Raw genomic sequence first — 144,179 nt, 5'->3', positions numbered from 1 at the left:
CAGTCTATTCAAATTTATGAGAAAACACAATTTTTGACAATATTAAATTAAACATTATAATGTCTTGACATCAAAATGTAAAAACCCATGATTTTATGTTTTGTTTTTGATTTGTTTTAATATGTCTGGAGAACAATTTACAGGTGAGTGCAGCTTTATCGGTGTAAACTTGATCAACCAACAAAAATAAGACAGATAGCGTTTATTATTTTTGTTAGCGAATGTCTGAATGGAGAGATTGAGGGAGACCTTTGAAACTCTGTAAGGAGAGTGAGCAGGAGGGGTTAATTCTCTGCATTAAAAAATATCGTCTTTCTTGATGTCTCCACTCAAACAAAGGGACGTCCCGAATTTAGAAAAGATAGATAGCAGATTCTTTTAAGATTAGATATTTTTCTTTTTATTTCTTGTTTTATATATACAGTGTAGGCATTGGTTGATCATGGGTACACTGAAAGCTGTCACTGAGACTAGAATTAAAGAAAATAAATTTAAGAATGATTTAGATCATTTCATGTTCTCTACTTTTCAAATTTGCTTAGAGAAGTTTTTTCTTGGATTTGGTCTGTGACTAATCATGCCAGATAAAATTGAAATAAAGTCCAAATATGTGATATATTTAATTATAAAAATAATTGAAAATGCTAATAAAAAATTGGTCATTGGTAGCAGGTGAAACCCATGGGAAACTTTGATATTAAATTGAATATCATAAATAATTTCATAATGTCATCATTATGTGTATGTTGTTCACTAAATCATTCTGCAACTAGTCTCTCACCATTGTAGATGACCTGGCCAAATGATTTATTGAAGCGGCTAACACTGCAGGAGGAAGTCAGAGGGAAAAAGACTGAAAGATGTGGGCTATTATCTGATTTGCCCTCACACTATCATGAATGCTGGTAATCATTACTGAATTGACATTTCAATTGTGGATTCAAATTTCTCTGGATAAGTTGATTTCAGTCATATATGACTAATTGGATGTTTGACTTTCTAACTGCCATCCATGGGTTCAATACCCATGTCAAAATTGTTCTGAGGGTCTAAATTTAAATCCAGCATCTAATCACTGAGTTATTGATTTAAAGAGCAAATATTACAAATGTATGGCACAGTAAGAGTTACCTATTGGATTGGTACTCGCCTAAATTTTCCAGAGCGTACCCTCACTTTAAAGAAAAAGGGTAGTGGGTGTTACAAAGAGTTGATAGAGTATCTTTTTCTAGTGTAAATATTTCCATTTTAAGATAAATCTATGAAAGTATCACTTTAGAGGCATACAGTTTTTGGACAATGATGTTTGTCTCTAATATTTAACTAAATCATTTATCAGGAAATGCTGATGAATATAAGAGAATAATAACTGAAAAATGGTATTGTTAAATTATGTTAACTTTAGGATTTAAAAGATGAGAGTCATGAGAAAGTAAAAGGATTTAATGTATTTTCTGAAGAGATTTGATGAATTTCAGTTGTGCCTCTTTTATACCATATTCAGTTTAAACATTTACTTTTCTGTTAGTTTATAAAGGTGATTTTGGTTGTTTCATTAGATAGAATGGAACTTGCTTCTCATGAGAGAGTGAAAAAACAGAGTTATTCAACAGAAAGAAAAAAGAAGGGATAAGATAGCGGCTGTAAATGTAAAGCTCAGCTTGAACAGAATGCTAAAGTAAGTTGAATTGAATGTAAAGAGAATGTTAAAAAAGGAGAGGAAAAGTTTATTAACGATCTGATGGCTGTTGTTTTAGAAATCATTAATTGAAATATTGCAGGTCTATATGAACATACTATGTGAAAAAAAAAATGAAAAAGACTCACAAGATACATGGTGTTTTCATGAAGCATAGATGGTTGCATCAACTAAGATTAATGCATGGTTTTAACCAATGCATAAGGGAGGGAAGTAATAAAAAGAATTAAATAACAGTGATAAGGAGAATTAAATAACAAGAATATTGGTCTTCATTTTTAGGTTGATGAGTTTTTGTCAACATGTGAAGTTTGTGCACAAAACAATGTCAGAAAAGGAATAATACCACCCATAGCTCATGTGTTAGTGCCAGAAGAACCATTTAAGCATTTGGTTATGTATTATATAGACATGAGAGAGATAGATTTAGCACATGGCTGGAAGCAGTGCCATCAGCTGATCAGGGGTCAGGATCTCAACAAGAGAAGAAGGTTGAAAGTTTTTGAAGATGGTTTAAAATGGAAAAGTTTGAAAGAAGTTAATATAATTAATTCTTATAATGATCACTTTTTTCACTGTTGAAGTATAACTTAAATATATTATTGTGAGATTCTAGAATGAAAAACAAGGAACTGCTGTAATGAGATGCAATGTCCCCCTCTGAACCCCTCCCCTTTCTCACTCTCTGTTTGTCTGCTTGAAACAAGAACCTCAACAGCAGATGTTGAAGTGTACTCTAAAGGCACATCTTTAAATTGTTTAATTTTCTTTTAATTTTCTTTTATATGTAAAATGATGTGTTGTGACACTAATGTTAGATACAGTGATATGAAGGAGAGGTTCAAACCGCTTTCCTTATCATGATTAAAGATTTTAAGGGCAATTAAGGTTTTCCCAATTCAGAGGACAATTTGAAGTTACGGTTTTATATTAAAGATAAGAGATTAATTGAACATTCATCTGAGAATAAATGTAGGTTCAAAACTATCTAGAGACCATTATTCATTAAGGTGATGTTTTAAATTAAGCTGCCTAGAAGCTTGACAGAGGCTACCCTGTATTTTGTTTTGTGGGCGGCTGTGGCTCAGGTGGTAGAGCGGGTCAGCTTCCAATCGCAAGGTTGATGGTTTGATTCCTGGCCCACACAACTCCACATGCTGAAGTGTCCTTGGGCAAGACACTGAACCCCAAGTTGCTCCCAATGGCAGGCTAGCGCCTTGCATGGCAGCTCTGCCGCCATTGGTGGGTGAATGTGAGTGTGTATGGGTGATTGAGACACAGTGTAAAGTGCTTTGGTAACCTCTAATGTTAAAAAAAAAAAAAAAAAACATTTACCATTTGTTTTGTTCTGATGTTAGTTCCCATGATTATACAAGGTTTTTTGTGACATTTGCTAAAGGAGCAGAAATACAACTGTTCTGGAAATGAGTAAAATGTTTACATTTTATTTAATTTGTTAAGCTTTAATAGACTGTTTAATTTTGAATAATGCTTAGTGAATTTAACCATGTTTTGAACTGTCTCCATATTTAAGCAGTTGTAGATGGTTCCATTGACTGTGACGGTTCTCAGGTGATACTTCCTGAAGCAACAGAAAATATCTGTTTACGGATACCAAATTATTAAGAATTGGCTGATAGGACTGAGCGGTATCAGACCAGTAGCAAGAGGTGGTGACCCAATGACGGGAAAGACTCTCCAATGGCAAAATGAGAGCGGCCTAAGACAGGGCGCCACCGCCCTGGAAACCTGCCCAAGCTGGGAGGGTAATATGGGTTTAAGGAAGTGGATGTATGCTTTTAGGTTAGAAGCATCAAAAAGGAGGTCTAGAAGAAACCTGCTTGAAAAGTAGTTCCACTCAACCCGACTGTGTCTTAATAACCGCTTTATTAAAATATTTTATCACAGTGATAAATACCAAACATTCTATCACTGTGTTATCAGGGGATCACACCCTGTGTAGAAGATAAATTAAAGATTGCATTTGGGGGTAAAATTTCGAGAACCGTTACATACAAACGAGTGCCTAAATTATTAAAGAAGTATTGAACAAACCTGAGAATGTTAGTATGATGAAGGATTAGGATTGAACAATTATTTTTACACATGCTTTTATTAAACTCATATACATTTCAATATAAATGAAGAATGGAAAAAGAAAACACGGTGATGACTGAAAATTAACATGGCTTGACTTGTTTATAGCAATTTAAATAGATTGCATAAAGAAATGGGGTGCACAATTAGCTAAAATTTATATAATGTTAGGAATAACAACATTGTGGAAGGAATAATATTCTGTTGTGTGTTACCACTGGTAAAATCATTTTTTTGAGCAACAGTAAGTAGATTACCTTGATCGATGTATATGGTCCAATGCAATTCAAACTAACCTGGATGGACAGAAAGACCAAGATGGGAGGAAACTGATCTCTCTAATGAATATAGATATGAAGATATGAAGAACCACGCCCTGGGTGTAAGTGCTAGCCTAACCTCTCCCCAAAGGGTGACCCTCTTCGATGCGCAAAGTATCTGGGTTGAAGATGTCTACACTCAAGCAAGAACTTTTGACATTATAATGAATATTAGTTTTATATTTGATGTAGTCTACATAACTGTGATATCCACATGCGAGGCTGAACCAATTGCACACTCATGCTTAAAACAATTTTGTATGTTTTATTTCTTGGATGAATATGGGGACAGAATCTTTTACTCTATTCTTAATCAAAGTTGAGTAGAGATGTTTGGTTCTGTGATCTCTAACGGAGTGCGGTGGCATAATCTGGTCATTTGTAGCAAAGCTGTGTGACTTAATTTAGTCATTAGATAGCATAACTAAGGTGACTGAATTGTGAAACTGCACTCAGAGGAAAGAAAGTGGAAATGTGACTTCTAAGTCACAAAGGGGGGAATGTGGAATATTTTTATCAAGTTAAATATAAATTAATGAAGTGTAATCAAACGTAAATATAGCCAGTTATATCTACGTTAAATATATACATTGTTTCTGTTGGTCATATGTGTTTTTTGTGTATGTGAGTGGCTCAGCAAAATGTCTGGGAATGGAATGTCGGACGTACATGGACACTCACACATAAATGGCTTGCAGATGTTTCCTATTTACTTCTGTTGAAGCTAAAGAAGATAAATGATGAGGCCCCTCTTAGTAAAGTGTTTTTACATAGTGTGAAAATTGCTCACAGGATGTAACTGAAGCCTTCTGGTTTAAAGATAAAGAAGATTGGTTGGGGCCACAAAGATCTTTTTCTGCTGAAAACATGATACAAACAGGATAAGGGTTATTTTAGCCACGCCTTGTGAGACCTATGTAAGAGGGTGCAAACTCAAGACATGTTAGTTGTTCTGGAGGCAACTCGGCTTTATGGTCTGACAATAAAGTCTATTCTTCTGAAATCAAATACTTTCTTTGAGAGTGAGTTTTTCACAAAGTGGGCAGAAACCACAACAATGGATGGATGGATGATGGATTGATTTGGATGGATGGGATGGACGGATGGATGGATGGACAGTAGTAAGCGATGGATGAAGGATTGATTGGGATGGATGGATGGACAGTTGTATGCAGTGAATAGTTGGATGGATGGATGGATGGATGGATGGACGGATGGATGGACAGATGGACGGATGGATGGACAGATGGATGGACAGTAGTAAGCGATGGATGAAGGATTGATTGGGATGGATGGATGGACAGTTGTATGCAGTGAATAGTTGGATGGATGGATGGACGGATGGATGGACAGTAGTAAGCGATGGATGAAGGATTGATTGGGATGGATGGATGGACAGTTGTATGCAGTGAATAGTTGGATGGATGGATGGACAGATGGATGGACAGTAGTAAGCGATGGATGAAGGATTGATTGGGATGGATGGATGGACAGTTGTATGCAGTGAATAGTTGGATGGATTGATTGGGATGGATGGATGGATGAATGGATGGATGGATGGACAGTAGTATGCAGTAAACAGATGGATGAATGGATGGATGGATGGACAGTAGTATGCAGTAAACAGATGGATGAATGGACCGTAGTAAGCAATTGATGGATGTATGGATGGTAGTAATAATGGAAAAGTTATGGAAAATGAGAAAAACAAGTAATTGTCCTGGAAAATATTTTAGTATAATAAAACTGTTTGACTGTGTCGATAACAAGGTAACAAAAGCTGCAATGATCAGGATTCAGGATAGGTGTTATACGCAAATTTCTATAGTTTTGTAACTGCACATTGTAAACCAACATCAACTGCTTACTGTCATTAATGAAGCCCTGTCATGCTCATTTTCTGCTCATCTTCTGTCATCTCTGCTTTGCTCTGACTAAATAGTTTAAGTAAGGGTTTGGGTTAGGTATTGAAATAGGATGTTTTCGTCCCAACATTGCTGTAGTGTTAATTACAAAAACATTAAAGTTGTAAACTTTAGACAATAGCCCTATTTGGACAGTAATTGTTTCTCAGGGTGACATCTATAAAAGTACATTTATTCAAGGTGGAGGACTGAGTTGTGTGATCCTACAAACATGTCAATTTGCTTCTTGCATGGTCAGTCACAAGTAATATTTCTAGGTCTAGTTGATAATATTTCAGTTGCATATGTAAGGCGATAGCAGAGGAAAATTCCTCTGTCTACAAACTGCATCCTGTGAATTTTGTGCAAATACATTTTCAAATATAGGCTATGCAAAAATATTTGGAATTACACTAAAGTGTGTGAGTGCTTTGTTCATCGTTCCTCACACACAGATGAGAGCGCTTCATCTCAGTTGCGCACGTCTCTCTAAAACAACCGCTCATATACCATGTACAGTAGAATTCAAATAATAATTGAAAAAATTTGTTTTTGAGTTGGTTAGATTTATGATGTAAAGTTTCCAAATGCTTCTTTAGATTTGATGCAGAATCCATCATAGCTGGCAGGTTATTAACTTTTGGAAGACAGAGTTAAAATTGCGCAGTGATGTTTTTGCCCTGTGTCTCCTTCAAAATGTCATTATCTCTATAGATCCAGTGGTTAAATGCAGAGGTAGACTGCTCCATCTTCACCTGACTGGAAAGTAGCAAGTTCTGAATGCAATACACACAACCTTCCCCTCCCCTTCTCTTCTGAAAGCACTAAACGTATATCAGCGGTGTGCTGATTTAGAATGAAAAATGTAAAAGTTTGAAAAAAGTGAATGATTAGGATCATAAATAAACTACTGACAATTTTCTGCCTTTGCCTTGTTAATATGTAATCATGTAGGTAATCTTTAAAAAAGTAACTGTAGTCAGATTACAAGTCGTTTAAAATATAAATTAATCCAATTACAAGTACTTGATTTTTGTAATCTGATTATGTATTACATTACAGGGGCAGTGGTGGCTCAGTGGTTGAGGCTCAGGGTTACTGACCAGAGGGTCGGGGGTTCAAGCCCCAGCACTGTTGGGCCACAGATGCCACTGTTGGGCCCTTGAGCAAGGCCCTTAACTCCAGGTTGCTCCGGGGGATTGTCCCTGTAATAAGTGCATTGTAAGTCGCTTTGGATAAAAGCGTCTGGCAAATGCATAAATATATATATAAATATAAATAAATATATATATTACAGATTACATGTAATAGTGTGTAGAACTGTTGCCTCACAGCAAGAAGGTCCCTGGTTCGAGTCCCGGCTCAATTGGGCCATTCTGTGTGGAGTCCGCATGCTCTCCCTGTGTCCGCATGCTCTGGTTTCCCCCACAGTTCAAACAGACATGCAGGTTCAATTCATTTTAAACAGACACTATTGGTTCGGACAGCAATAAAATACATTTTGAAAATAAATTCACATCCCGTAAAGGCCACATCACCACGCTACTACTACTTTGGGTTGTGAATTTTCAATAATTCAATGATCGGGGAGTCATTTTATACCGTGGTTACTTTATCTAGACCCTTATGAGTTCTGCGATTGTGAAAACAAAGACAAAATCACTAAATTTACTCAGTAAAATGGCATTAGCTATAAAAAGCTGAATGTCACAGAATTTAACACACTGTATTTGGGACAAAAATGAATGTATGAACGCACAATTATTTAAATTAAAATCGTGATATGTTCTAGTGTGATTTCTAAAACACAATAAATATAATAATTAAAGCTGCGAGCAGCAATGACGGGCCCAAGCCGGTGGCACCGCCACCCCTGTGCCTTTAGGGTTGCTGTGCACGATGGGCAATAACGTAACCTCGCTTTGACTGTCGAGAAGAAGATGTGTGCTGTAGAGCTCCAACGAACATTCGCAACGACAGCTCTCGACCTAGTTAGAAGCATTTCTTGTTTGCATGACATGTGGACTTAATAAATCCTTATCTTGAGCCAAATAAACAAGCTGACATTCAGTACAACCTGTGTCTTTTGTTTAGAACACATACAAATGTTATTTATGTACCGTTTTTGTACGGTACATAAATAAATAAAGCACCGTTTTTGAAGACTGCGCATGTGCGAACGTGCTCTACTATGTAAGAACGAGCCGATTATTGAATCTGGAAATGGGTGGGGCCTGTAACACCTTTAGGAACCAAACGTGCAACACTCATAAATACCGGTTGTAAATCACATTCCCTCACTCGTCTTTGAGATGGCTTCACGTATTTGGATCGTCGGCAGTTCCATCATCCGCACACTGCATACTCGCTTCTGTGAGCAGCGCCTGGACGGAAACCTCGGTCTTCAGTGTGAGATCACCTGGGACGGCAGAGGAGGCAGACTCTGGGAGCAGCTGTTTCCAGCTCTGCGCTCTCTCAGGGCCAAAGCTCCAGCTCCAGATATTCTCATTATTCACCTGGGAGGGAACAGTTTGTGTCGGGTGGGCCGCAACCGCCTCGATTTTCTTCGGGAAATAAAGAGTGACCTGACCGAAGTCTTACAAATGTTTCCCAGAACCAGGCTGGTGTTTTCTGGCATTTTACCCCGTCTAAATTGGAGAGGACAGACTGGCAGGACTGGCTATGGCATTGAACGAAGCCGGCGGTGGATCAACGGCGCCATGTCTGGCTTCTTGGCAGAGAGGCAGATGCGCTGCATTCACCACAGAAACATCGGCTTGTTCCATCTGTGCAGAGACGGAGTCCACCTGAGACCAGAGGGAAACCAGCTTCTGCCGAGCAACCTCCGAGAAGCTCTGCAGGTGGAACTCAGAAGATGAAGCAACAAATGTCCTTTTAAGGGCAGCAACAATGGCTCTTTTAAGAGCCACATTCACTCATTCAAATAAAAAGCATTTTCCAAGTGTGTGAAATTCGTTGTTCCTCACCTTACTTGATGTCAGGTTTCAGATGACTTGTTTTTAAATAAAAATGTCGATTCCTCTTATCCATTCCTTTGTAAGCATTTCAATATAACTTTCAAACCATTTAAGAATCGTGCGCTGTTTTCTGTGCTGACCACAATCCAAAACGTGCCATAAAGCAGCGGTTCTCAAACTTTTTTGTTTTGGTTTATTTATATAAAGACACAGAGAATATTACTTGCCTTACCGGATTAGAATTATAAAAAAAATAACTAGGGAATCACTAAAACGAGAGAATTATTCTTATTTGATGATACTCTCAAAACATTCCACAACAAATCCTTGAAATTGAATGATATTCAGAACAGAACACGAATAAAAAAAACGCTCTCTTTACAATCAAAATGTTTTTACATTTGCGATGTATTTGGATGCTAAACTATTCTTTATTATAGGCTTTGTACTTTACTCACGCTCCAATACCGACGTAGAAAATCATCCGCTTTACATGCGCAAAAATATGCTTGGAAACATCACAGTGGAGCGGTGCTTACTGTGAATGATACGAATTGTACTACTGACTATTTAAACTAGGGCTGGGCGATATGGCAAAATATATTATCACGATATTTTTTTCCATATTGATCGATATCGATATTTGTTACGATATATAATTTAATAATGCTGCCCGTTTGAAAAGTATACTGATAATGATGCCTGAAGAAACCAGAAGGTTCAATAGTTGAACTATATAGTTTATTAACATAAATAAATAACAATGCAAACATTTAACTGTGCAAACATGGATTGGTTGAGAATATATTTTGTTATAAAAGAATATTGATAAACTTTAAATCTAAATGTTAACATTTTACTTTTAGCAAACATGCTTTATCTGCCTTGACAAAACAATGCAAGTTAGCTTGCCTTGTAACTGATTATAAAATATCAAACTAAAAGCTGTGACTACAGTACTATCACATCAAATTTCTTTGGCAGGGCAGCAAACATTTCAAAATGTTTGCAGAGGTACAACCAAGACAACAAATGTAAACAAGTGAACCACAAAGTCCCTGGCAGATTTAAGTACTTAACTGTCAGATAAATAAAATATTAATTGTGTACTGGTTTTAAATATCTCAAATGTTTTAGAGGTAGTAATCTGAGTAAAAAGTGCAAAATGTAAACATTGTAAACCAGTCACTATGCTACACCTTTTAGGTAGTGCTCATGTAACCCTAATTACCCTATTATAGGTTTTTTGCCAGAAAGACTAGTCTGCAAAACTTTTGGACGGAGTAACATTAACATGGGCCCGCATTTTCATACTCTCGGTGTGGTCGCTGGGATGGTACCTTTTCAGGTGACCGAAAAGGTTTTATTTGTTGTGTTTCCCGTCTTGGTTATCACCGACCGACGGCATATTTCGCAGACCGTCTTTATTTGCGCGTCGTCGCTTTTCAGATATCCAAACCACTTCCATATAATTGACGTCTTGTTACCTTTTTTGTCAACAATTTCCTCAGCTTTGGAAGATAGTTCGAGTTCGTCGTTTCCACTCATTTTTTCTTTACACTCACTTTCTTCACTGCCGGTAGCTCAAACAGTGCTCTGCTAGCAAATGGGCGTGTACTTAGACGCACAAGCCAAAATCTGCGTTCTGACTGGCTGTTGTCCGTTTATTTCTGCTTTGTAATAGGCTGTTAGGTCTATCCATATCGAGTAAACATGTCAAAAGTTTATCATCGTAGTCTAAATAAATATTATCGCGATGCCATATCGAGATCGTTTTATCGCCCAGCCCTAATTTAAACAGAGTAATCTTTATATGTTAGGTTTACTATTTTATTATTATATTTTATTGCGGATATAATGAACAGGCTGCGATGTCAAGATTGCAATGATGGAGTGTGTGTGTGTGTGTATTTGTAACCTTAAGTAATCATGGTTTATTTATTCATTTATTTATTCATTTGTTCTTTTATTTATTTATTATTTAACATGCATGTGTGCATTATTAAAAGTACCATTGCAGCAACGAGAACGGGTCTGAGCCAAATTATGTTAAAGATGTGTTCTGGTGACTGGCGTGTTTTTAAACCAATCAGATAAGAGTAAATCGAGAGTTAGTGATTAGCTCATCTGATTGGCTACATGAAGAAGGTGGACCCGCCCTCCACTTCGCACTCCCGTTGGAACTACGTCATTTCAACAACAAATGGTAGATTTATCAGAAAATTAATCAGAAAGAAAATCAATCGCAAAGATCGCAAAACAATAATTATAAAAGTGGTTGTTTGCTGCCATTTTTTTGTTTTCCTAAAAATGTAAAACACAAGCATCGATGTTTTATCACAGGTTTACAATAAAAATAAGAGTGTGATTTCAAAGCATTTTGAAATTTGATCATCATTCTCGGACGTTTTGATACGTTCGGATCGATCAGCCCATCCCTACTTTCTTTAGACATATGTTTCATGTGTTGGTTTTAATAAAGACTCAGAGTACTCATAAAACTCACAGAACGAAATATGCGTCACACTTTACTGCGTTCTCAACAACATGTAAGTCTTCTTCATACGTTAAAACAACGAGAATACAGAAAATAGGCTTAGAACTCCACCTAGTGGTTATATTATAGAATTAAAGGAGAAATTACATGAGACAGCTTTATAACTGAAATGGCTTTAACTGAAATAGACTAAAGTTTAATATAACTATTCTGATAAGTGTATATTTCCAACATCATGTTTGTGTTATCAGTTTCTGTAAGTTTTTGTGACGTGTTTCAGAAAGATAATCGCTTAGACAGAGCAATAGTTTATTTTCATCTTAACCGGACATTAAAGTTGATCACTGCAATAATTCATAATTCAATATATTGATAGCCGATTTCTTTATCAACTGTTTGTTCAATTGAGACATAAGGGGGTGATTTCAAAGCATTTCGAAAGTGACACACTTCCTTCTGCCAGTTGGTGGCGCTATAACTTTGACTCACAGTAGTCACATCCATGTGACACACTGCTGAAGTTTCATCGAGATCAGTTAATATATGCAAAAGTTATAACACACTTCCTTGCTATTATGCTTCCTTTGTGTGCTTTTTGGAGCTTCAAAGTTCATTTGCAATGTGTTCCACATTCAAACCAAAATATCTGACTCTAGGTCAAAGTATGAAACCAATACCCCACTTTTGTCTGAAGGTGGCGCTACTGAGCCCCTGCACCAGGCATCAAAAAAGAAAATTCAAGTTTGAAGAGCTGCCACAACAACAGTATTTAAGATATCAATAATCCTTTCACACAGTCTACATCTGCCGGGTGTTTACATTATACACATAAAGTTTGAAGTAAATCGTGTAACAATAAGTGGGTGATTTTAAAGCATTTTGAAAGTGACACACTTCCTTCTGCCAGTTGGTGGCGCTATAACTTTGACTCACAATAGTCACATCCATGTGATCGGCCTCTTACAGCGAACACACCGCTGAAGTTTCATCGAGATCAATTAATGTATGCAGAAGTTATAACACTCTGACTGTTTCTCGTTTCTCGCCATCATTTCGTTTCCTCGCCACGGCCAAACCGTTAGAGATATCAAAAATCTGCCGGCAATTTTTCATGCTCAATGTCTTGACATCATGCTGACCGAGTTTGGTGGCGATTGGTGGAATTCTCTGGGAGGAGTATTCCAAATTCCATTGCGTGCGTTTTTCAAACAACCCTAAATAGACGGTTTCCTGTTGGTCTGGGGTAAAAAGTAAAAGTATGAAGGATATATGAAACGATGAGATCTATATGTGTACCCAGTTTCATATTATTACATGCAAGCGTGTTTGAGTTATAGACCAAGTTTTCGGACCCTGTTCCAGGGGGCGCTGTCGAGCCCCCCCTGCCACGCCCGGGTACCAGCTTCAGCCCGACCCTAATGACCGCAGGTTCTGACCCGTGTGCAAAGTTTCAAGAGTTTTTGAGCATGTTAAGAGCCCCAAAAGTGCCCCGTAAGTCGTAAAATAATAATAATAATAATAATAATTAAAGCTGCGAGCAGCGATGACGGGCCCAAGCCGGTGGCACCGCCACCCCTGGGCCTTTAGGGTCGCCGCGCACGACGGGCAATAACGTAAGCTCGCTTCGACCGTCGAGAAGATGTGTGCAAATTCCAAGAAATCCACATTCAAACCAAAATATCTGACTTTCTGTTGGTCTGTTTGTTCACTTGAGACATAAGGGGGTGATTTAAAAGCATTTTGAAAGTGACACACTTCCTTCTGCCAGTTGGTGGCGCTATAACTGACTCACAATAGCAACATCCATGCGATCGGCCTCTTACAGCGAACACACTGCTGAAGTTTCGTCGAGATCAATTAATGTATGCAGAAGTTATAACAGACTTCCTGTTTCTCTTACTGCCTTCTGCCAGTTATTATAGGCTTTGTACTTTACTCACGCTCCAATACCGACGTAGAAAATCATCCTCTTTGCATGCGCAAAAATATGCTTGGAAACATCACAGTGGAGCGGTGCTTACTGTGAATGATACGAATTGTACTACTGACTATTTAAACAGAGTAATTTTTATATGGTAGGTTTACTATTTTATTATTATATTTTATTGCGGCTATAATGAACAGGCTGCAATGTCAAGATTGCAATGATGGAGTGTGTGTGTGTGTGTGTATTTGTAACCTTAAAGGGGTCATATAATGCCATTTTTGTACAAGTTAATATGAATCTTTAGGGTCTAAATGAAAACTTTGTAATATACTTTTATTAAAAATTCTCATTAGTGTTTTAAGAAAACACAAATTTTAACTGTTCAAAAACAGCTCCGTTTTCAGCACGCCGTTTCAGTGCATATGACTTTAAATGATAATGAGGTTTGGTCACCCCGCCCCTCCCTCCGTTCTGGGGGAATTGTAGTCTTGAATCATATGCATTTGCAAGATGTAAACAGTATTTTGCCAGTATTGTGTTACCATTCATCTTCATGCAGTTATAACTGTTTTTTTTACATTACTTCTTAATCAGTAACATACAAGTAAACCAGGTGTAACTTAGTGTTACCATGTTAACTGTAACACCTGCGTACACAGTTTTTAATAACACAATAACCATAAGGCGTTGTTCATTATAAACGTGTGATTATGAATTATATTGAGAACGTCGTAACGTTATGGAAAACATGCCGTAATGTACCCTGAGTGTAAACATTAGCCACATGCAGTTTAGCGTTGTTTTGGTTGAACTCACCTCTGAGTGCTGCTTTACCTGCAGTTGAGCGTTGTTAAACTCACCGATGAATGGTGTTGTACGCCACAATGAGCGTTGTTAAACTCACCGATGAATGCGGTTGCCTATGAACGCGCTAAACCTTTGCTGAGAGGGCACTTTGATATCAGATTGTGAGGGTTTTTAAAAATAAAAAAACTGTTGGAGGGTCAGATAAAGATGATCTGGGGGCCACCATTATACTAGCCCTGCCATAGATCATTCATTGTAGCCTATTCCTTTTTATTTGTATTTATTGCAGTCTCGACCCATTCGCAGCAGACGAAAAACGTACGTGCAGGTCCAGCTGTTTCGTTTTGGTGGTGCGATGAAGACTTTCGTCGAACATCAGCACGAACGGTCCCGTGATTTTGGAAATTAGTCATCATCCGCTATTCCAAAGCGCGTAATGGCTGATGGTAGGGTTGCCACCTATGTCTGATAAAAAACCTGGACAAATCAATGACCCGGCCACCGCTTTGCTCACAAGTGAAAATGTCCATTAGACATTAGACTCAGAAGACACAATTGGTCGTTGTGCAGTAAAATTGTGCATAGTCGTGAATATTTTAAACATCTCAAGTATTCTCACTTATCTTAACTTATAGCTTACCTGGTTGCTTAGATACTGGTGCTTGTGCTTGCTTTTGCTTTGCTAAAGAAATAAGTAGAGGGATGACATTAGATTTGCATTTACCATACCTTAGCCACATCTATAGCCACTTTTATTTAGTATGTCTCAATCAGACATTGGAATAACAAAATCATACATAAATGGGCCTTAGCTTACCTAGTCTTCCATCTATACTTGGCGTTTCCCTTTGCTGCAGCTATCAGTGGTTTCTGTTCTTCAATGAATGTCTTGAATTCAGTGCATGACAATTTGAAATTCAATCTGACCTGAAGCTCAGACTTCACCATTGCAACTAACAGTCTGTTTCTTTTATCGGACCAAACATCCTCCATATGACTGAACACTCTTTCTGCATAGGCATTACTGACTGGTATGGAAAAAACAAAAGCAACTACTTTCAACAACTCAGTGGATTCAGTTGCCTTGCTAAAAAAATTATTTGTTTTAGCATGGTCATCCAAAGCAGTTTTGCCTTCATGTTTAACCAGAATTTTAACTGAGCATACGGAGCAGGTAGCATAAAGTGGGTCGCCTGGTGTTGGCTTTAGCCATGTGGAGTAATTGTAATTTTTCAACCAGTCATTATTAAAATATGTCGAACGTTTCATTTTCTTTTTACTGGCCTGTCCGTCTTTGTGAACACACTGTCATCTTCGTCTTCCGTCTCGCCACCCATGTTAACGCTAACGAACGACGTTGACGTACAATCTTCTTCACACTGCTTCTCAAATTGCCGCCTGTAGTAACTGGCTAGCTGCCAAGAAGACAGACGCGCTAGATGACGTAGCCTACGTCACGTCACACGTCCCAGAGCCAATGATAGCGGATTCTACACACAAGAGACACGGACCACTCTGTGCACAACGCATAGGCTATTTCAAGTGGAGAGAAAATAGATAGTTGAATATACATATTCACGTAGCCTTTCGAAAACCGGGACATTTAGTGTCCCGGGAGAGTGGATACATTTCCCGGGACAGGTTATTAAAAAGAAGGACAATCCCGGTAAAACCGGGACAGGTGGCAACACTAGCTGATGGCTGTAGTTTGCTGGAGACCCTTGACAGCAGTTAGATATTTTTCACTTTTTGAATGAGACTCCAGCGCCCGTACACCCAACATTCCCAATTTAATAGCTTTCTTGCATAAGCAGTAGGCTTCAAATGCGTTATTTGCAACTGGGTTTAACCAAGCACGAAATTCAGATTTTTCAAGCCAAGTATCGCTAAACTTGCACTTCCTCATAGCTGAATAAAATCCGTTTAAAGTCTTTCTGTTGTATCCGAGAGACTCGCGCCAATAACACGAAAGCTCAAAGCTGGCTGTTGCATGTTGGTCTATTTTGTAGTCATAATACAGCGAATTATATTTGGACTAGCGAAATAAGAAACTACAACACCACGGAAGTAAAAAAAGAAACATTCCAAAGCGCTACGGGAGCATTTAAATGAGATTTACATGGACGTAGGAAAATTAAGACCTGTTAAAAATTATTTAAGACCTAGAACACAATACTTCAGCAAATTTAAGACTTTTAAGGCCTTAAATTGTGATTTTGAAATTTTAGACTTTTTAAGACTTTTTAAGACCCCGTGGAAACCCTGTTTTTTTTTTTATTTTTTTTATTTTTTGTAGAGTATTTTTTTATTGTATCACCAAAGCAATGACGCTCACGACTCCCGTTGAAGTATCCAGCATCTCTAAGGTCTGCAAATAACTCCATCCAGAACTGAGACCTATATACATTTTGAAGAGTCCTCAAGCTGATGCTTACACCGTGTACAGCGTCACGAGTGGCCCTCGTTAAAATATTGAACGCAATGATGCAGTATGTCTTGTTTTTCCGTCTGGTCCGCGTCTTTTAAAATCTCCAAACACCGTTCTCAACAGTCAACACGTACAAGTCTTCTTCTTACGTTAAAACAACGAGAATACAGAAAATGTGCTTAGACCTCCATCTAGTGGTTATATTATAGAATTAAAGGAGAAATTACATATGAGACAGCTTTATAACTGAAATAGACAAGTTTAATATAACTATACTGATAAGTGTATATTTCCAACGTCATGTTTGTGTTATCCGTTTCTGTAAGTTTTTGTGACGTGTTTCAGAAAGATAATCGCTTAGACAGAGTAATAGTTTATTTTCATCTTAACCGGACATCACAGTTGATCAGTGAAATAATTCATAATTCAATATATTGATACCGATTTCTTTATCAACTGTTTGTTCAATTGAGACATAAGGGGGTGAATTCAAAGCATTTTGAAAGTGACACACTTCCTTCTGCCAGTTGGTGGCGCTATAACTTTGACTCACAATAGTCACATCCACGCGACCGGCCTCTTCAAGTGAAGAAACTGCTTAAGTTTCATCGAGATCAAGTAATGTATGCAGAAGTTATAACACACTTCCTTGCTGTTTAAGCTTCATTTATGTGCTTTTTGAGCTTCAAAGTTCTTGTGCAATGTGTTCCACATTCAAACCAAAATATCTGACTGTAGGTCAAAGTATGAAACCAATACCCCACTTTTGTCTGAAGGTGGCACTACTGAGCCCCTGCACCAGGCATCAAAAAGAAAATTCAAGTTTGAAGAGCTGCCGCGACAGCAGTATTTAAGATATCAATAATTCTTTCACACGTCTACATCTGCCGTGTGTTTACATTATACACCTAAAGTTTGAAGTAAATCGTGTAACAATAAGTGGGTGATTTTAAAGCATTTTGAAAGTGACACACTTCCTTCTGCCAGTTGGTGGCGCTATAACTTTGACTCACAATAGTCACATCCATGCGATCGGCCTCTTACAGCTGAACACACCGCTGAAGTTTCATCGAGATCAATTAATGTATGTAGAAGTTATAACACTCTGACTGTTTCTCGTTTCTCGCCATCATTTCGTTTCCTTGCCACGGCCAAACCGTGGAGATATCAATAATCTGCCGGCAATTTTTCATGGTCAATGTCTTGACATCATGCTGACCGAGTTTGGTGGCGATTGGTGGAGTTCTCTGGGAGGAGTATTCCAAATTCCATTGTGTGCGTTTTCAAACAACCCTAAATAGACGGTTTCCTGTTGGTCTGGGGTAAAAAGTGAAAGTATGAAGGATATATGAAATGATGAGATCTATATGTGTACCGAGTTTCATATTATTACATGCAAGCGTGTTTGAGTTATAGACCAAGTTTTCGGCCCCTGTTCCAGGGGCGCTGTCGAGCCCCTGCCACGCCCGGTACCAGCTTCAGGCCGGCCCTAATGACCGCAGGTTCTGACCCGTGTGCAAAGTTTCAAGAGTTTTTGAGCATGTTAAGAGCCCCAAAAGTGCCCCGTAAGTCGTAAAAAAAATAAAATAATAATAATAATAATAATAATAATAATAATAATCCTAACGAAAACAATAGGGTCCTACGCACTTTGTGCTTGGGCCCTAATTAAAGCTGCGAGCAGCGATGACGGGCCCAAGCCGGTGGCACCGCCACCCCTGGGCCTTTAGGGTCGCCGCGCACGACGGGCAATAACGTAAGCTCGCTTCGACCATCGAGAAGATGTGTGCAAATTCCAAGAAATCCACATTCAAACCAAAATATCTGACTTTCTGTTGGTCTGTTTGTTCACTTGAGACATAAGGGGTGATTTAAAAGCATTTTGAAAGTGACACACTTCCTTCTGCCAGTTGGTGGCGCTATAACTGACTCACAATAGCAACATCCATGCGATCGGCCTCTTACAGCGAACACACTGCTGAAGTTTCGATCGAGATCAATTAATGTATGCAGAAGTTATAACAGACTTCCTGTTTCTCTTACTGCCTTCTGCCAGTTATTATAGGCTTTGTACTTTACTCACGCTGCAATACCGACGTAGAAAATCATCCTCTTTACATGCGCAAAAATATGCTTGGAAACATCACAGTGGAGCGGTGCTTACTGTGAATGATACTAATTGTACTACTGACTATTTAAACAGAGTAATTTTTATATGGTAGGTTTACTATTTTATTATTATATTTTATTGCGGCTATAATGAACAGGCTGCAATGTCAAGATTGCAATGATGGAGTGTGTGTGTGTGTGTGTATTTGTAACCTTAAAGGGGTCATATAATGCCATTTTTGTACAAGTTAATATGAATCTTTAGGGTCTAAATGAAAACTTTGTAATATACTTTTATTAAAAATTCTCATTAGTATTTTAAGAAAACACTAATTTTAACTGCTCAAAAACAGCTCCGTTTTCAGCACGCCGTTTCAGTGCATATGACTTTAAATGATAATGAGGTTTGGTCACCCCGCCCCTCCCTCCGTTCTGGGGGAATTGTAGTCTTGAATCATATGCATTTGCAAGATGTAAACAGTATTTTGCCAGTATTGTGTTACCATTCATCTTCATGCAGTTATAACTGTTTTTTTGACATTACTTCTTAATCAGTAACATACAAGTAAACCAGGTGTAACTTAGTGTTACCATGTTAACTGTAACACCTGCGTACACAGTTTTTAATAACACAATAACCATAACGCGTTGTTCATTATAAACGTGGGATTATGAATTATATTGAGAACGTCGTAACGTTATGGAAAACATGCCGTAATGTACCCTGAGTGTAAACATTAGCCACATGCAGTTTAGCGTTGTTTTGGTTAAACTCACCTCTGAATGCTGCTTTACCTGCAGTTGAGCGTTGTTAAACTCACCGATGAATCGGGTTGTACACCACAATGAGCGTTGTTAAACTCACCGATGAATGCGGTTGCCTATGAACGCGCTAAACCTTTGCTGAGAGGGCACTTTGATATCAGATTGTGAGGGTTTTTAAACATAAAAAACTGTTGGAGGGCCAGATAAAGATGATCTGGGGGCCACCATTATACTAGCCCTGCCATAGATCATTTATTGTAGCCTATTCCTTTTTATTTTTATTTATTGCAGTCTCGACCCATTCGCAGCAGACCAAAAACGTACGTGCAGGTCCAGCTGTTTCGTTTTGGTGGTGCGATTAAGACTTTCGTCGAACATCAGCACGAACGGTCCCGTGATTTTGGAAATTAGTCATCATCCGCTATTCCAAAGCGCGTAATGGCTGATGGCTGTCGCTTGCTGGAGACCCTTCACAGCAGTTAGATGTTTTTCACTTTTTGAATGAGACTCCAGCGCCCGTACACCCAACATTCCCAATTTAATAGCTTTCTTGCATAAGCAGTAGGCTTCAAATGCGTTATTTGCAACTGGCTTTAACCAAGCACGAAATTCAGATTTTTCAAGCCAAGTATCGCTAAACTTGCACTTCCTCATAGCTGAATAAAATCCGTTTAACGTCTTTCTGTGGTATCCGAGAGACTCGCGCCAATAACACGAAAGCTCAAAGCTGATTGCTGTTGCATGTTGGTCTATTTTGTAGTCATAATACAGCTAATTACATTTGGACTAGCGAAATAAGAAACTACAACACCACGGAATTAAAAAAAAACACTCCAAAGCGCTAGGGAGCATTTAAATGAGATTTACATGGACGTAGGAAAATTAAGACCTGTTAAAAATTATTTAAGACCTAGAACACAATACTTCAGCAAATTTAAGACTTTTTAAGGCCTTAAATTGTCATTTTGAAATTTTAGACTTTTTAAGACCCCGTGAAACCCTGTTTTTTTTTTTTTTTTTTTTTTGTAGAGTATTTTTTATTGTATCACCAAAGCAATGACGCTCACGACTCCCGTTGAAGTATCCAGCATCTCTAAGGTCTGCAAATAACTCCATCCAGAACTGAGACCTATATACATTTTTAAGAGTCCTCAAGCTGATGTTTACACCGTGTACAGCGTACGAGTGGCCCTCGTTAAAATATTGAACGCAATGATGCAGTATGTCTTGTTTTTCCGTCTGGTCCGCCTCTTTTAAAAACTCCAAACACCGTTCTCAACAGTCAACACGTACAAGTCTTCTTCTTACGTTAAAACAACGAGAATACAGAAAATGTGCTTAGACCTCCACCTAGTGGTTATATTATAGAATTAAAGGAGAAATTACATATGAGACAGCTTTATAACTGAAATGGCTTTAACTGAAATAGACAAGTTTAATATAACTATTCTGATAAGTGTATATTTCCAACATCATGTTTGTGTTATCTGTTTCTGTAAGTTTTTGTGACGTGTTTCAGAAAGATAATCGCTTAGACAGAGCTGATAGTTTATTTTCATCTTAACCGGACATCACAGTTGATCACTGCAATAATTCATAATTCAATATATTGATACCCGATTTCTTTATCAACTGTTTGTTCAATTGAGACATAAGGGGGTGATTTCAAAGCATTTTGAAAGTGGCACACTTCCTTCTGCCAGTTGGTGGCGCTATAACTTTGACTCACAGTAGTCACATCCATGCGACCGGCCTCTTCCCGCAAACACACTGCTGAAGTTTCATCGAGATCAGTTAATGTATGCAAAAGTTATAACACACTTCCTTGCTTTTATGCTTCCTTTGTGTGCTTTTTGGAGCTTCAAAGTTCATTTGCAATGTGTTCCACATTCAAACCAAAATATCTGACTTTCTGTTGGTCTGTTTGTTCACTTGAGACATAAGAGGGTGATTTCAAAGCATTTTGAAAGTGACACACTTCCTTCTGCCAGTTGGTGGCGCTATAACTTTGACTCACAATAGTCACATCCACGCGACCGGCCTCTTCCAGTGAAGAAACTGCTGAAGTTTCATCGAGATCAAGTAATGTATGCAGAAGTTATAACACACTTCCTTGCTGTTTAAGCTGCATTTATGTGCTTTTTTGAGCTTCAAAGTTCTTGTACAATGTGTTCCACATTCAAACCAAAATATCTGACTCTAGGTCAAAGTATGAAACCAATACCCCACTTTTGTCTGAAGGTGGCGCTACTGAGCCCCTGCACCAGGCATCAAAAAATGAAATTCAAGTTTGAAGAGCTGCCACGACAACAGTATTTAAGATATCAATAATCCTTTCACATGTCTACATCTGCCGTGTGTTTACATTATACACCTAAAGTTTGAAGTAAATCGTGTAACAATAAGTGGGTGATTTTAAAGCATTTTGAAAGTGACACACTTCCTTCTGCCAGTTGGTGGCGCTATAACTCTGACTCACAATAGTCACATCCATGCGACCGGCCTCTTACAGCTGAACACACGGCTGAAGTTTCATCGAGATCAATTAATGTATGCAGAAGTTATAACACTCTGACTGTTTCTCGTTTCTCGCCATCATTTCGCTTCTCGCCACGGCCAAACCGTTAGAGATATCAAAAATCTGCCGGCAATTTTTCATGCTCAATGTCTTGACATCATGCTGACCGAGTTTGGTGGCGATTGGTGGAATTCTCTGGGAGGAGTATTCCAAATTCCATTGCGTGCGCTTTTCAAACAACCCTAAATAGACGGTTTCCTGTTGGTCTGGGGTAAAAAGTAAAAGTATGAAGGATATATGAAACGATGAGATCTATATGTGTACCCAGTTTCATATTATTACATGCAAGCGTGTTTGAGTTATAGACCAAGTTTTCTGACCCTGTTCCAGGGGCGCTGTCGAGCCCCCTGCCACGCTCGGTACCAGCTTCAGCCCGGCCCTAATGACCGCAGGTTCTGACCCGTGTGCAAAGTTTCAAGAGTTTTTGAGCATGTTAAGAGCCCCAAAAGTGCCCCGTAAGTCGTAAAAAAAAAATAATAATAATAATAATAATAATAATAATAATCCTAACGAAAACAATAGGGTCCTACGCACTTTGTGCTTGGGCCCTAATAATAATAAATATAGCTGCAAGCAGCGATGGCGGGCCCAAGCCGGTGGCACCGCCACCCCTGTGCCTTTAGGGTTGTTGTGCACGATGGGCAATAACGTAACCTCGCTTTGACTGTCGAGAAGATGTGTGCTGTAGAGCTTGCATCAGTGTGGGCTCTGCAAAAGTGCGCATCGAGGGCACATATCAACCACAAAGTATGCATGAGCACCCTTCTGATACCTAAAATGAAAAATGAGACACCCTACGGTCTCATGGAGTTAATGGACACATGAAATAAGTACACAAGAATGACAATTCATATGAAGTGTGCCATTTGGGACAGGGCCTATGACCGTGAACCACAATAGTCACATCTATGAGATAATTCAAATGTAGAATAATTTTTAATGTCATAGGATGTCATAGGCCAATATCTTTTGCAGCACTTAAATGTGTTAATCCAGAAGGCCAGTATTTATCTGGAGGTCTTTGTACAGGTTTATTAATGTAATTATAATTTACGCTTATGTGTTCCTATGATATGCAATGGAAGTACATTTTTATGTTTAACATGGGTGTATTCACAATACATAGCATACGATATCATATTTTACAATTATTTATCATTATGTTAAGTAGATCATTAAAGTTAAGATAGTAAATGTATTTATATATTTTGTAGTAGCTAATATAACAAGCAAGTACACTGTGGGAATTATGAATTATACCAATGGAGTCGTATGGATTGCTTTTAAGCTCCCATTATTATGCTGTCCTTTTTTAGTCATAAATTAATTTCCTCGCCACGGCCAAAACGTTTGTCCAATTCTGAGGCCGATTGTCGAACCTCAGATTGAAGAGGAACAATGCGGTTTTCGTCCTGGCCGTGGAACGACGGACCAGATCTTTACTCTCGCAAGGATCCTGGAGGGGGCCTGGGAGTATGCCCATCCGGTCTACATGTGTTTTGTGGATCTGGAGAAGGCGTATGACCGGGTCCCCCGGGAGAGACTGTGGGAGGTGCTGCGGGAGTACGGGGTGGGGGGTCCCTTCTTAGGGCTGATCCAATCCCTGTACGCCCAAAGCAAGGGCTGTGTCCGGGTCCTCGGCACAAAGTCGAAGTTCATTCCATGTGGGGTTGGTCTCCGCCAAGGCTGCGCTTTGTCACCAATCCTGTTTGTGATATTCATGGACAGGATATCGAGGCGTAGTCGGGGTGGGGAAGGTGTGCGGTTCGGTGGGCTGGGGATCTCATCGCTGCTTTTTGCAGATGATGTTGTCTTCATGTCATCATCGGTCCGTGACCTTCAGCTCTCACTGGATCGCTTGGCAGTCGAGTGTGAAGCAGCTGGGATGAGGATTAGCACCTCTAAATCTGAGGCCATGGTTCTCAGCAGGAAACCGATGGAGTGCGTACTCCAGGTAGGGAATGAGGTTTTGCCCCAAGTGAAGGAGTTCAAGTACCTCGGGGTCTTGTTCACGAGTGAGGGGACAATGGAGCGGGAGGTTGGCCGGAGAATCGGGGCAGCAGGGGCGTATTGCACTCGCTCTATCGCACTGTTGTCACGAAAAGAGAGCTGAGCCGAAAGGCAAAGCTCTCGATCTACCGGTCAATTTTTGTTCCTACCCTCACCTATGGTCATGAAGGTTGGGTCATGACCGAAAGAACTAGGTCGCGAGTACAAGCGGCCGAAATGGGCTTCCTCAGAAGGGTGGCGGGCTTCTCCCTTAGAGATAGGGTGAGGAGCTCAGTAATCCGTGAGGAGCTCGGAGTAGAGCCGCTGCTCCTTTGCGTTGAAAGGAGTCAGTTGAGGTGGTTTGGGCATCTGGTAAGGATGCCCCTGGCCACCTCCCTAGGGAGGTGTTTCAGGCACGTCCAGCTGGGAGGAGGCCTCGGGAAGACCCAGGACTAGGTGGAGAGATTACATCTCCACACTGGCCTGGGAACGCCTCGGGGTCGCCCAGTCAGAGCTGGTTAATGTGGCTCGGGATAGGGAAGTTTGGGGCCCCCTGCTGGAGCAGCTGCCCCCGCGACCCGACTTCGGATAAGCGGTTGAAGATGGATGGATGGATGGATGGATGGACGGCCAAAACGTTGGAGATATCAAAAATCCATCCACAATGTAGCATCCTCAATGTCTTGACTTCATGCTGACCGAGTTTGGTGGCGATTGGATTAATTCTCTAGGAGGAATATATATAATTCCAGAGCATGTGTTTCCAAACAACCTATAATAGCCGACTTCCTGTTGGGCTGGCGTAAAACTTAGAGCATGAAAGTTGTTCGGCCCGATGAGATCTAGAGGTGTACCGAGTTTCATATTATTACATGCAAGCATGTTTGATATATGGACCAAGTTTTCAGACCCCGTTCAAGGGGGCGCTGTCGAGCCCCCCTGCCACGCCCAGGTACCAGCTTCAGCCCGGCCCCGATGGCCGCGGGTTCTGACCCGTGTGCAAAGTTTCAAGAGTTTTTGAGCACGTTAAGGGCCCCAAAAGTCCCGGAAACCTTGAAAAACAATATCTTAATGCAAATCTCACCCAACAGAGAAAACCCCTCTCCCTCCCCCCCCCCCACACACACACACACAGAATCGCAGGTCTGTCTGTCAGAGAGAGAAAAATTCAGAGAAATACACATTCAAACCACAATATCTGACTTTCTGTTGGTCGGAGCTAATGACTGTAAATTAGAAAGTTGTTCAGCTTGACGAGAACAATATACACGCCGAGTTTTGTAACTGTAGATAGAACTAACTAAGTTATAACACACTTCATGTGTCCTTTTTTAGTCCTAAATCAATTTCCTCGCCACGGCCAAACCGTTCGAGATATCAAAAATCCGTCCGGAATGTAGCATCCTCAATGTCTTGACTTCATGCCGACCGAGTTTGGTGGCGATTGGATTCATTTTCTAGGAGAAATATATATAATTCCAGAGCATGTGTTTCCAAACAACCCATAATAGCCGACTTCCTGTTGGGCTGGCATAAAACTTAGAGCACGAAAGTTGTTCGGCCTGATGTGATCTACAAGTGTACAGAGTTTCATATTATTACATGCAAGCATGTTTGATATACGGACAAGTGTTTGAATCCCATTCCAGGGGGCGCTGTCGAGCCCCCCTGCCACGCCCGGGTACCATCTTCGGCCCGGCCCTGATGGCCACGGGTTCTGACCCGTGTGCAAAGTTTCAAGAGTTTTTGAGCACATTAAGGGCCCCAAAACCTTGAAAAACAAAAATAAAAGCATTTCACTCATCAGCAAAATCAGCCCCTCCCCCAGACACAGAGAGACGTAGGGTCAGTGGGAGAGGCAGAGAAAATTCTCCAAAAAATCCACATTCAAACCAAAATATCTGACTTTCTGTTGGTCTGAGCTAATGACTGTAAATTAGAAAGTTGTCCGGCTCGATGAGAACAATATAATTACTGAGTTTTGTGACTGTGGGTCAAAGTATAAAAACCAACCCCCTCAATTTTTTCAAAAGGTGGCGCTACTGAGCCCCTGCACCACGCCCGTTTCTGAAACTTTGCACATGTCTACTGGCTAATAAATATGATGTGTCTGTCGAGTTTCATGCAATTTCAAGTATGCTAAGAGTCTCAAAAGCATCAAAAAAGAATATTCGAGTTTGAAGCATTGCCGCAGCAACAGTATCCAAGATATCAATAATCCTTTCACATGTCTACATCTGCCGTGTGTTTACATTACACACCATAAGTTTTAAGTAAATCGGGTAAAAATAAGAGGGTGATTTCAAAGCATTTTGAAAGTGACACACTTCCTTCTGCCAGTTGGTGGCGCTATAACTTTGACTCACAATAGTCACGTCCATGCGATCGGGCTCTTACAGCGAACACACTGCTGAAGTTTCATCGAGATCAATTAATGTATGCAGAAGTTATAACACACTTCCTGTTTCTCTTTTCGCGCCATCATTTCGTTTCCTCGCCACGGCCACACCGTTTGAGATATCAAAAATCCGCCAGCAATTTTTCATCCTCAATGTCTTGACTTCATGCTGACCGAGTTTCGTGGCGATTGGTGGAATTCTCTAGGAGGAGTATTTCAAATTCCATTGCATGCCTTTTCCAAACAACCCTAAATAGACGATTTCCTGTTGGGCTGGGGTAAAAAGTAAAAGTATGAAGGATATATGAAACGATGAGATCTATATGTGTACCGAGTTTCATATTATTACATGCAAGCGTGTTTGATTTATGGACCAAGTTTTCGGACCCCTTTCCAGGGGGCGCCGTCGAGCCCCCCTGCCACGCCCTGGTACTAGCTTCAGCCCGTCCCTAATGGCCGCGGGTTCTGACCAGTGTGCAAAGTTTCCAGAGTTTTCGAGCACGTTAAGAGCCCCAAAAGTGCCCGAATAGTCGTAAGAAAAATTAAATTCTAACGAAAACAATAGGGCCTTGCCTTTTCAAGGCTTGGGCCCTAATAATAATAATAAATATAGCTGCAAGCAGCGATGGCGGGCCCAAGCCGGTGGCACCGCCACCCCCGTGCCTTTAGGGTTGCTGTGCACGATGGGCAATAACATAACCTCGCTTTGACTGTCGAGAAGAAGGTGTGTGCTGTAGAGCTTGCATCAGTGTGGGCTCTGCAAAAGTGCGCATCGAGGGCACCTATCAACCACAAAGTATGCGTGAGCACCCTTCTGATACCTAAAATGAGACACCCTACGGTCTCATGGAGTTAATGGACACATGAAATAAGTACACAAGACTGAAAATTCATATGAAGTGTGCCATTTGGGACAGGGTCTATGACCGTGAACCACAATAGTCACATCTATGAGATAATTCAAATGTAGAATAATTTTTTATGTCATAGGATGTCATAGGTCAATATCTTTTGCAGCACTTAAATGTGTTAATCCAGAAGGCCAGTATTTATCTGGAGGTCTTTGTACAGGTTTATTAATGTAATTATAATTTACGCTTATGTGTTACTATGATATGCAATGGAAGTACATTTTTATGTTTAACATGGGTGTATTCACAATACATAGCATACAATATAATATTTTAAGATTATTTATCATTATGTTCAGTACATCATTAAAGTTAAGATAGTAAATGTATTTATATATTTTGTAGTAGCTAATATAACAAGCAAGTACACTGCGGGAATTATGAATTATACCAATGGAGTCGTATGGATTGCTTTTATGCTGCCTTTATGTGCTTTCTGGAGCTTCAAAGATTAATTTGCAATGTGTTCCACATTCAACCCAAAATATCTGACTGTCTGTTGGTCGGAGCTAATGACTGTAAATTAGAAAGTTGTTCGGCTTGACGAGAACAATATACACGCCGAGTTTTGTAACTGTAGATAGAACTAACTAAGTTATAACACACTTTATGTGTCCATTTTTAGTCCTAAATCAATTTCCTCGCCACGGCCAAACCGTTCGAGATATCAAAAATCCGTCCGGAATGTAGCATTCTCAATGTCTTGACTTCATGCCGACCGAGTTTGGTGGTGATTGGATTCATTCTCTAGGAGGAAAATATATAACTCCAGAGCACGTGTTACCAAACAACCCATAATAGCCGACTTCCTGTTGGGCTGGCGTAAAACTTAAAGCACGAAAGTTGTTCGGCCCGATGAGGTCTACAAGTGTACCGAGTTTCATATCATTACATGCAAGCATGTTGATATATGGACATGTGTTCAGACCCCGTTCAAGGGGGCGCTGTCGAGCCCCCCTGCCACGCCCGGGTACCAGATTCAGCCCGGCCCTGATGGCCGCGGGTTCTGACCTGTGTGCAAAGTTTCAAGAGTTTTTGAGTACGTTAAGGGCCCCAAAAGTCCCGGAAACCTTGAAAAACAATATCTTAATGCAAATCTCACCCAACAGAGAAATCCCCTCTCCCTCCCCCTCCCCTCCTCTCCCCACACACAGAGAATTGGCAGGGGGCACATTGTCAGAGAGAGACAGAGAGAGAGAAAAACATAGAATGGGAGCGGTCACTCTGTCAGTCAGAGAGAGAAAAATTCCAAGAAATCCACATTCAAACCACAATATCTGACTTTCTGTTGGTCGGAGCTAATGACTGTAAATTAGAAAGTTGTTCGGCTTGACGAGAACAATATACACGCCGAGTTTTGTAACTGTAGATAGAACTAACTAAGTTATAACACACTTTATGTGTCCATTTTAGTCCTAAATCAATTTCCTCGCCACGGCCAAACCGTTCGAGATATCAAAAATCCGTCCGGAATGTAGCATCCTCAATGTCTTGACTTCATGCCGACCGAGTTTGGTGGTGATTGGATTCATTCTCTAGGAGGAATATATATAATTCCAGAGCACGTGTTTCCAAACAACCCATAATAGCCGACTTCCTGTTGGGCTGGCGTAAAACTTAGAGCACGAAAGTTGTTCGGCCCGATGAGATCTACAAGTGTACCGAGTTTCATATTATTACATGCAAGCATGTTTGATATATGGACAAGTGTTCGAATCCCATTCCAGGGGGCGCTGTCGAGCCCCCTGCCACGCCCGGGTACCAGATTCAGCCCGGCCCTGATGGCCGCGGGTTCTGACCTGTGTGCAAAGTTTCAAGAGTTTTCGAGCACGTTAAGGGCCCCAAAACCTTAAAAAACTAAAATAGAAGCATTTTCACTCATCAGCAATATCAGCACCCTCCCCACAGACACAGAGAGACGTAGGGTCAGTGAGAGAGGGAGAGAAAATTCTCCAAAACATCCACATTCAAACCAAAATATCTGACTTTCTGTTGGTCTGAGCTAATGACTGTAAATTAGAAAGTTGTCCGGCTCGATGAGAACAATATAATTACTGAGTTTTGTGACTGTGGGTCAAAGTGTAAAGCAACCCCCCCACTTTTGTCAAAAGGTGGCGCTACTGAGCCCCTGCACCACGCCCGTTTCTGAAACTTTGCACATGTCTACTGGCTAATAAATGTGATGTGTCTGTCGAGTTTCATGAAATTTCAAGTATGCTAAGTCTCAAAAGCATCAAAAAAGAATATTCAAGTTTGAAGCGTTGCCACGACAACAGTTTTTAAGATATCAATAATCCTTTCACACGTCTACATCTGCCATGTGTTTACATTATACACATAAAGTTTTAAGTAAATCGGGTAAAAATAAGAGGGTGATTTCAAAGCATTTTGAAAGTGACACACTTCATTCTGCCAGTTGGTGGCGCTATAACTTTGACTCACAATACTCACATCCATGCGATCGGCCTCTTACAGCGAACACACTGCTGAAGTTTCATCAAGATCAATTAATGTATGCAAAAGTTATAACACACTTCCTGTTTCTCTTTTCGCGCCATCATTTCGTTTCCTCGCCATGGCCAAACCGTTCGAGATATCAAAAATCCGCTGTCAATTTTTCATCCTCAATGTCTTGACTTCATGCTGACCGAGTTTCGTGGCGATTGGTGGAATTCTCTAGCAGGAGTATTTCACATTCCATTGCATGCGTTTTCCAAAAAACCCTAAATAGACGATTTCCTGTTGGGCTGAGGTAAAAAGTAAAAGTATGAAGGATATATGAAACGATGAGATCTATATGTGTTCCAAGTTTCATATTATTACATGCAAGCGTGTTTGATTTATGGACCAAGTTTTCGGACCCCGTTCCAGGGGCGCTGTCGAACCCCTGCCACACCCGGGTACCAGCTTCAGCCCGGCCCTAATGGCCGTGGGTTCTGACCCGTGTGCAAAGTTTCAAGAGTTTTTGAGCACGTTAAGAGCCCCAAAAGTGCCCCAATAGTCGTAAAAATAATAATAATAATAATAATAATAATAAATATAGCTGCGAGCAGCGATGGCGGGCCCAAGCCGGTGGCACCGCCACCCCCGTGCCTTTAGGGTTGCTGTGCACGATGGGCAATAACGTAACCTCGCTTTGACTGTCGAGAAGATGTGTGCTGTAGAGCTCGCATCAGTGTGTGCTCTGCAAAAGTGCGCATCAAGGGCACATATCGACCACAAAGTATGCGTGAGCACCCTTCCGATACCTAAAATGAAAAATGAGACACCCTTCGGTCTCATGGAGTTAATGGACACATGAAATAAGTACACAAGACTGAAAATTCATATGAAGTGTGCCATTTAGGACAGGGCCTATGACCGTGAACCACAATAGTCACATCTATGAGATAATTCAAATGTAGAATAATTTTTGATGTCATAGGATGTCATAGGTCAATATCTTTTGCAGCACTTAAATGTGTTAATCCAGAAGGCCAGTATTTATCTGGAGGTCTTTGTACAGGTTTATCAATGTAATTATAATTTACGCTTATGTGTTCCTATGATATGCAATGGAAGTACATTTCTATGTTTAACATGGGTGTATTCACAATACATATCATACGATATAATATCTTAAGATTATTTATCATTATGTTAAGTACATCACACAAATGTGACTGTATTCACCTGTAATGTCTCCAATAAGTACAGTATATTGGCCTGTATGGCCATGATATATTGCCTTAGCTAGACTTTAGCTAACCTATTACATTAGCTAGTAGCTCATGAGTCATGAATGTTAGCAAGACACAAGTTAACTATATTTGCTTTTGGCTAATTAGCTGTATAGTCGAGGCACTGTACACGCACGTGAGGGAGGGTGGGCATCGACAAAATCTCATCTACCGACCTGATGTTTTTTATTTAATAAATATATTTGTTTGACAGGGAAGCTGTGCGTAAACAGGAATATATATATTAATTTATTTATTAAAAAATAAAAATAAACACCCCAGAAAAAAGGGCACTAATTTCTCTCGAGGAAGAAAAAGGGCAGGTGCTCAAGCCCCCTTTGATGTCTATGTGTGCACGTGCCTGAGGGTGAGTAAATGATGAGAGAAATATATTTTTGGGGTAAACTCATTTTATTTGAAAGACTATCTAGGTACATAATAACACTGCATTGCTGTGACTGTTTATAAATTTCAAAATGTACAAGCTCACACTTTAAATGGTCAGTGCTTTGATTTTTTAAATCATCAGTGATTATTTTTACATTTTACATGCCATTCAAAAACGTGGCATTTTACAGCGTAAGAGAGAAATTAAAAAACTTAAAATAATACCATTTGTACTTTTCAATGACTTGGGATGTCTATGTTCAGGGCTGAAGGCTAAATTGTTACTGTCTCTTTAAGAGGGTTTTATCGCATGTTACTGATATTCAAGGCACAGTTCAGTTTAATCTTTTGAGAACTGAGAAGTATCATTATTTTCGTTTTGTGCTGTGCTTGTTGCATCTGTATTCATTGTGAGACGATAAAATACAGACTGCGTGAATGGCTGATTTTGTTCACTTGAATTTTGTGACGTGTTTCAGAAAGATTATCGCGAAGACAGAGACAGCGCAGCCGGTTTATTTTCTTTATTTTACAAAAGCACAAGGTTTTGTTGTTATTTTAAGTGTACACAAATAAAAGTACGACTTTCATAGTTTGTGATGATGTATTAAATGTATCAGTATGGGCACAAATAACGCAGTATTTTGTTTAAGTTGTTTCCGCTGTTTCGAGAGAAAAATATAGCAGGACGTCATCTGGAATAATGCCAGAATTTAATATAATTATACCAGATTTCTTTCTCAACTGTTTGTTCACTTGAGACATAACAGACTCCTCAATATATCATGTATTTTTACACTTTGTTGTATGAAATTGTCCGTTCAGACGCAAGCAGCAGGCGTTCGAGCGGCGTTAGACACGACGCGGCTCGATCGCTGTGTCACTCAATCTGCTCGCAAACATGTATTTGAGTTGTTTTCACATTTGTTGAGTTGAATAGTGTAAAATCGCTTGAATGTTCAAACAGGCAAACATTGTATACAACCGACAAACCTTCGTGAAGATGCGAGCAAAAATAATCTGTCAGACATAGAGAGCTGTCACGATAACTACTTTTTGTTGTGCGATATATTGCACATAAATTAATTGCGATAAACGATATTATTGTAATTTTCAGACCATTTTATGCCACTGATTACATAATGACAATATAATAGCATAATAATGCAAGTACACTGTTTCAAAGAACAAAGAACATTTTATTCTTATTCTATTCAATATTTAGACATTGTGAAATGTGAAAAAATATATCCCAAATAAATAAATCAAGTAAATAAATACACTTTCGTTAACAAAAAAGTGCAAGGTATCAAGAACTAGATCAAAACAAAGTAGGCTAATATGTCAATTTAAACTTTTAAAGTGTCTCACACAAAGGCACAGATGCATCAACAGGACATTTCTGCTGCCAGATTAGTTTTTTAATTGTTAGGCAGATTCCGAGAAAGGAACACCAACATGTTTACCTTGTGGGGCTTAAGGCAGGATCTTACTGGGGTAACAATGTTACCAGCTGTGCTAAACAGTCTTTCTTATAGCGAAGTTACGCTATCCGTGAGTGTGCGCCATATCGCGCTGTCACGTTTATATTTGCACTGTCGGGAAAAGGCATCTGCAACAGATAACTGTCTGGAAGAAGGCCCCTCTCCAACTCCAGCTGCAGTTGTTGTTCCCAGGTTGAAAAACTGGGTGGGATGGTTATGTTTTAGGTGCGATTTTAAGTTTGTTGTGTTGCCTCTTTACGCTGCTACTGTTTTAAAACACAGTCGACATACCGGCTCGTTGACGTTAATTAGCTCTCCTCTCTCGTTCGGCTTAAAGCCAAAATGTTCCCACACCGGAGCTGAAGATTGCGGCTTTGAAATCAATTCCATGTTGGACTCGTTCTTCCTAACTGGCTCGCTGAAGATGTCACTGAAACAGAACACTTTAAAATGCAGTTGGTTCACGCCTTCTCTTCACCTGACGGTGTCCGCTCTCTCTCTCTCTCTGTCTGTGTGTGTGTGTGTGTGTGTGTGTGTGTGTGTGTGTGTGGACACGCTGCCTGAGCCCCGCCTCCGACACAGAGTGCAGACAAGATGACAGAGGCAGCGCGATCAACTAAAATGTTGGTGACATTCATTTTAATGTAAAATGAATCTGATTATTATTTTTAATAATAAAACAAATTATCAGTTGCAATATATCGCGGCACCAAAAATGATCGCGCTCATTTACATATATCGTGCGATAAGTCGATATATTGACTATCGCGACATCTCTAGTCAGACAACCCTAAAACAACATCATACTCGGATCTTGATACGTTAGGATCGATAAGCCCATCCCTACTTTCTTTAAACATATGTTTCATGTGTTGGTTTTAATAAAGACTCGGAGTACTCATAAAACTCACAGAACGAAACATGCGTCACACTTTACTGCGTTCTCAACAACATGTACACAAGTCTTCTTCATACGTTAAAACAACGAGAATACAGAAAATAGGCTTAGAACTCCACCTAGTGGTTATATTATAGAATTAAAGGAGAAATTACATGAGACAGCTTTATAACTTAAATGGCTTTAACTGAAATAGACTAAAGTTTAATATAACTATTCTGATAAGTGTATATTTCCAACATCATGTTTGTGTTATCCGTTTCTGTAAGTTTTTGTGACGTGTTTCAGAAAGATAATCGCTTAGACAGAGCGATAGTTTATTTTCATCTTAACCGGACATTGATCACTGCAATAATTCATAATTCAATATATTGATACCCGATTTCTTTATCAACTGTTTGTTCAATTGAGACATAAGGGGTGATTTCAAAGCATTTTGAAAGTGACACACTTCCTTCTGCCAGTTGGTGGCGCTATAACTTTGACTCACAGTAGTCACATCCATGTGACACACTGCTGAAGTTTCATCGAGATCAGTTAATGTATGCAAAAGTTATAACACACTTCCTTGCTTTTATGCTTCCTTTGTGTGCTTTTTGGAGCTTCAAAGTTCATATGCAATGTGTTCCACATTCAAACCAAAATATCTGACTTTCTGTTGCTCTGTTTGTTCACTTGAGACATAAGAGGGTGATTTCAAAGCATTTTGAAAGTGACACACTTCCTTCTGCCAGTTGGTGGCGCTATAACTTTGACTCACAATAGTCACATCCATGCGACCGGCCTCTTCCCGCGAACACACTGCTGAAGTTTCATCGAGATCAGTTAATGTATGCAGAAGTTATAACAAAACTTCCTTGCTTTTATGCACCCTTTATGTGCTTTTTGGAGCTTCAAAGTTAATTTGTAATGTGTTCCACATTCAAACCAAAATATCTGACTTTCTGTTGCTCTGTTTGTTCACTTGAGACATAAGAGGGTGATTTCAAAGCATTTTGAAAGTGACACACTTCCTTCTGCCAGTTGGTGGCGCTATAACTTTGACTCACAATAGTCACATCCATGTGACACACTGCTGAAGTTTCATCGAGATCAGTTAATGTATGCAGAAGTTATAACACACTTCCTTGCTATTTGCTCCCTTCATATGCTACCTTTATGGGGTTTTTGGAGCTTCAAAGTTTCCTTTGCAATGTGTTCCACATTCAAACCAAAATATCTGACTTTCTGTTGGTCTGAGCTAATGACTGTAAATTAGAAAGTTGTCCGGCTCGATGAGAACAATATAATTCCTGAGTTTTGTGACTCTAGGTTGAAGTATAAAACCAATACCCCACTTTTGTCAACAGGTGGCGCTACTGAGCCCCTGCACCACGCATCAAAAAAGAATATTCAACTTTGAAGCGCTGCCACGACCACAGTATTTAAGATATCAATAATCCTTTCACACGTCTACATCTGCCGTGTGTTTACATTATACACATAAAGTTTTAAGTAAATCGGGTAAAAATAAGAGTGTGATTTCAAAGCATTTTGAAAGTGACACACTTCCTTCTGGTGGCGCTATAACTTGGACTCACAATAGTCACATCCATGCGATCGGCCTCTTCCAGCGATCACACTGCTGCGGTTTCATCGAGATCAATTAATGTATGCAGAAGTTATAACACATTTCCTGTTTCACTTTTCGCGCCATAATTTCGTTTCCTCGCCACGGCCAAACCGTTCGAGATATCAAAAATCCGCCGGCAGTTTTTCATCCTCAATGTCTTGACTTCATGCTGACCGAGTTTCGTGGCGATTGGTGGAATTCTCTAGGAGGAGTATTTCACATTCCATTGCATGTGTTTTCCAAAGAACCCTAAATAGACGATTTCCTGTTGGGCTGAGGTAAAAAGTAAAAGTATGAAGGATATATGAAACGATGAGATCTATATGTGGCTACTGGAGAGAGGGAAACAACACAGCAGGTAGGTGAAAACCAAGAGCTTTTTTTGCTGGTTGGAATCTTGTATTCGTTGAAGAAATTCCTAATTGCAATTTGTCTGGAGCATGTAAATCTCAATACTGTAATTTGACAACATACAATGTATGATAATGCTTACAATCAAATCTCTTTTTTGAAATTCCAGGAAGTTGGACTCATTAACTCAAACAAATCAACTCAATTGACAACAGTTGTCATATACTTTGTATGAAAATGAAATAATAAAATGAAACTTGGAAAACTCAGACTCAGTTTGGTTATGACCCAATAACATTTTTAGAAACAATAAACAATGTTCTTAAAACAACATATTGCAACTTAATAACTCAAATCACTCTTTCAATTTAAAATGTAACAGTCTTTTCAGCCAAATGAATCAAATGTTCAAAATCCACTGAATTGATTCAGTTAGTGTCAGTTCAGAGTCAAATGAGTCGGATCAAAAGAGTTTTTGACTCTTTAGAATCGTTCAGTTCAGAATCGATGTCTCTCCGTTCAAAGCTCGAGGAAAAATATGCAAAAACAGTCTCGGTCCAATTTGTCCGAAAACGAAAAGGTTTCTCATACCAGTTTCGATGAGTTCAAGATCAAAGTTCAATCAAATGGTCTCCGTGGGTGGCTCGCCTTTTACATACGCTCATATGCGTTGCACATATCCAGGATGTTGATCACAATTTCTCGGAAGAAACAAACATACAACAAAAAAAAAACAGCCTTGCAAAAACACAAGGCAGAACAATAATTAATCTTCCATTCAAACACTTTCATCAACAAATATCATGTATACACTTCAAACAACGCATTAACTCAATATCTTGACACTTACACACAACATTGTCACTTTTCATCGACTCGTTTGCATCTTCACATGTGATTAGCTTTAGCCCAACGTGCAAATTAACACTAGCTCACACACTATGCACAAGCAGCCTATATGAACTCTAATGTCACACTACTGATTTGCCGCTGCGTCTGCAACAGTTTCTTGTAAAATGTCAAGTCAATAAACAAAAAAACAACTCACCAAGGCAAGAATTTCACATCTTATTTTGCAAGAAGATAATTTGCGGTGCTTTTGGCGCTCCGTGTATCTACATCGGTTTTTATTCTCGACTTCGCCGTCAGCTCTTCAAAGTTATCACTTTCACTCAAATGTAATATTTTGATTGCATTCAAGTTTCTTTTCCTCAATATCTACTTTTTAATGAGGAGTATCTGCTTCGTCAGACTCGCTCGCTCTCTCCCAATGTTTTTTTTACAACAGCAGTGTGGCCCGCGCAGTCTCAGTGCGCTGCTACCATTGGCTCATTGGAGTGTCAGTCAATGCAGCACGATCCATAATTGGATGAAACACTTTCTCTTCTAAAGCACTCGTTGTTCTCTCTTATTCGCATTTTCTTAATTTTCCCATCTTTTTACACATCTCTCAACTCTTCTACTGGTAGCCTGGATCATCTGGGTTACAAATATCTCAGCTCTGTTGGTCCTTTCAATGTAAGTAAATGAGAAGTAGTGTGAAACAGATCAATAATTAAGTCATTTTTTTACTATAAATCTCTACTTTCACTTTCACAAGTGCTCTTCTCTCTTAAGAGTTCCGTTTCAGTTGTTTTTTTTTTTTTGGGTGATTTACTTAAGCATATCACCCCTCCTGAGCAGGGTGGACAATTTATAGTAAAAATATAAAAATACTATATATACTACATACAATATATACTATTTATCTTTTTCACACCCACACCTATAATATCCCTTCTGAAAGTATGGATTAAACCACTGGAGTGTTATGGGTTACTGTTATGTTGCATTTATGTGATTTTTGGAGCTTAAAAGTTCCAACAGAGAAATTCCCTCCCCCTCCCCTCCCCACACACACACAAAAAAAATGGCAGGCCATTCTGTCTGTCAGAGAGAGAGACACAGAGAGAAAAAACACAGAATGGGAGGGGTCACTCTGTCTGTCAGGAATTCCAAGAAATCCACATTCAAACCACAATATCTGACTTTCTGTTGGTCGGAGCTAATGACTGTAAATTAGAAAGTTGTTCGGCTTGACGAGAACAATATACACGCCGAATTTTGTAACTGTAGATAGAACTAACTAAGTTATAACACACTTCATGTGTCCATTTTTAGTCCTAAATCAATTTCCACGCCACGGCCAAACCGTTCGAGATATCAAAAATCCGTCCGGAATGTAGCATCCTCAATGTCTTGACTTCATGCCAACCGAGTTTGGTGGCGATTGGATTCATTCTCTAGGAGGAATATATATAATTCCAGAGCACGTGTTTCCAAACAACCCATAATAGCCGACTTCCTGTTGGGCTGGCGTAAAACTTAGAGCACGAAAGTTGTTCGGCCCGATGAGATCTACAAGTGTACCGAGTTTCATATTATTACATGCAAGCGTGTTTGATATACGGACAAGTGTTCGAATCCCATTCCAGGGGGCGCTGTCGAGCCCCCCTGCCACGCCCGGGTACCATCTTCGGCCCGGCCCTGATGGCTGCGGGTTCCGACCCGAGTGCAAAGTTTCAAGAGTTTTCGAGCACGTTAAGGGCCCCACAACCTTGAAAAACAAAAATAAAAGCATTCTCATTCAACAGCCAAATCACCCCCCTCCCCACAGACACAGAGAGACGTAGGGTCAGTGGGAGAGGCAGAGAAAATTCTCCAAAACATCCACATTCAAACCAAAATATCTGACTTTCTGTTGATCTGAGCTAATGACTGTAAATTAGAAAGTTGTCCGGCTCGATGAGAACAATATAATTATTGAGTTTTGTGACTGTGGGTCAAAGTGTAAAGCAACCCCCCCACTTTTGTCAAAAGGTGGCGCTACTGAGCCCCTGCACCACGCCCGTTTCTGAAACTTTGCACATGTCTGCTGGCTAATAAATGTGATGTGTCTGTCGAGTTTCATGCAATTTCAAGTATGCTAAGAGTCTCAAAAGCATCAAAAAAGAATATTCGAGTTTGAAGCATTGCCGCGGCGACAGTATCGAAGATATCAATAATCCTTTCACATGTCTACATCTGCCGTGTGTTTACATTATACACCTAAAGTTTTAAGTAAATCGGGTAAAAATAAGAGGGTGATTTCAAAGCATTTTGAAAGTGACACACTTCCTTCTGCCAGTTGGTGGCGCTATAAATTTGACTCACAATACTCACATCCATGCGATCGGCCTGTTACAGCGAACCCACTGCTGAAGTTTCATCGAGATCAATTAATGTATGCAGAAGTTATAACACATTTCCTGTTTCTCTTTTCGCGCCATCATTTCGTTTCCTCGCCACGGCCAAACCGTTCAACATATCAAAAATCCGCTGTCAATATTTCATCCTCAATGTCTTGACTTCATGCTGACCGAGTTTCGTGGCGATTGGTGGAATTCTCTAGGAGGAGTATTTCAAATTCCATTGCATGCCTTTTCCAAACAACCCTAAATAGACGATTTCCTGTTGGGCTGAGGTAAAAAGTAAAAGTATGAAGGATATATGAAACGATGAGATCTATATGTGTACCGAGTTTCATATTATTACATGCAAGCGTGTTTGATTTATGGACCAAGTTTTCGGACCCCGTTCCAGGGGGCGCCATCGAGCCCCCCTGCCACGCCCCGGTACCAGCTTCAGCCCGGCCCTAATGGCCGCGGGTTCTGACCCGTGTGCAAAGTTTCAAGAGTTTTCGAGCACGTTAAGAGCCCCAAAAGTGCCCCAATAGTCGTAAAAAAAATAATAATCATAGTCATCCTAACGAAAACAATAGGGCCTTGCCTTTTCAAGGCTTGGGCCCTAATAATAATCCTAACGAAAACAATAGGGTCCTACGCACTTTGTGCTTGGGCCCTAATAATCCTAACGAAAACAATAGGGTCCTACGCACTTTGTGCTTGGGCCCTAATAATCCTAACGAAAACAATAGGGTCCTACGCACTTTGTGCTTGGGCCCTAATAATAATAATCCTAACGAAAACAATAGGGTCCTACGCACTTTGTGCTTGGGCCCTAATAATCCTAACGAAAACAATAGGGTCCTACGCACTTTGTGCTTGGGCCCTAATAATAATAATCCTAACGAAAACAATAGGGTCCTACGCACTTTGTGCTTGGGCCCTAATAATCCTAAGGAAAACAATAGGGTCCTACGCACTTTGTGCTTGGGCCCTAATAATAATAATCCTAACGAAAACAATAGGGTCCTACGCACTTTGTGCTTGGGCCCTAATAATCCTAACGAAAACAATAGGGCCTTGCCTTTTCAAGGCTTGGGCCCTAATAATAATAATAATAATAATAATAATAATAATAATAATAATCCTAACGAAAACAATAGGGTCCTACGCACTTTGTGCTTGGGCCCTAATTATATAATTTGCATGTGATTCAAAATGAATATGTGAAGCAACACCTCATGATGAGCTTCATGTGTGCTCTGGGTGAGTGTGTGACAGCAGAAGACACAGAATACATATTTATTTGACTTAATAACAGTTTCTTGGTGTTTAATAATCACACTGGGCCATGTAGGAAAATGCATTAAAGCAAATTTGCAATGTTTTACAGGAGGACACCTGTACACAGGATTGTGCTGACATTTTGAATAAAAGCACTTTTTATATTTTAACATATATTTTATAAAAAATAATGCAATGTTATTTTCAAAAATGTATTAAGAAAGCTGCTGTCATTTGATTAAAGTTTCAATTAATACATAAAAAAAATGACCATCCAATAACCACAAAACTGTTTACATCATGACCGCTTGTGTGTTTTTGCTTTAGTATTACCCCTGTTGGCACTTTAAATGTCCTGGAAAATTGTGCCTTGAAAAGAGTGGGAACCCTGAGTGAAAGAAAGGATGGATGAACATTAGTATGCAGTTTGAGTTGTGCAATAGTTAAAGTTGTTCAGAACTGAGTTTGACATGTTTTTCATATTTGCTGTCTTATAAAAGGGAAACCACTAATAGAATGCATGATCAGATTTTGTTCTGTTTGTACATTTGTTGGTGTCACTCCATTCCAGCAGATGGCAGGATAGTATCCTGTCTAGAGGTGCACCAAAAACAGGTTCTGGAGAGCAGAGCAGTGTGCATTAAGTTTATAATACATCCTCAACTGGCTGTGTATTTATGTAAATATTTATGGTGCTGATACAAGCAACAATGCTTCATAATTGTAGCCAGAGAAAACTATTATTGCACTCTAATTCAATATCTAATGTTATATTCCATATAAAAAGTTAATCTAAAAGAGATCAAATGTTGTTGTTTTGATGAAATTATTGGTAAAAGTGCAGAGATTGTCTTGATACCTACAGGACAAAGTTACCTTCAAAAACATAAAAATGATGGATAAAATACAAACATTCAAATGTACTGTTTATGGCACCAACAACATGTATTGCAGATCAGTAAAAACAGAAACATATCAAAGTAGAACACTGACATTACAGTATATGTCGATCATACTGTATATCCAACTGTACATTATAGCCCTTCTTACTGTAGCTCTAAACATGACATGTGTTTCCTTTCTGGTGTCAATATAAAATGGACTGAAATAATGGGACACATCTTTTTGAACGGTCATGAAGTTTTGTTTTGTTTGCATTATATATATACATTTTTCATGGTGTTTGGAAACCAGTTCTGCAGTACAATGAGTTATGAGTACGATATATATATATATATATGTAAAAGACAAAACTTTTATTTTCCGATGGTTTCAGTGTGCTTGTATCTGTAACGTTGCTCTTGTAAATGCTTTTCATAGCTGTTTTACTTTCTATAATTGATATTTTGTATGTGTCATCTGTACATATACACGTTTGAATATATTTAGCAGCTCTTAAAAGCCATTGTTATTAATATGAGGTATTATTATGTAGTATAAATATAAGAAAATCAAAGTATATGGTGTCATATTAAAGTACGATCAGTAGGATCACATGTTTGTAATCTCTGTGATGTGTGGGGAAAAACAATGCACTTGTGAAAATTTCAGCTTTATGTATCCATATTTCATATACAATATGACCAATAGCTTATACAGACATATAAAATTCATCTGGCGCCCTAAAGAGCATCGAAGATAGTTTTCCACCCCAGGACAGGGCTTTATTTTACAACACATATAAATGGCTACTGGATAAAAAAAAATCCAGAATTACATGGTCAATTTCCCTGACAGAAGAACGTTCGTTTTTAAGGCTTCTGAGCAAGAGAGCCCTAACATTAAAGATGATGTAGAAAATTACCAGTAGATTTATATGATACAGATTGTACTTACACAAAAAAATAAGACAAATGTTTACAGTATTTACACATAACTTATATCTAGATCAATTAGGAGTACAATAAAATCATTTCACAAAGAATATAAATACAAAATGATATTTAACTATAATTGTAAAGGCAACACAAAAGCAAGCAATTCATTCATATCACATCAAAACATCACACGTAACAGTAGATTGTGTCTTTTATACTCAAAATCAGAATGGAAAGTTTAAATGGACCAGTACACATAACTAAAACTATACATGTCATATGTTTGGCGTTTCTCATGAAATCAGTCCAGCTGATTCCAGACTCTTAGTGTTACCGTTAGATACATTTACGTCTATGCAAGCTTCTTGTGTGATCACACGCACACAGGAAGTCTTCTAGCACCATATAAGAGATAATGGCATGGTGGGGTATCGTTTCAGAGCCCTGTATGATGACACTGCCAGACCGCTGGTCAGTGATTGTAAATAGATCACGTATCATTTGGAATAGATGGCTTTTGTATCTGACATCTGTGAAGCGACACCCTGTCTACACCAGTCGCTCCCATTGGCTGTGTCTAGAAGGAAACACCCCATCAGCCCAAGTCCCAAGAGAGTCTCATTTGCGATTAACAAGGATAGCTTTAGGGTTAGATTTAGGTTTTAGCGGTAAGGATAGCTATAACGTTTCCATAAACAATATACACAATAATCACAGCATGTGCACTTCTGTTGCCTGAAGTCAACTCAATCTCACAGCTGATTGGTCCGTGATTTCTGCTTGTCATTTAGTATGTTTACTTCGATGCCTCCAGTGTAGACACTGTGTGAGATTTCTTAAAGGAAGATGACAATTCTGTCATTGTCTACCCACCCTCATCATAATCTTTTCATAGCTCTTTACAGTTTTATGATTTCATAGGGCCAAGGGCTGTCAAGCTCCAAAAAGGAAATAGAAAATGTCCATATATGCGCTATATTCCAAGTCTATATTCCTGAAGGTATATGACCTCAATGTTAAGTTATTATTCAATAATAATAATCGTGCCCTTCTACAAAGCTTGCATCTAGCCCATGTTCATCCATTTATAAATGGCTTTTTTTGTGGCAAGAGGCGTGTAACGACTTTCAAAAATGTCAACCTTCATGTTCCACATAAATAAAAAACAGATATGAATTGGGAACAACTTGAGGGTTGACACAAATGTCATTTTTGGTGAACTATTCCTTCAGGCCAGAAACATACGTTGGTCTGGTTAAACATGTTTAATGTGTGTTTCTATGTTAAGCCCAAAGTTTACTTCGGTATTGTGCATACGCTTGCTTACATGTACATTAGCATTGTTTGGCCTTTCAAAAGGTTGATTGTGCAAGCATCTGGGTTTTCGTAAAAAAAAAATTAAAAACGTCCTTCAAAAAATGTCAGACACAATGTCCAGTGAAAATATTAACAAGAAGCATCAGCAACCCCTTTGTTTGATGCCCCAAACGTACAGCTTCACTGCCATATACTGGGTTTTTCCAGCATTAAACATTTTTCAGCAGCCTTCGAAACACAATTTTGGGCTGCTGAAGCACATTTTATTATATAAAATGCCAAAAGCAAGATTAATAAGCCTTAAATAGCACAGAGCGGATCACATGTGTGATTAAATTGGGGTTTAGAGGTGTAACAGGTTATAAGCGGTGAATTTCGTTCCAGTTATTTTTTCATGAAACCAAAGGCCATAATTCTTTGGAGCTACACCACTTCATGTTGCTCGAAAAAAACATGTGCTTTGATCCTGAAGGAAACTAACCGCTTCTGTGCTATGTTAAAACAACAAATCATAGAAACATTTTTGGCCAGTAAACGTTATTATTCTCAGACACGTTAGCCAGTACCAGAATATCTTAGCTGAAACTCTGGTGCACATAGACAGGCGGCGAACGTATGCGTGCTACAACTGCCATTAAAGACTTCAGGAGTTTAGACCCATAAAGATGGATTGACCTGCACGCATAAGCTAATGTACTCGTAAAAACTGAAGTATACTTTGGGCTTTATTGTGGCAGTATCAAACCTCTGTTCTCAAGAGGGCGAGAGAGTTACCTTCAAAAGTCATTCAAATGCGTTATTTTTCAGTTGAGTTGCTATAAATATACTGACTCTAACTCAGTAATATTCTCTTCAAACTGCTGCTCCGCCATGACAGTAGTTGCTTTAGAGGAAACTCACAGTTGAACGTGAACCGTTCAAACTATTGTCTGTTATAGCTCCCCTTGTGCCAACATTGCTGAATGCGACACATACTTGCATTGTGTTATGAACTGCAGTCTGGCACATTTGGAAACACAACTACACAACTATTAGATTGTGCACTGTAGCTGTCTGCGTTCACATTCTTTCTTAGAGTATGTTTTGGCCTTTAAACGACTTCCTTTGGACTCAAGTGAGTCACCCTGGTATACAAACCGACATCCATGCAAATACAAACAGATCATGACAGCTGTGTGTTTATACTAATTGAAACACAAGAAAGGAACTATAAACATTGAATTCTTCAGTTGTTGGGCTCCTTTAAACCTTCAGACACATACTCACACAAAGGCTGTCCCAGAAGGCTGTGGTTACGTGTGTGTATGGGGTTTAGGGAAGCAGTTTGGATGTGGATTTCACTTCTTGTTGGCAATGCGTCTCTTCCTGGTGGCCAGCATGTCGTAGAAGGGGTCTCTGCTGATGCTCGCTCTGAAGGAATCAATTACAGCAGATGTGAGTATAGACACAGATACTTCTGCAGCTTTCATATGGAAATGCTGCACATTTATACACGACCCTGCCTTAACTGCATCAGAAAACAGAGTTTTTTCAGTGACCTAGTTTGGTTTCCATGGTTTCTGAGGACAGAACCCGCCCTCCCTTTTCACTCCGCCTCTCATGGATTATCATGAGTTTGAGTTGTGTTCCTCTCTCGTCCTGTTCAGATGATTTGATTTGAAATCGATCAGTGACTGATTTCTCCATAAATGTTCCTCTATAAAGTGCTCTCAAGACACAAACACTGCTGCAGCTGCCACAATTTTCATGGCTCAAAATCTTTGTAGAGCAGCAAATGGTGTAAAGCTCATCCTACACTACAGGAAGTTTGCACTCACGGTGAATCTGTCCCTCATTGTAGACTGAAGGTGTTTAGCTCTGTTCCAAAACCTAATGAGATGTGATCGAGGTAGCATTTTACGACAACAAAAATGTATCCCAATACAAAGGTTGTTCCAAAAAGTAGGCAGTAACATTGTCCACCATATAAAATACTTTGTCTTGGTCAAATTCACTAAATTAAATTAAGGTAATACAAATTCAAATGTAATTAAAAAAAATTCATTATCATTAATAATTATTAATTAATTGTGTTTATTTTTACAGAGAAATTGTATATAAAAATTTCAGTCACAGAGTGTATAAATGATATCAAAGAGTGGACGGCTAGAAATGTCCTTCAACTCAATTCCGATAAATCAAAAGTTGTAATTATTGGAACAAAAAAACAAAAAAGATGCTAAAATAATGTCTGACTCTTGATTGATGTACTGTAACGTCAACTTCTACAGCACAAAATGTAGATGTTATATTTGATACCAGTCTAACCTTTGAAAAACACATTTCCAATATTTGTATACTGCATTCTTCCACCTCAGAAGTATTGCTAATTTACGACAATGAAAAACATTAAAAACAAATTCAAGCATTCATAGATTATTGTAATACCTTAAGGTGGATGTCCTGCAGGTTTAATAAATAAACTTCTGCTGGTTCAAAATGCAGCCGCTAGAGTGCTAACTAGAACCAAGAAATATGATCATTTCAGCCCCATTTGGTCTGCGCTACATTGGTTACCTGATAAGTATTCATTTTTTAATTCTGTTAATTACTTACTTAGCTTTGAATGGTCTAGCTCCAAAGTACTTAAGGGAACTTCTATCATGTTATAATCCATCACGCACACTACGATCACAAAACTCTGGACTGTTAACAATACTTAGAATATCAAAATCCACAAAAAGAGTAAAAATAATTTCATATTTGGCACCTAAACTATGGAATAGCGTTCCTAGCAGTGTTTCAAACTCAGACACATTCTATCAGTTTAAGTCTAAACTAAATACTCATCTATTCAGCCTGGCATCCACCTAATTTATCCCTCAAATCATAGTTATGCTGCTTTTGTTAGGTCTGCCAGAACCGAAAACACTTTTCTTATTCTTTAACCCTGCTTTAAAGTACATGGCATCTACGCTAACTTTATTCTCTTTCTTTCCTTGATTATATCCCGAGGTTACAAAAGCCTGCCAGATCTACAGTGCATCCGGAAAGTATTCACAGCGCTTCACTTTTTCCACATTTTGTTATGTTACAGCCTTATTCCAAAATTGATTAAATTCATTATTAAACAATACCCCATAATGACAATGTGAAAGAAGTTTGTTTGAAATATTCCTGTGGCCGCTCATTTGTTATCTTGGCTGTGTGCTTAGGGTCGTTGTACTGTTGGAAGATGAACCTTCGCCCCAGTCTGAGGTCCAGAGCACTCTGGAGCAGGTTTTCATCAAGGATGTCTCTGTACATTGCTGCATTCATCTTTCCCTCGATCCTGACTAGTCAACCAGTTCCTGCCGCTGAAAAACATCCCCACAGCATGATGCGGCCACCATCATGCTTCACTGTAGGGAAGGTATTGGCCAGGTGATGAGCGGTGCCTGGTTTCCTCCAGGAATGACGCTTGCCATTCAGGCCAAAGAGTTCAATCTTTGTTTCATCAGACCAGAGAATTTTGTTTCTCATAGTCTGAGAGTCCTTCAGGTGCCTTTTGGCAAACTCCAGACGGGCTGTCATGTGCCTTTTACTGAGGAATGGCTTCCGTCTGGCCACTCTACCATACAGGCCTGATTGGTGGAGTGCTGCAGAGATGGTTGTTCTTCTGGAAGGTTCTCCTCTCTCCACAGAGAAACACTAGAGCTCTGTCACAGTGACCATCGGGTTCTTGGTCACCTCCCTGACTAAGGCCCTTCTCCCCCGATCGCTCAGTTTGGCCGGGCGGCCAGCTCTAGGAAGAGTCCTGGTGGTTCCAAACTTCTTCCATTTATGGATGATGGAGGCCACTGTACTCATTGGGACCTTCAATGCTGCAGACATTTTTCTGTAACCTTCCCGAGATCTGTGCCTCGATACAATCCTGTCTCGGAGGTCTACAGACAATTCCATGGACTTCATGGCTTGGTTTGTGCTCTGACATGCACTGTTAACTGTGGGACCTTATACAGACAGGTGTGTGCCTTTCCAAATCATGTTTTTGATAAATTTGCAAATATTTCAAACAAACTTCTTTCATGTTGTCATTATGGGGTATTGTTTGTAGAATTTTGAGGAAAATAATGAATATAATTCATTTTGGAATAAGGCAGAAAAAGTGAAGCGCTGTAAATATTTCCGGATGCACTGTATCTCCGGTCCTGACTGATGTCTGATTCCCACTGTGTCGCTGAATGATAATGACCAACTGCAGCATGTGCCAGTCAGACTTCACTTCAGTCTACTAAGACAGACTTCACAGTGGATGAATTGATGCAAAAGAATGGAGTTCACCAACATTATGTGCCATAAGCTTCCATCCAGACAGCAATGCTCCTCACTGAATGAAACCTATATCAACTCGGTCAAAGGTGGGACAACACTACATAGAAAATGAATTAACCAGTAAAAAAAAAAAAAAATTCAAAATCAAAAGACAATGCATCTACGTGTATTTCCTCAGTTAATTTGGGATGACACTAAAACTTATAGTCCATTTAAAATCATTTTGTTTACTCACTGACCTAAAAAACATATTTAGTTTATTTTAACCGCTAAACATAAAAACAGACAGACAAGGAGTTTGAATGTCCGGGTCCCGACACAGACCGGAACCAAACTAGACAGGAAGTCAGGAACCATACTCCATACCCCAGACATGAAACACAACAGACAGAAGAGTAGTACCCCCTTTTTTATTGCATCATTTAATGTACAGCTGCTTTGAAACAACGCCTGCTGTGAAAAATGCTATAAAAAAACCATTAAAGTCATGACTTGACTAACATTAAATTAATAAACATGGTAATATCAATATAATATAATATTAATTAAAATATTTTTATATTACATAATATTCTAACATGATAATTATAATATTATGATATATAATATTATATATAGATTTTATTTTTATAAATTTGCAGAGATGTATGAAAAGTTTGTGGCACTTTCTGTCGTGTTTTACGATCACAGATTCTTTGCAAGTGTAGACAACGCTTAAGTTGCCGTGACATCACATCAATTTCTGCTGAAAGAGTTGTAGGCAGGTCAACATGGAAGAACATTCCCCTGCCCCTTGAGTGTTAGTTTAAACTAGGGGTCAACCGATAGTTGATTTTGCCGGTACTGATAACTGTCGATAGTTTTAAAATCAATTCAAAAAATGTCTTATTCTGTCCTTACTATGACAGGAACAGACAAAGAGTCCTAAATTAATAAAATCCCAGATGCAGTTTATAGTTCAATCAAAATAACCAGAATAACCAGAAAAAGATTGGTGGATAATGTGGGACTTTTAAGTATAAACAAGCTCAAAACACACTCTTATTTTGAAATGCCGAAATAATAAAAAACTATCAGCAACTATCGCCATAGATTTTTGTCGATAACGATAGGTCCAAAAAGCAACTATTGGCACCAATGAACTGGTCAAACCGATATATCGTCAACCTCTATGTCTACATTTTGGTTAATTTAATAGGCCAAAGCTTTCAGCTTCTAATAAGAGTATATTACTTGTATTTAAATTATTTAACACATATTTACCATGTTTTCATCATTCTGCAGAAATCTGCAGATATTCCCCCAAATCAGCACATGAAAACATCCTAGTTGAAAGTATAAGAGCTTGTTTTTGGTCTCAAACACTCTCACTCTATCCTCAGCATCTAAAGTGTGATTACAGATAAGCACTGTGGGTCATAACTGTGCAGATTGTGCAAAATGTGATTGTGATAAACCCTGTCATCCTGCACACTTCTCAGAGATAACACGCACTAGCGTTAGGACTAGATTAGGAGAGAAAGATCACCACAGGTCTGCTATAGCAGGTGGTTTGGTTCACTCCAGCCACAGGGGGTTTAAGCCCTGACTAATCTGCACTGATGCCCTGTGAAAGCACAGGGGCTGTGGATGAGGGGGAGGTACCATGGATATGTGATGAGACAGCTGTTTCTATTCAAAAACAACACCCACCACCATCACAACTAGTGCTGATCAAATCCTCTCCTAGTGGGGTAAATCTCACAAAACCTGCCAAGAATACGACCTGGCCATATTTCAAAACACCCCCAAATCAAAAGGTCTAAGAGTCTAGAGCCTACCTTTAGAACCAATATTGTATTTTGTATTGTGACATTATTTGCATGACTATTATAGTATAACCATAGTAATTACAGAATTTACCATGCTTTTCATAACCACGCGTTTATGACAGAAACTAAAGTTGAACTGTAGTATATGTAGTAAACCCACAATGACAACGTTTATCATGGTTTTACTAAAGAAAGTTTCATTTAAGTTAGGATGCTGCCTTAGAAGCAAGGCGGCTTACTAGGGTTTGGAATAGATCTCATGCCTTGAATATAAGCTACTAATGAGGTCTCTAAACAACACCCTATAATGAATAGAATATTCTGAACTCTTACTTGATGGATTTTATCCACTCTTCCTTCTCCTCAGGTGTTGGTGCTGATATCCTGTAGACCACATGGTTCCCTTCCACAACCCGTCCGTCTGCCTCAGTCTTACACGCCTTTATCACCTGTCCTTTATGGTTGGAGTTGTACAGCTCAAAGCAGTTCTGCATGAGGAGACAGAGAGTGAGACATGAGGTTTTCATCATCTGGAACAGACAGCCTGCTTGAGGTTTGTTTGGGTACTCACAGGTTTGCGGGGTTCCTCCACCTCTCTAATGCTGAGGTTCTCCAGAGGGATGATTCCACGAGGTTCCTTGTCCTAAAAACAGCAGAAACCCATCAATGTGCATCCGAGACAGGAATTACCCTTCAAGACCCCAACACAGTTAAATGTGCACAATTGTGACTTTCACCTTGGGGTTCATTATTGTACTTCCAACTAAGGAAATTACTTTTGGGTGGCCACAATAAAAAAATGGATGGGCAAAGTTTTTTACCAATTTACCAATTTTCTTTACAACAGAGAAGTGGCACATTCAAACAGTTATTTGAACACTTTCAGAAATCAGAATGTCATGCATTTACTTTATAAATATGTATTTGAAATCAAATAATAATCTCTAATATTCTGGGTGTTCCTGGGTCTAATTTGGGTTGGCCATTGGCTACGTCACTGCTCCCAACCAGTCAAAAGTTTGGACACATTTGTGTTTTTCATTGTTTTGATGACTTTACTTTTATTGCAAAATGTGGAAAGTAGTAAAAATAGAGAGTAGTAATAATAAGTAATAAATAATGTTGTAATATAAAATGAGCAAGTGTGTCACGCTGCATACTCAAATTCATTAATAAATTCATGTTTCAATTATTCAGAAGTGTAAGAAAACTGAACCATTCGTGGCAAATAAAATAAATAAATACTTATTTAAAATAGTTGGTAAATGCTTCTATTGCAGCTGTGTTGTTTCAACTAGGCAAAAAACAAGATTTTGTTGATAAAACATTTTTTTTTTAATTTTTCATCGATTCTGAAAAGCAATGGATCGATCTTTGTGTACTGGGTCTGATTAATGTGAATCCTGCAGCCCAGGGGTCCACAACTCCAAGACTGTCCAACATCCTTCTTCCCAGTTGGCATTTAGCAGTATACTGTCTTGAAGGAATATCCATCTATCACAATCCAGCTAGAGACCCTGATGACCTTGAGCTTATGTGGTTTAACTGTTGCTCTGAAAACCAGGATACTCCTGATAGGTGCTATTTACCGCCCCCCAAGTGCCTCCTGCGATATCATGGACTACCTTGATAAGAACACATTCGCAGTGATGGACGAATATAGAGCACAGTCCGTAATGCTCATAGGCGACTTCAATGTACACCACCACGAGTGGCTGGGCAGTAACAAAACTGACACTGTTGGACGGCGAATCTTACAACTCGCCAATTGTCTGGGACTAGATCAGATTGTCATGGAACCAACTAGAGGAGATAATATTCTAGATCTAGTTCTCTCAGACACACCAGCAACTACTACCACCTTAGCACAAATGGGATCCTCTGACCACAACCCTGTTCTAATACAGCTACAAATCCCAGTCTTCAGAGACAAGCCATACAAGAGAACAGTATGGAGATACGATAAGGCTCACTTCTGGGAAATGAGAGGTTACCTCTCCAACATCAACTGGCCCTGTATTCTCAAGGATGAAGATCCTGAAATCATCTGCACAAACTTTACCACCATACTGCGAGACGCCATGGCATTATATATTCCCAACAAGACCATCGCCAAGAAGCCCGGGGATAAAGCCTGGTTCAACGCAGAGTGTAGAAGATTAGCCATGGTAAAAAGAAAGCTTTATTACAACATACGGACCTCTGATGACCCGGCTATGAAACGGAAGTTCCTCAAGGCAAGAGCAGTTTTCAATCAAGCTGAAAAGAGGGCAAAAAGGGAGTATTATACCAAATTGAGGAATGAACTTGCAGACAACTCAATAAGCTCAAAAAAATGGTGGGGAATAGTAAATTCACTTTCAGGCAGAAGTGGTTTCACAGACATCCCGGTCATTGAACACCGGGGTACCACCCACATCAGTGCAAAGGCAACAGGACCTGATGAAATACCAACAAAAGTCCTTAGAGAATGTGCAGCGGAATTGGCCAGCCCCCTCAGTCGTCTCTTTCAAATTCTCTTTTCACATGGCGTGTTCCCCAAACAATGGAAAAACGCCGGAGTGATTCCAATACATAAAAGAGACTCTAAATCAGATCCAACAAATTATCGTCCCATATCCCTCCTTCCAGTCCTTAGCAAAGTGATGGAATCCTCAGTTAATAAACAGCTCCAGGGCTACCTCTTCCGTCATAATTTAATTTCTAATAAACTGTATGGATTTAAACCGAACCACTGCACAGCAGACCTCCTTACAGTTCTATCGCAGACGTGGAACAACATCTTAGACAAAGGAGGTGAGGTGTATATTGTTGCACTAGACATTAAAGGAGCGTTTGACCAGGTTTGGCACAACGGCCTTCTGGATAAGCTTTCTGCTAAAGGCATAACTGGGCCATTACATTCTTGGCTACAGAATTACCTGGAAGGAAGGTCCATCCAGGTTGTGCTCTCTGGTCAGTCCTCATCACCTAAACCAATCAACGCCTCGGTGCCCCAGGGATCCATTCTCGGCCCGCTATTATTCTCCATCTTCATTGACGATGTTGTAGAACAGTGCAATAATAGCATTTTTCTATATGCGGATGATTCCACCATTTATGGCCCAGTAACGACACTTAATGGTCCCAATGTGGCACTGTTCTGTACCCGTTTCACAGTATGTGTCTAAGTTAATTTGTTCCGGAACTGCCATCTAGTGAACCTTAAAGAAACTACAGGTTTTATAGCAGGAAGTGCAGCTAGGCACATGGCTGATTCATGTTGCTCCGTCTGAGTGTTTTATTTTTTCGTGGATAATCCTCATCAATCCTTGCTTTGGAAGTTTGAAGAGCTATAGCTGTAAGTTTTCTTTATGTAATTGCTTTGAGTATTTCAAAAGTATATTTTGACATTAACATGTAAAGTTATTAGAAAGTGTAATTTAAGCATGTGACATGCTATCTTAAGTTTCAATGCAAATAGTGAATATTCTAGGAAATACACAAGTAATCTATTTTGATATGCATATTTGTTTGATATCAACAGTATTACGGTAATCTGTGTATTATTATTTGTGTTATTTGAAGCTATGTTTATTCATGAGTCTAATTGAAGATTGTATTTCTTTCTTTTAGTTTCACTCTGATCCATCATAATGTTGTGACATCAAGATTTAATAAATGCTAGAACTTCAACTTGCATTTTTATGATTATAATGGATGGAGTTTAACTTGCTGTCAAACTTCGTAAAGATAATACATGAAGGGAGGACAGTAAAGGCACCATCCCTAAATAAAGATCTGGAGAATATTCGCAGGTGGGCAGATACTTGGAAGGTCACGTTCGAACCCAGCAAATGCAAGGCTATGGTTCTGTCGAGAAAGAAGCCTCCATCCCGCCCGGACCTGTTCTTTGGGGCAATCAGAATTGACCTCTTTGAGCAGTTGAATATTCTGGGACTATGTATCGATAAGAAGTTGCTATGGACTAATTACCTGTCAAACATCGGCAAGCGTGCTGGACAGTGTCTTGGAGCTCTGCGCAGGTTGGCCAACAAGCTTGATGTCAAAGGTAGGGCCAATGTCTACAAGGCACAAGTCAGGAGTACCTTGGAGTACTCATGCCTTGCCTGGATGAACGCATCACAGACCACCCTTGGGCAGCTTGACAACATCCAGAAAAAGGCACTGAAAATCATTGGGGAGGATGAGGACACTGCCCTAAGGAAATATGCAATCAGTCAGCTCAGCCATCGTAGAACTTTTGCAGCAACAACTGTGCTTTTCAAAATGCACACAGAGAACTGTCCAGAGGATCTCAAAGCTTTGCTACCCCCACCAGATCTCGTTTGCCGAACCACTCGAAGAGCACGACCAAGTCACGCCCTAAAACTCCCCAAGTCTAACACCAAATGCTTGGGAAGGAGCTTTCTTCATTCGGTTGTAACAACTTGGAACTGCCTCCCCTCTACTGTAGTAGGTGAAATCACCTCAAAGAATGTTCAGGCCTTCAAGAAGAGACTAAACAAACATCTCCTTAGCAAAATAAAACTGTAATTTCTTGATGCTTAATGTCACTTATCCCATATTCTTAGTCCTGAGTAGCTGCAGATCACGATAGGCTTTCAGGCCACGAACTGCTAAAGCCTGTATCTGCTAAAGCACAAATAATAAAAAAAAAAAATTGCGAGTGGACAGCGGGATGTAAACACACGAGATGGTACACAACAGCTAAATCCATCCGTGTAGAACATGTTGACAGAGTACACATTTCCTCTGCTCTGTAGCCAGCAGCTGTGTGTGTGTGTGTGTGTGTGTGTGTGTGTGGGCAGGTTTTTTTTTAGGTTACAAACTGGTAATTACAAGGGAATTGTAATTCCAGTTTGTAACCTAAAACAAAATGTGGTTATAAATGCTATAAATGTGGTTTATGAGGACATTTCTAGTGTCCCCATACTTAAAATTGCTTAAAAATAATACTAAACGATGCATTATTGAAAATGTAAAAATGCAGAAAGTTTTTTGTGAGGGTTAGGTTTAGGGGTTGTGTTAGGTTTAGGGGTAGGGTTAAGAGACAGAATCTATTGGAGCCTATGGAGAGTCCTTATAAGGATAGCCACACCAACGTGTGTGTGTGTGTGTGTGTGTGTGTGTGTGTGTGTGTGTGTGTGTGTGTGTGTGTGTGTGTGCAAAGAGTGTTCATGATGTGGATTTGCACAAGAATACTCAAAAACGCTTAAAGATTCTGTCAAAATACACATGTGGTGACTTATCGAGGTATGAATGTAAACACAGAGTTATTTATAAAGTTAAAGTAAACAGTGGGAAAAAGGTTTAGTTGTATCAAAATATTTAAATTATAAATGTAATTCAGCTCTGTCGCTGTCTAGCAAGTCATTAATAATATTAAAAGAACAAGAACAAGAAAACGAGAAAACCTTTCACTGCTCTTGGCTGGGTAATTTTAGTAGCTTTAAAATGACTCATGTATTCTATTCATTGTACAGTGAAGATCACCAGTAATAAGTAGAATCTTGAATCTGCTATATTCACACACATATATATATATATTTTGAGGGGGTGGTCTACAGGTCTTCCACTGCTGCTAAGAATCCTGTAGGAATTATTTCATTTATTTTTAAATTGGTGTCCCATCTACAGCTTTAGAAACATCTCTCCAATTAGTAGTGCTGATTTTTCAATGTGTAATTATCATCGATGAATCGAATCATCTCTGCAGATACCCAGTTCTAACAGCACACTTCTAGTTGAAGAATTGCACTACCCATGATCCTAAAGAGAAAGATCCACAAATCAGAGATTTGCGGTGAAAAAAGTGCACCAAAAGAGCTCTGCAGCGACCACGCTCTCCCATGATGCACGGTTAATGATGAAATCCAGGCAATCTCCCTACACTCCCAAAACTCCTAATATATTTGTATAGTTTTAAGAAATTAATGGAAAAAATGCTTCCAGAACAAACATGGCTGAAAAAGTGGGTGGGCACTGTTGCGCTCTATTGCAGATTAAACATATTCTAATTGACTGTGAATGTGTTGAGCAGGTGACCATATTGTGGTTGTGCAAAAACAGGACACTGAAATTTGTAATTCTTAAAAATAAAAAATAAAAAAAAGAATGTAGACGCTTGTTTCACCTCTCACATGGCCTGATCTGTTTTGTATTTTCTGATGTTTTTTTTGCATTGAAGTACCAGCTTTACAGGGCAAGTACAGAAGTTGCACTAAAAATATCAGAGGATAAAAAATGTAATCATGGTCTATTTTATCTGTCCTATTAGTTTACGTTTCCCTGATTAATATATTTCAAATTCATAATTATTTTCACAACTTGTGACATTTTGCCAACACACAGCGCCTGTGCGTGCAGAAAGAGAGAAAGGCTGGCAAGAGAGAGCACACTTCTTGAGGGTGCTTCTCAAATGGAAGGCTGTGCCCCTCCTAGACCAGTCCTTCTGAGGCTGTGGGCTAGACTCCTCCTCAGCACTCAATGCTAGAACGAGACAGTAAGTGTGCATGTGGAACCATAACTTAGAACAATGTGCTATTTTACTTTGTTTAGAAAACACATATACTTCAGAAAACGAGAAATAAGACTTTAATCCCTTAATTATTTTAGCGAAATGTTTTATTCACAAAGCTCAAAAAGCTCTTTTGAGTCACTCAAAAAACCCTTTATATAATACATTTTTCAACACTTATCTTAGAATGTAAAGAATTTTAAATCCTTTCAAATATGAGAAAAAAGAAAATACTAGACTTGTAAAAACTATTAAACATTTAAAGCTTTTCAAATTCATGTAATTGCCCTTTTATTAATTTTATTTTTTGTGCTTTGTATCGTCTAATTTGTTGTACTGTCATTTTTTATTGTGAAATGTGAAAGTCAGAAAGAAAAAGCAGCTTCATAATGTTTTTGCCTCCGCGGTTACGCAACTTGTTTCAAGCCTTTTTTTTTATAATTTGGGACATGTGCAAAGGATTGTGGGTGATTGAAGGCCACATCCTCCAAAATATAGCAATGAGGGCTGCAAAACGAGGCTGCCTTCCAAGTGTCCTCACTATTGTGACAGATTTTGACGGTGCTTGATGATGTGGCAGCTGAGATATCAGCCAAACGAGGCTGCAGCCAAGCACACTTAGTCTGCCGCTCTCTGTCAGAATAATCACGTAAGGACACATAAACACAAAAACTGGCGAGGAGTATCAAATATACGATGTATGAGAGTCCTAACTGCATGTAGCCAAATCCCAGACATATATAGCCAATTTTGAAATCCCGGCCAGATGCTTTTTTCAGGTCCAAAACAGAGGACATGTCTGGGAAAAAGAGGACGTATGGTCACCCTAGTGTTGAGTCACGCATTACATTTGCATTCAGTATGGTGTGCTTGATTAGGACAAAATCCAAAAAAGATGTACTGACATAATGAAATAATAAAAATTGATCTACATACTGTTGTGTACTCAAAATAGTACAAGCAGTTGTCTGTCAGAATAAACCATCTCCTCTTCCAAGTTTTCACTCGTCCACCTACAGAGAAAATAAAATGGACTGGATGAATGTTAGGAGAAACATCTAACATTGAAATAAAGCAGCAGAGCAGGATTTAGGAACAGTATCTGACTAGAGCATGATTAATAAAAACTAGATGAATGGCTCCCGTTTCCCATTTTAGGATTATCATGTTGGTAAAAACATATTTCTTAGCAAATGGTCAAACATAGTCATAGTGTAAGACATCTTCTAAAAGGAGAACATTTGTATAGTACTCTTTATATTAATGGTTATGCATCTAAATATTTGGTACTTATTGCATCTGGATGGACCAACTCAACACAGTGTCCACTCACCAAAACAGGTATTTTGACCATTCACCCTCACAATTAAACAATATGGTTCATAATATGATTCACAAGCTCTTCTTTTGTTGCATGCACGCAAATACAAATGAGTGATGATCAAACAATGACATGAGTGCGGAACAGAACTATCTCTTTGTCTAACCAATGGAAGACGAGTGTTTGCGAAGCAATCTTTATTTTTTGAGTTTTGTTTAGTGCTGCTGTTCAGGTAGTAGTGCAAAAATAGAATGAGAATGTGTTCCCCCTGGATTTTCCTTTGCATTTATATAATGGCAGTTTTGGATTTATAGGTGAAATAAGGTCTGTGGTAAATGTACTATTATCTAAATATTAAATATTATTTTAATAGTTATTATTATAATTATTTGAAATAGTTAAGCTTTAGTCCTTTTGTTCCACTGCACTGGAAAGTTCTTAGTTTGTTTCAGGCACTGAGGCCAATGCACAACTCCAACTCCATTTCAACTCACAGCGAGCAAAAACAGAATGTTGCTTTGATGAGAGGAGAGCGATGTCAGAGAGAGCTTAGATCACACAGCTAACCTCATCTGCTGTATTCTTCACAAACAGACTCACAACAGAGTTTTACAAAAAACAAAGATATCACAGGACTGCTCTAGTTTGCATTTTACTATCAAATTAGACACATTAGCTCTGTTCCAAAACCTACTGAGCTGCCCACAGAGGTTACATTTTAGGGACATCGTAGGCCCAAGCATTGTTCCAAAGGGAAGGCATCTACATTTTAGCCAAAAGGCAGCATTGCAGGTATCCAACACGGAGAAGGCAATGCATTGTACGAAGTGTTCCTATGCAATAGTTTGCACTCCCTCGCAATTATTTTAGGTTCCCTAGAAATTCCTTGTTTAAAAATGTACCAAGTTTTTACTACAGTAACAATAGTTGAACTATTGTATTTGTAGTAAAACCATAGTAACCACAAAATGTACCATGGTTTTGCTACACCATAATATAACCATGATATTTGTGGTTAGTGTCTGACTAACTGGTGCCCAGGTCAGGAAGCAGACAAACTGGTTAATCTGAGCGTCTGCTGGCTGCCTTAAGATATCACACAGGTCACATAAACTGGTGTTGAGCAGGAGGTGCTAATACAATTTACAGTAAAGTTTTTGGTGTTACTCAGAGGACAGGATATAAGTTTAAGTCTTTTGAACTAATAATGATTAATGTGACACCATCAGATATAAATAAAAAAACACTTGCCCTTGCTACAATATATAGATCACCCGGGCCTTATTCTGATTTCCTTGGTGAATGTGCTTATTTATTATCAGATCTTGTAGTTACTGTAGATAGAGCTTTAATTGTTGGTGACTTTAACATTACCATAGATAATGAAAATTACACACTGGGATTAGCATTTATTGATATTCTCAACTCTCTTTGAGTGAACTGTCATATGGAGTTGATGTTGATGCTATAAAAATTCTTCCACAGAGCGATGACATCTCGGATCATTACCTCGTCTCTTGTATGCTGCGCTCAGCTAATGTTACTCAATCTACACCATGCTATCGTTCAGGTAGAACTATTGTTTCGACCACTAAAGATAGCTTCACTAATAATCTTCCAGATCTATCTCATACACTCAATAAGCCCCAAACTCTAGAAGAATTTTATGAAATAACAGAAAATATAAATACTTCTCTAGCACTTTTGAGTGTTACCCCCCTTCAATAAAAGAAAAATCAAGACAAAAGTCCTGCACGATGGTACAATGATCACACTCATGCTCTCAAGAGAGCAGCTTGAAAAATGAAGCCAAGTGGAAGAATGCTGTTCATGGAGGAATATTATCTGTAGCTACAGACAGGCACTCAAAGCTGCCAGGTCAGCATATTTGAGTAAACTCATAGAAAATGACCACAACAATCCTAGATGTTTATTCAGTACTGTGGCTAAATTGGTTAGGAATAAAGCTTCAACAGAACCAGATATTACGTCACAGCACAAGAGTAATGACTTCATGAATTTCTTTACAGATCAAATTTAAATAATCAGAAATAAAATTGTAATTATGCAATCATCTGTCATAGAACCTCAGAAAACAATGTCTAATAATTTTCCTCACATGCAACTTCAATCCTTCTCTGTCATAGGTCATGAAGAGCTAACAAAACTTATCAAAACATCAAAAGCCACAACATGTTTGTTAGATCCTATACCAACTAAGCTCTTAAAAGAGGTATCCCCTGTAATCTCAGAACCTCTTCTTAATATTATTAACTCCTCGCTATGCTTAGGACATGTCCCAAAAACTTTAAAATGGCAGTTATCAAACCACTTATTAAGAAGCCACAACTTGATCCTGTAGAATTGGCTAATTATAGACCGATTTCAAATCTCCCATTTATGTCACAAATACTAGAAAACTAGTGTCCTCCCAAATATGTTCATTTCTACAGAGAAATGGTATCTAGGAAGAATTTAAGTAAGGATTAGGCCCCATCACAGTACTGAAACTACACTTCTCAAATGACTTGCTCTTATCATCTGATCGCAGCTGCATTTCTCTTCTAGTACTTTTAGATCTTAGTGCTGCATTCGACACGATAGATCAAGACATTCTCTTGAATAGGCTGGAGAATTATGTTGGCATTTGTGGAGTTGCATTAGCATGGTTTAGGTCATATTTAACAGACCACTACCACTTTGTCAGTGTAAACAAGGAATTGTCAAATCAAACATGGAGTGCCACAGGGATCAGTTTTAGGGCCTCCGCTTTTCTCCTTATAAATGCTTCCCCTGGGAGATATTATCATAAGTTTCCACTGTTATGCAAACAATACCCAAATTTATATTTCTTTGAAACCCGACCAAATTTCACAATTCTCTAAATTAGCAGACCAAAAGTCTCTAAAAACAAGCTGCTAAAATATAATTTGACTCACGATTGATGTACTGTTACATCATCTTCTACAGCAAAGAATTTAGGTGTTATATTTGATAGCAATCTGTCCTTTGAAAATCTAATTTCCAATGTTTGTAGAACAGCATTCTTCCACCTCAGAAATATTGCTAAATTAAGGCATATGCTCTCTGTTGCTGATGCTGAAAAACTAATTCATGCGTTCATGACCTCAAGACTAGATTATTGTAATGCATTACTGGGAGGATGTCCAGCAAGATCAATAAATAAACTTCAATTCAACGAGAACCAAGAAATATGATCATATTAGCCACATTTTATCATCGCTACATTGGCTACCTGTTAAATTCTGTATTAATCTAAAAATTCTGATAACTACAAACAAAGCTTTGAATGGTCTATCTCCACAGTACTTAAGTACATAATCAAGTTTATTATGATCACAAAATTCTGGCCTGTTAATAGTTCCTAGAATATCAAAATCCAGAAACAGATGAAGATCCTTTTCCTATTTGGCTCTTAAACTATGGAATAGTCTCCCTAACACTAAAAGACTAAAGACTCTATTTAGCCAGGCATACATCTAATTTATCCATTAATTCTTAGGCTGCTTTAGTTAGGTCAGATCCTGATATCATGATCTATAACTGCCATTCAATATAAATTAAATGGCATCTACGCTAATATTATTCTATTTGTTTTCCTGTCTCAGCATTGGGATTCATATCCACCTCCGTTCCTGCTTGGTGTCGGACACCACTGCTATGTGTCTCTTGAGTAATGATGACCAAATGCAGCCGGTACCAGCCAGACATCATTTCTGTCTATTACGATGGACTTCAGGATGAACTGATGCCAACTCCAACCATAAGACATGGGATACTTCATATGCCATTGTCTGAAACTTGGATTTAGGATGGACCACACCGAATCTCACCAAAATTACCGGCCAGGTTGAACTGCAATGCACCTCACTGATCTCTGCCTGCATCACCTCGGTCTATTGATGGACAACAATCTTGAAATGGAATGCATAGACTAACTATTGCCAACAAAAGCTCTTCATCAGCCAATTAACAAGGACAATTGCATCTATGTGAACTTCTGCAGTTAATCCAGGATGGACTTCAAAGACATTTGTCATTAATCTTACAGTTCAAACACAATCGATGTTTAAACACTGACCCTTAACACTTACTTAGTTTAATCATTTTAAACCATGATTTTAACTATACATAAGTAATATTTACATTATATTCATGATGTCAGTCAGAGGGGAACTGACCCCGACAGTAAGTCTGGTTTCTCCCAAGGTTATTTTTCTCCCATTCACAAACATCTTATGGAGTTTTGTGTTCCTTGCCACAGTCACCTTCAGCTGCTCACTGGGGTTATTAATACAAATTATGTTTATACAAAATTTACAATCACATGTTTTATCAAACCACACAATGATGACTCTAAGACATTATAGATATTACAGTTTCATTTTCTGTTAATGCATGATTTTCTGTAAAGCTGCTTTGGAATGATGTGTGTTGTGAAAAGCGCAAATATATACAAATATAAATGACTTGATGAAGTGTTATTTGTGTGATTCAAGATGTTGCTGATATTTAGTCACTAATGAGGTTCCATGACAGGTTGCTCCCTATTTAGGCAGCAGATAGCAAGACAGTTCACTAGGTTCACTAAGGAAACTACTAAATGCCACTATCATGCTCTGGAAAATGGCACATATATTCACACTCAAAGCCAATCTCTCACACACCCTCACATACAAAAGGATCTCATATCTTTTGAAGCCTGTGACTCATTTGCAGTCTTAGCTTTTCTCAAGCAGTAATCTAGAGCAAGCATGAGTCTGCTGTTCTGGTTTTGGCTGTTGTAATAATGTGGTATATTGAGCACAACGCTGCAGGCTTATCTACCCCGCATCTCCTTACTCAAACTAAACGCACAACACAGTCTGCAGATATATATCCCATCTTCTGTCTTCACTGTTGCTAATGTATAACACCATCTGAGTTACAAAACATTGCAGCAGGCATGGGCATCATTTTGTTTATAAAAAGTGGTTGGGTTATGCACAGATAATGTAAAATAATATCTGTTTATAAATATAAATTGTCATTCTTGATGAACAATTCAAGCATTTAAAAAAAAATGCCATTATTAATTTGATAACTTGAACAGTACATTTAACACTTTCAGTAGATTTTGTAAGTCAGTGAATAAATACATGGATCCATTGATTTTTATTTAAACAAACAATCAAACACCAGTAGTACTGTCACGATTCACTGTTGTCTGCCCTGTGTTTCTCCCTTGTCATCTGTCTTGGACTACACTTCCCATAATTCCCTGCCCTCATCACTGCCAGCAGTACTTCATTGTTCTCACCTGTGTGTCATTTAATCATTAACCTTTGTGTATTTAAACCCTATTATTTTATCATTCGTTGTCAGTTGTTGAATGTATGTTCTTGAATGTGTTTCTGCCCGTGGCCTTCGTGGATGTTTTCTATGGTTTATATTTTGGTTTGCCATCGTGGATGTTTTAGTTGTTCCCTGTGTTTTTGTTATACACCGAGTTACCTGGTTTATCTTATAATTTCATTAAAAGCTGCATTGAGATCCCACTCCTCGTCTGCTTCGTTACAGAACAACTGACCAATAATGGATCTAGCAGCCGTCAGAATTCTCCTAGTTCACTAAAGGAGCTGTTGCCTCCGGCGACTCCTCGCTGGACGCTCCTCGATTTCGTGGAGGAGACTCTGCGAGTTAGCCGCTCGCCGTTCACTGTGGGTGTAGAGGAATATGGCTTTACCTCTCCTCCCACAGTGGTCACCCCCCAGCCTTCCACACCTGCCACGGCCAACGAGTTGGAAGTCTCTTCCGTCCCAGAGTCAGCGTTCTCAGCCTCATCTGCCCGGAGGAGGAGGAGGAGGAGGAGGAGGAGAAGGAGAAGGAGAAGAGGAAAGGCTTCTGCTCCCCAGTCTCCGCCTTCCACGGCTCCGCCCTCAGAACCTTCCATGGCTCCGCCTTCCATGTTCAGCGAACCAGAGCTCACGCATGCCACGGTCATCGAGTCAGCGCCTGTAGCCTCGCCCGTCAGCGAGCCTGCGCCTGTAGCCTCGCCCGTCAGCGAGCCTGCGCCTGTAGCCTTGACCGCCCCAGAGCCAGCGCCTGTAGCCTCGACTGTCCCCATAACCACGCTCCCTGCTGGCCGAAGGAGAAGGAAGAGGGCACCTTCTCCCCAGTCTCTGCTAGTGCTTGTGACCATCCCTGAGCCTTCCACGCGGCCCCGTCTCCTGAGCCTTCCACGCGGCCCCGTCTCCTGAGCCTTCCACGCGGCCCCGTCTCCTGAGCCTTCCACGCGGCCCCGTCTCCTGAGACTTCCACGGCCCCGTCTCCTGAGCCTTCCACAGTGCCACCTTCCACGGCTCCGCCTTCAGAGCCTTCCACGGTGCCACCTTCCAGTGCTCTGCCTCCAGAGCATTCTATGGCTCCGCCTCCTGAGCCTTCCATGGCTCTGCCTTCCACGGCTCCACCCCCAGAGTCCTCCATGGCTCCGTCTACCATGGCGTTCAGTGTAAGACTGAATTGTGCACAGATAAAATGTTGATTGTCTTTCAATCCTTTAAAAAGTGTTTCATTGAACACGGAATAAAATTAAACCCTTTGTAAAATATCATATAATATGAATCAGGCATGTGAATGGCTAAGCACAAAAAAGCAGGAAAATATACAGAGCAAAATGGACCGCCACATGCAGCACACACCGTTCTTTGCGTCTCCCTCTCGATGTGACACCTTTCTTTGCATCTCCCTCTCAATGTGTCACAGTTAGTTGTGCCTCACTCTCAATGTGTCACAGTTAGTTGTGACTCCCTCTTGATGTGCCACAGTAAGTTGCTTCTCCCTCTCGATGTGTCACAGTTAGCTGCGTCTCCCTCTCGATCCGTCACAGTTAGTTGCGTCTCCCTCTCGATCCGTCACAGTGAGTTGCGTCTCCCTCTCGATCCGTCACAGTTTGTTGCGTCTCCCTCTTGATGTGTCACAGTTAGTTGCGTCTCCCTCTCGATCAGTCACAGTGAGTTGCGTCTCCCTCTCGATCCGTCACAGTGAGTTGCGTCTCCCTCTCGATCCGTCACAGTGAGTTGCGTCTCCCTCTCGATCCGTCACAGTGAGTTGCGTCTCCCTCTCGATCCGTCACAGTGAGTTGCGTCTCCCTCTCGATCCGTCACAGTGAGTTGCGTCTCCCTCTCGATCCGTCACAGTGAGTTGCGTCTCCCTCTCGATCCGTCACAGTGAGTTGCGTCTCCCTCTCGATCCGTCACAGTGAGTTGCGTCTCCCTCTCGATCCGTCACAGTGAGTTGCGTCTCCCTCTCGATCCGTCACAGTGAGTTGCGTCTCCCTCTCGATCCGTCACAGTGAGTTACGTCTCCCTCTCGATCCGTCACAGTGAGTTGTGTATACCTCTCGATGTGTCACTGTTCTTTGTGTCTCCCTCTCAATACGTCACAGTTAGTTGCGTCTCCCTCTCGATACGTCACAGTTAGTTGCGTCTCCCTCTCGATACGTCACAATTAGTTGCGTCTCCCTCTCGATACGTCACAGTTAGTTGCGTCTCCCTCTCGATGCGTCACCGTTCTTTGCGTCTCCCTCTTGATGAATGTGAGGTGGTGCAATGATATTTATACAATAAATCTTTGCTCTGATCTTCCAAAACAGAAAGCCCCAAAACACTTTGAATATAACAGGGTAGTCACAAAAATAAATTTAATATTTTTATTATTATTATATTGTTTCACTGTAAATATAACTACAACTTATTTTTCTATTATAATTTGTGAAACTGAGTGAGACTACCAAAAATGTAATCGGTTAGCCATTCAAACCCATGTATATACATTTTAAACTTACTGTGACAGGATTGAATTAAAGGGTTAATTTACCCAAAAATGAAAATCCTCTCATAACTTACTTAGCTTCAAGCCATCCCAGATGTGTATGACTTTCCTTCTTCAGCAGAACCGAAGTGAAGATTTGTACAAGCAGATTTCAGCTCAGTTTGGTGCCATCAGGCTGCTGGCTGTTTGACAGTCCAAATGCATATTTAGGCAGCATAAGAGTATTGATAATGATAATTAAAAAGTTTTTAATGCTAAATCGTTGACTTCGCCTATTGCTGTATTTCTGTTTGAAATGAACTAACTCTCACGTGACGTTCGTTCCTCTGTTGTATACTAAGCACTCACTTCCGACTTCTCTCATGAACGCGCTATTGCGCTTACATCACTGATGCTGTGACTGCTGGCAGGAAGCAATTTATACAGTTAATAAAATTTTAATTATCTATTTATTTTTCACACAAACCTATCAATTGACGGGAGTTGATTATGCTGCCTAAATATGCCTTTTGGACTGTCAAATAGCCAGCAGCCTGATGGCACCCATTTACATGCATTATATGGACATACAGAGCTGAAATCTGCTTATAAAATCTTCACTTCGGTTCTGCTGATGAAGGGAAGTCATAAACATCTGCGATAGCTTGAACTTAAGTAAATCATTAGAGGATTTTCATTTTTGGGCAAACTAAAGTAACAGTATATAAATGACTTCATGGTGCAAAGCAGTTATCCAATGAACTTGCATTCTTCTTTGTCTAGTATGTATTTGTACTGCAGTGCACTGTAAGTGTTTTCTCTGAAACCCTCCTCCACCCCAGCACAACTTGTCTTGATCTGCTTGTAGGCATTGTGTGTATGTCTGATTGATCAGCAGCAGGATGTCCTACATGCTCAATAGAGCGTGTCTTTGTAGTTACTGAATGTTGGGGTGGTTCCTGAATGTCAAAATGGCACTTAAAGCCCTGATACTTTTGGCCTGAGGCTGGAAAATAAGATTTCTTGAAAGTAGTAACCTTTTACATTGGAAAATTAAAAATTTTCTAAAATTTACATTCACAAATTGCACCGTTTTCTGATAAAGAGCCATACACAGAGAATCTCAAAATAGTTCAAATTTTGGGTTGTTTTATTCATATTTTTTTATTAGTTCAATTTGTGTTGTAACTGATTTAATCCTTGCATTTACTCAGTGGGGTACAAACATTTCCCAGTGTACATTCCCACAAATCCATAAGGTTTATTTTTAGAGTATAACATTTGTATTATTTAAGTGGAAAAAGACCCCAATGCTGTAGACTGCTGAGGGGGACACATAATTATTATGCTGTATAATGTGTATCTTTATTTTTAGCATATTTATAGGAATGTCGGGGACATTTCACAAAAGAAAAGGAATGTGTGTTGTGAGCCAGACAATAGCGCAAAAGTGTAATGCTAAAGCAGATTGTGCACTGACCGCACGCAGCCTTGTTAAGACAGTCACACTATAAAATTTGTACTGATTTTCAGTCGATTGTTGGGACAATCAGAAGGAGTCATGTGTGCCTTTAACAACCCCAGTGTCTCAACTAATGACGCTAGCGACCTAAAGTACATTCGACATGTTTGAAAATATTGCAAGTAGCAAATGAGGTGGACTCTCATGGCCTTGAAAGTGACCAATGAGCTTCTTCTCACAGTGAAGAACTGACAACTGACACCATCAAGTCTCTATGATAGTCTGGTCTCTAGATATGGATAGGGTCCCTCCATTAATATCAGGATTTTTTTGCCCGTTTTATCGTCTCCCAGATGAAAATCATAAGTCAAAGTAACAGTACATCTTTCCTGAATAAACCACACTTTTTATGTAGTCAGTTCCTATGAGACTTTATAATACTACTAAGGGAATCTCTGTCAGAGATGTGAGAACCTCATTAGGACATCAATGAACAGCACTGTGTTCACAGCTTTCAGTGACACCACCTAAAGCTTAAATTTGCCTCTCAACGATCATCTGTAGTTTACAATAGTGCTGGACATTTATACCATGTGTGAGGGTGGAAATATGTCAACCAGTAGAAATTTTGCTAACCCATTTTTACAGTGGTAGATATGTATTTGTGGAGCTATCTCTGAAAAGTACTGCTTTATGTTTTCTTCTTACGACTGCAAACATGGAGTAATGTGAAATGACATGTGCAGGACAAGTTCCAAACAAGTGAAAACAAGAAAACACTTGTTATTAAGTAGTGTTTGTTGGGCACAACGCAGAATTGAGTTGTTTATGGTTACTGATTAACATTGCAACTTGTGCAACTTATCTGCTATAAAAAAACACCTTGAATTAGAATTTAGAGTTGGTACTATCTGCTTTATAATATTAGTTTGATGGTTTTGAGTATTTAGTTTTTAACTCAAATGTTACATAATGTGCAGCTGTTTATGCCAAGTGTACAACTACACTGCAAAACATCATTTTCTTTCTTTTAAACCCTTTTCCAGTAAAACAATCTAGACATCTTTAAAACAATATGCATTTACTTGAGGAGCAAATCTAACAAAATAATATTTGCCACTGAGGTAAGAAAAAAATGATTAATTCAATGGAGAAAATCACATTTGAAATGTATTCTACATAAATAATATTATTTTAGTCAGTAATTTTCTGGTGTACAAATATAAGTAATTAACGTAATTGAAAGCCAGTAACTAATCTGGTCACAAGAATTTATGTTACATGTAATGTGTTACATTACTTTTTAAATAACAATGTAATAAGATTACAGTTATTATTTTGTTTGCAATCAGATAACACCAAACAATATTATATTAATATTAAATGACATAAAATGACTCACACCGTGATATAAGATATTGGTAAGCCTGCCCACCACTAGCTAATCTTCACATCTGGGCAGTGAATGACAGTACTATGAGCTAACTGACCTAACTTGAGCAGCCAGCCCTCTCTGTCGGGGTTGAAGAAAGTGTGCGTGAGGTCATTGCCGTCATCTTCAGGGATTTTGAAAGGTTCACTCTTGATGCTCTCATACAGGTTCTGAAGGAAAGAGAGAGACATTAGTGCTCATGATCTATGCAAATGAGTACATTTACAAGCCTGCCTGTGTAAAATATTTCAAATATTCGTATGGCTGCTGCTGCATTACTCATGGTCATGCAGGTTTAGATTTTGTCTATGGAAAGTGACACAAATGCAGTAAGAGAAGAGTTAGTTACGTTAGAAACAGATTCAGCCCTTTTGGAAAATCCAGCTTCTAGTCATGTCCTGTATCCAAAGTATGTCAAATGAGTAGGATGTTAAAATACTAACTATGCATGATACAGTAGGTAAACAATATCCAGATGACCAATAACAAGCTGGTTTAGGTGGTTTACAAGTTGCTGAGGTCAACCTGGTAGTCCACCTTGGTGAACCCAGTGGGAGCCTGGTTGAGCTGGTTAACCATGTTCCAAATCAGATCTTGGTTTCCATGTTTGACCACCTTAATTTGGTATGACCTGGATTTTCCTGCAGAGGGCAGAACTTCTTCATATAATATATCTGTTATGATATTGTGTTGGTGAGAGCAGAGGCTGTGATGGGAATGCTGTTATGTTGCATATTGTTAGTATTATTAATAGTTAAAAGGACAGTGTATGATTTCAGCATTTGTAGTGAAGTTAATCGGTGACTTTCAGTGTCATAAAGGCTTCAGTGATGGTGTGATTACCCTGAGCAGTTCTTCTGGCAGGTCTCCTCCTTCATTAATGCCTCTGTTCATCGAGATGAATCGCTCGACAGCGGGTTTGTCTCTGACGTTTGGGTTGTGAAGGCTAGTGTTTAACATGATGATGGCGAAGGAAAGGACATAACATGTGTCTGCAAACACAGAGAGACATGAAGAATATGTCAACATGTCTTTTAATAACCATCTATCAAATGACTCTATAACTCGGGATGCATGACTCTATGGCTCTGTCCACAGGCGATTTTACCAGCGATTTGAGTTCCTTACTTGACTCAACTGCAAACTACATGTAGGCCATATTATAACGATAAATGTGCAGTCACACTTCACGCTCCATTTACTCACATTCAAACTCATCAGAACGAGGGAGACCGGAAAGGAAAATCAAGCTTGTGCGAAGAAATTTGGCATTCCGCTATGCACGACGGTTCAGGTTTGGTGAAGTCTGACCTTTGAACTCGGATGACAAGACGACAAGTGACCAATAGAACATTGAAACATCACACACTAACCTCTTGTCTCAACAGAAATACATATTTCAAAGCTGCGTGATTGTATTGTTGCAGGAGAGTGAGTGCACTGTATATTTTAAGTATAACATTATTGCTATTTGTAATTAATTTTTTATGAAAACCTTGAGCGTGACATGTCTGTTGCGATGTCCAACGGCTTAAAAGATATAAAAAGCCATGTAAAAGATGAAAACACTTGAATTCACGGTGCGTTATGGAAGTTGGCGGTCGCTGCAGATCTCTTTTGACATGCTTTGTTTGCTGTGATTCTCTGATTCCCTTCATGGGCATCATGGGTAGTTTAGTTCCTTATCAGGAATTGTGCTATTAAACAAGACTTTTCTTTAATGAAAATGAAACGTGGATTGATGTCTACAACAGAGGCATATACCATCGATTATAACCTCGGAGCTCACGGTAGGCCTGTCTTCAAAAATCGTTAAAAAATGAATTAGCCTATGGAGAAAATGAATACGGTTTTCACTTCTGGAACCAGACTGTTGCGCTCTTTGAGCAAATAATGATGTTTGAACTGAAGCTCACATCATTGTCAGAGTCCGTGTCAGCAATAGCAGACTGTAAACTGGTTTGGTTGGGGCGATGGAGGAGTCAGGAGACAATGAGGCAGGTTCAAGGTTAGTATCTTTAATTTCTGTACTTCGACACAGATACAACGGTAACCGTCGTTAGAATTGTACACAACAGGGCACAGGTCTCCACTCTCTGGCTGTCGTGTTTCATGCATTCACTCTCTCCCCCTCTCGACATTTGGCGTTCCTTAAATGTCTCTCTCCGTATCACTATAACAAGACACAGGTGTTAGAGGTAATTAAAACCCAGGTGACAAGCCTTACCGCTCTCTCTCGCCCGCGAGACCGACACACGACCACGCCCCCCATGCCACATGCCCCCACCGCTGACTCAGGCTGGGGCAACATCCGACCTGCCTACTCCCCCATTTCTGGAGAGAAAGTCGGCCACAACCATCTGCGCCCCCGGCCTGTGGACCACCTTGAACTTAAAGGGCTGGAGAGCCAGATACCAACGGGTGATTAGTATCCTTCATGCGGTGGAGCCACTGCAGAGAGGCGTGATCAGAACAGAGGGCGAAGGCCCGCCCCAGCAGGTAGTAGCGGAGCGTCAGAACCGCCCACTTAATCACAAGGCACTCCTTCTCGATGGTGCTATATTTCATCTCCCTGAAGGAGAGCTTGCAACTAATAAACAGCACCGCCCGCTCCTCCCCTCCGACCACCTGCGAGAGCACTGCGCCCAGCCCCCTGTCAGATGCATCAGTCTGCAAAATAAAGGGGAGAGAGAAATCAGGTGCATGAAAAAGCGGCCCCCCACACAGTGCAGATTTTACCTTAAGGAAGGCCTGTTGGCACGACTCTGTCCACTGGACCGGATCGGGAGCCCCCTTTTTAGTAAGGTCAGTCAGCGGGCTGGTGACATCAGAATAACTAGGCACAAACCTTCGGTAGTAGCCCGCCAGCCCCAAAAACTGCCTTACCCCCTTTTTGGTCTTGGGTGCTGGGCAGGCTGCGATCGCTGCGGTTTTGTCAACCTGTGGACGCACCTGCCCGTGACCCAAGTGGAACCCCAGATACCGAACTTCCACCCGTCCAATTGCACACTTCTTCGGGTTTGCCGTGAGTCCGCCCGCCTCAGCGCTCTCAGGACCGCCCTCAGATGTTGCATATGCGCGCCAGTTATTACTGTAAATTATAATGTCATCTAGATATGCGGCGGCATATGCCGTGTGTGGTCTGAGGATCTTATCCATAAGGTGCTGAAACGTGGCCGGGGCTCCAAACAAGCCGAACGGAAGTGTTACAAATTGGTGTAATCCGAACGGTGTTGAAAAAGAGTTTTTTTCTCGGGACATTGGAGTTAAAGGGATCTGCCAATACCCCTTCGTTAAGTCCAGCGTCGAGTAAAATTGAGCCGCGCCCAACCGATCGAGTAACTCGTCAATATGCGGCATTGGATATACGTCAAATTTGGACACCGCGTTCACTTTCCGATAGTCAACACAGAAGCGGACCGAGCCATCGCTCTTCGGTACCAGGACTACCGGACTGGCCCAATCACTGTGCGACTCTTGTATCACCCCCATTTCGAGCATTGCCTCTAATTCCTCCCTAACGACCCTTTTCTTGTGTTCCGGAGGCGATAGGGCCGGCTACTGAACCACCATGCCCGGGGTGGTCTCGATATGGTGTTCTATGAGGTTCGTGCGACCGGGCAGGAGAGAAAATACGTCTGCGAACTCCGCTTGCAGCCTCGCAACATCCGTCAGCTGCGACAGCGAGAGGTGGTCTCCGCAAGGGATCGGGGTAAATGAATTTGCTTTGAGCGATATCTCCGGTCTGAGCTCCGCCTTCTCCGGAACTACCGTCGCTAAGGCTACCGGTACCGCCTCCCTCCATGATTTGAGGAGGTTGAGGTGGTACGTTTGACGTGCCCCTCTCCTATCCGTTCGCTTAACCTCATAATCGAGATCTCCAACTCGTCGCGTGACCTTAAAGGGTCCTTGCCACTTGGCGAGTAATTTGGAGCTCGAGGTGGGCAGTAACACAAGTACTTTATCTCCCTGTGAAAATTCCCTTAGCCGAGTGCCCCTGTCGTACAGTCGGCGTTGGCGTTCTTGCGCTTGGAGCAAATTCTCCTGTGTTACCCGTCCCAAAGTGTGGAGTTTTGCTCGAAGGTCAAGAACATATTGAATTTGGTTTTTGCTATCCGAAGGTCCCTCCTCCCAAGCTTCCCGTATGACATCAAGCACGCCCTGTGGCCGGCACCCATACAGTAGTTCAAACGGAGAAAAGCCGGTGGAGGCTTGGGGGACCTCTCGTACTGCAAACAGCAGGGGTTCAAGCCATTTATCCCAGTTTTTAGCATCTTCGGTATGCGAACTTACGTAATCATGTTTTTCAAGGTCTTATTAAATCGTTCCACCAGTCCATCGGTCTGCGGGTGGTAGACGCTGGTACGAATCGACTTAATGCCTAACAATTCATATAGTTCGCGAAGTGTACGTGACATGAATGTCGTGCCTTCACCAACTGACATTCCCGGCACGCCGCACACCACCTGCGAACGTCTGCGTGAATGCCCGGCCAAAAGAAACGGGCCATTATACGGTTCAAAGACTTTTCGTGACCTAAGTGGCCGGCCATTGGATTATAGTGAGCCGCCTGGAAGAGTGTTTCCCGACGGCTCTTCGGTACTAATAGCTGTGTTGTAGCATCTTTGGTTTGAGTGTCCTGCATCACTCGATACAACTGCTCTTTGATAATAGCAAAGTACGGGTATGTGAGCGCAACACCAGGCTGGAGCTGTTGACCATCAATTACTTTCACTTGGTCTCTTCAAAGGGACTCGTCACGCGACTGCTCCAGAGGAAAATCCCCCACAGGGAAGCCCCTGAGGGCGGAAACACCCCTGTCTGCGTCATCTTGACGCGGAGCCGACGTTGACGGACCCGGCAGCGCCTCCCCAGCCATAGTATCACACGCCACACCTCGCGCCACCACTCGGCAGGACCCATCCACACACATTACCCTCAGTACATTTTCAAAGCCGGGCCAATTGGTTCCCAAGATTAGTGGATGGGTGAGGCGGGAATTAACCGCAGCCTCGACTCTATGCCTTTTCCCCCTGAATCGTATCTCAATGGTAACCACTGGATATTTGTGAATGTCACCATGCACACACCTCACCCTCACCAATTTATCTCTATCCAATGCCCGCCTTGCACCAAGCGTTGGTGGATCGAGGTTTGAGAGCAACCTGTATCCACCAAAGCTTGATGTGTATCCCCTTCACCCTTACCGGTATGCGATACATTCCTGCCCGATCGGGGCGGCCTGTGGAGCGTCGGGATTCGAACCAGTGTCCCCACCTCCATCACTGGACACCGCTCCTGGCTATGTCCGGCTTCCCCGCAGCTCCAACAGACCGGCCCAGGTCTTCCTTCCGCACTCGTGGGGGCGGGCTCGCCAACCTGGGTAGAATAACGGAGAGAGACGGGGGTTTGAAGGGGCAGAAAAGGGAAAGGGTCCTCTGGACCGGGGTCGGGGTCTGGGTGGGCCTCCCCACCTACGAGGAGCCGGAACTGGGCGGGAGTGAGGGGAGCGGGGAGAAGGGGAGGGAATAGTATGCACAGGGGGTGGAGAGAGGGAGAGAGAGGGAGGTGATACTGCCTCGCCGTCTCCTGGGAACGCCGCCATGTAGTCCTCTGCCAGCTGGACGGCTCCATCCAACGACGCTGGGCGGTGGCACTGGACCCACTCCAACATGCCTCGGGGAAGCTGGGAGACGAACTGCTCCAGTACGACCATGTCGACCACTTCCACGACGTCGCGGGTTCCCCCCACCAGCAGCCATTTCCGGCAGGCGTCACGGAGCTGTTGCGCAAACGCAAATGGGCGGCCATCCTTCCCGAAGCTTAACGAGCGGAACAACTGTCGATTCTGCTCCGGGGTGCGACCGACCCGTTGCTGGATGGCTTTTTTCAGGTGGCTATAGTCCAGGAGGCTGGCGGCGGGAAGTTGTTGTGCTGCCAGTTGCGCCTCCCCGGAAAGTAGGGGCAGCCACCTCCATACCTCCGCCACCTCCATACCTCCGCCGTTTTTTCGAACAGGTCGAGGAAGGCCTCCGGATCATCGCTTGGCCCCATTTTCGTGAGGGCAAGCGGTGGGGTGGGCACCGAGGAGGACGCAGCACCAGCCCCCTCTCCGGTGATCAGGCTCCGCAGTGCTTGCCGGTCTTCGGCTTGTGCCTGGAGCAAGACTTGGAAGCGTTGCTCTTGCTCCTGGCGAACCTCCAAGAGGGCATGGTGTTGTGTCTGCTGGATGCTGGTGAGGGCGTTGATGACTTCGGCCAGTGGTGAAGGCTCCATAGCAGCGCTCTCCTCCAAACCCGGGTTCTCGGCACCACTGTAAACTGGTTTGGTTGGGGCGATGGAGGAGTCAGGAGACAATGAGGCAGGTTCAAGGTTAGTATCTTTAATTTCTGTACTTCGACACAGATACAACGGTAACCGTCGTTAGAATTGTACACAACAGGGCACAGGTCTCCACTCTCTGGCTGTCGTGTTTCATGCATTCACTCTCTCCCCCTCTCGACATTTGGCGTTCCTTAAATGTCTCCGTATCACTATAACAAGACACAGGTGTTAGAGGTAATTAAAACCCAGGTGACAAGCCTTACCGCTCTCTCTCTCGCCCGCAGACCGACACACGATCACGCCCCCCATGCCACACAGACAATTCGAGGAGACACGTTTTCATGATATTTCATCAGCCAACTGTGTGATAAAAATAGTTTTGTGTAAATAATTGTGTAAATTTTGACTGGAAGAATGACAACAAATGTTAACTTTATCAATGGGTCCTTATATCTAGAGTTCTGGCAGATCTAAATCAGCCACATTGATAAAGTAGTGTGATAATATCCAAAAACTGAGAATTTAAATACTCAATCCAGAAATAATAATCGCTACATAATGTAGAAGAGTTGACTCTCCTCAGAAATATACAACAGAGCAATAATGTTGTTTGATTAATTTATATACAGATATACAGTTATGTGCAGGTGATGTAATGTATTGAAGAAGAGGTAGGATATGTTAAATAATATAAATGAAATATGGATATAAATAGGAATGGATGGATTGAATATTGCACATGGTTGTATTGACAAAGGCAGTTTTAACTGTTTATGAGGTGGATGGCCGGAGGGAAAAAACTGTTCTTGTGCTCAGAGCTCTGTAGTGCTGGCCAGTGGGCAACAGTTTGAAAAGGAAGTGTGCTGGGTGAATGGGGTCAATAATGATTTGACCAGCCCTTTTCATCACTCTGGATATGTACAGTTCTAGTAGGGTGGGTAGGGGAGCGCCAATAATCCTCTCAGCAGTCCGAACTATATTTGAAGTTTTCTGATGTCTGACTTGGTAGCTGAACCAAACCAGACAGTTATAGAAGTGCAGAGGACAGACTCAATAACTGCTTGAACTACCGCAGCTGGCGAAGGAAGTACAACCTTTGCTGGGACTTGTTCAAAATTGAGTCTATGTGGGTGTCCCACTTTAGAGATGGTAGTGCCCAGGAACCTGAAAGACTCCACTGCTGCCACAGTGCTGTTTAGAATGGTGAGTGGGGTCAATGTCGGGGTGTACCTCCTAAAGTCCACCATCATCTCCACTCTTTTGAGCATGTTTAGCTCCATGTTTAGGTTGTTTTGACTGCACCAGACAGCCAGCTGTTCAACTTCCCTTCTGTATACAGACTCATCGTCATCTTTGATGAGGCCTGAGTAAAAACGTTGCCTAGTGTCATTAAAAGTAGGATATTCCAGTAAAATGTGTTTTATAGACAGTGGTGTCTGACAAAAATCACATGTTGGTGGCACTTCCCCTTTCAATAAAAACATACGAGTAAGTCTGGAATGACCAATACGGCATCTTGTGTAAACAGTCTGGTCATGTATACACTCAAAAGGAAAACTTGTGAAAGATCTTTCACTGATCAATGGGCTGCGGTACCAAGTGAGTCTCTTGAAGTAAAGAGGCAATGGGATTAACAACAGCAGATAAACGCAGCAGTTCAGCAATGTTTACTTTAACCCCTTGGCAGTTCCACTGAATAATGTGATTATTCATTCTCATTCTCAAAATGTCCTTTAATTCTGCATTTGGGAGATAAACTAAGGCTATGAGAATTTATGTTCTTTTTCATTTCAATATCCTTTGAAATTTCAGTCTTTTGACATCTTTTTCCTTGATTAACTTTTGTTAATTGTGTTTACACAATTTTTCTCTCTGGATTTCCTTCTCTTTGATCCAAACTGGATAGACTTTTGATGATTCTGAGTGATCAGCTGCGCAGTTGATGCATTTTGCCAATCTTGTACAGCCTGATTCATCTCCTTCCTCTCCACAATTACAGCATACTGACTTCTTTTTACATCCTGCAGAGCCGTGGCCACATTTTTGACAATTAAAATATCTTAGGGGTTTTGGAATGAAGATGTTGACAGATACACTCATATTTTAATCATCTGGTCTTCTTTTTTATCATAATTCTTTTAACATTTGTTCACTATCAAAAAGCTACACTTTGATGCTGCGCTGATTTAGCGCTTTAGGAAAGTTTTTAGGAGTGACCAGCTGTGAATGTGTGTGCAACACGTCAATTAAATTTACTAGAATTTATAGCCTCCGCCGGTGACATCATCAGGATGTGCCGGTGCAGGGGCTATAAATAGATGTGCCACAGGTGCATCCTCAGGTCTTTTGTCTTCAGACAAAAGAGTTGTGCTTCTCAACCCTGTCAAAAACTTTCTACTTTCCTCTGTCAGGAGTTAGAATTTGTTAGAATGTGAGCAGAAAACCTTTTCTCTTTCAAGAATGACTGATAAAAAAAAGCAAGTGGTGCGTGTTCCCGTGTTTACGCTGTATGGCTGAAACGGACACACCAGTTTTAATTTGTGTGTTTGGGGGAAGAGCATGCTGCTCTTGCGTTGGGGTGGGGCGGGTGCGAGCATTGCGATCTGTTTTCAGTCAAAAGGATTCGCACTCATCTCACTTACTTCTGAGAGCCAGTGCCCACTCTTCCATCGTGGGGTTCTCGTATGGATCTGGCTGAGGAGTGAGAGACGGATCACTCGCGCTCTCCCCAGATTCAGCAAGTCCTTCTTGTGATCCTGAAGAGTGCTCCAGCACCTCTTTGGTACATGAGGGGGATGCTGAATCTCTTGAGTCTGCGGACTTCGAGCTACCCACCTCTGAGCATTCCACGCACGATAATAAAGCAGCTGAGGAATTATTCAAGGTGGTTACTTGGGCTGTGGCCAGACTACAGTTAGACTGGCCACGCAAACAAGAGACCCCCAAACGCTCCAAACTGGAAGACAGATTTCTGTCTGGTGGCCTAAGGAAGGGTACGTTACATCAGTCCCTTCCTTTATTCCACCTTATACTTCCCGTGTCTTCGTTCCCTCGACGTTGACATATTCAACTATCGTGGGTGCTGAGGCACCGGGGTATTCCATGATGCTGCCGGTAGAGGAGACACTTGCGGGTTATCTCTCGCCTGGCTCGGCATCATCAATAAAGAGACCTACTCTCCCCACAAAGCTGTGCAGGACCACCTCTATGCTTATCAGACAGCAGGTCAGGCTGGTGCTGCCCTGCACACTATAACAGCCTGGTGACCTGTTAAAGGACTTGAGTGCAGGTAGTACAATCGACGAAGAGGCTTTCGTAGAGCTTTGTCATGCCACAGATCTGTCTCTCCGGGCGACCAACAGACCGCTCAAGCCATTGGCCGGTCTATGGCTGCTTTGGTCAGCACAGAGAGACACTTATGGCTAAATCTTTCGGGTATCAGAGACAAGGACAAAGTGTTTCTCCTCGATGCCTCAATTTCGCCTTCTGGCTTATTTGGTGACTCTTTGAACACTTTTATCACCAGGTTTCAGGAGGCGAAAAGACATGAGGAAGCCTTCGGGCTATTCCTTCCTCGCCACACTCAGGGGGAGGGGCCACCGGCCACCCAGCCCCGCCTCGGTCCTTCTAGAAGAGAGGCTCAAAAACAGAGCATGACGAATCGCGTTAGAGATTCGTAGAGACTGGGGACTGGCCAGACTTCAGGACCGTCATCTCCAAGAAGAGAAAGCCCTGTGAAACTTCCACCTGTACCCTCCCGATACCCCCATGAAACCTCTCCATTCCCACCACCTCTGGTGTTTCTGGAGTTAGCGGTTTCCAGCTAAATGTTGGGTGTTCCGTTGCTTCCTGCCGCAGTCCAGGATGCTGCACACTCGACATCCCCTCAACAGGAAGTGTCAAAATTGATACCCAGTGGAAGCTACTGCCAGGTGTTTCTATGTGGGTCCTAAGAACAGTAGAAAAAGGCTACAGAATTAAATTTGTTCGCCATTTGTCTGGCTCCTTTGCGACTCCGGGGCATCCGCATTCTGAATTATAAAGATGACTGGCTGATACAAGCACAGTCACAATAACTGGCATTACAGCACAGGGACATCATCTTAGCTCATCTGGTTTCTCTGGGGTTGAGGCTCAACGCCAAGAAAAGCGTCCTTTCTCCCACTTAGAAAACGACCTATCTGGGGATCGTATGGAATTCAATCACAATGTGGGCATAATTGTCTCCCGTTCGAATCGAGTCCATTCAGAACACCCTGAGCAAAGTCAGGCTTGGCCAAGGTTGCACTGTTTATCAATATCAATGTATACTAGGTTTCATGGCATATGAGTCCTCGGTGATCCCTTTGGGCCTTCTGCACATGAGACCATTTCAGTTATGGCTCAAAGCCAGGGGATTTCATCCAAGGGCCAGTCCCCTAAGGCTGATAAGGGTTATGCGCCGCGTGCTTCGTACCCTTTCTATGTGGTTCATTCTAGGTGCATCTTGCCGTCGCAAGTTGCTAACGACAGACGCCTCCCTGACGGGCTGGGGAGCAGTCTTAAGTGATCATCCAGCTCAAGGGGAATGTGAGGGTTATCAGCTCGATTGGCACATTAATTGCCTTGAGATGATGGCTGTATTTCAGGCTCTGAAATCCTTCCTCCAGTATCTGAGAGGCTGCCATGTCCTGGTGCGGGTGGACAACACAGCAGTAGTCTATTACATAGATCATCAAGGAGGTCTACGTTGACGCCAGCAGACTGGCATGGCAGATTCTCCTTTGGGCTCAGGGCAAGCTCCTGTCAATCAGGGCAGATTATATCCCTGGATGCCTGAATGATTTACTGTCCAGACAGAAAATACAGATGGGGGAGTGGAAACTCCACCCCGAGGTAGAGGAACAAATCTGGTTGAGATTTTACAGAGCAGAAGTGGACCTCTTCGCCTCCCAACAGACAGCGCAATGTCCCCTCTACTTCTCTCTTAGTCACCCAGCCCCCCTTGGTCTGGACGCATTGGCACATATATGGCCAAGAATGCGCCTGTATGCATTTCCTGCTCCTGGGAGTCTTGTCCAGAGTTCGCCAGCAAGGGTCCTGCCTCTTACTGATAGTGCAGTGCACATAATGCAGATCCAGTTAACTGCCAGATTGCTTCAGTTTTGGACTTTCTGCAGGAAAAATTATCAGCAGGCACATGCCCCGCCACTCTCAGGGTTTATGTGGCCGCTCCATCGGCTTGCCACACCTTGACTGACTGGAAGCCGTTGGGGACACATCCTCTGCTCACTCGCTTCGTTCGTGGAGCCATGCGATTGAGACCTCCTGCTAGGACCAGGATCCCTTCCTGGGCCTTAGCAATAGTCCTTGAGGGTCTGGTTGAGACCCCCTTTGAACCACTAGATTCAACGTCTGATAAACTTCTGACTCTCAAGATGGTTTTTCTTATGGCAATTACTTCTCTAAAAGAACTGGGGATATGCAGGCCCTGTCTGTCTTGCCATCCTGCTTAGATTTTGTCCTGACTACCTGCCTAAGTTTCCTTTCTTGACCGTACATCCGGTCACTCTGGAAGCCTACTGCTTCCCGCCGTTTACAACGCTGGAGCAGGAAAGACTTATCCAGTCCTTCAGACTTATGTCCACCGTACTAGCCGGTGGCGTAAGTCAGGGCAACTATTCGTTTGTCATGGGGGCCGTAACAAGGGGGAGGCCGCCACCAAGCAAACAATGTCACATTGGATGAGGGATGATATCCCTCTGCAGCATGTTTGTAAAGCGGCAGACTGGTCCTCTCCGCACACATGTTCATGCCACTCCGGGCTCTTATGTCCTTGAGTCAACATCACAAGCTCATGTCTGAGACCTCTCGCGCTCTTGTGAGCACAACTACACAACCGTAAGGGGTCCAGACATCCGCAGTGCGGCGGCGTGGGTATTCTCGTTCCCAAAGTGCTAAATCAGCGCAGCATCAAAGTGTAGTTTTAATAGGGAACGTCTCAGGTTACTTAACTGTAACCCCTGTTCCCTGATAAAAGTGGAACGAGATGCTGTGCTTCATTGCTGCACTGAGGATGCCCCAGGACTGCTCTTCAGACAAAATACCTGACGATGCACCTGTGACGAATCTATTTATAGTCTGTGGCTGCAGGCTCAAAAACACTCCAATCAGTGCAGTCAAATCAAGCTTGTAGTTCCAGATCTGCTTTATTAGTCTAACTCTTTACAGACCTTACTACAGGTTTAGATGATTTTAGTTTCTGCCTGTAGACTGGAACAAGATGAACCAGACAGTGATCAGAGGGTCTCAAAGCTGCTCTAGGGACAGAGCGATATGCATTCTTTATTGTTGTGTAGCAATGATCCAGTGTATTTCTGTTTCTGGTGGGGTACTTCGCATGTGAGATTTGCCTTGTTAAAATCTCCAAGAATAATAAAAAGTGAGTCCGGGTGTTGTTGCTCCATGTCGGTGATCTTATCAGCCAGCTGTTGCAAAGCTGCACTCACACACATGTGGAGGAATATTAAAAACATACAAGAATACACGAGGAAAACTTCTGTGATGAGTCGAAAGGCTTACAGTTTATGAAGAGCGCTTCTAAATTTGGACAGCACATCATCTTTGCCGTTGTTACATCTGTACACCAACATTCATTAAAACACATTCTACCACCTCTCGTTTTCCCTGTTAACTCCACGGTGTGATCAACTCTGAACAGCTGGAAGCCCGAAAGATGTAATGCACTGTCCGGAATGGCATCACTCAGCCAGGTTTCCATGAAGCACAATGCAGCAGAATTTGCAAAGTCCTTATTTTTGTGGGTGAGGAGAAGTAATTTGTCCGTTTTGTTAGGAAGAGATTGGAGAATCGCTAGATGGATGCTTGGTAGTACGGATCATGGTTCGAAAGTCGTGCTGTCAGAGACTGACCAGCGCGCTAGATCGCTTCCCACGTTTGCGTATTTTAACGAGCTTGTACAGCACAGCTGCTCCTCTTACCAAATTGTCCAATCGAACATCTGAATAATAAAAAACGGTAAAAAATGTACTCACTTGTGCTGCCGAATATTCAGCAGCTCATCTCTAGTAAAACTGATCGGAAATAAATTACTAAACACAGGACAAACAAACAAAAACAGCAAAAGAATTGGAAAGCTCCATACCGAGGCGGCCATCCACAGTGCCATTTTAGGATTAAAAAACTCACTGGAACTACCTGTGATTTAATTTGTATTAATGCACACATTCCAGCCAATCAGAATCGAGTTTTCGAACAAACCATGGTATAAATAACTTTAATAACTTTGTTTTAAAGTTATTTTGCATAAACAATACGTGTGGTTAAATTTAATATATTATTTTATAGCTTTATAGTCTCTCTCATTTCTCTCTTGCACCCCCTGATTTAAATCCCTACAATGGGCCCAGTGTGAATAGGCTTTTGAATGAATAAATAAAAAAAACATAAACTGAATTTTTTGATGATTTATGTGATAGTATTGTGCTACTCTGAAATTCTGCACTTTTTTGCTGCTTGAGTCGATCAAAAAAAAATTTCACTTAGTATTGCTGTTAGTATTTCTTGTAAAACATTATTTAAATCATGACATGAGCGTGGGCTTACAGTCACTAGTGTGGGTGTGAATGTGGGTGTTAAACAGGAGGAAAGTCTTCTTACAGCTTCAGTACAGAAGTGTCCCAGTTCATCTCTTAACACATAATGACATGAGCTCTTAATTCAGCCAGTGCTACAGAACAAGTGTTAGTTCAGATGCAGCATTAACCAGCAGCTGACAGCCATTTAACCCCTGTGTCTGTGTGGCGCTAACGACCCAGTGGGGAGCAATCGCTCATTCTGTAGCATGTGTAGTCCTGCACCGCATGCATATGCATATGCATGAGCAAAACGCATTGTTCATCGTCATGTCCCCTTGCACCTCGCAAACCTTGTGGTTTGACGAGGCATGTGGGATTTGTCCATGCAGGGGCGAAACAATTAAAGCAACAGTCAATAAATCTATCAGCTGTGATCAGATAATGATATTTGATATAGAGCGCAACAGGGCTCGCCCACTTTTGGTTGTACTTGTAATGATAAATTAATGCTTCCTGTTGGAGAGCAGTTGAATGACTCTATGTCCCCATCATCAGAACCCCTGTAACTGGGTTCCAGAACAATTCCCAATAATTTCTTCCATAGGGATTCCATAAAATCCTTTATAAAAGAGTTCTAAGCCATGAACCCAACCAACAAGCTCTGAGGTGAATCACAACATTACAAACTTTGTGTCAGGCCATTATATCAATAAAAACAAATCTTATTAGTTATCCATTATTGATTGACAACATGAAAACTAGATTAATTTTCTCTTTAATTCGATTTCATTTTCATTTGTGTTGTAGTACACAATTAAAGTTGTTTTTGTTCTTTTGCAGATTCTAGTTTTTATTTCTATTTTAGTTCAAATATTTGTTCACTGCTAGTAAATTTCGCTCATGTTTGACCTGTGGACTGAAAGACTCCAGGGTTGCACTGGCAGTACCGAGACGCAAACGCCTCCATCATTCTGTCGATCTTCTGCGCTTCACCAGGAAGTCTGAAACTCCAGAGAAACTGTCTGTGTGGAGAAAACACCATCAGAACATCATTCAGGTATGAATCTCACCAAAACAAGTCTAGGTCACTTTTCACCCCAGGATAAAACAATGGGGGAAAGTGCAAAATGAAAATGAAACTTATTTTTGGACCATTCATATTTTGTGCACTGGGATATAATCACACCTCAAAATTGTAATTAATGTAATGAAGAAAAAAATTATTGGCATTTTACATTTTGATAGTTTTATTTTTTTTGTGGTTTTCATTATTTTTAATGGTGTTTCTCCTTAGAAACCCATTACAACAGTAAAACAATACTGAAATACTTTTTGGTTCATTTAAATTAGCATCAGTTCAATTTAAAGCTGAAGTATGCAACTTCTGTGTTAAAATCATTTCTCCTAATCCAGCTTAACATTCAGAGATAACTATAATTAAGCCATACATAGGTACATTTTCTCGTAAACTGTAAGCAACTTGTCCCACTTAGACCCACCCCAACAATGTTACTCAACCAATGGTATGAGTTGGGGCGGGACCATCTCTTTGTTTGACAATGGCAGATGGGGGCATATTCAGAAAGCTACACATTTTCTACCTTGAAAACCAACAAATACTACCATGATTAATTTCAGTAATATGTCATTATAATTTTTTCCTATTACAGTAATGACAATGATATTTTTCCAAATTACAGTAATTAAAATTTTGGGGTTTAAATGTGCACAATTAATGCACCGAAAGACACCACCAAATTTGGCAGGATGGTCCCAAATCTCTATAGGCTTCATTTTCTTTTATCAAAATACAGTATATGATACAGCACACTCACTCAGTAAGCAAAAATAGGGCTTCAACTTTATTTGATTAAGACTAAATTACGCTTTGGCCAACTTCATGGCCTTAATCAGCCTTTCTTTTGAAATATGACAGATTTGGTAAGATTCACCCCCATACTATAAAGTAATATTAATTGAAACATTTAGAAGCAAAAAATGAAGCGTTCATGCAGTTCCAGGGGAAGAATATGTTTTTCTCACCGTAATGCCTGAACAAGGTTGAGGTCAGCAAATTCATGGAGCTCTACAAAAGCCTGGAGCACTTTAATGTTGAATTCATCCCTAGGAGAAAACAAAACAAAAAAAAAACACACAAAGAGGAGATGTTTATTTTCTGCAAATCAATATTTGTATTTAAAAGCACAAGACTTCTGAGATCTTTCTATGCATCATGAAATCTTGTTTGGTCATATCCCAAGAGGTGGACCGTTTCCTTCCCAGAAGCACATGTTGCATTTCACTGCTTCTTTTCTGCACACTAAATCCAGACAATCAATTGGAGGATTTCTGCCATGCACCTTTGAATCACACATCATACAGTGCGACAGACTTACACAGAACACAAGAGGTCCAAAAATGAAAGGAATGAAGCAGCGGATTACCGTTCCCCTAAGTAATCCCCAATAACGGTTTTGTTCAAGCCCTCTCCTTTATACAGGAACTGAGAGATGTCTTCAGGGGTCTGATGCAGGAGGTCATTCTCAAGCAGAAACTGGATCCCCTACAAGGAGTTTGATTTAAAAAAGGATTTTATTATCAACCGTATAAATGTCAGGACAATTACGTAAAAAATTACCAATATTAATACAGCGAGGTCCAAAAGTCTAAATGCATATGTGAAAATGCTATTATTTTGCATAGAAATAATGTCATTTGAATTAGTATTATGCATCTGTCGGTGTTCTTCTTATTATTATTCTTCCTCTGACCGGGAGTCTATGGCAGCTCATAGATCATATATAAAGTTGTGAAATTTGGCACACTGGAAACGGAGATTCTAAACATCCTTCAAATTCTGAAAAATCGACCTCATACGCTCGCCAGCCACCAACAATTCAACGTTGCACATATGACTCTCTTTATAACTTTTGATCTGAATGGCCATGAAACAAAATACACTTTCCTCTAAATCCTTATAACAATTGGCACCATGGTTACAATTTGCCTAACTATATTTTCTGGCATTTTTAATTTTCTGAAAAATTAAAAAAATAACTTTTTTTACTTTTTCAAACTACTCCTAGAGCGTTCAATTGATTTGCACCAAGTTGTGCACAGATTATCTACTGACTATGAAGACCAAATGTTATTAAAAGATTTGTGATATACCAAACCGTTCTTGTATAACACATCGACAAATTCGATTGTGCACACCAAAGAGGTTGTCAAGCTATATCTTGGCAACACTTTGGCATATTGCATCGAAACTTGGTATTTGTTATAACATCATGCCATGAGGGTACCTGAACATTTTTGGCACAGTGCCATGTAATGATCAATAAATATGAAAAATGGCTATTTTTTGCTTATGCATATCTTTTGAATAAATTGGCCTAAAATCATGAGCCTGGTCTCTTTAGATTCCTTGGTGCACACAGAGTTTTATCCAATGTTAATTTATGAAGCCAAATTGGGCTTCAGCCATTTTCAATTTTGTCATTGAATGTTGTACTGTACTTTACAAACCACAAGCATCTTTGAGACATTGGCACCATGCTGTGACAAAATGTTAAAAAAATGCTTATAACTGTAATTTGACCTACTGTAATGAGACGGTCTCTTATATTCCTTTAAGTCACGTTGAGTACAATGATACCAATTTTTGCCAATGTGGACCATGCTTCCTTTCCAAAATCAAATATTATTGCCAAAGCTGTGCTTGGCCTTGTAATTGATGCTTACAGCTAAATTTTATTAACAGATTTTGAAATTACATTCTTTTATTATATTATCAGAATTATAATTTGTGTGAAAATGTTTAGCTAAGTTAAACCATTTGAGAATTTATAAGCATTTGGTATGACCACCTTTTATTTTCCTTTACTGACAGCATGCGTTTGAGCTGGCATAAACTAAACCTGATAATTATGTTATCCAGCATGATTTGAGAATGATCATATTGTGTGCTTCAATGGATGCAAGAAAATCTGACCTTTCAAATGAGTTAACATGGTCAAATGTACTTACATTTGATTTCTGAAAAAGAAACCGCATTCATTTGAAATCACAACATTTCTTTGTTTAAATTGTTTGTTTTAAAAATCTAGGTCTACTTCCATGTTTAAATTGGAATTTCCAATGTGATCTCAGACTTTTGGACCCCACTGTATGTCAGGGAAAATGCTGCAATGTCAGCTTTATTAAACAAACAGACCTTATGAATGCTAATGAAAACTAAATATGTCCGTGAAGAGTCCCAGTTATCAGTGAAGATAACACTACTAGACAATGAAAATTAAACATACTTTTTTGGGGTCCATGTTGAATTTTTTTCGTCCCATGGCAATTTGTTTGTTTCTTTGTGTTGTTTTGCTGCAAATGGAAATAAAAATGCACTAAGAATAAAGTAAGACAAAGAACCTCTTAAGACATTCCTGAGGATATCATGTGTGAACTAAATTCACTTCTAAACACTCTTGTGCAGCTAACACATTCATAACTATCAAACAGTTTACAGTCTCATGTCCTGTGCCTTATCCGTTAGCAGGATGTATTTAAAGGTATCATATACAGTATCAAGCATTTTATTACATTGTTTTACCCTGCTGTCTGCTTATAATGTATCAAAAAGATTTTACATCGAAAACAGAGTCTTATAATTAAATATACTATTACACTATAGTTTTCACGACCATTTCTCACACTCTGACCTCTACATGTTTTTATTATTTTTATTTTTTTTGCTGCTGTGCCTTTTAGACATTGGTGTATAAGTCCTCTTAAATCTGCAATGATATACACTCATGTATTATGTGAAAAAAGCAAGAATAATTCATTGAAATTACGGTAGTTCAATAATGTGCTGTATTACACCAATGAGAATAAGAGATTTTTTCCCACATTAAAGCTATGTGACAGTTCCTTAATTGCCATGAAAATAATGCCGCAATACAAAAAATCCCAATGGTTTTTAAAACGGGCTTTATTTTTCTGTTGACTTTGGGGTGAAATATGACAAGGTCGTTTTTTTCATGACATATGTTCAAATACTTTATTTGAACACTTTGGGTTAGTGGATTTCTACGAGATAATATTTCATCATCCATTTACTGACCACAAGTCAATCTATATTTTCATAGGCACAGTATGACTGTGTGCAGTACACATATTCTTTCTCCTGTCAAAGAGAGGACACACTCTGAATAGAGTGTAGATGAGGACAGATCGCTGAGCACAAACAAACAAGAGGCAGGTGCAGTAATGAATGAGCTTGTGTTTGTTTCTGTTGAGCTGTAATGAACATTTCCCATCATCAGTCACTCATATATTAACTCACCTCTCGCCAACACACGTGAGCTGCTCGATTTCTGTCATCACTTCAGCAATTTCAAACTTCAGCCGCTGTCAAACACAAAGACAAAACACTGACTTACACTGACACAACTGAATGAAAGAACTGAATAGAGAAATCCAGCTGATTTGACTTGAATGTTGTACATTTATTTCTTGCTTTAGGTTTATCCTATAGACAACATAAGATCCATAAACAAGGTAAATCAATGTAGAAAATAATATTTGAGGATTTCGTAAAGGAATAATGCAAAATATATTTCTTAAGTTATTTTTACATACAGGTGTTTCTCAGGGTTTGATTTTTATACAAACGTTTATTAGGGCCTACACACTGAAAGTTCGGAGACCCTAATATTCTTCTAAGGATCATTTTTATTAAGGCTCAAGCACTTTCAGTGCAGAGACCCTATCGTTCTTCTAAGGGTTATTATTATTAGGGCCCAAGCACTGAAAGGGCTCTGTAGCACCCCCTTTAAAATGAGCTGGTAAGACGGCCTCTGTTGCACCCCCATTTTCAACTACAGTTACCAAACTTGGTACATATAAACAGTAGTTCTCATCAAGCCGTACAGCTTTCATAATTATAAACATTAGCTCTGCCCAACAGGAATCAGCCATTTTGGAATTTCTGAAATCGCAAGCTCGGAACTTTTAAATACTCCTCCTAAGGGATTCATGTGACTGGCACGCAATTTATGCAACATCATGCTAAGATATTGTAGATGCTATATTTGAAACGTATTGTTGATATTTTTTTCAGCAGTATGTTTGGTAATGGGGGTTTTTATGCATCACTGTCATAGCATCACCAACTGGCAGCAGGAAGTAATTCACTTTTAACAGACTTTGAAATAGCCTTCTTATGATTCCCTGAATAGCTTCAAAATTCTTAATACTGTCAAGACACTGCTGATGTAAATTTGAAAAAGGATATTTGATATCTTAAACACTTTTGTCATGGCAATGTATTCATTATTATTATTCCTTTCTTCCAACATTTGGGTGTTTTTGAGGCTCTTGGCATAAAACTTCATGAAATATTGCACACACATCAGAGATGTTGGGTCATTAGGTCTGGGCAAAAGTTCATACATCGGCATGCAGAGGGGGCTCTGTAGTACCCCTTTTAAAATGGGTGTGTAAGACAGCCACTGTAGCACACCCATGTTCCCCTACAGTCACCAAAATTGGTACATATATAGTCTGCCATTTTTTATTTTTTGAATATTGCAGTCTCTGAACTCAAGTACATTCATGAGACTGTAACCACATTTAGACAACATTATGTCAAGACATTGAAAATGCTAAATTGTGAAAAGATTTTTGATATATCGAACGGTGTTGCCATGGCGAGGCATTAAATTATTGGTGAAAAATGGGAAACATTCTTTGTGCAATGTGTGATTTAGATAAAAATTTAGATGTTTGTTTAGTCTTAGGGTGCTAAATCACATGGATGTGACTAGACCCCGAAGCCGCCGCCAGGCGCCGCCATTTGCGCCATTTAGAATTTCAGCCGCCGCCAGCCAATAATTTCGTAAGCCAAATTGAGCCGCCATCTGATAAAGTTTGGCTGAGCCGGCTAGAATTATTTGCATCAAATAATAATTCTATCACATAGAGACATACACACACGAAATATATAAACAATACACGAGATCTATTTTCCCACTGGATTCATAACAGCACAGTCTTGTGCTCGTTGCTACGATACACAGACTCGCAGTGAATTGACGACCAATTAAAATTGCTCGTTTTCCGTACAGAAGAAGCGATGCATTTTTTTTCTCGCACTGAGGTGAAATGGCGGAAAGAAGCAAGCAAGGTAATTTTGATCTCACTTTCCTAATTCCTACTTACTTTTTTTTTTTTTTACTTAGGCCTACCCAGACTTTTGTTAAATCTTCAGGGCACGGTTGCACAAACACCTGAATCAAAGATTGATGTTATGAACCAAATATTCTGGAACGGAGAGATTTATAGCACTGAACGTGATATTACTGCAGTAACAAACCACCGTTTCCACATTGCTAATTCACGACGCATGCTTCAGTGTACATTGAAGTGAAATGTGCAAAACTTTGTCCAAAATAATACTGATAACAGTGTGTGTTTATATTAAGGCGAGACACGGCAGGCAAAAACATAGTTTTTTTTTTTACTGGTCAATTTTGAGATTTTTGTCTTCTTTCAGACTTGTGGTGAAAAAAAGTCCGAAATACACATTTAGGTCTTTATTTTACTACACTTTGTCTGTTTGCGTCTGTAGATTTCTCATAAAATTCAACAAAAGTTTGCATTCTTAATCAAGGTGTAATATGATAAGCTTCATCCATGATAATGCCAAGTTATTTTATACAACTTAGCCTACATACATTTAGCCTAAACACAACACATTGTAGGCTATTTGAAAATGTTTAGTAGCATACAGACTACAAAATAAATATGTACATACGCTATGAAAGTAAAATCTGGTGTTTTCTTTATTACATTGTATTGCATTTTGTAGAAATATAGTGTAAGCCATGCATTGCTTGGAAATATTGAGATCTAGTAAATCAGTATAACATAGACATCTGTAGACATGAAGTGGCAGCTTCAGCCATTTGCAGCTATGAAAAGTTTGGCGGCTGCAGCAGCCATTTAGGTTTTGGCTGAGCCGGCTAGTCAGCCAATAACTTCATCAGCCAGCCATTATTCTCAAAACAAATGGCTTCGGGCTCTAGATGTTACTATTTTGGGTCACAGTCATAGAGCCACCACCTGGCAGCAGGAAGTGTGGTCTCTTACAATAGACTTTAAAACGGTCCTCTTTAATTTAACCTAATTGCTTCAAAATTGTTTATAATAATGTAAAATGCATGTGTCCACCTTGCATTGTTTTCCAAAAAGCCACTGGGTGGAAACAGACCCATGGTGCTTGAGCTTGTCACCGCTGCTTGTAGCTATATTTAAAACTTGATTTTTATATTAAAACTAACACATTTCAACAAAGAGTGATGCAAACATAAACTACTTCAATATTGTGTGAAAATTATTTCGATCTATTTTTCAAAAATTACGACTGTTACACAGTTGTGGCATAATTTCCACCACATCAAATACTTTTGACCCTAATAAAGTAGTTTTTTGGTATACTTGCTAATCAAGTAATCAGTGAAGAGCATGCGTGAGGTGAAATGAGTGATGTGTCATTTGTTAACATAAATTTTGATAACTTTACTATTACTTTAAAGTGTGAAAAATAGTAGTAATATTGAACGAGTAGGGTCCAAACTTTTGATAGGAAGTGATCTTATTGACATACATTTAAAAATGCAACCCTAATTCCGATTGCATCAGAGAGATTGGCAAATTCTGTTCACCCTGTGCTATATTAAAAGCACTACAACAATAGATTATTTGATGTTTTACATTGTAAATTGATTTATTGAATTTTTGGGGTGTGTTACAATAATCTGATTTTAATTGAGTGTATATTTTCAAAGAAACTATTCAATTCACAAGAGAAAACATCATATAATGTGTTGTTGTGCTTTTAATATAGCACATAATAGAATTGACTCCTTTTTGTTTTTATTAGCAACTTTTTCAGAGTTTGGATTGTACATTTGAACAATAAATTCTCTCTTTTCAACTCGATCTCACCTCAATATCATCGAGCAGTTCTTTTTTCCTGCGCCGTATGTTGGTCAGTTCATCCCTCTCCTCTATGGACAGGTCTTCAGGTACTGAAACACAGCACAAGAGCAGCACACCTGTGAATGTGTGTCTTTCAAATCACTGGCCATCGTTAACGGACCAGGAGGCCACAGCAGGACATATTCAAATCAACAGTGATGTGGGTCAAATGGTCATCTTAGTCATAATATCTTCAGACTCTGAGTGCACTTTTGACAAAGTGTCTTTACCATGCAATGAGAGTCCTTCAATAAATAGTCCTGTGTAGCCAGACTTTTGACTATCAGCATGAAGTCTTGTCAACACTGCAGCTTATTCAGACCAAAAACCACCCACTTAGACAGGAAGAGATTGTGAAAAGCGACCGACTACAGTTTTTGTGGCATTTAAGGTCAGTTAAATCTGTAATATTAGGGCCCTGGTATACTCAATAAGAAATCAAATAAGGAAATGTCAGTTAGAACTAAATCTGTCTTAAACGAAGGTGTATTTGATTTTGTTTCGGTTGTTCATAACAGCTCAGCAGTGCTGAGGAAAACTTTTCTGCTAAACACCTTCTTACTGTGATTGGTCCACGTCTTTGGTATGTGTGACCTAGAGCTCCACCTACTTTGAGGACAATAGTTAATTCCTTTTCTGTCAGTTGAGATCAGTCAACATGAACACAGTGTAGAGTTATTTGTGAGCTGGTGCAAATTTACCTACGTAGGAACGTTTGCATAGAGAACATGTCTTGCAATTTTTTGGTTTAATTAGTCTAAAAAGAAAAACAAATCTACTCAAATACTTTTTTCAGAGTTCCCATTCACTCTGTTGTTTGAAATGCTGCTTCACACATCTGCAGCCGTCTGCAGCTAAAGCCATTCACACTTCTGCCCAAAGTAAGATATGCCTCTAATTATCATTATATTGTCTGTATTCTACCCATTTAAACATTTATACACCCATCAGTGTTATCAGTGTCATCATTAATTACAATAACAGAGTGAATCTGTGCATGTTATGGCCGCATATAGCTTGTTAACGCATTAGCACCATGAATTCAGAATGTAAACATGACAAATTATACATTATCTACAGCATATATATTTATTTAAATCATAATCGCACAGTAAAAACAGCTTCTTTTACTGATCTCATGTGAATTCTGCTCATAGAATGAGACATTAAGTCAATGATAACACATTTTCATGTCACATTATTTTATGTCTTGAGCATCCTCATATTTAAATGCTCAAATGAGTCTGAATGTTCACAGACAGAATGTCTTTGCTTAGCTGTTTCAAACCATTTTTTGGATCAAAGCAGTTTTCTGGCTACGTAAACAAAACTAGTTCAAAGAGCATCTTCCAAAGACATTATGTCATGAATCTCACAAAATTTTGCAAAGCCAAAGACTAGTTTTGCCTCAGAAGTGCTCATTGTAGCAGTCTGGAAAGTTGTAAATACGAGTTCTTGACATTGTTGGGTAAAATATACATCATTCAGTCCTAGAAAAGTTTGTAGGTGTGCCATCTGAGACTGAGACTCCATAAATAGCAATGTCCATTAACTTTAGATTTTAATACCTTTGAATTAAACATCTAGTAAAATTGACATCAACAGTTTCCACTTCCGTCTTTGTCAGCGATGACAACCGCGTTTGTCTGTAATTAGTAAAACATAGAACATATCTACCTTTCACAAGGATACTTTAAAGGAATAGTTCTTCCAAAATGTACTCATCAACTACTCACCGTATGTTGTTCCAACCCTGTATGAGCTTCTTTATTTCTTGGAACACAAAAGGTGAATTTTTGAAAAATGTCCTGCCTTCTGTATTTTTGTGAGAAGGGAATTCAGGCTGTGAACTTTCAAAATGAAAAAAGCACCATAAAATGATAATAAAACGATCATGCGACTGTTGCACTGATTCCAGATAATTCTTCACCCAGCAAAGTTTCAGCACGTGATAAGCAAACGTTTTCCTTTTACTCTGGTGAGCTGTGGGGTCACTGTGCCACATTAAAACTGATGATGTTTACTTTTACTATACTGTTATGAATGTTGTCTATGATGATTACATAAAACACAGCCTATTACTACGACTTGCATGGAGAAGAAATTATAAAGAAAGTAATCAATTTCTGGTCAGGTCGGATTTGGGCTTCAAATTTGGTGGGTCTCAGTTGGAGCTGTTTCAGTAAACTACATCAGGCTCCTCTACACACAGATGCAGCATGAAGATGGTGGAGATTCATCTACCAGCCAGAGGAAGAAGGTCACTTCTGTGAATTTGGTGACAGTAGGTTCTGCTCTTAAAAACGGTCAAAAACAAATTGTAAAGTGAGTTGCTTTTAGTTTTAAATTATGTAATTCAATCATCAGGAATGCATATTTTATGACTTCAGATTGATAGCATTCTTGCTCTAAAAAGGCTAGGCACAACACAACAAATTCAGTTTAACAGAATCAGGTGTCTAAAAAACAGTGCTCCAAATGAGATGCTGAATAAACAAAATCAAAGTGAAACAAAGACGTTCGTCTTGCGCACATTTACATAGAAATACAAATGGATATTTGCAAAAGTATTCGTTGTGAACAGCCCCTTGCAGTAGGTGGAGGTCTTTGGCAATTGTGTCTTGCTCTCTTATAAGTGTTTCTCCAATTAAGCATGAGTTTTTTAAACTTAAATGCTTTGTCAGGAAAGATGTTTGACTTGGAAATGTGTGTCTCAAGATCCTTGCGTTCAGTTCCAGTCTGTTGTTTTCCATCTGTTTGAACAGCCCCTGGCCTAGGCTCATAGTCTGAGCCGCTTCACCACTGAGTACAGCCGAATACCACTGCTGTCTGGGAATATTGCTACCCTACATACAACTGTAATGAATAAAAAACAATGTGGTATTTTGCTGTTCTAATGAAGTCTAGGGTGGTATACTGTGGCATCAGTGCAAGTGTAACATCATGTGGACTGTCTATTGAAGCGTTCTCTCCCTCCGCCTCATTTAACTTTTGTCTTAACAGTTGAGAATATAGACAGACTAAACTTTATTTATTTATTTTATGCACATTGTAAATGGAATGCTCTTTTTTTAACCGCCAGGATTGTTCTTTGCAATAATATAACACTGTGCTGTGTTGTTTATGTAATCAATGCACCCCCTTGTGGACTACAGAAATGTCAATTTAAAAATAAGCTGACTATAAAATTCACCTATAATTCGAATTTTTAAAATATTTCAGGTTAAAATTCGAATTTAGTTTCATTGACAACTAATAAGATTACATGCTATTTCAATGCAGGAAAAGAACCCGGGTCTCCGAGGCTGCTGACACAACATACAATCAGTCGTGCCACATGAAAAGGTAAACATGTTTGAACCGAGGCAAAGATGTATGATGGGAGATGCCGCTTTTCAGAGATAAAGCATTATTAATTACATAAACGTATAATTATCTTAAAGATACTGTATTTTCCAGTTGAATATCTTTAATGTCATTAGCTTAGCTACTTTTTCATTTTTACATGACTCGTTCATTTTGCAGCAGTTTCCTTGTGAAATGAAAAGGTGTTACAACAACAACAACTTTTATTCCCTTTCATACAAATCATTAGTAAAACTGCAGATTTTCAGTTTTAAAACACTTTTCACTCTGTTCTTCACGCAATGCTATCTATTGACATCTTAACACTTTTACTACAGCACATGACTTGAAAGGCGATACATTTTATGTTTGCATTAAAATAACCAACTATATTTACAAGCTTGTTTGAGTATGATCACATTGCACGGTAGCTCAACTGAAAAAGTGTTGCACTTGTGATGTAAAGGATCGGGGTAAGAGTCCTGAAGAGCACGAGTGTCCACATTTGATCCGAAAGTGTCATAGAAGCATCACAAATTGATGTGGTTGCTTCGGTAATTGTGTTTTTTCTGACACTATCAGTTTGGTTTCGGTTTAAGGTTTAGGTTAGGGAGGTCAGTTTTGTTGATTTAAAACTCGAAAGAACATTAATCTTAAAAACCTCTTCTGTTTGGGAGAACATTTAACTCACTGTCAGCACCACACAGTGGAACTCGGACATCTTGGAACTGCTGCGCAATGTGAAAGGAATGACACAATGTAATTTTGCTAAAATTTCACCACAGTAGTGTTATATGAGATCAGGCTGGTTTAAAGTAACTTAACCAACAATGGACTGCAGCTTTAATAAACTTTAAAAACAAGAATGTTGAAAATGATGACACTAGCTACATCTAGGCAGCACAACTGTTTCTGGGTTGTCTTTGACAGCGTATAAAGCAGCATTATTGAGCGCTCCCCCACAGGCTAACCTACGTCTACAGCACAGAAATTCTACATAATCTGAAAGAATTCCCATGCCGGAATGAAAGAAGAAAATGTGTTCGATTGTTGAGCTCAGTGACAAACTCCTACTGTGTGTTTGCACGCACACACACGCTGGAAACACAGGGTAATGTGATATCACTGGCTCTAATGCATTGAACATGACTTAGAGCACAACACGGGAAAAGCACATTTGCTTGCCAAAAAAGATCCTTTGATGACATCTGATGCTAGTGTAATTTGCCTGAGAAGTGTGTGAATTAGACTGCAATTATATAGGTCACCAGACAACACAGTCAGTACATCACCAAAATCACCACAAATTATGTAGTTGTTGACTCCTTAAAGTACTCCAGAAAGGGGCCCCAGACTTTCAGAAATAATTTTGGCTTTTGTTTCATTGCGAACCGAATCTTTTCCATCCTAAGAGCATACAAAAGGTCAAAAACCCATTGGCGATAAGAAGGGGGAGCTGTTGCCTTCCAATTCATAAGAATAAGTCGCCTGGCCAGTAGAGTTCCAAAGGCTACACTGTCAGCCTGCAATGTGTTTAGATGAACAGGCTCCGGCAAGATACCAAATAGTACTGTTAACGGGTTGGGGTCTATTGTTAAAGAAAAAATAACAGAAAAGCATCCAAAGATTTTCCCCCAAAAATTAGACAATTTCGGACAAGACCAGAAAAAATGTGATAACGTAGCTGGTTCAGTTAAACAGCGGAGGCAGTTTGGGTCAAGATCTAGGAATATTCTACTTAGTTTAACTCTAGACCAATGGACCCTGTGCACTACCTTAAACTGAATGAGGGTGTGCCTAGCATTTATAGATGATGAATGTATTCGGGCAACAATCAGATCCCAAACATTTTCCTCCAGCATCAAATTCAGTTCCTCCTCCCAGAGCGCCTTCAGCGGACGCATTGAGGGGGACTGTTATGTATTGATTATAGTAAATATTTTAGATATAACCCCCTTCAAAGAAGTATGGAGATCTAATATGTATAAGTATATTTTTAGGTGGCAGAGAGGGAAAGTTTGAAAACTGCTTACGAATAAAGTTCTGTATCTGAAAGTATCTAAATAGATGTGAATTGGGTAGGTCAAATCTTTCTTGGAGTTGCATAAAGGAAGCAAAATTGTTATCTATGTATAGTTGATCAATTGTAGTTAGGCCAATTTCCCTCCAGATATTAAAAGCCCCATCCATCAGAGAGGGTGGAAATAATATATTACAAAAAACAGGCACTGTAGTACAAGGGTCCTTAAGGTCCAACGCCAAACGTAATTGAGACCAAATCCTTAATGAATGTTTAACAACAGGTTTTTTTTTTACTAAAGTAGTATGCTTATAGGGAATTGGTACACATAATAAAGATGTCAAAGTTGCTGGAGTACAAGAGGCAGATTCCAATAGTACCCACTGAGACTTATTTAATTGCAAATCCTGCTGCACCCAACATAACAAATTCCTAATGTTTGCTGCCCAATAATATGTTTGAAAATTTGGCAGAGCCAGGCCACCCAAACACCTTAGTTTCATAAGATGACTTTGATTAATTCATTTTGACTTATTCCATATGAAAGAAGAAATATTCCGTTGCAGAACTGTGAAAAACGATTTTGGAATAAAATAGGGAGGCATTGAAAAAGATGTAAAAATTTTGGAAGTACATTCATTTTGATGATATTCACCCTTCCTATCAAAGAGAGAGGGAGACATTTCCAGCACATGAAGAGAGACTTCACATGATTATAAAGAGGACTAATATTGGCTTTGAATAGGTCAAAGTATTTACGAGTCACCTGAATCCCCAGGTATTTAAAACGATTTCTGACAACCTTAAATTGAAAATCTGAATATAAAATCTGAAGGGAAGATGAGTTCAATGGGAACAGTTCACTTTTACAGAAATTTAGTTTGTATCCAGAGAAACTACTAAAGACATTCACAATGGAAAAGACTCGAGGAATTGAAATAAGAGGGTTAGACGGAAAAAGAAGGTCGTCTGCATATAAAGAGACCTTGTGTACTATACCTGCACGGGTAATACCACAGACCTGTGCACAGGACCGCAGGGCAATTGCAAGGGGTTCAATGGCTATGGCAAATAGCAATGGGGAGAGAGGACAACCCTGTCTTGTGCCCCGTTGTAATTCAAAATATTCTGAAAGAACATTATTAGTACGTACAGAAGCTTTAGGGGCCGCATATAACATTTTGATCCAAGAGACAAATGTAGGGTCAAATCCGAATTGTCCTAAAATCTGAAAAAGATAATTCCATTCAACACGGTCAAACGCCTTTTCAGCGTCAAGTGACAGAACCACCTCTGGATTGTTTGATTGGGAAGAATACAATATATTAAAAAAGTGCCTAATATTAGAAAACAAATGTCTATTCCGAATAAATCCAGTTTGGTCATGTGAAATTATTTGACCCATAGAGTTTTCCAGACGGATAGATAAGAGTTTTGCTAAGATCTTATAGTCACAATTTAACAAAGAGATGGGACGATATGAACCACATTCAAGTGGATTCTTGTCTTTCTTTAGAAGCAGAGAAATAGTCGCTTGGTAGAGACCCGCAGGCAAATAACCATTCTGAAGACTTTCTGAAAAAAACGAAAGTAAAATTGGGCTTAACAATTTAGAGAATACTTTATAAAATTCGGACGGAAATCCGTCAGGCCCTGGGTTTCATGGATGCTATAGATTCTTCAAGTACTTCCACCTGAATGTCCTTCTCTAAGGAGTCATGGGACAATTTATTAATAGCGGTGAATTCAATTCCATTAAGGAAAGTGTTCATTGTGAAAGCATCTGGTGGGGATTCTGAGGAGTATAAGTCCACATATAACTTTTTTAAGACAACCGATATATAAAAGAGAAGATCAGAAATTCTCCAGCCATTTGTGCAGTCTGGAAATATCTAATGAAGGACAATCTTGGATAGACATCCTGATATTCTCCAGGACTACATCAGGATAATTGAAAGGATGTTTCTGCTGTGCTGATTACACACCATACAGCACGTAACAATAGCAACCACACAAACACAGATCTGCCTTATCATAGCGGAACACACTTACAAAAAACATTTGCACACTGTGGACCCTCATGCTAAACAAAGAAAATATAAAGATTCCAGTCTTTCTACAGTACCGGTAGTACCAAATACTAGGGAATTTTGGCAAAAAAATATTGTCCCATATTTTAGCAGTGGTGATGGCTAAATGTTCCATATGGACCCTTTTCACACTTCCAGGATTTGGAATGCAGAAGTAAACGATTGCAGGGTAAAGATAACAGTGAATAGAAGTGAATGGGAGACCACAGCAAATACTATTTTTGCTTACACATTTGTTCCAACATCAAAAGACAAATGCCACTATATTTGATCGTTTATTGATTGTTTCCACATCTTTCCACATGAAGAAATCTGAAGGTAGACGATGACAAATGTACTGTCGCTATCTCAGCAGGTGTGTTAGAAACCTCATCACATCTGTGGTAACACATTTTTAGAAGTAATTCCAGGGGAATATAACATTAAGCATAATGTTAAAAATGACCATAAATAGTTAAAAAAAATGCCAATTTAAAAAAGTGTACTAGGTTTACATAGCTGAAGTCTGTGAAAAGGGTCAATTGAAGCAGTGAAATGCTCAAGGGGGATGATTTATACACTTCATAAGCGTACAGTTATTAAAGAAACAAAAACACCTTAGAACATCTGTCAACCAATCAAAATCAAGCTTTCAGCAGTGCCAATTAACAATGTTTAATTAACTGAGGAATTATTTTCTACAAACAATGGTTTTCATTTTAATTTGTTAATATTTATTTACAATTTCACTTGTAAAATAAAAAGTGTATTGATAAGCATATTCATTTTTGTTGTTGTTGTTATCGAATTTGTATCAAGAATAGTGAAATTTCACTGGAATTGGCATCGACTGCTACTCTTCAGGTAATGACCGCTGTCCTGCAGCATGGTAACAATAACATAATATCTTTGTGCAGTATACACCATCACTCTCTGCCCATATCTGTTGTTCTTGAAGTAGCATTGTGGTCATTCCACAAAGTGGGCCGCATCAGAAACTGTCAGAAGCTTGATTTCCACTGGGAAATTTAAGTCAGTGGATGTTTTCAGGTGCAGATACGATGGGCTGGGTAAAATCTGTTTCTTTTCCCAACAATGCTTCTACTGTCTCTCAAAACACAGCATGCACATAGTTTGCATACTTAAAACCAACCAACAGTACAGGTAAAACCAGTCCACTCACTTCTGCTGTGAAACAACATCACCCTCTAACCGATTTTACCATCACGAGTGTGTTGACTCATATGTGTCTGGTCTGATGTTATGCAAAACCATCAGTGTATATTGCTCAATCTTGAAGCTCATGGTAAAACGTGGAGCTGAGTCTGTAAAAACCATATCAACATCACACATGCAAATGCTACAAGGTCGTTAAACTTTTAGCCTACCTAATCTACCACTCTACTGCCTTTGTATTTGTGTTATTATTATTGGTCATTGTACATAGGGTTAGTAATTTGTTACTCACCATTACCTCAAATCAAATGAATTGTTTGGGACAAATGTGCTATTCCATTTCTTATTTGAAAAATAAGGAGGGACCAATCCATTTCTAGAGACCAAACTATCATGGAGACTTGGGGGTGGACACTTCATTTGGGAAAGTAAGCAACCACTTAGCTTAGCAAAATGCTAACATTTTTAAAAAAGAATTTGTGCAGACAAATACTTTTTTATATTTTCTTCCACAGAAGTACAAATCTAGTCATTAGAGCTCAAGTTCTGTCCTGTTATTGGTAACTCTATGATATTCTGTGATGTGACCTCATTTACTCAAAATGAGACAGCTGTTTGCTTTTGGATACAGTTCCAGAAGATTAACACAATAGTGCTGTTTACACTTGAGTGGGAGTGCACCTGAATTTGTTCAAAGCTAAGATGGTTCAGCAGTGAGACAGAATCTCTATTTCTTCCTCCTCAACCAGGGCCAGTGGAGTTTTTCTCAACTTTCATGCTTTGATTGAGAAGCATCATGAACTGCTAAACAGGCGTTTGCTCATGAGGATGATGGTGGTAGCTCATGACTCACTCTTGGAGTGAGCCTTAAACACTAAATCTGGCTGAAATCTGATGAAAACACTGAGTTGAGTTCATTCTTGTAATGATCCTCTTGCCTGTGTTATTGCCATAAGAGAGTCTGCACAAATCATTAGTCTGGGGAAGTCATCTCACACAAAGAAAACACCAATTCCAGTTAAACTTCCCGTCGCCTTTGAAGGAATGCAATGTCAAATTTGTACAAAGTAACATTGAACACTCTCAAAGTGGATTATAACACGGGCTGCCATCTTGATTGTTTTGGTTAAATGGATCACATGACTGCATCAAATGGTAACAAAAACAATCGTTTTCAGATATCTCCGTTCCCCTTCTGTCGCTCTCTCCACGTTGTGTCAGAGAAGCGACACTAGGGGTCTCTCTTGAGCGCCGATATTCACCTCTGGACTATGAAAAAAGGCCAATGAGAATTGGCAACCAGTATTTGCATGTTCCGCCCCCGGACATACGGGTACTTAAGCGGCGCAAATACCGGAGTTCATTCAGAAAATTTATTCGGCGCCGATGGTCGTGCATGCAGTCTGCTGCGAGTTACACACCAAGTTCCTGTTTAATCCTCTGACGCTCTGCATGCTGTTGGATCTGACGGCACATAACAGCGGCTTTCTCATTCGTGCACGGCTGTGCATTCTTGCCCCTGGGCGCTTCGACAGCGCAGACAACTCGAAAGAGTTATTCTAAAAGAGTGAATTTCGCTCTAAAAGAGCAAAACACAGCGGTGTTGAACGTCCTTCTCAGGACGTGTCTTTTTAAAGACGATTTTCCGCCTCTGTGTAGTTTCTGGATGCGTTGATTCTCCCCACCTCTGACGGCCAGAGGCACGTCATGCACAACGTAAAAGTTACTTCTGCCTGCCGCCAAACCTTCAAACCCTGGACAGACCTCTGCTTTCTAAGGGCAGGTGTACCCTTGCAGCAGGTGTCCCGACGCGTTCTGGTCACAACCGACGCCTCAAATTGGGTTGGGGAGCCGTGTCCAACGGGCGCCGCAGCCGCAGGCCGGTGGAACCGAGGCCCGCTGCGCTGGCACATCAACTGCCTAGAGCTGCTGGCTGTTTTTCTGGCCCTGCAGAAGTTTCTCCTGTTAATTCGGAACAAACACGTCCTAGTCAGGACAGACAGCACCACGGTCGTAGCCTACATAAACCGCCAAGGCGGAGTACGCTCCCTCCACATGTCACAGCTCGCCCGTCGTCTCCACCTTTGGAGTCAGCAGTGACTGGAGTCACTGCGCGCCACTCACATCCCCGGCAACCTCAATGTGATAGCGGATGCGCTGTCAAGACAAAGCTTCCCCGGCGGAGAGTGGAGACTCCACCCCCAGTCGGTCCAGCTGATTTGGGACCGGTTCGGCAAGGCTCAGGTAGACCTGTTTGCCTCCCAAGAAACCTCCCACTGCCTGCTCTGGTATGCCCGGACAGAGGCTCCCCTCAGGGCAGATGTGCTGGCACACAGCTGGCCCGCGGGGCTGCGCAAGTACGCATTTCCCCCAGTGAGCCTTCTTGCACAGGTGCTATGCAAGGTCAGGGAGGACGAGGAGCAAGTCATTCTGGTAGCCCCCTACTGGCCCACCCGGACTTGGTTTTCGGACCTCACGCTCCTCACGACAGCCCCTCCCTGGCGAATTCCCCTGAGGAAGGACCTTCTTTCTCAGGGACGGGGCACGCTCTGGCATCCGCACTCAGACCTCTGGAACCTCCACGTCTGGCCCTTGGACGGGATGCGGAAGATCTAGCCGGCCTACCATCGACCGTCATAGATACAATCAATCAAGCCAGAGCCCCCTCTACCAGGCATCTTTACACTCTAAAGTGGCGTCTGTTCGCGGACTGGTGTTCTTCCCGAGCCGAAGACCCGCAGAAGTGCGCAGTTAGGTCAGTGCTCGTGTTTCTTCAGGAGAGGCTGGAGAGGAGGCTGTCCCCCTCCACCCTCAAGGTGTATGTCACCGCTATCAAGGCCCACCACGACACGGTAGACGGCAAGTCTTTTGGTAAGCACGACTTAATCGTCAGGTTCCTAAAAGGTGCCCGGAGGATAACTCCCTCCCGGCCTAACCTGTTCCCCTCCTGGGATCTCTCGGTCGTCCTTACGGGACTCCAGAGACCCCCCTTCGAGCCGCTTGACTCAGTTGAACTCAGGGCCCTCTCTCTCAAAACCGCACTGCGGGGGCTAAGACCCCTTCCCTCAATGCGTGTAAGGGCCGCGGCCTTAGTTGCACTATGCGAGAAACATAGAGAGAAAAGAGGCCCGGCCAGGCTTGGCCCCAGGTTGGCGGCCAGCACCTTGTTCCCCCCTCCAGGGTAACGATAAGGAATCCTGATGGCTTAAATGGGGCATTGGGGAAGGGTACGTGCAGCCTGATACAGTTGGTCGTGCTGCACGTACGAATACCTGCTCGCTCCTGTATCAGCAGTTCACGTACACGGCTCAGCGCATGGCACTTTTATAAGTGGACCCCTAGTGTCGCTTCTCTGACACAACGTGGAGACAGCGACAGAAGGGGAACGTCTAGGTTACGTATGTAACCTCCATTCCCCGATGGAGGGAACGAGACGTTGTGTCTCCCCTGCCACGTCGCTGAGCCGAGCCACTGTTGTGGCCGGACCATTTCCGGCTCCTCAGAAAAATCCGGAATGAACTCCCGTATTTGTGCCACTTAAATACCCGTATGTCCGGGGGCGGGACATGCAAATACTGGTTGCCAACTCTCATTGGCCTTTTTTCATAGTCCAGAGGTGAATATCGGCGCTCAAGAGAGACCCCTAGTGTCGCTTCTCTGACACAACGTCTCGTTCCCTCCATCGGGGAACGGAGGTTACATACGTAACCTAGACGTTTTCCCATTCCACACTACAATGCGAAGATAGCATTTTCAAATGTATCCACTTAGGAAAGCATTTTCATAAAGCTCTGTTTTCACTGACAAAAACGCTGTGTCAGTGTGTACAGAAGGCCAAAACCAAAATGCATTTTCAAACAAAAAGTTGTAAGTGTGGACGTGGCCGAAGTGTTCTTTAGCATGTTGCTAGTACATAAGGTGGACTGGGTGATGCTGAGTGGTTGATAAGGTGTTCAAGTGTAACGGTTACCCTGTCTTGTCTCACTGTTGCCCTTTGTTTGTAATTTTGTCACTTTTGTTATTCCTTAGTTTTCACTTTTGTCACCCTTGTACCTCCATAGTCTTGTTTTCCCTCGTGTTCACTGTTCATTGTTTTCACCTGCACTTGTTAATTTGCCTTTGGTTTCTGTTAATCACCTTGTCACCTAGTTTGTGTTCTGTTTGTTCATTGGCCCCTTTTTCCCATGTTTTTGTATTTATATCCTGGTTTTTGGTTTAGTCCTTGTCTGTCGTTGAATGTTGTTGCACGTGAATGTTATGGTTGTTTCTCCTGCCTGTGGATGTTTTTCATGTTCATGTAGTTTTCCCTCGTGGATATTTCTTTGTTCCTGTTTGTTTGCCCTCACTTTGATTTATAATAAAGAACCTGCTTTTGGATCCGCACCTCCTCGTCTGCCTTCACTCCTGCATTCGTTACAGAACGACAGACCACACTATGGATCCAGCGGTTCAGCAAGCTGAACTACCAGCTGCTTTGCCTAAAGCAAGAGGACCGACCGATGGAGGACCACATCCGTGACTTCCTTGAGCTGGCAAACATCTCCGACTTCCCGGACTTCGGCCTTGGTGGTTTTCTTCTGGGGTAACCTGAACCCCTCACTGAAGGAGCCGTTGCCACCGGCGACACGTGGCTGGACGCTCTGTGATTTTGTGGCGGAGGCGCTGCTGGTATGCGGCTCGCCACTTACTGTGGATGTTGTGGATGAGGATCCTGCCTCCCTCCCACGGCGGTGACTCTCCAGTCGTCCCTAGCTCTCCCTGTCACGCCAGCCCCTACGGTCAGTGTGCAAACCCCCACGCCTGTTGCCGTCATCGAGCCTGCACGGTCCACTTCGTCTGCCCGGAGGAGGGAGAGAAGACGGGCTTCCGCCTCCCGGCCCGCGCCAGCCCCGGTCTGCGAGCCAGAGCCCACGCATGTCACAGTGAGCGAGCTAAAGCCCACGCATGTCACTGTGAGCGAGCCTGAGTCCTCGTCAGCCACGGTGAGCGAGCTAGAGCCCACGCATGTCACTGTGAGCGAGCCTGAGTCCTCGTCAGCCACGGTGAGCGAGCTAGAGCCCTCGCATGTCACTGTGAGCGAGCCTGAGCCCTTGACCGTCCCCGAGCCAGTGCCGATAGCCTCAAACGTCAATGAGCCAGTGCCGTTAGCCTCAAACGTCAATGAGCCAGCGCCTGTAGCCTCGACCGTCCCTGAGCCAGCGCCTGTAGCCTCGACCGTCCCTGAGCCAGCGCCTGTAGCCTCGACCGTCCCTGAGCCAGCGCCTGTAGCTGTAACCATCCCTGAGCCAGTGCCTGAAGCCCCGACCGTCCAAGAGCCAGTGCCTGAAGCCTCGACCGTCCAAGAGCCAGTGCCAGTAACCATGACCGTCCAAGAGCCAGCGCCAGTAGCCAGGTCCGTCCAAGAGCCAGCGCCAGTGGTCGTGCCCATCCTAGAGCCAGCACCTCTCGAGCCTTCCAGGGCTCCTCCTCCCGAGTCTTCCAGGGCTCCGCCTCCCAAGTCTCTCAAGTCTCTCGAGTCTTCTAGGGCTCCTCCTCCCGAGCTTTCCAGAGCTCCGCCTTCCGAGTTTCCCGAGCTTTCCAGAGCTCCGCCTTCCGAGTTTCCCGAGCTTTCCAGAGCTCCGCCTTCCGAGTTTCCTGAGCTTTCCAGAGCTCCGCCTTCCGAGTTTCCCGAGCTTTCCAGAGCTCCGCCTTCTGAGCTTTCCAGAGCTCCATCTTCTGAGCTTTCCAGAGCTACGCCTCCTGGGCTTTCCAGAGCCCCGCCTTCCAAGCTTCCTGAGCTTTCCAGAGCTCCGCCTCCCGAACTTTCCAGAGCTCCGCCCTCCGAGCTTCCCAGAGCTCCACCTCTCAAGCCTCTCGAGCCTTCCAGGGCTCCGCCTCTCAAGCCTCTCGAGCCTACCAGGGATCCGCCCCTCAAGCCTCTCGAGCCTACCAGGACTCCGCCCCTCAAGCCTCTCGAGCCTTCCAGGGCTCCGCCCCTCAAGCCTCTCGAGCCTTCCAGGGCCCCGCCTCTCTAGCCTTCCAGGGCTCCGCCCCTCAAGCCTCTTCAGCCTTCCAGGGCTCCGACCCTCAAGCCTCTTCAGCCTTCCAGGGCTCTGCCCCTCAAGCCTCTCGAGCCTTCCAGGGCTCTGCCCCTCAAGCCTCTAGAGCCTTCCAGGGCACCGCCCCTCAAGCCTCTCGGGCCTTCCAGGACTCTGCCTCTCGGGCCTTCCAGGGATCCGCCTCCAGAGCCTCCTACGGCTCCGCCTCTTGAGCTACCCGAGCCTTCGACGGCTCCGCCCTCAGAGCTTCCCGAGCCTCCTGCCGCTCCGCCTCCAGAGCCTCCTGCCGCTCCGCCTCCAGAGCCTCCTGCCGCTCCGCCTCCAGAGCCTTCTGGGGCTCCGCCTCCAGAGCCTTCCTCGGCTCCGTCTCCTGAGCCTTCCTCGGCTCCGTCCCCGGAGCCTTCCAGGCCTCCGCCTCTAGAACTGCCTACGGCGCCACCGCCCTCGGCTCCACCTCCTGAGCCATCCTCGGCTCCACCTCCTAGGCCTTCCTCTGCTCCGTCTCCTGAGCCTTCCTCTGAGCCTCCAGAGCCTCCCTCAGCCCCGCCTCCAGAGCCTCCCTCAGCCCCGCCTCCTGCGCCTCCCTCAGCTCCGCCTCCTGAGCCCCCAGAGCCTCCCTCAGCTCCGCCTCCTGAGCTCCCAGAGCCTCCCCCAGCTCTGCCTCCTGCTCCTCCAGAGCTTTCCATAGGTCCGCCTCCCTTGGCTCCGCCTCCTGGGCCTCCAGAACTTCCCACAGCTTCGTCTCCAGAGCCCCTCTCAGCTCCGCCTCCGGGACCTGTCCTGAGGTTGCCTCCCAGGCCTCCTGTCCCTGTCCGATGGCCACCTCCCAGGGCCCCCGAACCGGCCCCTGCTCTGCGGCCATCTCCCAGTCCACCTAAACCCGCCCCTACCCGGTGGAAGCTTCCCAGGCCACCCGACCTGGTTCCCAGCACACCCCCAGAGACTGCTAATCTGCCCTCTCGCCCTCCTTTGTCTGTCTCCGTGTCCCTTGTGCCCCCCTTGGCCTGCCTGCCTGCCCCTCGTTGCTCCCTGGACTGCCTGCCTGCCCCTCGTCGCCCCCCGGACTGCCGGTCTGCCTCTCGTTGCCCCCTGGACTGCCTGTCTGCCCTTTGTGCCCCCTGTCATTTGTCAGTTGTTCTTCCTGTTTTTTTGTTTTGTTGATCGCCTGGTATCCGATCCTTGAGGGGGGCTATGTAACGGTTACCCTGTCTTGTCTCACTGTTGCCCTTTGTTTGTAATTTTGTCACTTTTGTTATTCCTTAGTTTTCACTTTTGTCACCCTTGTACCTCCATAGTCTTGTTTTCCCTCGTGTTCACTGTTCATTGTTTTCACCTGCCCTTGTTAATTTGCCTTTGGTTTCTGTTAATCACCTTGTCACCTAGTTTGTGTTCTGTTTGTTCATTGGCCCCTTTTTCCCATGTTTTTGTATTTATATCCTGGTTTTTGGTTTAGTCCTTGTCTGTCATTGAATGTTGTTGCACGTGAATGTTATGGTTGTTTCTCCTGCCTGTGGATGTTTTTCATGTTCATGTTGTTTTCCCCTCGTGGATATTTCTTTGTTCCTGTTTGTTTGCCCTCACTTTGATTTATAATAAAGAACCTGCTTTTGGATCCGCACCTCCTCGTCTGCCTTCACTCCTGCATTCGTTACATCAAGATGGTATCTAGGTGGTTGCTTACAGGCCCAAGTCAAAAGAGCCCCCACCCCAGGTATGATGCTATACTGTCTAGATATGACTTAGGTTCCCTCTTTTGATGTAACACTGCATTTCAGACATTGTCAGCATTGTAATTCCCCACTTTTGCATACCTGCCAATCATATGTCATGGTTAAATGTACATATAACAAGATGGTGGTCAGCAAGAAAATGTTCTTATACCAATTGTTTCCACACTTAGTCATGAACATAAAATGCTTGTGTCGGCTATATAAACAGCCAGCGAAAAATAAGGTGGCATTCTATTTACATTGCGCTGTGGATTGAACATGCTAATTTAGTATGACTAATTATGTGAATAAAAAAATAAAAACTAGTTATGCCCCCTAACCTATACGTAAATCCTATAATAAGCCTTGACGTATTTGCGTTCCACGGTGCAGCCAGCGCAGCCTCAGATTGGGATGTACCTAGGATGGTACTCTTTTGGCTTGACAGGCAACATGCCTCATTGAACCAGTGAGAGCAGATAGCATGAAATGAATAAGGAACCTTTCACAGATAACGCAATTTTGCGTTCGAAGACAGCTGGACAAAGCATAATAGAAAGCAGGGATCTCGAGATGTGTTTTTCAAAGTTTCAAACTACTTTATACTTGATACAGTGTCCTAAAACACAGCGTTTATGCTGCAAGATGCTGAAACGCGACGCAATCAAAGGCCTAGAATTTAACATAGATCAACATTTCTACAATTTCTATTGCTACATGTTACTGAAAGATGATGACAAACTACAGCTGGTGCTAGCCAGACATCACTTCAGTTTTTTTACTTCAGAGAATGAACTGATGCCAACTCCAACTGTAAGACATTATTTTTTAAACACTGGACCTTAACACTTAATTTACAGATGTAAATCCATGACCTGCACTGCACAAACACAACTAATATTGTCATTATATCCATTTAGTCAGAGGGCAACTGGCCCCCACGGTGAGTCTGGTTTCTCTCACATCTTATGGAGTTTTGTGTTCTTTGACACAGTCACCTTCAGCTTGCTCACAGGGGTTCTAAATGCAATTATTATTTCATTATTTAATTTCTATACACATTTACAATCATATTTAATCAAACTACACAATGATCACTCTAAGACATTATAGATATTACAGTTTTATCTTCTGTTAATTGAGTGTCTCACTTTAGCTGTGTTGCATCTCACTAGTTTTTGTATCTCTAGTCATAAACCCTGTGTTTTAAGGATGCTGTATTAAGTTAAACGCACAGTTACCTGTACAGCTGGAGTTGTGCTAACTGCCCCCTACTACCTAGGGCTGGACGATAAATCTAATATTTATGATATTATGATGATTTTGACTATATATTTCCAATATAAAATTTTGCGATATCGTGAATGTTGCGATGATTGTAGTGTGCTTTTTATTCGGCCACTAAGTTTGCTAAAGTGCATCATTAGACTAATTTCATGATCCTTCAGGGCCCACAATTATTAAATAACATCAAAGTCTCAGTGTTGCCATATGTGATTATTAATCCACAAATAGCTGTGATTTACTTCAATGAATAAATGGTTCGTTTGAACAGGTAACGCATTTTGTTGAGTGCACGTGCGGGGATCACGATACGCTCTTTTAAGTGGTCTCAGAGCCGATGACGTGAATTATGAAAGCAAAGAGCTGCAGGTTCACACATTCATACAATTCCAATTTTTTTTAGTGAGCATACACACTGCACTTCCCTTTTCTGCCAAAATAAAAGCTTCAGATGATGGTGACATAAAAACTTTCAGCTTTCCGCCAAACATACAGAATAATACTATTGAACAAAAAATATATAATCCACATACATTAATAATAATAATAATAATAATAATAATAATAATAATAATAATAGTATTGCAGCTTTATATTGTATCATAATAAAATTCAACTGGGCCCTAAAAAGTTAAAAATGAAAGTTTCTGAACAGCCTGTTCATTCACAAAATATGTTTTGGTAGAAATAAATGTCAGTAAATGTAGTTTTTTATTACTATATTTCTTTATTTATTTTTGGTGCATATAAATGAAAATGACTAAATATTGTTCTTCCATGTATTCTTTTAGTGAAAACCTGTGGGAAACATGCCTTCATTATTTTTAGATTTTGTTTTCATGCATTAAACATTTTGAGTATATGTTGCTACAATGGCCGTTTGGTTGAACTGATGGTTCATGATGATGGCTTTTATGCCATTTCAGAACAAGTACATAATTATTGAGATTTATATTGAATTTCATCAATAAGATGAAAAATATTAAGATATCATTTTTGCAGCCATATCGCCAAGCCCTAGTGCCACAGATTCACAAAAACATCAAGGCGGTACATTAAGCTTGAATTACTCCAATGGTAGGAACATTATTTATTACAGAATTTACATGCAGGTCGGGGGCATGATTAATTGCATTCATTTGTTTAATGCATTATTAAATGCACTAAATTAAACTGTTAAACCGACAGCCCAAATGATAACAGAGATATTATTCTCTGTGGCCTCATATAAGAATATTTAAGAATGAAACAACCAAAGCAAACATCAATTTAATTCACCCACTCCACACATAACTCAATAAAACCGCTCGTAAAAGAAACCTCTCATCTTCACAAGTCCCCCATTCATCACCCGCATTTCACGCTAACATCTTGAGTCCATTTCTAAAATGACTTTAGAAATGAAAGCTTCCTTTACCAGATGAGAAAATATCCTGACACATCTATTTTTAGATCATCCTGTGTCATGCTCCCATTCACAAATTAGATTAGTAATTTTGGCGGAGGCTGTGTGCTGTTTCTCTTAGAATTGGTGCTTTGCCTGCATTTCATTTTGTGTGCTGATTTATCCCTCGCCAACAACATCTGGTTGATAAAGAAACTGAAGTTTCAACTGCACAAACCCTCTAGAACACTGATGCCATGAACTTCAGTGCAGCACATATCTGCATCGTATCACACTTTGCACGAGGACAATAAGAACAAACATTTCGTGAAAAAATGTGGATTTGATGAGGTTTTTTTATGCATTGCATAATCACTAACAATTTTAATATAATCTTAACGCTCGAAGTCTCATGCATACTGCGCATAACAATGGGAAGAGCTGGGAGAAATCACCAATTCCAATCTGATTAGCGGCTTCTCCAGGATTCAGTGTACACAGGCTTATATCAGTGCACCTGGAAACAAACCAAACAATTCTATTTTTGGCAGTTTTATTTGGTGGCTTTTTGTGTTTTGATTTACAGGTCTTAAATGTCATTACAATGAGCACTAACCCTTGTAAAATGTGCTATGTGACAAAGTCTCTGTGATCAGCCACTGGCTGGTAAATGGTCAGGTTTCACTCACCAGTGATCGAGTAGTAAAGTGGCAGAAAAAAGCTCAGCATTGAGATCCTTTTACTGCGTGTGAGAGTAAAAGTTTGGTCTGCTCTGTGTACTATGGCTCCAAAGATGAGATCTACACAATCTATTTGTCATTGAATAATGTCTCTTTTAATACACTTTCTGTTCTTTACAGGCAGTTGTTGATCAAAAGCCGAAATAGAAACATTTCATTCTAATCATCACACATAGCATGTATGCGGTATATAAGCCATTCGACTCGACTCTTCATAATATGTGCTTAACCAAAACACTTCTGTGTGGCTTGCAAGAGTGACACACCGTCATGTACCAATGACAATTTTAGATAAGTGGGAAATAGAATTCATCCTATTCCCACTTGATTTAAAACTGACACACCTCTTTACAAAGCCTCAAAAGGCATATTATGCATTTCTATCTGTCAAATGCTCCATCAGATCTTTCTTAAGTAAGCAGTGGTACTTTAATGTAACTTCTTGACCACATGGTTTCTGACCAGAATGAACTACAAAGTGGACCAGACTTTAAGCTCTTAGTCATAAGCCTGACTAACCAAGACTAAGGTCAGATGAACCTCAGGTCTAACTGTATGGATATCATCTAACCTTGTTATGACCTAGATTTGAAATCGGCTGGATGTAAAGTCTCTGAATCTTGAAAACTGTCTGTGACAACATTCAATCCTGATCATCATCACTTGGGCCAATTAGATATTTGGGAGACAGTAAAATTCCTCCTTGAGTCAAAGTGTCTTAATTTCTCTCCTACATCCTTCTGGTGATGGAACTAATCCAATACATAGTTTCCCAAAAATCAAAGCAAATCTGAGGTCCCGCTCACCCCTAGTGTAATATCTGCATGGGGCATCAGTGCCCATGAGATGAGCTGACAGAGAGAGCTCCACTCTGAAGCCCCTTATGCCTATCATGACTCAGACAGGAAATTAGTTGAGCTTGATTCCAGACGTTTCATAGACAGAGAAACCAATAAGACAAACTAGGCTGCCAGACCCCTCACAGGCCTGTTTATACTGGCCTCGGAGGTCCAGACACCACATCTGGATGAGAGAGGGGGAGTATTTCTGAACACACTCTGTCATTTGTGAGCGGATAGTGAAGACAAAATCATTCGAGTAGCTTTATTATGGCTGAGACGTGGGCGAGGAAAGACGAGCATCCGGTTGTGCAGTTCTTTACGGTTTCAGAAGACATTCTTTAGTCACTAAGACACTTGTGTTTAATTCATTCCAAGAGAATTTGATTCCTCAAGCATCAATTTTCTCTGGGACTCTGGAGTTTAATTATAAACTATGGAGGCGACATTGTTAGTTTAACTCCAGCTGTGCAGATGTAAAGAAGGACAGCTGGGCCAATGATCAAGTGTTTAAATGAAGAAACTCTGAAAGATGTTTCAATAATTTCTCAGACATGGGACAAAAAACCTTTTCAGCTAATATTAAAGATTTTAAATTCTCTTTTCAATGTTTACCTTGCTGTTAGGAATTAGAATGGTCCAAATGTATTTCCAGATCCTTTAAACAAAGTTTCTTTTTCAAGGTAAGTCAGTCCACTCGGCAGCAGTCTATTTTTCTATATAAACAAGCATCATGAAAGTGCAGCTTCTATCTACTTGAATGGGGAAAGACCGAAATCTCCAAAATGGTTAGTCAAGATTACGCTAAAAGAACATATTTCAAATAAGCAGTAAAATCTGACAACACTGTGTGGCAGAGTGAGCATGACACAGTGGGTGTGGAATCCGGCCTCGAAGAGTCATTTATTTCAAATGTCCAAAACAAAGGAGAATCTGGGGCCTTCGCGGTAGAAAGGGCTGTGTGACGGAAGAGTAGTGAAGACAGGGGAAGGTCCAGGTGATAGTGGGCGGGGTCCCAGAGGCTCTTCATTGGGTTTAAGTGAGCCCCATCATGCGCTGACAAATGGGGAAAAAAATCACGCGAGCGATGATGATCCACGGGTGGGGCGTATAGTTCCATCACAACTGGTATAATAAATTGTGCATCTTTACCTCAGAGTATGCTAAAAAAAAAAAAGGTTTTACCATCTTGAATAGCTAAAGCACATAAGCTTTCTTGAGTTGATTGACAGGCAATTTCTGTATCAAAAAGGTCATTGCCTATTTTACCTGTAAGGTGGGACTTCCTTTCTACATCTGTTGACCGTTGGCTGCCGTTGGGTGTTCCTATTTCTCCCATTCATTTTAATTGAAGTAGCCCATCTCTGATAAATAGCCTCTGTTTTGGCAAGCAGGAAATGTTCATGGAACAATGATGTCACTTGACATCATCAAGGAACAGTCCTTGAAATGGTCTATAGGGTGAATTACAGTAATCCGGGATATTTTTGTACTTTTGACTGTAATTTACCATCTCAGATTGTGAACCTGGTCTCAGATAATCACATTACTATACCTTCATTTTTGCTAAATAATTTTTACATGGCTGATTGTTCCTATCCCGGCAGTTTTCTTGTGAAATGAACACTTGAAGTGCTACAACAATTTTACTTGATTATCAAGTGATCATATCAGATTTGTGCATTCAGACATAACTGTAACGTACGCAAAGATTGAAGAGACGGAAACAGGTGTCAGTTTAAGGGGTAAGCTATTGTTTATTTCTCTTTGTCAACAGTATGTAGGTTTTCCTTTTTCTTGCTCGGGTTCTCCCCCTCTGCTCTGTCACTGCTGCCCTTTTTATGCCGCTCTCCTCATGTTACTGAAATTAGACACAGGTGTTAGTCATCATTTAGCTCAGGTGTGAGCGCCTTACCGCTTTCTCTCCGGACGGGCGCTTGACCACGCCCCGCTGCCACATACCCCCACCGCCCGACTCAGGCCGGGCGTCATCCGCCTGCCTACCACTCCCCCATTTCTGGAGAGGAAGTCGGCGGCAGCCATCTGCACCCCCGGTCTGTGGACCACCTTGAACTTAAAAGGCTGGAGAGCGAGATACCAACGGGTGATCCGGGCGCTAGTATCTTTCATGCGGTGGAGCCACTGCAGTGGGGCATGATCCGAGCAGAGGGTGAAGGCCCGCCCCAGCAGGTAGTATCGGAGGGTGAGGACCGCCCACTTGATGGCCAAACACTCCTTCTCTACGGTGCTGTACTTAGTCTCCCTCAAGGAGAGCTTCCGGCTAATGTACAGCACCGGACGTCCTCTCCCTCCACCACCTGCGAGAGCACGGCCCCCAGCCCTCTGTCTGAAGCGCCCGTCTGCAAAACAAAAGGGAGAGAGAAGTCAGGTGAATGCAAAAGCGGCCCCCACAAAGTGCAGCTTTAATCTCTGTAAACGCCTGTTGGCACTGCTCTGACCACTGGACCGGATCTGGAGCCCCTTTTTAGTAAGGTCAGTCAGCGGGCTGGTGACGTCCGAATAATTAGGTACAAACCGTCTGTAATAGCCAGCCAGCCCCAGGAACTGCCTCACCCCCTTTTTGGTCTTGGGTCTAGGGCAAGTCGCAATCGCCGCGGTCTTGTCAATTTGGGGTCGCACCTGGCCATGACCCAAGTGGAACCCCAGATACCGTACCTCCACACGCCCAACCGCACACTTTTTCGGGTTTGCCGTGAGCCCCGCCCGCCGCAGCGATCTCAGGACGGCCCTCACATGTTGTAAGTGCCGCTGCCAATCATTGCTATAAATGATGATATCATCTAGATAAGCAGCGGCGTACGCAGTATGCGGTCTGAGGATCCGATCCATGAGTCGCTGAAACGTGGCTGGTGCCCCGAACAAACCGAAAGGAAGCGTCACGAATTGGTGTAATCCGAACGGCGTGGTGAAGGCCGTTTTTTCACGGGATATTGGTGTCAAGGGGATCTGCCAATAGCCCTTCGTTAGATCCAAGGTCGAATAAAACCGAGCAGAACCTAACCGATCGAGCAGTTCATCAACACGGGGCATTGGGTACGCGTCAAATTTAGACACCGCGATTGACTTTTCTATAATCTACACAGAAACGTACAGACCCGTCGTTCTTGGGAACAAGGACTGACCGGGCTGGACCAATCGCTGTGAGACTCTTCTATTACTCCCATGTCCAGCATCGCGTCCAATTCTTCCCAAACTATTTTCTTTTTATGTTCGGGCAAGCGATAAGGGCGGCAACGTACCACTACACCCGGCTCGGTCTCGATGTGGTGTTGTATGATGTCTGTACGGCCCGGTAGAGGAGAGAACACGCCTGCAAATTCCTTTTGTAGTTCGGAAACCTCTGCGAAGTTGGCGTGGTGAGAGGTGGTCTCCACAAGGAACCGGGTGTTAGGATCGCAGGCTTTGTTTACCTCCGGTCCGAGCTCCGCCCTCTCCGAACTACCGTTGCCAACGCCACAGAGGCCGCCTCTTCCCTCCACAATTTCAGGAGGTTGAGGTGATCTATTTGACGCGCGCCCCCTCTATCGGTACGTTTAACTTCATAATTGAGGTCCCCTACTCGTCGTGTGACCTCAAAGGGTCCTTGCCACTTGGCGAGTAATTTTGAGCTCGATGTTGGGAGTACTACAAGTACTTTATCTCCCGGTGCAAATTCCCGTAGCTGAGCACCGCTGTCATACAGCCGGCGTTGGCGTTCTTGAGCCTGGAGCAAATTAATTGCCCCAGTGTGTGGAGTTTTGCTCTAAGATCAAGAACGTATTGAATTTCATTTTTGGCATTGGAAGGCCCCTCCTCCCAAGTTTCACGGATGACGTCGAGGACCCCGCGTGGGTGTCATCCGTATAGCAGCTCAAATGGGGAAAATCCCGTGGAGGCTTGCGGAACCTCTCGTACCGCGAATAACAGGGGGTCCAGCCATTTATCCCAATTCCTAGCGTCTTCGTGCACGAATTTACTGAATCATATTTTTTAATGTTTTATTAAATCGTTCCACCAGCCCATCCGCTCTGCGGATGGTACACGCTAGTGCGAATCGACTTAATGCCCAACAATTCGTAAAGTTCGCGAAGTGTTCGTGACATAAACGTAGTGCCTTGATCGGTGAGGATTTCTTTCGAACCCCCACCCGGAGATTATCTTGAAGAGTGCCCCGGCAACACTGCGCGCTGAGATGTTGCTCAGAGGCACTGCTTCCGGATACCGCGTGCGTAATCCACCAGGACTAACACAAAGCGATGTCCGCGTGACGTCCGCTCTAATGGCCCGACGAGGTCCATTCCAATTCTCTCGAAGGAACCTCGATCAATGGAAGGGGCGCAAAGGCGCTTTTGGGGTGGCCGGTGGGTTTACCAGCTGACATTCGCGGCACGCCGCACACAACCTGCGGACGTCGCCGCCAATGCCCGCCAATAGAAACGGGCTATTAGACGGAAAAGTGTTTTCCGCTCCCTAGGTGACCGGCCATAGGATTATAGTGAGCCACCTGGAAAACCATTTCCGCGGCTCCGTGGGATCAACAATTGTGTCACCTCCTCCTTTGTTTGAGCGCCCTGCGTCACTCTATATAACCGATCTTTAATAAGCTTAAAAATACGGATATGAAATGGCGACACCCAGCCGGAGTTGTTGACCATCGATTACTCTCACTTGGTCAAAGGCGTGCTTAAGGGTTTCATCCCGCGACTGCTCCAAGGGGAAGTCCCCTCAGGGAACTCCCTGAGAGGAGGGGCGACCCCCTCGCCCCTTCCCTCATCACTCGGAGCAGCCGAGGACGGCCCCGGCTCCGCCTCCCCGCCAGAGCATCGCACATCACACACCTCCTCACTTTCATGCAGGACCCATCCGCACAAACTCCCTCTAACACATTTCTAAAATTCGGCCAATCAGTACCCAAGATTAGCGGATGGGTGAGGCGGAACTAACCGCTGCCTCCACACTATGTTTTTCTCCCCGAATTTGATTGTTAAAGTCACCATGGGGTACTTGTGAATATCCCCATGCACACACCTCACCCTCACCCGCTTAGCTGTGCCCAAAGCCCGGGTTGAACCAAGCGTTGGTGGATGGTGGTCTGATTACAGCCGGTATCCATCAATGCTTGGTATGTACCCCCTGGATCCTTACCGGGACCCGGTACGCTCCAGCCCGACCGGGGCAGCCTGCGGGACATCGGAGACCCGCACCACCGCCCCCACCTCCATCAGCGGACACTGATCCCGAAGTGGTCCGGTCTCCGCGATCTCCAGCAGACCGGCCCAGGCGCCACGGCCGCACCCGTGCTGGCGGGCGCCACCACCTGAGGAGGAGAGCGGCTGAAGGACGGGAAGGGTTAGGCGGGTTCTCCCACAGCCGGGAAGTTGGTCTGATGTATCCTCCACGCCTGCGGGGGCAGGAACGGGCCCTGGGGAGAGAGCAGAGCGAGAGGGAACGGGGGAAACAGGGGAAGACACAGGGGAAGGGGAGAGAGAGAGGGGGAGGGCTCATCTGCCCTCGGGATCGCTGCCAGGTGGTCCTCCTCATGAGCTGAACAGCTGCCTCCAGCGACGCCGGGCGGTGGCACTGGACCCATTCCGCCGTTCTCCTGGGCAGTCTTTGCGTAAATTGCTCCAGTACCACCTGATCGATAACTCCCTCGACATCGCGGTCCCCGCGAGCAGCCACCGCCGACAAGCGCCCCGAGCCGTTGAACAAACGCAAACGGGCGGTCGGACTTCTCCAGCTTCATGCTTCGGAAGAGCTGGCGATTCTCTTCCGGGCTCCGACCAACCCGCTGCAGAATGGCCCTCTTCAGGTCGGAGTAAGCCAGGAGGTTCGTCGCTGGTAGTTGTTGTGCCGCGAGCTGTGCTTCCCGGACAGGAGAGGAATCAGACGGGCTGCCCACTGTTCGGGCAGCCAGCCCCAGATTTCAGCCGTCCTCTCAAACAGGTCGAGGAAGGCCTCAGGATCATCTGCCACCCCCATCTTCTGTAGCATGGGCGGGGGCAGCGCAGCGTGGGTGTCCGGGGTCGCGGCTGGGGCTGACGCAGCCTCCTGGCTGAGGAGGCTCCGGATAGCGAGTCGGTCCTCTGCCTGAGCCCGCATGACCTCGAAGAACCGCCGATCTTGATCCTGCCGGAGCTCAAGCAGGGATTGTTGGTGGCCTTGATGGAGAGTAGCGAGGGACTGGAGGATTTCCGCCAGCTGGGAGGACTCTATGGGACGACCTTGCTCCATAACAACAAAAAAAATGTCCCGGGTTTCTGCACCAATGTAACGTACGCAAAGATTGAAGAGACGGAAACAGGTGTCAGCTTAAGGGGTAAGCTATTGTTTATTTCTCTTTGTCAACAGTATGTAGGTTTTCCTTTTTCTTGCTTGGGTTCTCCCCCTCTGCTCTGTCACTGCTGCCCTTTTTATGCCGCTCTCCTCATGTTACTGAAATTAGACACAGGTGTTAGTCATCATTTAGCTCAGGTGTGAGCGCCCTTACCGCTTTTCTCTCCCGGACGGGCGCTTGACCACGCCCCCGCTGCCACAATAACCAACCTATCTGCATGGGTAGCTTTGGTAATGAAGTAGGCGTGGCGATGCTTTCAAAACAGATGTGGGGAAAAATGGAGGTGCATCATTTTGCTCTCCAAATAAACACTCTGTCCAGAACTCCTCTGTCGCACAAGAAAAATTCAGCGACGGAGGAGACTGGTAAATATTGTGATGTTCCGTGCTGCAGCCTCCGATTTTTTTTAATGTCATCGTTGTGTGTCACGTTAAGAGTGATGCAAAAGACCATTTGAAATCCGAATTGAGCAGCCAGAGCACCCAAACTGAGACACATCTGAAAAATCTGATTTACCTTTTTTTTGTAAATCTGGTACCGATGTGGTTTGAATCGGATTCGGAAGAATCAGATTTCAGTTGTTTTTTGCTGTCCAGACAATCAAAAACTCGTCTGGATACAATCTGGATATGCAAAAATCTGATTTTTAGTGGCAGTCTGAACAAGGCCATAGACACACATAAGTGGCCGTTTAAGCATTTTTGGAATAGTTTTTATGTGAACCTGCACTAAAAGGACATCTTTGACTGTTATTTCAGCATCTCTGGCTTTGAGCGCATTGTTTTTAAATAGCGGTTTAAAGTTAAAAGACTTTTAAAAACACATCTCAAGACACCTGCTTTCTATTCCATTCATTTGTGTTTCAAGATTTTTAGCAGTGAAAACATTTTTAAAACTAAACTGTCGAGGGGGACTATACATCCACTTTTTCAAGGACATGTTCTTTGTCTGTCAGACCTGAAAAAAATTGTCTGTCCAGGTGTGGCAGGGCGGAGGGTGGGGCCGGGTCTTGATTCCCCACACTCGGCCCCTAATCAGGCTAAATAGCCCTTGAGAGGGATAAAGGCCGACTGGTGATATAACACAGGTGAAGCCCTTGATAACTGCTGTGTTATGAGTCACTCCTGACAGATTCACACTAAAGCAGCTTTCAGAGGTAAACGCAGCAACACTTCACAAATTATTTCATACCCATATTTGCCACATGCTCAGAAACAATGCTACAAACAGATGCCAGATTGGGCTTGTTGCTTTCATGTATTCAATCTGGATAATTTGACAAAGAACTAACCAGCGTTGGGCAATTCTCTCTCCATGCAAACAAAGCTGGCTATGATCACAAGTGCAAACCTATTTTTGGATAGGTCTACACAAAACATGACTTCAAAATCCTCCCGGCTTTCACACACACACAAACGCACGCACGCACGCACATTTGCAGATCGTGCAGAGTGGTTTGTCAAATGGCTGATATGTTGCTGACAAAGGATTGTTCTGATGGGATACTTCCTCAAAAAGACAACCTACTATAAAGAGATCTATATAGGCCAAACGTGACTGCAATCTCAAACACACACAAACACATACAACTCAGTGGAACTGCATGTTAATTCAGTATGAATTTTGAACGATGCAGCATCTTAAATGTGCATTGCCAACAGAATTGCCACATAACGGATGCAGAAAGGCACATAGAATGGCAAGGAAACACTAAAATGGCAGGAAACACTAAAATGGCAGGAAACACTAAATCCGAGAAAGATGATCAATAATCATTAACCAGCATAATTTGCATACAAAACAATCTGAATGTAAATAAGACCACAGCATGCTGAAAAATTTAGACTGTAGAAACTCAAATGTAATTGTCATGTTCTCTGTTGTCTTTTGTTTTTGTACTGTTATTTTGAAGTTTAGTTTAGTTCCTGTTTTCTGTTTGGTTTTTGTAGTCCTTTGTAGTTTCTTTTTACAATTGGTTTTCCCTTGATTAGTTCTCCTTCCCTGATTGTTCCCCAGGTGTTCCTTATTCCCTTGTTTGTTCCTTTTTGTATATAAGCTCTTATATTTTCCTTGTTCCTTGTTAGTTCTGGCATGTGTTATGCTCTGTACTAGGTTTCCTTGTTTTTCCTTTGTCCTGAGTTTTCCACTGTTTTTGTAAATAAAAGCTGCACATAGATCCACAACCTCTGCCTGCCTCCGTCACAGAAGGACTAACCTTCAGATGGATCTAGCAGCAATCTTCCTCCAGTTGAGCCGGGCGAACCTCCCTTTGATCAAATACTCACGTATGTTTTGCACCATTGCCAGATGCACTGGTTATGCGGACCGACACCTAAAGTCCATCTACCAGATCGGCCTCCTTGCCCATGGATGGGAGGAGTTGCCAGAGAGTGGTGAGTACACTTGGATTGAGTACGTGGATATGATTTTGGAGAGGTTTGCTCCTGAGCCAACGCCCACGCCTGCCACGGTCAACGAGCCAACGCCCACGCCTGCCACGGCCAACAAGCTGAAAGCCTCATCCGTCCCAGAGTCAGCGTTGCCAGCCTCGTCCGTCCCAGAGCCAGCGTTGTCAGCTCCGTCCACCCGGAGGAGGAAGAGAAGAGGAAAGGCTTCTGCTCCCCAGCCCACGCCTGCCACGGTCAGCGAGCCAGAGCCCACGCCTGCCACGGTCAGCGAGCCAGCGCCTGTAGCCTCGACCGTCCCAGAGCCAGCGCCTGTAGCCTCGACCGTCACAGTGCCAGCGCCAGCAGCCATGACCGTCCAAGAGCCAGCTCCTCCCGAGCCTTCCAGGGCTGCTCCTCTCGAGCCTCCCGAGCCTTCCAGGGCTCCGCCCCTCGAGCCTCCCAGGGCTCCGCCTCCCAAGTCTCTCGAGCCTCCCAGGGCTCCTCCTCCCAAGTCTCTCGAGCCTCCCAGGGCTCCGCCTCTCGAGCCTCCCAGGGCTCTGCCTCTCAAGTCTCTCGAGTCTTCCAGGGCCCCTCCTCCCGAGCCTTCCAGGGCTCCGCCTCCCAGGGCTCCTCTCGAGCCTCCCAGGGATCCTCCTCCCAAGTCACTCGAGCCTTCCAGGGCACCGCCTCTCCAGCCTCCCAGGGCTCCGCCTCCCAGGGCTCCACCTCCCGAGCCTCCCAGGGCTCCGCTCCTCGAGCCTCCCATGGCTTAAATACCTGAGCCTTCCAGGGCTCCGCCTCCCGAGCCTTCCAGGGCTCCGCCTCCCGAGCCTTCCAGGGCTCCGCCTCTCGAGCCTCCCAAGACTTCGCCCCTCGATCCTTCGACGCCTCCGCCTCCCAGGGCTCCGCCTCTTGAGCCTCCCAGGGCTCCGCCTCTCGAGCCTCCCAAGACTTCGCCCATCGAGCCTTCGATGCCTCCGCCTCTCGAGCCTCACAGGGCTCCGCATCTCGAGCCTCCCAAACCTCCCAGGGCTCCTCTCGAGCCTCCCAGGGCTCCTCACTCCAAGTCTCTCGGGTCTTCAAGGGCTCCTCTCAAGTCACTCGAGCCTCCCAGGGCTCCGCCCCCAGGGCTCCGCCTCCCGAGCCTCCCAGGGCTCCACCTCCTGAGCGTCCCAGGGCTCCGCTCCTCGAGCCTTCCATGGCTTCAATTCCTGAGCCTTCCACGGCTCCACCTCCTATGGCGCAACCTCCCTCAGCTCTGCCTCCCGAGCCTTCCACGGCTCCGCCTCTAGACCCTCCTACGGCACCACCTCCCTCAGCCCCGCCTCCCGAGCCTTCTATGGCCCCGCCTCTAGAGCCTCCTACGGCGCCACCTCCCTCAACTCCGCTTCTAGAGCCTTCCAGGTCTCCACCTCTAGAGCCTCCTACGGCACCACCTCACTCAGCTCTGCCTCCTGAGCCTCCCACGGCTCCGCCTCTACAGCCTCCTATGGCGCCACCTCCCTCAGCTCCACCTCCCGAGCCTTCCACAGCCCCGCCTCTAGAGCCTCCTACGGCGCCACCTCACTCAGCTCTGCCTCCTGAGCCTCCCACGGCTCCGCCTCCCACAGTTCCGCCCCCTGAGCCTCCCTCGGCTCCGTCTCCCTCGGCTCTGCCTCCAGAGCCTTCCAGGTCACTGCCTCTAGAGCCTCCTACGGCGCCACCTCCCTCAGCTCCGCATCCCGCGCCTCCTGAGCCTCCCAGGGCTCCGCCTCTCGAGCCTCCCGAACCTCCCAGGGCTCCGCCTCTAGGGCCTTTCACGGCTCTACCTCCCAGGGCTCCACCCCTCGAGCATCCCATGGCTTCAATTCCTGAGCCTTCCACGGCTCCGCCTCCTACGGTTCCGTCTCCAGAGCCTTCCAGGGCTCCACCTCTAGAGCCTCCTACGGCGCCACCTCCCTCAGCTCCGCCTGCCGAGCCTTCCACGGCTCCGCCTCTAGAGCCTCCTATGGCGCCACCTCCCTCAGATCCGCCTCCCGAGCCTTCCAGGTCTCCGCCTCTAGAGCCTCCTACGGCGCCACCTCACTCAGCTCTGCCTCCTGATCCTCCCACGGCTCCACCTCCTGAGCCTCCCTCAGCTCCACCTCCTGAACCTGCCCCTGTCCGGTGGCCTCCTCCCAGGCCCCCTGACCCTGTTCCTGACCTGTGGCCTCCTCCTGACCCGGCCCCTGTCCTGTGGCCTCCTCCCAGGCCCCCTGACCCGGTCCCTGTCCTGTGGCCTCCTCCCAGGCCCCCTGACCCGGTCCCTGTCCTGTGGCCTCCTCCCAGGCCTCCTGACCCGGTCCCTGTCCTGTGGCCTCCTCCCAGGCCCCCTGACCCGGTCCCTATCCTGTGGCCTCCTCCCAGGCCCCCTGACCCGGTCCCCGTCCTGTGGCCTCCTCCCAGGCCTCCTGACCCGGTCCCCGTCCTGTGGCCTCCTCCCAGGCCCCCTGACCCAGTCCCCGTCCTGTGGCCTCCTTCCAGGCCCCCTGACCCAGTCCCCATCCTGTGGACTGCCTGTTTGCCCCCTGTGCCCCCTTGGACTGCCTATTTGCCCCCTGTGCCCCCTTGGACTGCCTGTTTGCCCCCTTGGACAATTTGTTTTTTGTTTTTCTTGTTTTTTTTTGTTGTTGTTGCTTTTTTGGAGCATCTGGAATCCGCTCCTTAAAGTGGGGGCTCTGTCATGTTCTCTGTTGTCTTTTGTTTTTGTATTGTTATTTTGAAGTTTAGTTTAGTTCCTGTTTTCTGTTTGGTTTTTGTAGTCCTTTTGTAGTTTCTTTTTATGATTGGTTTTCCCCTGATTAGTTCTCCTTCCCAGATTGTTCCCCAGGTGTTCCTTATTCCCTTGTTTGTTCCTTTTTGTATATAAGCCCTTTTAGTTTCCTTGTTCCTTGTTAGTTCTGGCATGTGTTATGCTCTGTACTAGGTTTCCTTGTTTTTCCTTTGTCCTGAGTTTTTCCCTGTTTTTGTAAATAAAAGCTGCACATAGATCCACAACCTCTGCCTGCCTACGTCACAGTAATATACGTTTTTACGTACCAAGGGGTCAAGGATTGGCTGGTTAGCATGGGCCTGTTAGCTGATAGATGCCACAACTACACCATTCTGGAGAACATAAAAATTAAGGTCTTTTAAAACAGACTTGTGCTTTCCCATGACCTACTGGCTTTACCATCTCAGCTCAAGACAGTTGGTAGCAGGGGTTGAATTAGGATTTTGGATGTGGGGGAACCCTAAAATACCATTTTAGTCCAATTCAACCCCTGGTTGATAGTGAAGAGTTTGGGACTGTGCACACTCTTATGGTGCCATCAGCCAATCAGCATTGTAGGGACATCCTTTTCCTGACGCTCCTGAGTGAGTAGTCACCTCTCATTTATGGCTCAAGTGATCAGCTAAAAAGGTCTGAATTCAAATGAGCAAAAATGACATCAAGTTGGTTATATCATTGTGGCTAGTTGCCTGGGCATTGCTATGCAGTTGCTAATGGTGTTCTGGGTGGTTGCAAGGACTTGCTAAGGCATTCAGAAGTTGCATCCCAAACCTACACTTCTGCACTATTCTACACCATTTTGTAGAGTAATTAGTGCAAGTAGTATGTTAACACTGAAATTGCAGCAAAAAGAAGTGTACAACGAGTACCTGGATGATGCACTTCTTCAACCATCAAAACCGAGAGTGTGGAATGTTGGACAATTCATGCACTAAGCGCTCGATAGCAGAAGGGGCGGCGTTACCTGGCTGCCTTCTGGTCTGACAAAACAATTGTAAATAATGAAGAATGTAGCAGCTAGCAAAACTTCAGCGAAGACAGCACCATGCAAATATGAGTTGAATGCTTTACCATCACAACGCGCTGTGTGAATTTGGACGTTCTTTAAGGTACAAGTCTTGAACTGAGGTTGGCTAACTTTCTAAAGCTAACGGAAACACATCACGTGCGCTTGAAACGTCACTTCTGTCAGCTGTTAAACAGTGAATACTTCCGTGTAGCAAAAAAACATGAAGTGTTCCATTTGGGATGATACTACACTTTAACATTCATCCACTAAATGGCTGAGTGTATAGTGTGTTGTTTGAGACACAGCAAGAGTGTTTTTAGTGCATTTATATACAGTTGCTATGGTGTTGTGGTTGGTTGCTAAGCCATTGCTATGGAGTGGCTAAAATGTTCTAAAGTAGCTTTTAGTGTGTTGCTATGAAGCTGCAAGTGTTTAGGGCTTGCCATGTGCTTGCTAAGGTGTTCTGGTGTTCTGGTTTTAGGCTCATTGATGTATGGTGTTGTTGGTGTTGTTCATGTTTGCTATTTGTGGACACTCGCTAAGTGGTTGCAGAGGTGCTCTGTGTTTTTTCGTGCATTGCTATGCAGTAGCTAAGTTGTTGTGGGTAGTTGCTGGTACATTTCTGTATGGTTGCTAGAGTGTTTTGGGTAGTGTCTAGGGCATTGCTACATCATTGTGGACAAGGCATTGCTATGCAGTTGCTAAAGTGTTCAGAGTTGTTTGTTAGCATACTGCTAAGTGGTTGCAAGGGTGTTCTGGGTAGCACTTTGGGGGTGGTTGACAGGGTGTCGCTATATGCTTGCTAGTTGTGATTGGTTGCTATTTGGTTAGGTCGCTATGTTGTTTTCAGTGCTTTTTGTGCATTGCTACACAGTTTCTTGGGTGTTCTGGGTGATTGCTATGACTAGGTTGTTACTTATCTTACAAGAAACCTAGAGTTCTGACAAACTAGCCGCAAACTTACCACAAATTTGCCACTCATTATTTTCACATGTAAATTAGCTGGTGATTTGCCGCAAATGTTTGACAGAGGTTTGCAGCTCTTCACCAGTAGTGGTGAACCTGAAGCAAACCTTGGGCAACAATAAACAATTTGCAGCAAATCTCATTTGCATGTGAAAATTATCAGTGGCAATTTTGCCATGAAATCTCGATATTGTAATGTTATTGGCAGTCAAAAGAGTTCACTAGTGAGTTTCTTTGATATTCTGCTCTCTAGATATGACTCAGGTCCCGCCTTCAATTTAAGTCTAAGTAACATTTACCTTTGCACATTGAAATTCCGTGGGTGAAATGCAGTCCTTTAAATGGGAATCCATGCTAGGAATTTCACCTGAAGAATTTCTCAATGCAAATTTTGAGTGGGGTTCAAGTTTGCAGTGGCCAATGGAAAGTTGCTTGGATTGGCAATGACTTCTGAGTGTGCATTGTTAATAGCTACATTGAATATTAAAAATGGACGAGGAAATCATTTTAGTGGTAAGTTTTTTTTTTTTTTTTTTTTTTTTTTTATAACAAAAAAAGAGGCAGCTTGAAAAGTAGTTATTACAGGTTTCACACTCACTTAACATCCGCCTACATCTTCTTCACCTGCAGAATTTCACCTTGCAAATGTAAATGTGATCGAGACTTTAAACTATGGGATGTTTTCACTTGTTTGTTAAAATGCTTAGAAAATTAGTACAAACCTCTCCTCAACAAGTAGCATGATTTGAGTTATCTGTAGAGCAGTTGGTTATGAGCAATAGTAATAGTGATGCTTGTCTTATCAGACTTTGTTATGCATGACCATGAAATGATCAAATTATAAAGCTCAGTGGTTCATGACAAACAGCATTTTGTTCCTCAAGCAAATCACTGTCCAATAACCTTATTCTGAGGACGCATAGAGAGCGGAAGCCCACGCTAGAGGAAACCGAGAATGGGACCTGTTGTCCAAGAGCACTGGATACACCTTTTCCTGATCCTTCATCTGCTTAAACAATTTGTGATCCCTTACATAATCTATTCGTATTCACCACTACTGCTACCTTCCCACTCCAGCATCAAGGGAAATACACTGCTCTTCAAAAGAGTGCCTCTCTCTTTTCTCTGGAATGTATTTTGCCACATGCTCCAAAACTCTATAGATGCGTCTGCCTTCTGGTTTCCTTTATGAGGGGGTGAAAGACATCTTCATTTTTCCAACCCAAATCCCTCAATCTGCCATATTTTTTGTGCAAATGTGTTTCTAATTTTTGCATTCTCAAACTTTCAACCCTTTACCGTGTGTTAGTGTTTTGAGTTAGAGGAATTTTTACAATCTCCAAAAAATCTCAGTGATCAGAGAGGTCTCAGAAACACTATGTTAGTCCAAAAGGTATAAAAATGATTTCCATAAGATTAAGTTTTGAGTTGCAAAACACAACCCCCATGTATCATGACCAGCCTTCTATGCTGCATTTGTTTACAGTAAGTCGAAAGAAATGTAGGCCTAGTTTATATATTTATGTTTCATTAAATACTGAAAACTATTTATAAAATGAGCTTCTTACCTGGTATTTGTGATATGGTTTTTTTAAGTATTGTGTTGTTAGCATAGTAACATGCTAACATGAAACTATAGATGTTCCCTTACAAAAATTGAGAGTTCATGGCAAATTTGCAGCAAACTTTTCTCGCCGCAAATGTTTACCAGAAGTTTACAGCTCTTAACCGGTAGTGGTGAACCAGCAGCAAACCTTTGGCAACAATGGACAATTTGCCGCATGTTTCCCAAAAAGCTTATTTGCATGTGAAAATTATCAGTGGCGAATTTGCGACAAGTGTGCAGCAAATTTGCCTTGAAATCTCGATTTTTTTTATTTTTTATTTTTTAAAGGTTTTTCAACAAACATGTGTTGTCACAGCCGACTCTTAAGTATCAGAACTTCTGCCTGAATTCTGTTTTGAACAACCTTGATCAAACTTTACAATATATCTCAACATTTTAAACTTTTTATTAAAGCTGGACATGGCATTACATGTTCTATTTTAATGTACAACTATCTGTTGTGGTAAATATCGAGGCAACAACCAAACATTACAAAAGTAACTTTTCCATCTTTATTGTTTTTTTTTACAGATGTATTTGTTCATATTCCATTTGTATCAGATGAAGACCTCCAAATTCAAACTCATGTATGTAATTTATTTGGTCTTATGTCTGTCAGCGATGAACACCCAATTATTCCACTCAAATCCGACTCATAGGGCTGGGAAAAGAATCGACTGTTATATATTGCTATTCTCCAGCCAAACATTTTTTAAATGGTCTCCCTGATGACAAATCTATTTATTTTTTATTTAGTAATACATGTTTATCTTAATGCTACAATCATAGATAGACACAGTAAATATAGAAGCTAACAGGTTTTCTCGTGAGAAGTTTTATCTCTTTAATAGACCTTTTTCACAGACTGTGATGACATGTTTCCGCCTTATTTATCAGCATAAATCTCGAAAAATTGTAAATATTGAGTGTAAATATATAACATTATGCTTTGTGTTCTATTACCCTGTCATTTGTTTTAAAAAGTGAATTACCACAGCTGTGAGGGGGTTTCGATTACAGCTGATGAGAGACTTTTAATCCATCACTCTCTATTTTTCTCCTCTACTGGAAAGTCATTCAAACATAATAGTGGATTTTATCTTTTGGTCTTGGAGCAAATGGGTAAGTTAAAATAATATTTGCTGTGATCTCCCATTCACTGCTGTTGAAGTTTACCCAGCAACATTTTATTTCCAAGTTCCAAAAACCAGTGTTAAAAAGGTCTATTCTTTACGTTTATTCCTTTACTGCACCGGTGCTTCAGCCAACAAAGCACCGCTTGTTCACTGTCAGACGTCAAAATCCTCTATTATGATCAATGTTGCTGTTATTATGCATAATCCAAAAGTTTATTTGACAGGTGTTGTGGAACGTATTTGTCAGATGTCATTCTGCAGATTATGTCTGACAATGCTTTAATAAATGGTTATTGGTAATAAAAAGTAATAAACAGACTTCAAAGCAACTAATCACTAGGGATGCACCGAAATGAAAATTCTGGACCGAAACCGAAAATCCAGGATGCTCTTGGCCGAAAACCGAAACCGAACTTTTTACCTGTTTAAAAAAAAAAAAAAAAAAAAGGTGTATAATTGTATTAATTTGATACTTTTTCATTAATTTCATGAATTTAATGAATCTGAATTGAAAAACTACAAACCAATAAAATAAATCACACATTTATTGAAAGTAACACACCAATATTGGACAAAAAATATATTAAAACTATATTAAATATTATTCTTCTTTCAGTTCTGTAAAAATCTAATTTTACAGATTTTATTAACAATTATCCAAATAATGTAAAGTTTTAGAAAACTATTATGTAAGGGTTAATGCCCGATGAGGTGTCCATTGTCAGGTTTTAATGGACGACGGCGAGGTGTGAACCGGCCGACGCGCAGCGGAGGATAGCCTACTAATACAACAATGAGCGACTTCGTTATTTCTTTTAACATTTATGGAGAATAAATGTAAAGATACCAGCGTTCACCATCCACGTATTTCTGAGTCTGATCTTGAAATCATAAAGAATTCACCTGTACTGTCTCCCGATACGCCCCTTGGCCTGGTCAGAAAAGTCTGGTTTGACATCCAGCTGTGTTTAGCTCGTCGTGGCAGGGAGGGCAACCGGGAGCTCTCCATGCAGTCTTTTAAAGTCCAGAGAGACGAGGATGGGGTTGAGTTTGTCACCCTGGCTTACAATCCGCACACCAAAAACCACAACGATCCGAATGACCCAGATAAGGAAAACTTCCGAGGTTTTATGTTTGCCAGACCCGGGGATCCACTGTGTCCGGTAAAAAGTTTCACGTCCTACGTGTCCAAATGTCCATCTGACGCAAAAGCTTTCTACCACCAACCGAAGCGCACCGTGACATCCGCTTCCGAAGTGTGGTACAGCCGGGAACCGATGGGTATCCACTACCTCGGGAACATGATGAAAAAGATCAGCGAAGATGTATTTACAATTTATGTCAATATAAATGTATTATTAGGCCTAGTAGACCTACTTTTATTATAATTATAACTATTATTATCATCATCGTATTATCATAGGTGGTGGGTCTTTCGAAGGTCTACACTAACCACAGCCTCCGAAGCACCGCTGTAGGTCGACTCTCCGATGCTGGACTGGAGAGCCATCAAATAATGTCGGTGACAGGCCATCGATGCGAGAGCAGTCTGCGGGCTTACTGGGCTCCGTCAGTCTGTGAGAGACGAAGCTGGAGCAACGTACTGTCTGCATCAAGTGCCCATCATGGGCAGTACCCAGCTTTTGTGGATCCTCCTTCAAAGGCCCCTATATCTGACTGGCCGACTTTTTCAAATTGCACTATAAATGGAAACGTTGAAATTAATTGTAAATAAAAAAGCTAGCATGTAGGCAAATGACCCTCTCTTTGATCTGATTAATTTATTGCCCTCTATAAGCGCAAATCGCTGGAGCGCAGAACTAATTGTTTTTTTTGTTTGATTGTTGTTTGATTAATTGTTTTATGTGTAATAAAAAAATAACTATGCCTACCTTTGTGTTTCATGGAAAAAAAAAAAATGCATTTTTGAACCTGAAGGGTTCTACAAGCTGAGCGGACTATAAATATCTCCGGTTGCTAAATAAACCATCAGGCAAGTTATTATTTGTAAAAACTAGATTTAGCCTAATTAAAATATAAACTAATGTTTTAAAAATGTTTTATTTGGCAAGTGACCATGGTATATGCAAAACAACAGTCAAGTAATGAACTTAGCTAACATCTTTCAAAAAGATTAAATATGCAACAGTAATTTTAATTAAAACAACAGGCAGAACACAGAATGGCAGAGGGCCTCTATTCCACTGATCTATATATAACTATAATATATAATTATATATATATATATATAGATCCGTGCTCTATTCTGTTTATGTAAACGTATGTACACTTTAAGTGAACATTATTGTGCAAAACAGCAGTAATTGAACTAAATCCAACCTCAACTGTAAACGACTGATGTATCCTCAAGTGAAGAACAAGTGTAATGTAATTGCTATACACATCATATTGGACCGCTTTCTATTTAAGTACAAGTGACCAGTTTCTCTTCAAGAACAAAAGTTGCTAAATTTTCTGACAGTCTCTCCTGTCAGAAAGCTCATCAAGAACATGAGATGCTGCACTGAACAGTCTCTCACTCTCTGTGCTGGTGCTTGGGCAGATAAATACCTGTGCACAATCCGCGCAAGCAAAGGAAAGCGGTCTTAGTTTATGCGCCCGTAGTCAAGGGGATTGCCGCTTCTGGCGTAGTTCAATTAAATACGTCTCAAGTTGTTGTGTAGCTGCGCTAGTTGTGGCACTGCTATGGATCGGGCGCTTTCCTGTAGAATCTCTTGCTGTACTCTGTGTATATATATATCTTGAAAGTTCTGCTGAACAAACACTGCAGATCGCAAATGTGATGTCCTTATCAGAAACTTTGAAGAATTTCCAAACCGCTGACATGATCGGCCTTTGTTTGGTAGTGCCGTTGTGGAATTATCTAACAGCCGTGATAAGGGCTAGATCGATCCAGATTGAAATCAGAGCACTGAGGGGCGGGGCGAGGAGGTATATATTTTTGGCTCATATTTTCAGCCTTTTTTCTCTTTCGGCCGAAAACCGAAAGTGCCATTTTTGGCCGAAAAGTTTTGGCGGCCGAAATTTCGGTGCATCCCTACTAATCACTCCGCTGTGAAAACCACCGCCTCTCTTCCGGATGAGCTAAACACATTTTACGCTAATTTTGAGGAAAACAACATCTCCACAGAGAGAACTCCGAGCCCGACACAGCAGAGGTTTGTTCACTTACTGTCTCTGTTGCGGATGTAACCCGATATCTCAACCGGGTGAATATTTGCAAAGCTGCTGGTCCAGAGCATGCGCAGATCAACTAGCGGGAACTAGAACCAACTCCTCTTCAATCTCTCCCTGTCTGTGGTTCCTACATGCTTTAAGACATCCACCATTGTGCCCATACCACAACAGTCAAAGATAACTTGTCTGAATGACTGGCGTCCTGTTCCCCTAACTCCCATCATCAGCAAATGCTTTGAGAACCTTATCAGAGACCACATCTGCTCTGTGCTGCCTGACTCACTGGACCCACTACAGTTTGCTTACAGAAGCAACTGCTCCACTGATGATGCCATTGCATCTACACTACACACTGCTCTCTCCCACCTGGAAAAAAGGAACACATATGTGAGAATGCTGTTTGTAGACAACAGCTCAGCATTCAACACCATAGTGCCCTCCAAGCTTGATGAGAAACTCCAGGCTCTGGGCTTAAACAGCTCGCTGTGCAGCTGGATCCTGGACTTCCTGTCAGGCAGACGTCAGGTGGTTAGAATGGGCAGCAACATCTCATCACTGACCCTCAACACTGGAGCCCTGCAGGACTGTGTTCTCAGCCCACTCCTGTATTCACTATACACACATGACTGTGTGGCAACACATAGCTCCAATGCCATCATTAAGTTTGATGACGATACGACGGTGGTAGGTCTGATCACTGACAATGATGAAACAGCCTACAGAGAGGAGGTGCACACTCTGACACGCTGGTGTCAGGAGCTTAACAGCTCCCTCAATGTCAGTAAGACCAAGGAGCTTGTGATGGACTTCAGGAGGAAAGACAGAGAACACAGCCCCATTACCATTAATGGAGCACCGGTGGACTTCATGACAGCTTCTTCGCCCAAGCAATTAGACCTTTGAACTCTTGATCTCTCACGATCAACATATATCAGCACTGCACTTTATTAATCTTACACTGGACTGTCATACATTATATTTCTCTTAACAACACACTGACAACTGACTATCAATCGACAGCCTGAATGTCAATACAACCACTACACAGCCTTACTCCATATTATATTATTTTATTGTACTGTATACTGTTTATTCTGTATTGTGTGTATTGTATACTGTACATTTGTATATTATTATTTGTACATTGTGCTGTGTAAGTATGTGTACATCTGATATGTAAATTAAGTTGTGTAAATATGTTGTTTATTGTAATTGGTATATGTCTCGTCACTGTCATGAATGCTATGTTGCTCGGAACTGCACACAAGACTTTCACCTACTGTTGCACTTGTGTACATGGTCGAGTGACAATAAAGTGATTTGATTTGATAGTTTATCTGTGAAAAGGCTTAGAAACTGTTGGATGCCATAAACTGCATCACAATCCTGCAATATTTATAATATAACAGCCAGTGTATTCATGCGCAGTGGCGGGTAATTTTGTAAATTTACCCGTCATTGTCGACAAGAAATGCCGCTAGACACAAAGATGTATGCTTAAGGAAACATGCCTGATTATATTTTGAAGAACAGATGAAAGACATCCCGGCGATGTATGTCTGATTTGCTTTTCTGTTCAGAAGTGAATTTGCGCTTTGGCGCCAACGAACGCAGTGGGATCATGTCTCAAGGAACACGTGCAAATATTTTTCTCTGTCAGCCATTTGTAAGAATAGTGTTGTAAGAATGCTGCATATGATCTCTGGATGCATATGCAAATAACATGCAATGACATTGGGACTACAGGTGAATTGTCATGTGTGTCATAATTCATTACAGCCCCAAAAATGGTTCTCAAAGTTTACTCTTTAGCCTCCATTTGAATTTTGCAAAAGTATCATTATTATTATTATTATTATAGTGATAGCCTATGGTAATATGTTATATTTTATTTTCTAAAATAACAAAACTAGTTTAATAAGTAAAAATGATATATTGTATATATTATTTTGTTGAACACAAATGGACATAATGCAGCCTTATCCATGGGTTCCTTATAGTCGCCAAGCTCAAACACTGACTGGACGATTGGTGGTTTTGCACATCCCTACATTTCACCTTCAAATTATATATTCTAAAGTGAAACAATTGTCATTTCCGACACAGCTGTTCTTCAATAGACATTTCTTTCTGAGAATATTTTTATAAAGTTTTTTCAATCAAAACTTTAAATCACATTACTTACAGAATCCAAACATCGCAATGCATACCGAATCGGCTAGGAAATATCGTTGCAATATCGAATCGGGAGGTCTGTGGCAATTCCCAGCCCTAAAAGCTCAACATATATAACAATTTAAACAATGATTCCCAAATAATCAAACTCTGGGATGGAAATATTATTTTATTTTATCAATTTAAAGTTGGTCAAAAAAAATACATGGAGATAATATGAAATAGTATAGTCGTGGGAGCAATGTGAACATCAGACTATCAAAGTTCATTTTGGCATATGTAAGTTTTTTGTGGTGTAGGGCCCTAATGTTATTTAAAAGAAGGTTCTGTGTTCAATACAAGTTAAGCTCAATCGACAGCATTTGTGGCATAATATTGATTACCGCAAAAATGTACTTTGACTCATCCCTCCTTTTCTTTATAAAAAAGCAAAAATCTGGGTTCCAGTGAGACACTTACAGTGGAAGTGAATGAGGCCAATCTTTGAACGTTAAAATACTCACTTCAAAATTATAGACACAAGACTTAAACAATATGTGTGTAAACATGATTTTAGTGAGATAATATCACTTACTAACTACATCTGTGTAAAGTTATAGCCAGTTTTACAACTTTTTTCCACGATGATATAATGTCAACAAATCCTAAAATGACTGTAAAAATTACTATTTATACAACTTTACAGCTCAAATAACAGTTTTAACAGAAAAATTAATGTAAGTGCTTTTATACAATTATAAGTTTCACAATTATGCCTTTAAACCCTCCAAAAAGTGGCTTCACTTCCATTGTAAGTGCCTCATTGTAATCTCTTTTTTCAATGAAAAGGAGGAACAAGTCGAGATACATTTTTGTGGTAATCAACATTATGCCACAAATGCTATCAATTGAATAGAACTTCTATTGAACCCCGAACGTTCCTTTAAAAACGTTCCTGCATTTGTTTAATAAAAAGTAGTCTGTGAACTGCTGCTTACAAATGAATGCACTCAGCCACTTGATGTGTGCTTTTATAATAACATATTTCCATTTCCTTTGTTTCATTTGTCCCTGGGAAATCATTAGAAACTGAGTTGTATAGATGAAGTATTTCTGATGAATCTTATATTATAATCAACATTAACTCAGCCTTATGGTTGCAGCAATTTGATAAAGGACACACCGGAAATGTAGTTACACAACAAACGGAGCGGACCAGAACTAGCCTGTGTAAAAAAGGTCTAATGGAATCGACGGTGAGCTGAGTCTCTAAAGCGCTTAATGTGAGAAGCGCTCAGTTGTTGGCATCTAGAGCATTTAAATGAGTATACTCATGAGGTTTCATGAAGATTAGCATGCTGCCTTAGAAGGTAGTTGCCTGTAGAAAGTAGACAGCAAGGCAGCCCACTAGGGTTTGGAACAATGATTCTGTCATGCTCGAGAGTAAATATGCTACAGTAACTATGCTAACGTTGTACACGTGTACTGCCAAGTCTCATTTCCTCAATCATACTTTAATTTAGTGTTTGAAACAAAGGTAAGTTCAAAACAAGTTCAAGTTCAGCATCATAGTGGTCAATCAGAGTTGGGTGATGTGTGGACTGATGTGACTGCATGATGTCATTTTGCTAGTTGTTGCTGCTGAAGTCATGTCACCTAATGAAATATACAACACGTTTTGAGAAACTCCCCACTGCCCCGCAGCACAAAGACTGTCTGTAATCACCTGCCACAGTCTTACTAAGTGTAACGTTGACTGTCACTTCAGATGTTATCTTATGACAGCATGTCATTAGCTGACATTACCATTTTGTTAGGAGGATTAGACTGGGGAACTCTTAGCTGTGGTTAAAGATAACTTCACCCGTGTCAAAGTCAAAAATAGGCATGGTTAGTTTGGCAATTTTAGTCAACAGAGCAGCAAATAAACAACTGAAACTACACATTATTGTGTGAATGAGTGATCTCCTGGAGTGGACCACAGTATTGATTATTGTTAGCCTGCAGGAACCCCAGCAGTTGCAGAAGATCCAGCAGAAAACTAATCCCTGAGAGTTTCATCCAGTCTACCCGCTGCTCCACATGACATGTGCACAGAGCCTATGCCCTGACAAGCACCAACAGTGTCAAAACACACCAGAAGTCAGAAACTTAGCCGGCCCTCAGTGTGAACCCAAAGCACTGGTGCTGCAAACAGCAGGGATTATGTTGAGCATAAGCCTTGAATATGCTGATTTGTAGTTTCCAGTGAGCATGCAGCCTCTTGAAATATTAAAACACATGCATCCATATCCACACATTACATGATGAAGAACCTTGCAAAGAACCAAACTCTCAAGGCTTCATATGTTTTTTGTTTGTTTGTTTGTTTGTTTTTAAAAATGTCTAACCCTAAGTAATCTTGTTGAGAAAAGGTGCGTTGTTATTTAAAAAAATTTAAAGTTCCACCTTGCAAACCAAAAAAACGGGATAAAAATAAAATCCATAGACTAATTAGCAATGCCCTAGCAACCACCCAGAGCACTTACCCAAGCAACCCCCAGAACACCTACCCAGCATCCTAGCAACCACTTAGCAAAGACCTAGAAATCACCAAGAGCAAAATTCCCTAGCAACCCCCAGAACACACTACCAACATCCTAGCGATCCCTTAGCAAGCCCTAGTAACCACCCAGAGCACAATGCCCTAGCAACCCCTAGCAACCCCAAGAAAACCCAAACAAACCTCCTGGCAATGTCTTAGCAACCTCTAGAATACTCTACCAAGGTCCTTGAAACCACTTAGCAAAACCCTAGCAACCACCCAAAGCACACCTGGCAATACCATACGAACCACTCAGAGCACCCTACCAATGTTCAGGCAACCACTTAGTAACGCCATAGACCACCCAGCACAATGCTCTACCAACCCCCAGGGCACCCTACCAACCACATGGCAACACCCTAGCAACCACCCAAAACACCCTATTAACGTCCTGGCAAATACTTAGCAATACACTAGCAACCACCCAAAGTGCCCTACGAATATCCTAGCAACCACTCTGAACACCCCACCAAAGTCTTAGAAACCACCCAGAACATCTGAACAATGCCTCAGCAACCCCCAAAAACCCAACCAATGTTCTAGCAACCTCTTAGCAAAGCCCTAGCAACCACCCAGAACACCCTAACATCACCCTAGCAATCACCCACAACACCATACCAGTGTCAAAGCAACCACTTGGCAATGTCCTAGCAACCACCCAGCATAACATACTAATGCCCTAGCAACCACCCAGAGTACCCTTGCTACCACCAGTCAATGTCTTAGCAACCACACATACCAACCTACCAATTTAAGCAACACCTAGCAATCCCCCAGAGCACAATGCCCTAACAACCTCCAGAACACTTAACCAATGTTGCCATTAGCACTGCCTTTGCAACCATCTACAGCATCCAAACAATGCCTCTTGAACCCCTAAAACACCCTAACAACATCCTAGCAACCACTTAGCAATGCCCTAGCAACCACCCAGAGCACCCTAACAATGCCCTAGCAACCTCACGAACACCCAACAAACTCCCTGACAAAGCCCTAGCAACTACCTAGAACACCTTAACAACTACATAGCAACACCCTGGCAACAACTCACAACATCCTAATGAGTGAGTTTTTCATGGGTAAGCACCATTTAAATTTTCTTCAAAAATACTATTCTAGTTCTAGTCTGTTTGCCAACAAACTTTCAACCAATCTCAATTTCTAAATAACTGATCTTGATTGAATATATTAACCCACCATGAATGCGTTTCTCAGCCATAGAGCTCAACGCATCCTGTTGTCTGTTCCTCTGTGTATCTGGGTGCAAGTGGAAATTGGTGGAAATATGTGTCCTACTCCAGAAACGTTTGGGGAACATGGTGTTGATTAGATTGAATCAATAAATGTATCAGCTCAGTCGCTTTTGACAAACACTGGCACACTGATGTGTAGTTCACTCATTTGATATTTGCACCTACAGCCACTCAAATTTCCCATCAGACTGAGACTAACCCTTCTAAGATCTTAGATCTCCACCTCTGAGCCCTGGATGTTTGGTACTAGAGTTACAGCACATGAGTATAATCAGTATAGTTAAATGTTATATGTAATATGCTGTTTGAAACACTTTGTTTGGCCTTAAAATAAAAGAGCTTTAATGTCACAGCAGGACAACGAAATTGCGATTGTTAAGCCATGCCAAACATATAAGACAAATTTAACACAATACTATAGGCCTATACAAGTAATGAATCTGAAAAAGTATATATAAAAACAATCATAAATACAAAATAAGCATGTCAACTCTGTCCATATCGTATGGCTGGTGTAGACTGTATGAGTGCTGTTATCATGATATACAAACGGGGCCATTAACATTTTCTTTGCCGTTTTACGGTTGAACAAAGTCAATGCACAAATAATGAATGCTGTGCTCATATTCATCCTGTACATCTGTGTCTAGTGCCATATTAACCCAAAATATGATTGTGTGTATTGATATCCAAGCACATTTCTCATGCATTATAAGCCTGGGGCTCTTACCTTGATTGTCCTCGTCCATATCTGCAGATGAATGCAACACACAGTAATGCTGCAGACACTAATATATTCTTTACAATGATGCTTCTATATGCTGCATACGCGTCCTGTTTTATGCAGAATAAAAGGTATGAGCTGATATTCTCTCTCGATTCACGTTTAAATCCCAATCTCGAGTAATGGATGAGAGGTGTAACGCGCTTCTTCGTTTATTCACTGGCCTGGATCAATAACATCCAGCCGAATAAGCGCTCCAGACACACGGGCATCTGTGTTTCACAGCGACCGTCTCACGTCACACACTCGTCCCGCCTCCGAGAATTTGCCGATCCTACTACGGCGAAGACTTGATGAATATTAATTACGATATGCTGACGTTGCTTGGTAACCCTAATGAAGCGTCGGTAAACGGAACTCATTAATATTAACGAGCCAAGTCGTCGCGTAATGTGATTAATATTAATGAGACACGCCTTCAACTTCAAGCCTTCAAGTTGAATTCGTAATTTAGGGGCGTTACTACAAACCTGCCCTCATTAAAACAATGAATTATTTCGGGGGGGGGGGACACCTGCATATTGTGCAATACTGACCTTCCACTCTATCCAAAATGGAAAAACTGAAACCTAAACTTGTAAAACTAGATATGTTGTAAAGTTTTTAGAATTTATGACCCTTATTTATTTCACTAGTAGGCCTAGGCTATATATATACATATATATATACATATATATATATAAATACATTTTTATTTTTTTTTTACTATTGAGCCTTCATGATTTATATTGTATGCTTGCTAGCTATGTATTTGCTCCTTTAAAAGGTTTTTGTTTTATATGTATTTTGTTTTTGAGAGGGAAAACGACTCGGTTACTAATGTAACCTCGGTTCCCTGAGAGGAGGGAACGACTATTGCGTAAGTAGCTTACGCTATGGGAAAACTCAGTTTCTCGAGAAATATTGAAGTCTTTATGTAAAACGCATTGCAGCTGCACAGCAGACAGTGATGAGCTAGGCAGCTCGGTCATTGGCTGTGCTGCGGCAACTGCTCGAACCAGTGACGGGGCGACTTAGAACGCGCGACCAATGGGGCGCGTCCCGCGATTCGCGCGCTCAGAGCCTGCTGAAATTAGCATATGAGGGCTATATAATGAACGTCCCGTCATGCCAGTTCTTTTCAAAGGTTCAATCGACTGAAGTGAACTGACCAAGCACAGACACGGCAGCTTACGCAATAGTCGTTCCCTCCTCTCAGGGAACCGAGGTTACGTTAGTAACTGAGTCGTTCCCTATCGAGAGGTCTCTCCTATTGCGTAAGTAGCTTACGCTATGGGAACACCATGTAAAACGCCGTGCGTGCTGACTTCGCTCTATAAAGCCAGAGGCAGGTGCCTGAGCCTTAAAGCAAAGTGATATTCCACGAGCCGAGCTATATAGTGGGGTATGACAGGGCGCCCTTGCCTTCAAGGTGGGGCGCTCCTTGTACAAACACAAGCACATATCTCATGCACTGAGCTTTTGTGTACTGGTACGCATAATAAACCCTCTAAGTCGGTCAGAGACGGACCTTATAAGGGAGGAGATGATGCCCAGCATATACATACTCCAGTTCATTCCACAGTCAGACTGATAGAATGTTGGAATGCAGTGAGGGGACCTGTAGGTTATAAAACCTGATAAATGTCGAAGGCGAGGCCCAGCCTGCCGCCGCACAAATATCTTCAATGGGTATCCCACTCGACCATGCCCACAAGGAGGCCATGCTCCTCGTAGAGTGAGCTCTGACGCCTAAGGGGCATTGAAGGCCCTTGGCTCCATAAGCTAGCGCTATAGCATCCACTATCCAGTGCGATATTTGTTGCTTTGAGACAGCGAGACCCTTAGTTCGGCCGCCAAAGCATACAAATAATTGTTCCGTCTGTCTGAACAGGGCAGAACGTTCCAAATATACTCTGAGCGCCCTGACCGGGCAGAGTAAATTTGCATCACCTTATTCTGCTGAGGACGATAGCGCTGCCAGAGATATCACCTGTGCTCTGAAGGGTGTAGAGAGCACCTTATGAATATACCCGTGCTTTGGCCTAAGGACAACTCTGCAGTCGTTAGGTCCAAATTCCAGGCAAGCAGCGCTTGATGACAGCGCGTGCAGGTCGCCCACTCTTTTAACTGAAGCGAGTGCCAGCAAGAGCGTGGTTTTGAGCGAGAGCTGCTTGAGGTGCACGGTTCGGAGAGGCTCGAACGGGGCACCTTTGAGTGCGTCCAGGACCGTGGCCAGGTCCCAGATCTGTACCGAAGGTGGGCGAGGAGGGTTCATCCTCCTAGCGCCTCTTAGGAAACGAACGATCAGATCGTTTTTTCCTAATGAATGTCCTTTATCAGGATTGTGTGACGCCGCTATGGCAGCCACATAGACTTTGAGCGTGGAGGGTGTGCGGCCCGCCTCCAGCAGCTCCTGCAAAAGGCGAGTACACTTGGTATCTCGCGACGCTTTGGGGTTCAAGCTCTTGGTATCACACCAGTCACTGAACACTTTCCACTTTTGGGCATACAAGCCTCGTAGAGGGGCTCGCGCCTCAGTAATGGTTTTCAGAACTCCACTGGGGAGGTTCTCGGGAACCCGTTGAGGGGCCATGCATGGAGGGCCCACAGATCGGGGCGGGGATGAAGAATCATCCCGCTGGCCTGTCCGAGGAGGTCTTGCCTCAGCCGAATCGGCCATGGGGCAGATTGCATCATCTGTACCAGCTCTGGAAACCACGTCTGGTTTTTCCAGAGTGGGGCTACCAGGAGCACTGCATATTTCACCTCCCTGATCCGACTGATGACCTGAGGCAGCATCGCGATCGGGGGAAAAGCATACAAGGGGCGGCTCGGCCAAACTTGGGCGAGCGCGTCCGTGCTTTTTGAGAAGAAGAGAGGGCAGTGCGCGTTTTCCTTGGAGGCGAAGAGGTCGACCTCTGCCTCGCCAAAGGTTCGCCATAACCACTGAACCGTCAGAGGGTGGAGAGACCATTCTCCTGGGAGAACTTTGCCTCTGGAACTTTGCATGTCCGCTCCTTGGTACAGGACGCCTGGCACGTGCGCTGCCCTTAGCGAGCACAGGTGGTGTTGTGACCATAGGATGAGCTCCCTGGCCATAGAGTGCAGGGAGCTCGACCTGAGTCCACCTTGGCGATTTATATACAAATCTACCGTCATGTTGTCCGTTTGGACCAGGACGTGTTCGTTTTGCAGGTACGGAAGCAGGGCTCTGAGAGCCAAGGCAACCGCTTTCATTTCCAGACAGTTTATGTGTAGGCGCTTTTCCGGGTTTGACCAAAAGCCGGAAACAGGCCTGCCCTCGTAAAGGGCCCCCCATCCTATTTTGGAGGCATCTGTCGTGATCATTTTTCTCCACGTATTCACGCCCAGACTCACGCCGGTTTGATACCAGTTTATGGCTTTCCAGGGCGTCAGGGCTTTTATACAGCCGTGATTCGCTCTGATCAAAAAGTGGCCCGAGCGCCACGCGTGAGTGGGGACACGGCTCTTGAGCCAGCGCTGGAGAGGACGCATGTGCAACAATCCTAGCTGGAGTACAGCTGATGCCGAGACCGAGCATTCTCTGAAAACGTTTGACGGGGGCGTGCGCGCCCGTTCTGAACGATGTTGCAAGGCGTCGAATAGAGAGCGCGCGCTCTTATGAGAGGCGCGCTGTCATCTGCACTGAGTCTAGCACTATTCCCAGAAAAGAAATATTCTGGCTGGGGGATAGCACGCTCTTTGCAAAATTTATTCTCAGACCCAGGCATTGTAAATGGCTGATAGTCCAAGATATGTGTATCATTAACTGAACCTCTGATTGTGCTATGATTAGCCAATCGTCGAGGTAATTCAGTATCCGCACTCCCCACTGTCTCAGGGGGGAAAGTGCCGCGTCCATACATTTCGTGAATGTACGGGGGGCCAATGATAGGCCGAATGGTAGTACTGTGTACTGGTATGACTGTCCCTCGAACGCGAATCTCAGAAAGGGCCTGTGGTGAGGCGCTATCGGGATGTGAAAGTAAGCGTCTTTCAAATCCACTGATAGAAACCAATCCCCGGGGCGAACTTGCGCGAGGATATGTTTGGTTGTTAACATTCTGAACGAGCGAATCATTAACGCTTTGTTCAGATGTCTGAGATCCAGGATGGGGCGAAGTCCACCGTCCTTTTTCGGGACGAGAAAATAGCGGCTGTAAAAACCCGCCTCGCTCAAAGAGGGAGGAACAGTTTCTATAGCGCCCTTCTCTATCATTTTGAGCACCTCGGTGCGTAGATCATGTGACACATCTTTCCTCACTTTCGTCTCGACCACCGCTGAAAATCGGGGTGGTCTGCGAGCGAATTGAAGTGAGTATCCATGTTTTATTATGTTCGGGGATTTTTTCCCAGGCTTCGGCTCGCACAGATATGGGCTGAATGCTGGCTGGGGGCGTGTCGCAGTGACGTATGATCGCTTTGTGCAAATCGCTTTGTGCTAACACAGAATCTACGGCTCTCAGAGGCGCAGGTGCGCGCTGAGCAGCCGTATTGAGTGCCGAGTGCAGAGGTGCGTGTGAGAGTACAGGCACATGCGCTATTTCCGAAAGAGATGCTTGAAACTGAGAGGTACTTGAAACTGTATGAACAGTGTTTTGAAGTGGGGGTGCATTCATCATTATGGGCATGCGCGCCACATTCATAAAGCTTTCCGCATTTAGCGGGGGTTTCTTAGCTCGCGCATTGCATCTGTGATGTTTGCGGCATAGCTGTTTGAAACTGTGTGGGTAGCTGTGTGTAGGGGTGCATGCAATACGGCAGGCACACACGCTACACTTATAGCACTTCCCGTTTTTACTGGGGAAGTGTTTATTACTGTGGGAACAGTGCTTGTGTGTAGTGGTGCATACATGACAATAGGCACACGATCTACATTTTTGAGACATCCAGCCTGAGCTGGGGAGGTGTTTGGCACTGTTTGGACAGTATTGATATGTGGGAATGCGCACTTTAGTGTGGACATGTGAACCCTTAGTGACACAGGCAGAAAATGACTCTTTTGGTGATTTCTGTGTGTCGCCGTGAAAACGGTGTTTGATTGCAGGTGAGCGAGTTTTATGACTGGCCCATTGACTGCTGTATAGACATTTCCAGCTGCCTGTAAGGGGACTGGGTAATGTTTTAAATGTTTGCGAGGGAGCGGTCCGGCATTTGCGAGACGCGTACTCCCTCTCTTTCTTCCTGCTGCTAGGAAGACTTACAAGGCTCTGTGTTCAGGGTGATTCTGGGTCGAGGGCCTCATTGCTCCTGCGGCTTTCTTCGGCCAGCGGAACGCGAGCGGCGTCGAGCGTCCTTTTCAGGTCTGCTCTTCGGCTGGGAGATGGGCGGCTCTGCCCTGGCTCGCTGCTGCTGCTGGGGCGGTTTTTGAGATGAGCTGGAGCGCTTAGGCAGGAAGTGATGCATAGCTTGCGAATCCTTCCGCGCCTCAGTGAAGCGCTCCGTGAAATCTCTCACCGTAGGTCCGAACAGGCCACTCGGAGTGACAGGTGCGTCAAGGAAGGCATCCGCATCCTTCATCTCCGTTAGTGTTAGCCACAGATGGCGCTCAAGGACGATCAAATTAGCCATGGCCCGGCCAATGGATTGGGCGGTGGCCTTTGTGGCTCGCAGAGCTACGTCCGTAGCACTGCGCAGGTCCTTAAAAGCGTCGGGTTCAGGTCCAGACTCGTCCATAGAGCAGAGAAGTTTGGCCTGAAACACATGTAGAACCGCCATCGAATGCAGCGCTGACGCAGCTTGACCGGCGGCGGCGTATGCGCGACCGGTGAGAGCTGATGTGGTTCTGCACGGCTTCGATGGGTGAGAAGCTCTGGCCTTCCATCCAGTGGTGGAGGGTGGGCATAGATGGTTGGCCACAGTCTCCTCTAGGGGCGGAGTTGCCTCGTAGCCTCTTTCTCTCGCGCCGTCCACTGAGGAGAGCGAAGAAGAGAAAGAAGGCTTTAGGCGAGCCGAGTGCGGGGCTTTCCACGACTTTGTGAGCTCGTCGTGCACCTCAGGGAAGAAAGGAGGGGGTCTCTGTCGGGGGGCCTGCCGGTGCCCCTGCAGGAACCACTCATCCAGCCGGCTGCAGGCGGCATCCGCCCTGAATGAGTGCAGCTTCTGTGTGGTCCAGACCCAGGCAGCGAGTGCAGATGGTGTGCCGATCTCCGTCGGAAAGAGGGCCTCTGCACGAGGCGCAGGCTGAAGGCATTTGAAACAACGCCTGGAAAATAACTCTTTTACTCTTAAAAGCGTCGCGGGGGCGAACGCTTGTTCAGTAAAGGATATGCGATGTGCGCCGGATGGCGTAGCAGAAGG

General features: G+C 42.1%; 1 protein-coding gene across 1 annotated transcript; it reads right to left on the bottom strand.

Annotated features, from left to right (window-relative positions):
* Nucleotides 1–41,285: 41,285 nt before the first annotated feature.
* LOC127647473 (cytohesin-3-like) lies at nt 41,286–138,045 on the bottom strand. Its single transcript, XM_052131738.1, has 13 exons — nt 137,823–138,045; nt 91,035–91,117; nt 87,370–87,434; nt 86,339–86,405; nt 84,476–84,594; nt 84,075–84,155; nt 82,941–83,053; nt 68,974–69,122; nt 68,189–68,300; nt 57,040–57,116; nt 50,155–50,226; nt 49,917–50,071; nt 41,286–44,889 (listed from the first exon to the last, which is right to left on the bottom strand). Exons 1-13 carry the CDS (start codon nt 137,839–137,841, stop codon nt 44,817–44,819), a joined length of 1,185 nt encoding a protein of 394 aa, XP_051987698.1. The 5' UTR covers nt 137,842–138,045; the 3' UTR covers nt 41,286–44,816.
* Nucleotides 138,046–144,179: the final 6,134 nt, after the last annotated feature.

This window comes from Xyrauchen texanus, chromosome 8 (genome assembly GCF_025860055.1).
Source record: "Xyrauchen texanus isolate HMW12.3.18 chromosome 8, RBS_HiC_50CHRs, whole genome shotgun sequence".
NCBI classification, from domain to species: domain Eukaryota; kingdom Metazoa; phylum Chordata; class Actinopteri; order Cypriniformes; family Catostomidae; genus Xyrauchen; species Xyrauchen texanus.
This window is presented reverse-complemented; position numbering and strand designations above follow the sequence as displayed.

Excerpts from the sequence above, each read along its gene's own strand:
- LOC127647473 (XM_052131738.1), bottom strand. Across the intron at positions 87,435-91,034 it reads AACTGCTCGATGATATTGAG|CGGCTGAAGTTTGAAATTGC; the intron begins GTGAGATCGAGT and ends TGTGTTTGACAG. Across the intron at positions 86,406-87,369 it reads CTCACGTGTGTTGGCGAGAG|CAAAACAACACAAAGAAACA; the intron begins GTGAGTTAATAT and ends TTCCATTTGCAG.